The sequence below is a fragment of the Bombus vancouverensis genome, chromosome 1 (genome assembly GCF_051014615.1).
Source record: "Bombus vancouverensis nearcticus chromosome 1, iyBomVanc1_principal, whole genome shotgun sequence".
NCBI lineage: Eukaryota > Metazoa > Arthropoda > Insecta > Hymenoptera > Apidae > Bombus > Bombus vancouverensis.
In genome coordinates, this window is record NC_134911.1 from 9,257,893 (window position 1) to 9,395,634 (window position 137,742).

Sequence of the window (137,742 nt, forward strand, 5' to 3'; positions counted from 1 at the left end):
TATAACGTAATACCTTATAGCGTTATACCATATAACGCAATACATTATAACGTTATACCATGTAACGTAATATGTTATAACGTTATACCATATAACGCAATACGTTATAGTGTTATACCATATAACGCAGTACATTATAACGTTATACCATATAACGTTATACCATATGACGTTATACCATATCACGTAATACGTCATAACGTTATACCATATAACGTTATACCATATAACGTTACACCATATAACGTTATACCATATAACGTTTTACCATATAACGTAATACGTTATAACGTTATACCATATAACGTTATACGTTATAACGTTATAACATATGACGATATACCATATCACGTAATACGCTATAGCGTAATACCATATAACATAATAGGTTACAACGTTATACCATATAACGTAATACCTTATAACGTTATACCATATAACGTAATACGTTATAACGTAATACCATATAACGTAATACGTTATAACGTTATACCATATAACGTAATACGTTATAACGTAATACCATATAACGCAATACGTTATAACGTTATACCATATGACGTTATACCATATCACGTAATACGCTATAGCGTAATACCATATAACATAATAGGTTACAACGTTATACCATATAACGTAATACGTTATAACGTAATGCCATATAACGTAATACGTTATAACGTTATACCATATAACGTAATACGTTATAACGTAATACCATATAACGCAATACGTTATAACGTTATACCATATAACGTTTTACCATATAACCTAATACGTTATAACGTTATACCATATAACGTAATACGTTATAACGTTATAACATATGACGATATACCATATCACGTAATACGCTATGGCGTAATACCATATAACATAATAGGTTACAACGTTATACCATATCACGTAATACGCTATAGCGTTATACCATATAACATAATACGTTACAACGTTATACCATATAACGTAATACGTTATAACGTTATACCATATAACGTAATACGTTATAACGTAATACCATATAACGTAATACGTTATAACGTTATACCATATCACGTAATACGCTATAGCGTTATACCACATTACATAATACGTTATAACGTTATACCATATAACGTAATACGATATAACGTTATACCATATGACGTTATACCATATCACGTAATATGTCATAACGTTATACCATATAACGTTATACCATATAAAGTTTTACCATATAACGTAATACGTTATAACGTTATACCATATAACGTAATACGTTATACAGTTATACCATATAACGTAATACGTTATAACGTAATACCATATAACGTAATACGTTATAACGTTATACCACATGACGTTATACCATATACCGTAATATGTTATGACGTTATACCATATAAGGTATTACGTTATAAACTTATACCATATAACATAATACGTTATAACGTTATACCATACGACGTCATACCATATCACGTAATACGTTATAACGCTATACCATAAAACGTAATACGTTATAACGTAAAACGTTATAACGTTATACCATATATCGTAATACGTTATGACGTAATACCATATAACGTAATACGTTATAAAGTTATACCATATAACGTAATACGTTATAACGTTGTACCATATAACGTAATACGTTATAACGTTGTACCATATAACGCAATACGTTATAACGTTATACAATATAACGTAATACGTTATAACGTTATACCATATAACGTAATACCTCATAACGTAATACCATATAACGTAATACGTTATAACGTTATACCACATGACGTTGTACCATATACCGCAATACGTCATAACGTTATACCATATAACGTTATACCATATAACGTTATACCATATAACGTTATACCATATAACGTTTTACTATATAACGTAATACGTTATAACGTTATACCATATAACGTAATACCATATAACGTAATACGTTATAACGTTGTACCATATAACGTAATACGTTATAACGTTATAACACATGACGTTATACCATATCACGTAATACGCTATAGCGTTATACCATATAACATAATACGTTATAACGTTATACCATATAACGTAACACGTTTTAACGTTATACCATATAACGTAATACAATATAACGTTATACCATATGACGTTATACCATATAACGTAATACGTCATAACGTTATACCATATAACGTTATGCCATATAACGTTTTACCATATAACGTAATACGTTATAACGTTATAACTTTGTACCATATAACGTAATACGTTATAACGTTATACCATATAACGTAATACGTTATAACGTTATAACATATGACGTTATACCATATCACGTAATACGCTATAGCATTATACCATATAACATAATACGTTATAACGTTATACCATATAACGTAACACGTTTTAACGTTATACCATATAACGTAATACAATATAACGTTATACCATATGACGTTATACCATATACCGTAATATGTTATAACGTTATACCATATAAGGTATTACGTTATAAACTTATACCATATAACGTAATACGTTATAACGTTATACCATACGACGTTATACCATATCACGTAATACGTTATAACGTTATACCATAAAACGTAATACGTTATAACGTAAAACGTTATAACGTTATACCATATATCGTAATACGTTATGACGTAATACCATATAACGTAATACGTTATAAAGTTATACCATATAACGTAATACGTTATAACGTTGTACCATATAACGTAATACGTTATAAAGTTATACCATATAACGTAATACATTATAACGTTGTACCATATAACGTAATACGTTACAACGTTGTACCGTATAACGCAATACGTTATAACGTTATACCATATAACGCAATACGTTATAACGTTATACCATATAACGAAATACGATATAACGTTATACCATATGACGTTATACCATATCACGTAATACGTTATAACGTTATAACATATAACGTAATACGTTATAACGTAATACCATATAACGTAACACGTTATAACGTTATACCATATGACGTTGTACCATATAACGTAATACGTCATAACGTTATACCATATAACGTTATACCATATAACGTTTTACCATATAACGTAATACGTTATAACGTTATAACGTTATACCATATAACGTAATACGTTATAACGTTATACCATACGACGTTATACCACATCACGTATTACGTTATAACGTTATACCATATAACGTGATACGTTATATATTATATATAATTACTTATATATAATTATTATATATATATTACGTGATACGTTATATATATATATTATATTCCCTTCTGCGCTAGGTAGGATAGGTAGTATACTTTCTGGTATGTCTGTTAATTATAAGTAGGTAGGGCCGGGCAGGTTGGCACAGTCTCTGGTCGGGTAGGCGCGTTTTCGTGTGACCAACCTGTTTCTGGAAATCTAATTTGAAAAATGGACGGTGAAACTGGCACGAGTAGAGCATGCACTCGTCTCTGGTTTTGCCTTTCGATTTTTCGAATTTCGCGGTCGCGGTCGCGAATGGGTCGAAACGAACGTTTATTGCTCGAGCACGCACATGCGAGTGAACAACGATCACTGTTGTGATCGTTGGTCAGTCCACGTGCACTTCAATCAGCTTCCGCGGTTTATATTTTTATTTTACCTTGGTAAGTTTTTTTTTTTGTTTGCGATTTAGAAGTCTCGAGCTTAGATTTAAGTTTCAGCGGGCATTGCGCCCGAAGAAAGAAGAGGCTATAAGCCGAAGAGGCCCGGCAAACTGCCACTCAAGAGGGCAACTACTAATGGCTGCCCATCCTCTGGGTCATCCAGAGCATGGGAAGTCATTATTGTTACTACTTTGTCACTATGCTTGATTTTAGTTTTTGTAGTAGTAGTAGTAGTAGTAGTAGTTTGCTTTTTTGGCCGATGTATATATCGGTCCATCGTCCCATTGGGCAAATCGCGATTTTTCTTATTAGTGTTGCGACAAATTAATTACGGGTTGTATTAGAGTTGCGAAATAACATCGCGGCTTTTCATTAGTGTGGCGAGAAAATGATTACGGTTTGAATTAGAGTTGCGATAAAATGATAATCGCGTTTGCTTTAGAGTTACGAATTACAATATCGCGATTGCCTTTTGCAATTTTTAGAATTTTTCCTGTTTTCTATTGTTTAAAATTAGATTATAAAAGTGTTAGTTTTCAATTAATTTTATAGTATTGCAAGTAGTAATACCAGAATATTTAAAGTAGCTTTTATATAGTAAATAGTAATTTTTATTAAATTCACTATAAAAGTTAGCGTTGCGATAATGTTCCTTCGCGAGTTCTGCTAATTTTTCCTGCTAGCGTTGCGATAATGAATGATAGCGTTTTGTTGAGTAGAGTTGCGTTCATAAACTGCCTAAACCCTCCGACTGCAATTGTCGGACACTGTTCCTGGATCACACGTACAGCTGCTAGAGCTGTGCAAGTGTGTTCGTTCGTCAGCAACCTCTTAAATGGTTGCACTTCGATCTCTCGCTATTAGTGTTGCGTATTGCTTAAATACGAGTGCGTAGATTTATACTTATTAGCGTTGCGTATCAAATATCGGGAATTTTCAGACTTTTCTTTTTTTTTTTAATGGTAGATTAATTGATATTGCAGATATAACGAAGCACTCATCGCGTTTGATTTTTAGAATTTTCTGCTTCATAAATATTAGTAGTAAATTAGTGTTGCGAAATAAAAATATTCAGTTCCACTCTCGGCGTGTTGATCGGGTTTATATAGAGTGGAAGACGATTGAATTTTAGTAGCCCTTCTGGCTACTGCTTTGTTTCCTTTTCAGCGTCCCTTATTACCACGTTTATTACTGAAAATACTGCTATAAGACATATTTCTTTGTAAGTGTTAACGTTACCATGACTGCTAAAATACAGAACTTTATTACGAATGTATAATATATATGTCGGGTTAATATGAAGATTTGAATCACGTAATGTTTCTTCATTTGAATTAGCCATTGTTTTACAAAACAGAGAATATATTTACACGAATAAACAAGGTTTTACAAATATTATGAATAATGAATTTTGTAAATGATATGATTGATTAACAAATGATAAATTAAATTATTAATTAGATTAAAGAATAATAAGTTTTATCGAACAATAAAGAAACGAATAATATATCTTACGATTTACTAATTTAACGAATAATGAAAACTAACGATTGATAAATTTACAAATATTGAATTTAATTTACGCTATAAACAATGATCCGGGGTTCAAACGAATACACGGTCAACGGGAAAACTTTAAACAATTTTATAACACAAAAATACGTTTGCTGAATCACTCGGAAAAAATTACTCGATGTATTACTTTCCAAGGCGACCACACGAATGCCTCTCTGATTAAAATCTTTTTCGTAATACGACTGCATTTGTTTGTTATATTCTCGCTGGAAACATCGAGAAGGTTCCAATCGTTGTTGCTAGGCAATATCTGTCAGAAGTTTGTTATATACTCCTTGGAAACATCGAGAAAGATCCAAACGCCGTTGCTAGGCAGTTTCTGTCTGGAGATTGATTCCTCATACAACGTATGTCCCATTATATCGACATCTCTAAAGTACAATTCTATGTGATTTCTAGGGAGAACAATACAACCGATCCACACCTTCGTCAGGCAAAACGTTTATCCCGTGACCGTGGCTACGTTCAGCGACCAGTTGTCACCTCGAACCCACTTTCGCTTTTCACAAATGTCAAACAATTACAGATGACAATTACTTAATTACAGTTATGATAAAATCTGGGCTAAAGCATTAAAAGGCTTCCTCAAAATTGCATAGGGAAGGCTCCGGTTTTCATTTCATCTCCGACATATATATATATATATATATATATATATATATTTACATATATGAATCTGTGAGCGATTTCATGCGCAACAAAGTATTATAATGAAATATCTTAATGTTGCTATGAAGGCTTAAAATATTTTTTAAAATTTAATTCATTGCAATTGGAACTAGTGCTGGTGATTGTTCGTTCTTAGAACCATAACTTTTAACATTTTTTCGACCTCGATATTTTCAATCTTTTAACAGTAATGTAGAATTTTATAAATATTCGAATTTCATATTTAATTTTTTATTCAGATTAAATTCAATTACTTAAAATACTTGTTTTCACCGTAACCCTAGTTTCGATTAAAATATACAAATGATTCTCTATATTTGCTAAAATTTAATCAATAGTAATTTGATCTATAATTAACCATTATTAGTAGTTTATTTTCCATGTATAAAATGTTCTCGTTTTAAAGATACCTGTATCTTTCATATACCAAATCAAGTAAATGAGTTTGTTTCAAATTTATCAATTTGCAGAAAGTACATTTCAATTACATATATGAACATTTCATAGCATATTAAATATGTATGCTAGATACCCAAATGATTTTTCTTCCATTGTCTGATTCTTCAAGCTTCCTCCCGTTTCCCCATTTTTAAAAGAAGTATATTGCGGTAACGTTGGAGTATATAACTTTTCGATATCTTCGTAAGTTTAGTACAACGCGTCGTATATCTCTTTTGCAAGACTCTAAATTGTATATCCAGTGTCAATAGCTTCATTTCCATTCTTTCGTTCCAAGTTAGACAAATGTATCTTTGATACCGAATGTTGACAGTATGGTTGCGAATTATTGTACAATGTTTGTACTAATCGATGTAATCGTTTTCGCAGATAAATCAGTTGATTAACTTTTGGAAAACCACTAGATCGATAAGTACAAACATTACACAATAATTCGATTCCAAGCTAAGAACCACGCTAATACAGCCAAGTTTGGATTACGAAAAACCACGAAGAGAATTTTGGATAATCTAAACTGGACTGCAACGTGGGACGCCGTTGGACACCGTTGGACGCCGTTGGAGGCCGTTGGACGCCGTTGGACGCCGTTGGACGCCGTTGGACGCCGTTGGACGCCGTTGGACGCCGTTGGACGCCGTTGGACGCCGTTGGACGCCGTTGGACGTCGTTGGACACCGTGGGGTATGCCTTGACTATGTCGAATGCATTCTGAGCCCATTCTGTACAATGATACTTATCTGACTTGGAACGAGATATAAAAATTTATCCTTCTATTCCACTGAATCTTGCGGTTATTTTGTGCACAGGAGTGCGTCACAAGAGGCCATTGATTCTTTTGAAAGAACCCGATGCATCAAATTATTCTCTTATTTCAAATGAATTTTTAACGTATTCTATTATTGTTTCAAATTGAGTAACAACGTCATAAACTTGCAACTTAGTAACAGTTAGATTCAAATACCTTGAAATAACGTTATGTTAATATAAATAACGTTATATGGTATAACGTTATAACGTATTACGTTATATAGTATAACGTCAGAACGTATTACATTATGCGGTATAACGTTATAACGTATTACGTATATACGTATACGTAACGTATACCATATAACGTAATACGTTATAACGTTATAATATATAACGTAATGCCATATAACGTTGTTACGCCGGGCGACTCTCTGCCTGGCCCAGGTCACACACCGCGGGCCAGACGGACACTAGATGTCCACTCTTCCGTACGGCGTACCCTCAATAGCCTTAAGCACCCGTCATAAACCCGAGTCACTTACCTGCTAAGGTCCTTCAGACCCAACAAATGTCTTTTCTAAATCAGTTTCCAAAGACTATTGCTTACTACGGCTTGACACGGGAAAGTTAGTTTTTCTCACGTACGATGCTTCCTACTAGCAACTTTCTATCGAGGGCGGTTAAGACCCTTCCTAGTCCACCAACCTTCGTTTGTCCAATCCGAGGCAATGTATACTGCCCTCACTTCCAGACCTAAAATGGCATGAACAAATCCGATGATCCCGTGCGCTAGACACACCCATCACTAGCTTTCCTCCGACACAGCATCGTCACTCGACTTCACTTCTTCTACATCGTTGGAAAAGTCAACTACTAAGTCTAACGCTAATGCCTATCGGGGCAGTCTAAGCATAACGCGAGAGTCGGTCTCGGTATTGTCGAGCATACATTTTCTCTCCTAAATATCTTATAGTGCTACGTCCACTAATACATTAAATCCAATTATAAGAGCCCTGCTCTAACGTACATATCTATCTTATCTTCGTGCGATAAGTGATTATCTATCTATCTATGCTCATCAGTGTAATCTAAGTGTTGGAAATATATAATTTATAATTCTGTGAATCACAGTGTTATACAAACTGAATCACCCCTATTATCTCAACGGAAATCAGGGGATCGATCAAGTCGTGGTGTCGATTGTTATAATCGTAACGGGAATTTACGACTCCCGTTGACGTCTCTCCTAGCGACTACGTCTCCCCGTGATTGGTCGAACAAACAAGACCTATTTTTCCAACGAACAACGTCTCCCACTAGCAACTTTCTCTCGGGGGCAACTAGCATCTTTTTCTAACCACCGATATGGAGATTGAGCAATTAGCAGCAACGCCAATTTTCCTTACTTTCCGAACGAAGGCTTTTCTAGACGAATCCGATGATCTCGTGTCCTTAGACACACCCCGTGATAGTTCTCTTCTGTGGCATCATCGGAACGGGAAAGGCATTCTTTTTGGCGACCTCATTGACTAAAGAGTAACGTCTTTACAATCAGCAACTATTCAGACTTAGATTTCGTGAGAACGTTCATCTATCGTCCCGTTGACGGCGGATTCGTTATCGAACCTGAGATCATTGTCACTAGTACCGCAAGCGCTTAATCGCCGTGTTTGATCGTCGAACCTGTGTTACCCATACTTGTGTTAATAAACCGTACTGTTACTATACCGCAACAATGGCTAATTTCAATGAAGAATCATCTAACGCTCCCAACCCCATCCTCGACGTTTCTCCGACATGTATATATGAATAATGTTACTAGTCACATTTTTAAAAACACTATTATACTTTTCCTACTTCCTTCGGTATTCTTTACAACTCGGGCCTTCTTCTACGTTGTAAGTTGTGTCTAAAATTTGTTAATAATTATTTTCTACAAATTAACCGCTATCGTCCGATTTCGGATTGTTCTGTTATATATCAAGAATGAGAAGCAAGTAAGATACAACTTACCACAAGTTTAAAAAATAGAAGTTCTTTTAAGTATTGTCATATTCAGTATCATTTTGATCGTAAGAATCTCAACAATCCAAGTAAAACAATCTTATAGCAATAAAGTAAAAAATATAGAAACTTCATTTTTCTTCTTCCTAGTTGCAAAAAATTATTTTTCCCTTTTTTATTTATCAACCACTGTGTTGTAGCGTAAAATTAAGATAAAAATAAGAAGCTTGTCAATTTCCGAACAGGAGATCGAGTTCTTTTTATTTTTACTCAATTTGTACAGTATTATTTTCGGTTCGCGATGATACGCTTTTGATACTTGGGTTAGTTAAGAATTTTTTAGACTGACTGGATGATTTTGAAGGGAGCATTTATATTCTTTTATTCGTTGGAGTGGGAGAAGGCTTTGCTCGTACTTATCATATTTCGGAGAACGGCTGGAGTGACCGAATGCCACCCAGGCGGCTGAGAACGGGTGCTGACCGGACGGTCACACGTGATAAGGCGCTCGGAATTTTGGTTTATCATATGGCTGCTCGAATTTCACCTGTGACAGTGTCATTGCCGGAACATATCATAAATAACATCGGAAAATGTTCCCAGTGAGTAGTAGAAATAGCTCATATCCATTTGAAGGGACAAATTCGTTTATTTAAAAGAATTTTGTGCTGGCTATACTTTGTTCAACGAAAACAACTAAGTCAGGAGCGTATTTATGAATTTCGGATACTGTGCCACTTTTTGGACGGAATTTTTGTAATGAGTATAATAGACACAAAAGTGCTTTGTTAATTTCTTATATGTGTATATAAAACAAATAATACAATAAATAACATATACTTACGACATATTATCTCGATGAGTATTCTCATCAAGATCTCAAAATCACATCATCATTCACATCATCTCAAAAATAATAGAGTTTTTATGTAGGACCACTCGGTATATCGATCGCAAAATTGTATCTGATAAATCAGTGAAAATACTTTGCTCAAAGAACAATCTTTTTTTCAAACGATAGAATTAAAGGTAAATATATCTCCATGCTTCGTAATGTACTTACTTGACACTGCTATCGTCCATATCATAAGTCCGAGAAATCAAAAGGAACTCTAGTAATGACCTAGGGTAAATCCGCTCCTGAACTCATCATCCTCTAGTCAATACCTGGCGCCTCTTTTGTCTACATGTGATCATTCTATTTACACATCTCTGCTGACTCTTCTGATTGAACAGAATATAGGTATGTACGGGTATGCGAAATTATAACTTGGATGGACTTGGAAAAAGTCGGGTGGTCTCACTCGAGTATCTCTACTCTTTGGCAACGCCGTGGACCTTTTGTATTTTGACAACTTTTATGGTACCAAAAGTCATTTTTAAAGGTCTTTGTAAGCTTTTGCAAGCCAAAAAACAATGAAAATGCATTACGTTGTAATATATTGTTTAAACAAATGGCTTTTTAAAAAATCTTTCCATTGATACCATTCCTCTATGTCCCTAAAATATTTTAAAATTTAGCTGTGTGAATAACTTTTAAATGAATTTCATAATGCGACTTGTTATATCTCACTTGCTTCTTTGTTTTTCATTCTCGACAAATTTATAGCAGACCGATCAGTCAGATAATAGCAATCGGAGAGGAAATATCCTCTCTGTAGCAATCAATTTGTAGAAAGTTAACAAATTTTAAATTACAACGTAAAAGAAAATGTCGAAATGGTTAAGAATGGAAAATACCGAACGAAGTAGAGAGAGATCATGATGTTTGTAAAAATGCAAGTAGTGGCATTGTTCATATATTTTTTCTTATTCAATTCAAAGGTTATGGGTTTATTCTAGCTCATACCCCGATTGTAAACAGATTTTACGAGTAAACATGTGCCATAATGACCGGTGACACCAAACTCCCTCTGCGTTCTTGTCTATAACTAATTCTAGTTCTAGCAGCAACGTATAGATGGTGCGTATCATGTTTTGATTGGAGTAATAAGTGTAGGAAGTATGGTCTTATACACATGTTTGAGAACTCCAGTGGAAGGGGTAAGATTACTAATGTCAAGCGTTGTGCTTTACAAATCGGCCACCATAGAACGCTGCTATTGAGAAGTTAGGATTCCGTATGTAATGCCATCTTTCTGTGAAATCATTGAAGGAATTTAAGAAATTTAAACTAAGCCATTAAGATTACTCAATGACTAAACTAAACTAATTTTCATAATTTTTTGCCATCTATTTAAAGTAAGTATGTACATCCATAGTATTTCATTTGATACAGAAAAATGTTGTTTAAATGAATATTAATTATGAATTATTTTATTATGAAATGTATATTATTATTTCCAACAAAAACGTTTAACAAAATTACAGCTTCCAAATCAATTATGTGCACATGTTTGACGTGTATATTGGAAAGTAAACTTGTTTTTCTATATTTTTTAATGCATTAAAAAATTGTATAACTATTAACACTATCTATAATATATGTAAATAATGTCATCATCAAAATATTATTCATGATTGAAACATTTCAATATAATTAAATTTTTTATTGAAAAAGCAAAATTACTGTATAATTTTAGAGTTTACGAAGATTTTTAATAAGAGGAAAGATTTTATATTATATAATATTCATTAGACAATAGTTAGGTACAAAATAATAATAATATAATTATGATAATCATATAAACCGCCGTTTCTTCCTTCCATTTGCGCTGGTACTTGGTCCGCCGTGAGTCCAGTTCACGACAGCATTAAGGAAAGAGAAAAAGAGACAGAAACAATCAGATCCGGGCTATTTTTACATGATGACGTTAAACTACGAATCCTACCTTCTCAATTGAAGCGCCTTGCTGCAGACAAATTGACCAATATCGTCCGATTATTAAGAGCTTTACCCCCATCCCGGAGTTTCCAGACTTATATATGACCGTGGTATGAAGTGTAGATATATGTGGCCATTTCCTAAGTTCTCGCGAGCGCGGGTTTTGATCTAAGTGAATTATATATGTACATAGAATTAACAAAACATAAATATTATTTGAGATTATCGTCTTAAAGACAAGTAAGTAAAGTCAGACAAATGAAATAAAGATAAATTTATGGATGTCAATTTCAAATATCTTATTAATCAGGTAGTGGACTTTTTTGTAGAACTATTAAAGAGCTACATAACTCTTACATAATTTCGATGTGTTTCTTATAGTTTTTGCAGTGCATTTAGTTTTCTATGTACTTTTTCCCCAACTTGCCGCGCTTTTATGTTCATTCCTCAGCTTCATAAAAACTAATTTTAACCAAACAGCCTAAAATTTGACAAAAATGATCAGATTCCTACATAGGAAAGAAAACTGCATAAAAATCGGTTCAGCGGATCTCCAGTTATAACATAACAAACAGACGTTGCGTTTTATGTGATATAGAGATAAATATGTAAATAGATGGTTATACGCGTATGATTGCGAATTCATTACTTAAACGAACTTAATATTTTTAGGTTATGTAATCTACTCATATTTGTCCTTTGTACTTGATTGTCTCCAGCAATGATGATGTCTTATGTGCATACATATGTGACGCTATAATCCGAAATGATGGATTTAATGAATTATTATGACATACTTGGTTGTACCAAGGAATCAACATTTGAAGATATAAAATGTGCATATCGTGCATTAGCTTTGAAATTTCATCCAGATAAAAATGCAACAGAATTTGATAGTATAAAATTTCAATATGTGTTAAAAGCTTGGCATGTTCTGCGCGATCCAAAGTTGAAAGAAGAGTATGATGCCATACTAAAGCAAGAAGAATTAGATTTGGAAAATATTTTAATATATGCAAAAATATGGGTGAATGAATTGGAAGAAATGGATAATAATAAAGACATGTTGTCTTATCAATGCAGATGTGGGGGATTATATTGTATCGAGAAGCAACATATTCAAAAGAAAAATCAGATGATACACGTTCCTTGTTCAGAGTGTACTCTTTTTACTATCATTGAAACGTAATACTTGTATGTAACAGCTAATGACATTAGGACAGACACAAGGTGAAAAACATATAATTTAAAATGCAGCAACATTTTCTATTTCTTATAAAAAATGATACAACAGATAACACATCATTACAAATATAAACTATTGAGCAATATACAAATAAAAACACGATTCTTAAAATATCCTAGGTTCAATAATAAAAATTGCATTTACACAAATTGTGTCTTGCATTAATAATTGAATTTACAAGACTTATTGTCAATCAGAATTAACTGTTTGTATAGCTTATGTAATTTCTGTAATGATAGAGTTTGTATAAAAAACTAATTTACTATAAAAATCTATAAATTTGCAATTTATTACAAATTTCTTAATATTTCTTGCTTTGGAAAAATTTGTAATTTAATTATGTTTATTCTTGCATGATAACTGATTTTATGTTACTCAGTTGATTCGTGCATATTGCACAGGATAAATTTGCAACTCTTATTATTGCACCATGGCAAAACCAGACTTGGTACTAATGTCGAAATCAATATTTTATTTAAATATAGACAATCCAATTAAATTACTATCACGAATATTCGATTAACCCTGGTTGTTTAATCGGCGAACAATAAATAGCGAATGATTTTTGAACATGTTACGCATGGAAAATTAATCAAATACTATAGTGGTAAGTATTTGACAATGAGCAGATACAGGCGCGTAAACTTTTTTGTATTATTATATTATAATCATTCTTCTTAATTATATTTGTAGAATGATTATAGAAATAATAAAACATCTATATTGTTTTACAATATAGAAAAACTAAAAAGAAGTTTAATAAAATTTTTTTATACAATAATTTCATCTTGCATGTATGCTTTATACATTATGAACAAATTATATATTATTTTCTTCTTGCAACGTATATGTAATTGTATTTATAAGATTCAAAAGAGAGAGAAAGAGAGAGAAATGCAACATATTATTCTGCGTGTATCTTTAAGAAATCTCTATCTTATGTTTTACAATTCAAGGACCCTTGTAACGTGTATAATATAACTGATTACTGAAATTCTCTTTTATACCTGAAGTTAAAACATGAATAGTTGTTTCCTCTACGTAACACGTTCCCTGATATTCCGATTAACGAGTAACATAAGAAACTGGTCCAAGTTCCAATGTAATATAACATTATTATTAATAATGTAGCAGAAATCGTTATGATTCCTCCAAAATATACTTTTGAGTTAAAAAATTAATTGTGATTTATATAATTGTATGATTTTGTACGAACAATTTAGATGATAGAATAAAAACTGATACAAATAAAACAAAGTGAATAAAAAGCAACAGCGTTCATTTCGATAAAAAGTCATTAAATATTGATTATATCATCCAATAAATTATGCACAATTCCCATGACTAATTTAATTAACATAAATGGAAAATTTAAATAAGCTATATAAAGTACAGCAAAGAAGAACTTATTGTACAAAGGATATTTTTACCATTATTTTCTTTTCTTTTTCTCTCATCTTTTCATTCCTTTTATTTAGATCTTTTATTTATTTTTTTCTTCCTTTTCTGTTTCTCTTTTTTTTCAAAATGTGAGATTCTTTAAGCAATTTTTTTGTCTATAAGCTTGACAAATATGGTACGAAATTTTTCTTTTTCTGTAATTTAAAAATACTTTCCTAAACGCCCATACAAATCGTTATGTGGAGTTAATGTTCACAGTGGGCTACCTCCCATGTAAATTACTAGCGATTTCTTTTAAATTTTATAACAGCAGTAATACAGTAATACATTTATAAGCTCCTCGTTCTCCGTAATTTGTTGAGTCTTTAAAATCTCATATTTGTACACCACGATTAATACACTCCATAATTAATATAATTAATGCCTTCGGTTTAAATGTTCTACCACTTTGGAGATCATTTATAACAACTACCGATTCAGCGTCTGACTTTTTACGATCTCTCTTCAAATTTTCGACATACATTCTTATCACAATCACACCATGTAATACATGTATCATTGTACAGTAGATTGGTTACGCTACCTAGTTAGAGTATGTACAGAGGTCGTAGGAGAGGGCAGTTTTATCCACTGAAAAGTGCACTATTTTACCTCTACATCAAAATCGAGAACAAGAAGTTTGGTCTCCTCCGTTCCGTTACGGCTACCTACTGCACACACCAGTTTTGTATCACTTGCACGTATCCTCCACACAACACCACCACTTCCGCCGCTTTCCAAAGCAACCAAGTTTCTTATAAAATCACCTAAACACATGATAAAAACTTTAGGAATTCGTCAAAGGAATAATTCAAGAAAACAGAAAGAAGAGAAAGGCAGTAATGCAGCAAGGAAAAACGCACCAGTTTTAACATCCCACAGTTTAACTGTACCATCATCAGATGAAGTAATTACAAAATGGCTGTTGAACTGAAGGCAAGTGACAGCAGACTGATGCTTATTTGGACCAGACAAGGTTTGAAGGCAGTGACCACTAACAATATCCCATACTTTAACAGTTGAATCTGCATTTCCAGATACTAAGATATTATTACGCAATTCCATTCCCGAAGTGAGCGACTGATGTCCCATTAATGTATGTCTACATGCACCAGTTTCAACTTCCCATACTCTTATGCTTGTATCCAGAGAACCGCTAACAACATGTACGCCATCAAACTAATAAGAAGAAAGAAAGAAAAGAGTGTATTAACACTTCTTCATATATCTATATTAAATAAATTTAGTGCTGTTCAAGGTATGTCTTGAAGTTTTCCAGATTTTATATGTTGCAATATAAAACTATTTGTCCAATGAAATGACAATATCTAAAGAAAACCAAAATTTCATTACAAATAATTATTTCAATTGTGAACAGCATCAGTTTAAGAAATATTATAAATTACATATTTTTCTTAATATTAGATTGCCCGAAAAGTTTCTTTCATTTTATAAAGAAATAATATACGCACAATGTTTTTTGTTTTATATTAGTTTATTCAATTATTCACGAACATAATAATAGGAATATAACGAAATGGATCATACCTAATTCAATAAAATAATATAAAACAGAAATTGTTGTTCATCTATTATTACCTTATGAAACGAAAGAAACTTTTCGGACAATCTAATATATATTGTATATTATTGCAATATATTGTATCGCATTAGTTCGTGTATTACTTTTATATAATTCGTATATACAGTTTAATTAACGCTTACTTGGAGAGAATAAACACGATTTGTATGTCCTTGTAAAGTATGAAGGCACTCCTCGCGTTCCGGATTCCAAACCTTAACCATATAGTCGTAGGCGCCACTGACTACTAATTTTCCATCATATTGCACACATCTAACAGCTGCCAAATGGCCCACAAGCACGTGTAAACATTCGCCAGTATCCACTTGCCACACCCTTAAAGTCGCATCTCTACTACCACTGACTACTTTATTACCATGTAGATGCATACACCTTACCGTTGATGTATGTCCATATAAAGTATGAATGCACTGACCAGTTTCAGCATTCCATACTTTCAAAGTACGATCTGTACTACCACTAATTACAGTAGTACCTGACATTTGAGAAGACCATACACCACCAGTATGTCCAACTAATGTTCTTAAACACTGCAAAAAAAATATAAATTACAAAACAATGTTATACGATAATTTTCTATCTTATTTCCATAATTATATTCTTCAACTTACCTTGCCTGTAACGGCGGACCATACTTTAAGAGTATTGTCATCAGAACCACTTACTATACGATTACCAGAGAACTGAAGACAAGTAATAACATGGTCATCGTGTCCTTTTAAAACCTTTGGTGTACGAATAGGTTTCGTTCTCCAATTCATTTTTATATTATGTTGTCTCATATATGCTTGTTTCCATGGGGATGAACAATTACCGGAATTTCTACCATTCTTACGTTTTATTTGAGGCAAATCCTTCAAATCTTCTATACCAGCTGCTCTGCATTTCTCTTTCCATAGTAGATTATCGTCCGCGAGAAATCGCCAATTACGGCATGTTTGAGCAGCACGTAAAAGATCCCTGGGTTCTAGGAAAGCTAATACCGACAAAGCCAACTCTTTTGGCAACAACGATATAAAGTCCCTTTGAAATTGAGGTTCAATAACCTGCATCATATGTCGTACCTGTGTTGGTTCACACCGTTCAATTAATTCATCTATAGCTAGCATTCTCTCTGCATTTGACCATCTCTGAAATTAGAAGCAATATCTTTAGTATTTAAACAATTAAAAAAAAGAACAAAGAATTTTCTTGATCAAACTACTTAAGTTTCTTATACCTGAAACTGAAGAAGCCAATTACTCATTTCTGGCGGAGGATTATCTTTTGTTGGAATAACACATCTCATATGTTTACTTTTATCATCCAATTTCTTAACAATCCTGCAAATAAAAAAACTCATGTACCACAAGCTATCTCCTTTTGAAAATTCAAATTGCATTTCTCAATGCTCTTTTTTAATTTATACTTACATCGAATGGGATTTGTCCTCTGGGTTAAGTTTTTTACAAGGTAAACTAGATTCAGTATCACTTTTGCGCTTCCTTTGTGGCTGAACAACATCCAAAGGAACACAGGTATGTAAAATGGGACTATGTACTCGTTGTGGAAACGACTGTGGTTGAGATGATGAAAGCGAACATGTATTACTATCAAGCTCAGGTTCACATTCTGCATCGCAAAATATTCCTGTATCACTGATCTAAAATTAAATTAACCTGGCTGTATTGAGGTGTAAATCTTTTATAATGTGCTGTAGTTCACATAAAATAACTCACTTCACTTTCTTCTTCACTACTGTCATCTTCATCTTCTTCCTCACCATCTTCCCCGTAATCTTCTGATTCTTCATCTTGTGCTAATAGAGAATGCATAGGTTCTAAAGAACTAGGTCCTGGAACACCTTCAATGCCCTCTATAGGACTTGGACTTGTACCACCTGGTTTATTATCAGTTATTTTATTAGACGATGAAGAAGGGACAGACATCACTGGCTTATGTCCAATATATATTATCTGGATATAAAAAAAATTGTTTTATCTTCTTTTTATAACAGAAGTAATTGTATTACTTCTAATGTACATAATAATTTAAAATCAATTATGTATAATATAAAAATTTATGGAAACAAATTATGCATATCGCTTAAGATTTGTGGTATTTGTATTTTCATAAAAAATGATTTTCTTGTATGTAGTATCTCAAATTATATTTGTAATACTTTATATGTATAAGGAGTTACGTTAAATATTTCCATTTAATAGATTATGACCTGTGAATTTGAGCAGCCTGAAAATTGATTAATTTTTGTAATAAAAGATTGTCTCAGTATATATCTAAGTATATGTTACATTATAATTGACATTTTATCAATTGTCTAATATAAATGAATGTAAATTTGAAATACAAAATTACCAAGAAATTATAAATTATAGAACTTGGGGGAAGAGAAATTAAATGGAAACTATATTGGTATTTTAATGTCTTTTTCATAAGATTTTTTAATTGAAGAAGAAATTTAAACGAAGTATTAATAGCATTTCACTATCAATTATGTTCACGGAGAAAAAAAAATAATATTCGAAAGTATGCAAAACTCCTAACCTTAGACGAATCCTAAAACCAAGTTACATTTGGAACATAGCCTAGAATAATAAAAGGAAGGACCGGTTAGCCACACCCTTAATTTTCATTAGATTTTCACAAGAAGCAAATAAATAAAATAGAAAGTTAGGGTTGAACAAACAATTCATACTTAGATCAAACGTTTCTCCTCAGTGGCTTCCTTATTGTAAAACTACTATACGACGATGATCCAAGTTTCTTAGTTTCGATTACTGTTTCTATCATATGGTGGCGGTACGCATTTTTCGTATGTCGGTATTTTGTTAGGTTAGAATAGAATAAAGTTAATTTTTGGGCTAAAGATTTAGGCCAACACAAATGTTGAAACAAAAATAAGTAATAGGTATAAACACAGAAAAAGATCCATCGGTAGCTCTCGGTAGCTCCGAGGTTTTTATCTCTTCGGACTCGGTGCTTCGTAGACAGGTAGCTGTTGCACATGCGTTCCCGTTTATAAGCCGCATATTCATTGCTGTCCTGTGATTCAGTTCATACGTATGAATCATACCATATTTTTCACAAACATAAAAATCCAGAATCTAGACAGTGAAGTTAACAATCAATTCCGGTACCTTTTCTTCTCGTCTTCAGAATCTTCAGTGATCAAGGAAAGCACTTTCAAATTCAAAACAATAATCAAGTCAAATACTTATTTATTTTGAATTACTGACCTTTTATCTTTCGTTTATAAAATTTTCATATATCTATACAAAACAATTCGTTAAAATTCGTTTGAAGGTATTTATAACAATTTCTATAATATTATTTGCATATTTTACATATATACATATGTACTTAAGTAAGTACGTAAGCATATTGTTTCGTATATTGTATTTTATGTAGTATCGTAACTATATCTTTAATTGATTCGGTAGAACATACTGTGAACGGGACATTATTTAATGTTCTGTATGATTAAGAGTGCGACGGTTTAAACGGTGTGGAGTGTAGAAGATAGTCTACCTTCAAGAATTTGTTTAAAAATGTGTTAGTGAGATATGTGATATGTCAAGCAGTGACGTTGGACAACCTAATTTTGAAGGTTATCAAACGAAATAGAATATCTTTTTGATGCGGTAGGTCGCCGTCTCGATCGCTGTTTCTTTTTTCTTTATTGAGACGCTGCGTCCCATCGTGACGGTGAACTACCGTGTAGCAAAGGTTAGATACAGCTTAAAGTAATATTAGAATGGCTTCAAGTACAATATTGCAGGTGAGCTATTTAAACATGTTATTTTCATTGTTTTTGTTTCATGACTAAGTTAACAATTGTAATTACAAATGTATTTGGTGTGTTATAGAAAGCTATAGATCTGGTGACTAGAGCTACTGAAGAAGATCGTAATAAAAATTATGAGGAAGCACTTAGGTTGTATGAACATGCTGTTGAATATTTTCTACATTCTATTAAATGTACGATTGTTATCAGGTTTCTTTTATAATATCATTTTTCTTTTTTTCCTTTTTTATAATAGTATTATGACAAAAATGAATGTGAAGTTATGCTATTGTTTTTATTTTCTAGATGAAGCACAAGGTGACAGAGCTAAAGAGAGTATAAGAGCAAAATGTACGCAGTATTTGGAAAGAGCTGAAAAATTAAAGGCATATTTGAAAAAAAGTAAGAAGAAACCTGTAAAAGCTGGTGAAGATAATTCTAAAACTGAGGATAAGAAGAGCGATAGTGGAGACAGTGATACAGATAGTGATCCTGAAAAGAAGAAACTTCAAAGCAAACTGGAAGGTGCGATAATTATTGAAAAACCAGATGTTAAGTGGAACGATGTTGCCGGTCTTGATGGAGCCAAGGAAGCTCTAAAGGAAGCTGTTATTTTGCCAATACGTTTTCCCCATCTGTTTACTGGAAAACGGATACCATGGAAGGGTATCTTATTATTTGGGGTAACTTTTACATAAGTACAAAATAACTTTTAGGTAAAAATTAACTATAAAACATGACTTATCAGCAGAAGGATTTTGCAATTTTGTCTAAGTAATTTACAATCATTTTTTTCAAGTAATTTCAAGATATTTTCAGCCACCAGGTACTGGTAAATCCTATCTAGCAAAGGCTGTTGCAACTGAAGCTAATAATTCAACGTTCTTCTCTGTGTCATCCTCGGACTTGGTAAGCAAATGGCTTGGAGAATCTGAAAAACTTGTCAAAAATTTGTTTGAATTAGCTCGTCAACACAAACCCAGTATCATATTTATCGACGAGGTGGATTCACTCTGCTCGTCACGTTCCGACAATGAATCCGAATCTGCAAGAAGAATAAAAACAGAATTTTTAGTTCAGATGCAAGGTAAGCGAAATAGTCGAATAAATTGTTGATTTGTACATATGTTGACATATATACTAATTTCTCCGGATACGCGTGTTATGTACATAAATAAAATATGACATGGTAAATTGATTCATTAGGTGTTGGATCAGATAATGACGGTATACTAGTATTGGGAGCTACTAATATACCATGGGTGTTAGATTCTGCTATTAGAAGAAGATTTGAGAAGAGGATTTACATTGCCTTACCAGATGAACAAGCTCGTGTTATAATGTTCAAACTTCATTTAGGAAGTACTTCTCATTGTCTAACAGAAGAAAACTTTAAAAAATTAGCAGCTGCTACTGATGGTTATTCTGGAGCTGATATAAGTATTATCGTACGAGATGCTCTTATGCAGCCAGTTAGACTAGTTCAAACTGCAACACATTTCAAGCGTGTAAGAGGACCATCACCAAAAGATCCTTCTATTATTGTGGATGATTTATTGACACCATGTTCACCGGGAGATCCAGCCGCTATTGAAATGAACTGGATGGAAGTTGAGGGTGATAAATTGTATGAACCACCTGTAACTATGGTAAATATAGAATGTTTTTTATTTCCATTGAATTATTTCAGTCTTATCTTATAAAATTTTTAATTGTAATCTATTATATGGTATAATTTACTTTTCATATTTAGAAAGACATGTTAAAGTCATTAGCGACTACCCGTCCCACAGTGAATGAAGAAGATATGGCTAAATTAGAAAAATTTAAAGAAGATTTTGGTCAAGAAGGTTGATACTCAAATTTTTTTAATCAAGTTGCTATATACTTCCAAAAGTATCTTTCTGTTATACATGCACTTGCCTTATGTCTTGTTTGATTATCGACATTGCGATACGTAATATTTATACAAAAAGTTCAAACATACATTGACTCAGGCTTTTATTTTCAAACTTTCTTTTCCTTCAACAGTCATTACACGATAGCAATGCCAACATTGCGAGCTTGATGCTTATTTACAAATACTGTTTGTTAAAATATAAAAATCGCAGAATGAACGATATATATTTTGTGATGAAAATTAGTTACATTTTAATCTGCAAAAAAAAGAAAACAATAGACTATTTTTTATTCAAAAGCGCGAGAAAAAGTTAAAATGCTACCGATCCATAACGTAATATGTAACGAATTCTGTGCGTTTTTAACTTATATAATTATTGCTATACTTGTACCTAACAAATTAATTGTACAATACATATGTAGGATTAATAAGTATTTCTGAACAATGTTTATGATTGTAGATTAGCAATTCATTTGTATGTTTTGTAATTTTGATTTTGCTTAAACATCAGCGACACGTTATCAATGACATTTGCATTCATTTTCCTCAGTAAGTATAAATTATACTAATAATCAATTTGAAACGATTCGTTAAATTACGTGAACGCGATTACATGTAGTATGTGATATACATATGTGTACGTATATCAAATAAGCAAAATACCATTTCCATGTGTAAATTGTTTTTATTGTTAATTAAATAAATAACAAGCTGTACACAATAGAATTTCAGTTTTTCCTTCAAGAAGCCTAGAAACAATAAGAATTGTGAAAGATCTTATAAATGTAACAAGAAAGTTTTCTACTGATTCACGGAGGGCAGTGTCTTAAAAATTCAGAGTTCATATAAACCACTGTTATTGTAATATCATCACGAAATATTCGTACAACTTCTCCTGGTAGTGTCAATAATTGTGACAATTTAACATGATCGATTCCGTATTCCGTACCACCGAGTGCGTTTCTCAATAAATGTGTCGCTGCATTACTATCAAGAGGTTTCTTTTTCAAGCCTTCTTTACGTTGCAATAACATTTTATGTATTTCTGATAATTTCATATTTTTACGGGGCAGCTTCAATGGGCTCAATGTTACTTTTCCACTCATATGCTCACCTACTAAACGTACAGCTTGTAAGGGTGACATTAAATCCCATAGACCATCGCTAGCTATTATAAGAAATTTATCTCTTGGTGTTAATCTATGATATCTAACTTCTGGTTTCGCTGTCAAGTATGGAGGAGTATAATAATTCGGTGGAATTGCTGTTTCACCAAAATATGGCACCACTACTTTCTCTAAGATTTGTTTGCTCCATTTGTAGCGAAAATCACCTAACGAACGAAGGGGCGCTAATTGTCCAAGTAGTCGTTCCAATTTAATTACAGTTGATTTTTCGTTCGATGGATGCTCTGATAGAATTCTTTCGACTTCTGCACGATTGTCGGTATTATGTTCGACGGTCATTAATTTTGCAGACCAATCATCATTTTCTATAATGTAAGATAGTAATACTAATAACAGTGATGATAATGATGCAGATATTAAGTAGTAATGACAACAATAAGAAAACTGTATATCCATTTCTCATAAAATTACAAAGTCTGATAATTACATCTCATACCAGAAAGTATGCCGAGTACTGCTTGGCAATCACCCACTCCAGTGACATGAAGATGTGGACCATCTATGTGTGCAACAGCTGCTACAGCACCAGACATTGCAACAGCAAGAGTTGTAGCAGCACTGCTTTTACCTAAATTTAAAAGTGCTTCGTTCGACAAATCATTATCTAATCTGAGAAATGCATTCTCTAAAGCTGTTTCCATTTGAAATTCTTTTGTACATCCCATTTCTATTAAGTCCTTGACAAAAGTTAAAAAACTTGCTTGATAAAGATCTCTAATTTCAGAAATAAATTCCACTTTATCATTGAACATTTGAAGAAGTTCTAATTTATTGCTGGAGTTAACTGTGTTGAGATACTGTTTTAGTAATTTTGTGGGCAACAAACATGCTGATATATAATGAAAAAGTCTCTTTGAGATAATTTGTGCACATGTACGACCTCCATGACCATCAAACACACCTAACAATATTCCTAAAATAAATTTGTGCTTTTGTTGTACATAATATGAAATTCGTCGTGTCACTAATTGTAAAAATATAAAAGTATATCGAATAATTTGTGTATGTATAAGTTGTTTCCAATGTTTTATACAACTTCTGTACCTTTTGTAAGTAAACATTGAGCCTCTGATCGAGTATCTTCCATAGGATTATTGGATGCCAACTGATTTGAATCGTAATATTTTATAGAACTTTCACCATCAAATTCTTTGGTATATTCATTAGCTTGCAAAATTGCTGTAACCTACAACATATTTATAAAAAAGAGAGTTTGGAAAGAGTTTGATAAGACTATATTACCTCTTGTGGTGTAAGCCGTGGCAATGCCATATATAATCTGTGAGCACATTTGTTACTACTCCATTCATTATGTCTAATGCATACATTACTGACAGTTTTAATTAAATTACTGCCAACGTTTTGTAAAACCATTCTATTTCTGCGGTTTTGCAGTATATTTGTACTAGCACATTTTCGTGCTTTTACTTCTACAGCACATTTTGTCTGCCTCGCACTCGCAGGTTATGTTAAGCTCCTATCTTTTGCAATGTCTTTCTAAGAATAATTGTTGTTATAGCAGCCGCATATACGATATATGCGCACGCGTACAAATACGGTCATGAACAAAAGTATTAGTACACTCTTTAAAACAGAATAACTTTTTTAAAATGGAACCAAACGACTTAGAAGAAGTTAGAAGGATTAATTTATTTAGATGAAAGAAGTTTTTCTAAAATTGCAATTCAGGATTGCGAAGAAAATAGTGAAGGTCACTCTTTACAATTTTATTATTTGAGGCTGCAATAAAAATTAAAAAAGTACATTTTTTAAATTTATGTTAGTTATATGCCTAGATAAAAAGATTGTAAAAGCGACTCTTCGGTATTTTCTTCGCGACTCCGACCAACTGTAATTTTTTAATTTCATAATTTCATAATATCATAACTTTTGAACCAATAGATTTCCCGTCTTAAAACTTCTATTTTTGGATTCTACACGTCGAAAACTACACAAGTGCAAAAAAAGCCAATAATTTTTGGTTTCCTAAAATAAAATTTAGCCGAGATTAGTATTACGCTTATTTTATATGTATGTATTTAGTATATGAATCTGCATACGTTAATAGACAAGGACATAAGAGACCTCTATGCAGCGTTTTCTTTTTCTTTTTATATATATTGCTTTCTCAGCTCGCTTACACATTTTATCTTTATATGTGTCTTTATGGTCAATATTTGCGGTATTAAGAATCTAGAGGTGATTATGACTAATGCAGGTAGACTGCGCGTTCCCAGGCGTAAGAGGCAATAAAGAGAATACAAGAGGCAGTAAAGAGAACACAAAAGTGAAAGTGTTATATTCAGGTTATCCTTTTTTCTCTCTAATGAGTGTTTAGTGAGAGGAAGAAAAGAGAAAAGAGAGGAAGAGCTTGTGTAGTGGATGGTGGATCGCCCCACTATTTGTATTCTCCTTACTTTTTGCACAATCTGAGAGAGAGCGCAATACCTCGACACTCGGCACCACAGTCGTATGTCGTATGGCACTATTTCTGTCCTTCAATATAATCTTCAGCTTACCTGTAAGAACACGCTATCTATCTGTATCAGTATGAGAGAGCCACACTGTATCAATGTTATGTTGAGGTTATGTGATAGAGGAACGCGTGGATGAATTTATGATAGAAATATATATATTGAAGTAAGCATAAGTATAAGTGTATGCTGATCTAAATCCTCATTCTAGCAGTGTTACATTACAACAACTGACATTACTAAAAAATTAACCTTGGTGTGTGACTTTAGCTGAAAGTTACAAAAAACAGCAATAAAAATTTACTTATGGCTCTTTTGTTTCTAGACCTTGTAACCCAAAAACAACATTCATATTCAAGGGCACAATAATATGGACCTCTCCATTTTTAATTTTTTGCTTCAGTAAATTTTATTTTCTTCGTAACGGCCGTTTCCAGGTCACGGGTATACAAAAGAGAAAGATGTGGAGTTTTCCTAGAAGTAATTATTTCAACAATATATATATAGTATTTTTCTCAATATATATATAGTAATACTATATATATAGTAGTATATATATAGTATTTTCAAATTTTAATGTAGAAGACTTATATCAATAATTATGTTAATAAAATCAAATGTATCATTTTAATGATTATTTTTATTAAAAGCAGTTAATTAATTAACCGTTTTAGTGTCAGGGGTTTTTAAGAATTCGTTCGGATTGTCCCATGCAGCGCGATAGCGTTTCGTTTATTTATTTGCGAGAAATGCCGATCGACTCGTTTTTTTCGTTAAAATATTCGCTCAACGCGCTCGCGTTTCGTTTCATCAGTCATATCCGAAACGTTATACTAAACATTCAAAAGGTTGCGAAATATTCGTGCTTTACGTTTTGTTTGCGTGATAACATTCTATAATATAGGATTTGGTTTTTCAATTCAAGAGGTAATTTATACATTAGTTTTTTTTAATTAACACTAAATCTACCGACACTTTGTATATACCTATTCCTGCCGTGTACGGTCAAAATGACCAGTGATTAAAGAAGTAATAGTTTTTATGATTTAACTTAGATAATGGTTAATTTATAACTGAATGTATATAAAATGATGAACTTTCAAAAAATTTCGGCCAAATTTACTTTTGTTTAATTTCAACTATAGACAAATAAAATTACACTTTTGTGTATATAGAGATATATCTTATTCAACTTCGTTGCATTTTTTACAAATTATCTTATTATCAAATGTATATTTGCCGCATACATACTTCCCGCATCTTAAACAAATTTTTATAATTTTGTAACCTTTACAATTTTTTACTTGACAAATTTTTTGTAGTAATGAATCTGAACTTGTTGATAGTTTTATTGCATGGTATTCTCCCGCGATTTTTTATACAAAAATAATGTGTGCACCAGGTTTATAACAATTTTGTGAATTCTCTGTAAATCGGCCCCATACCATTGCAAATTTATTGGTTCATAAATGCTGGCTTCTTTCGCTCTTCTTATCAAATCGTATAAATCTCATAATTTCAGCAAAATCATTTTTGTTCATTGTTTTTGAAAAAATGCAGATCTCCAAATTTTATTCCATAAATATGAGACATCTAAATTCTTTGCCTGATATGCACCGCGGGTATATATCAGAGCAATAAATGCATCTAGTTTTGTTGCATCTAGCTTTCTCTTAGCCTCCAATACTCCAAATATATACGGTGATCGATGATAAGATAAAATGCCATCTTTACTTGTCCTTTCATTATATGCCGTTTAAAATATCCCTAGAAATGTTATGAACTGATGTCCTGCCAGATTTGGGACTTGCATCTATTTCTCTCCAAACTATCCCATCGGGCCCATTTTCGTTACGTTGGTTCTTTACATCAGTCTCACTCTTTGCTGTCAACGATAATTTCTTTCCTCTTTTCTCTGGACGTGAACGCTTATTTACTAATAATATTCAATTCTGATTCGGTTGTAAATAGTTTTCATGTGTTTCCATGCCGTTTTCAGTTGTTGAAGTTTCTTGTTCATCGCACGCTGAACAGTCTTCTTCTATGTCTGTTATTTTTTTTTTACAATTTTATTTTGAGAAGTCTTGTCATTTTTAGGGTAAATATTTATCACAAAATAACGCTATGTACGGAATACAAAATTATTGTCAAATTTGATATGCTTTACTTTTCCCTTTATAACAGCTTTACACAAAATGCTCTGAGATGCTTTCTGTTTGAGTTTCAGAGATAACAAGTTTAGATGTCGACTGATTGACTAACAAACTGAGATGTATTCTGGTCGAAGGGATGATAGCAAGTAAGAATATGGTCTGTGACGGCGATATTTATACGAAAATATTGATGAATATTGGCCGTTCTCCACCAACGGTTACTTGAGGGTGGAGTTGAGAAAACCCCGCTTTTCCCTTGTTTTATCGCAATGAATAATAACCCTAAGAAACTTCTCAACTTTTAAAATGTTTATAACAATGGACTGTAAAAAATGCTAAATTTTATGGCGGTTCCTTAGGATTATTATGGGCCTGAATTGATATGTATTGACAACTGGTGGTCATCTTAATTGAGGGATGCGATTATGTTTTATGACAAGATTACAGGTGTAACAGCTATTATTATTTGTTATTACTGATTTTGTTTGTCATCTGACTTTGAGATAGTATTTTCTTTGTACTGATTACAAGGCAGGATACAAATTTTTCTTAGAAAATAAAAGAGCAAACTAAAAGTAAATATCGAAAAATATATTGTATGTATGTTTTAGGAAAAGTCAGAAATTATGAAGCGATATGATAACGTTTAAATATGGTTAAATTTGTGTAGAAGTTCGAGAGCGGTCAATTTAACCGACGCTGGTAGGTTTAGTGTTAATTTGATTATTTATTATTCGTGTATTCCTTGTAGGGCAATGGATACGAAAAAGAAAAGAACGAAGTCAAGTTGGAGACCTAATTCAACTTCTGAATCTGACGATAGCAGTAGTAAGATCGTTCCAGTTTCAAAAAGAAAGAGAATAGACGTTTTTGATACATCTAGTAGCGAAAATAGTATTCCATGCAGTTTTATCTGTTCTGCTACATCTGCAAGTACTTCTATTAATGATATAGGTGAACAAGAGAATTTATTTTCCTTTACTGAAGGCACTGGGCCACAGCCATCGCTAACTAACAAATCTAAACCTATCGATTATTTTAATTTGTTCATCGATTCATTCCTGCTAACATTAATGGTTCGCGAAACGAATAAGTACGCCGAACAATTAATAAAATCACGTAAAATCACCCAAAGATCTCGAATGAAACTATGGAAACCAGTTACTTTGCTCGAAATAAAGGCGTTTATAGCAGTTTTATTGGAAATGGGGATAACGAGGCGACCAACGATATTTTCTTATTGGACCGAAAATTCAAGGAGCATACCCTGGTTTTCAAAAATGTTTTCGCGAAATAGATTCCAGCTTATTTATCAATGTTTTCATTTAGTCGATAATAAAGAATGTTTCCCACCAGGCCATGAAAAGTACGACCCATGCCTAAAATTTATGCCAATAGTTGAACACGCGAATAGAGTATCCAAATTAATTTTGACGCATGCTTCAAATGACAATACCATAGTAATTAAAAAACGAAATGAAAACGAAAGAAGTGGAGCAAAACCATACATAGGTGACAGTTATGATAGTTATATGAGGGGAGTTGGCAAATCGGACAAAATGTTATACGTCTATCTTGATGAACGCCGCACGGTAAAATATTGGAAAAAAATTACGTTTCACATCATTGCCCGTATGGTATTAAATTCCTATCTATTTTATAAGGAAGTTAGCAAAAAGAAGCCAATGACTCGATTGGAATTTACATCAAGTATTATATCTGAAATAGAGCATGAATGGATGCAAGTCAAAAAACAACATATGGTAAGTGATAATGACAGAATATTTGGCTTAATGAAACTACCAGGCAGAAATTTAAGACAGTGCGTAGTTTGTAGCAGTAAAATTAACGGTATAAAACGATCGAATTTAATTTGTATGCAGTGCAAAAAAGGGCTTCATCCATTATGTCTTCATAAACATGTCTGTTTTAAAAATAATGAATGTCATGATCCTGTAAAACCATGACTATAATTTTAATGTCTTTGCGTGTTTACATCTTTGTGTTCTGATTTAATATATATTGTTTATTTGTTTCATTTATCATCCTAATGGGTGAACTAAATAAAAAACTTACTTCTAAATATGACAATGAACATTAGTAATCTAGTTTTATATCTACTATAAATAAAATATTATATTGTTTTTTTATATTTTCAAAAATTTGTACTATGCAGAAGTATATGTAAATAAAAATAAATTCAACAAAAACGGCTTATTTATGCAGGTGGTTTACGATTATTTGAAAAAAAGTAATTACGAGAGGAAACTCTGATATGACTCGCAAGGAGCTACATTCGGAACCGAGCGTGTTGCGAATTGACGATCGTGATCAAACATCGCGACACATTTCACCACAGTACGCGAATAACGCGATCGCGCTGCGTGGCGCTAAAATGGTTAATTTAATAATAGCAGTTAATCTCATAAATTTAACAATAAGACAAATGTATTTTCAGCATTGCCAAAGAGAATAAAAATTGAAACTATAGAATAACCGAACGACTGTAGTTTATAAACAAGATAATACTTTGGGTAGAATAAGAAACGTATATATGTACCTTTCGTATAGTTAAGTGGTGCATATTACATATACAAATGGTACCCTGTGCATGAACAACAATGAAAGCATAAGCAATATATTTAATTTTTTTACGACAATGGTTTTCCCGAAATATATTCATATGAAATTAATTTGTGGCGGATCGGTATCAACAGGACGCCGACAGGTCGAGGCATCAACGCGGCGCAACACCTCCCGGGCGATCCGCGGGTACCAACCGCCAACACTAGAGAGCTACGACGACAACGTGTCTGTCTGTCTAACTCGCTAGCGGTCGAATATACGAGCGATTGATATAAATACCGCACCTAGCGAGACTCCCTCTACGTCTAAGGCAGGGACTACCGGGCATAGCCTTACTGACGAGTCCACCGGTAGTCCCGGGACGAAACGCACTCTCTCTCTCTCTCCTTTTCATTAGCCTCAAATTCACCAAATACAATTTTATTTTCTGTAAGACGGGAAGTATCATTAGCATCCACCACATATATGTATGTAAACAACTTCTCTTTCTTAAACAATTTACAATTAGTTTAACGAACAGGTTTTTAATTATTAGTTTAACAAATTTTACACTTTTTAGTGTTTTTCGTTACAAGACATATATAGTACAAGTGGAATAATAGCACATAGACAGAAAGCACTGCATCACGTAACGTTCCGTTAAGGGCCGTATCGAATTAGCAACTGTAGGACAAGTCACCTAGAATCTTTGGAAGAATCTAGATTTTCTCGAGATCTTTTCTCTTTACCAATTCATGTAAACTTTTCTAAGTTTAAGTGTCTTCCATGTCCATGGGCTCAAGAGCGGATGAATCTCAAAGATAGTACTTCGACGAGCAATTTCACCCATCAGGGTAAGCAAGGAAGGATATCCAAGAATAGAGAAGAGTGGACAGGCGTCGAAATTGCGATCGAAGATGAGTTTTTTTGAGCAGATCAATTTTATCTATTTTTGAGAGTTTTTTTTGAGCGGATCAATTTTATCTATTTTTGAGAGATAATTTTCTTGTATTCTTGACAAGCTAACTTCTGAATAAATCTTAGCTTTAAAATAAAAGATTTTTCAATTTTCGCGCACTCCAGAGAGCAGGGCGGTTCAGAGCTCCACGCTCCAACTCACTCACCATTTTTCCCCAAAACCGCAAACGTAACATGACAATTCAAAGTTGAATTTTTTTTTTGGTGTAATATTAATGTAGATAGATATTTATGGGAAATTAACACTAATATACTGAACACAGCCACATAAATAGGTCTTAACACTAATATACCGAAAGCATAGAAAAAACCATCCGATAATTGAGTCGTGAAAAATCGACATAGTAGATAAGAGGTATCGTTCTGTCCATGCATAATATGTACTGAATTTATCAGACAGAACCAGAGACCCTCTATTTGTCCCTGTTTGAACAACAACGAAAACTTAGTTGCCTTCCATGTTGCTTTTTCATGACCCAATTTTCGGGCACGTTTGATCGGCAGATTTCAGCACGGCCCATAATGTGACATGAAGTGGACAAAAATCAAAATAATTATTATTCGATTTTGATCTCATTATTCGATGATATCATCAGTCTATAAGTAAGTAATATAAGTAATACTGAAAGAAAAATAAAACAAACTCAAAGTTGAATTTCTGTTTGGAAAAATTCCCTAAAATGTCACTATAAATATGTTTACTATTGTCAAAACTGTCTTTGAAGAGTTCAGGATGCAGAAATTTAAATTTGAACACTCAGTTTACATTCAACGGCCAGTAATGGATGTTCGTATGTAAGTTAGTAAAGTTTACTATGGTGTTTAATAAAAGAGATTTGGCGAAAGCATTTTCGCCAAACAAAGTTAAAAAGTTGCCAAAGAAACGAATTTCAAACAATTCAATAAAGCCAAGCACAAGTGGAAGCCCAAGTTTATCCATACAAACTGAATCTGGTTCACAGACGAGTATTAAAGTAATCGTAAGAATACGACCGCAAAATGAGCACGAACAGCAGGGCAATTGTAAAACTGTTTTGAAGATCGTTGACGATAAAATGCTAATTTTCGATCCTAAAGAAGAGGAGAATCCATTTTTTTATCATGGTGTTGCTCAGAAAGGTCGTGATTTGCTTAAGAAACAAAATAAAGAACTGCAATTCATGTTTGACAAAATATTTGACATGACGTCGAATAACAGTGATGTATTTGAAGGAAGTACGAAAGATTTGATTTGCAATCTTTTGGATGGTTATAATTGTTCTGTATTTGCATATGGAGCAACTGGTGCTGGAAAAACTCATACTATGCTTGGTAGTAGCAATGATCCTGGTATCACATACAGGACAGTCGCAGAATTATTTTATCAAATAGAACAGCAGAGTGATCAACGTGAATTTAATTTAGGTGTAACGTATTTAGAAATTTATAATGAAAATGTGCAAGATCTTTTACATAAATCTGGTCCTTTGCATTTAAGAGACGATGGTAGATATGGAGTAATTGTTGCTGGTCTTAAAATAATTGCTATTCAGAATGCTGAAGAATTATTGACACTTTTAGCAAAAGGCAATAAAAATCGCACTCAACATCCTACTGATGCAAATGAGGAAAGTAGCAGAAGTCACGCAGTTTTTCAAGTTTATATTAATATCACCAACAAAATGGATGGTCAAGTACGACAAGTTAAACTGTCTATGATTGATTTAGCTGGTTCTGAAAGAGCTTCTGCTACAGGTTGTAAAGGGGCAAGGTTTAAAGAAGGTGCAAATATTAATAAATCTTTATTGGCTCTAGGCAACTGCATTAATAAGTTAGCAGATGGTGCAAAACATATAACATACAGAGATTCTAAATTGACTCGTCTCTTAAAAGACTCATTAGGTGGAAATTGTCAGACAGTTATGATAGCTAACATAGCACCTTCTAGCTTTAGTTATGAGGATACATACAATACATTGAGATATGCAAATAGAGCAAAGAAGATCAAAACTCATATAAAGAAAAATATTCTATCCTGTGAAATGCATGTAACTGCATATATAAAAATGGTTGAAGAACAAAAGAAAGAAATAAATTATCTAAAACAAAAGCTATTAGCATTTGAAAATAGTTCGCAGCATGTATTACCACAGGGTCAAGGTAATAACATTAATGAGGAAATAGATAAAGCTGCACTAATTGATAGCAATAAATTAATTGAATTACTTCAAAAAAAGAGAATTTTGAATGAAAAAGTCCTTTCATTAGAAAGCGCAGACAAGATATTATGCTGTAGAATTCAATATAAGAAAGCAGCAGATGAAAGATTGCATAATCTAACAGCAGCTGTTGATACTTTGACGCTTGAAGAACAAAATGCAAGTGGTAAATCAAGAGTTAATAAATCACTGCATTACTTTGAACGACAAAGAGATTCGTTAAAGATACAGATGGAAGCAGCATGGGAGGAACTGTGTTCAGTAGAAACAGAAATACAAAAACTGTATGCGGAAGCAAAGTTAAAGAAACTTGCAAAATTAGAAGATATGTTTGCACTACAAACTAGTGAAATAGAAAATTCTAGATTACAACAACAGTATGAACATGCAAAGAAAGTAAATAATCTTCAACAATGTGAAATAGAGTCTTATCATTCAATGATTAAAATGATGAGTACAACATTACAAAATTATTATAACATGATGAGAGGATATGGAACCATGACAGATACAATGAAGGAAGAATTTAAACAGCTGATCAAATTATTGGAAGGAGTGAGAAATATAAAATGGTCAGATATGGAAACAACTAAACATGAGGAGTGCTTTTATAACTTGACATGCCTTAGTGTACCCCATTTAATGGATCCCCTTAATAGTAAGATACCTATATATGTATTACAACCTTTAAATGATCAAGATGCATTGGATGCAACTTTCAATACATTTTGTTCTGAAAAAGAAGTGTTTGATACACAGAATGTAACTATCACATTGGAAGAAGAATCAACCATGGATTGTAATACTGATATGAAAGTAATAAAGGAAAGTACAGAAGAAGGACAAAATGTAAATTGTATACAAGAAAAAGTTAAAAAGCGTGTCCTTTCAGATAAAAATAATATGAATGTAACAAAGACTCCTATCAAACAAGCAAGGAAGATATCCCCTAAATGTAAGGATATTACAATCTGTACAATAGGAATTCAAGATAAAGAAAATAAAAAGTATATGCAAAAGCCACATGTAACAATGAGCGCTAAAAGTATAACCATATTAAATAAGTTAAAAGCAGATAAACTCAAGAAAGAAAATCTTGATATAAATACATCAAATAGAGGATTGAAAGCAGTAAGGGAAAAAGAAAGAAGGAGATTAATGTCAACGCATCCCTATCAAAAACTAAAAGAAAAACAAAAGTAAGTGTAGGTTTTAATAAATTGCAATACAATTATTGGCATTGTTTAACAAAAAAGACTCGATAAGTCTTACTAAGTTGGTATATTAAACTATAATGACAATGGTCCTAAATTATTAAAACAAAAAATTTTTGACATTGTTTAAAGAGATAAATTTCCAAATTTTTACAAGTAATTCAATATTTTTCATTTGGAATAAAAATTATGACATTGTTGCAGATTCTGTCCAGTTCTACCTTCGTCAAAAATTCCATAATAGCGATAGTAATAATATGAAAAGTAATTTAACAACAAACAAATGTATATGTAATCTTTTATGTTGGAGCCAGAAAGACAATAGATGGAGGTCTGACTAAATATTTTATATTTTTAGTGACATATAAGTACAAAAAATTTATAGCATAAAGTAACATTATAATAAGCATAAAAATGACATTGTAATAAGAAAAATAATAATTATAAAATCTTGAAGATGTTAGTTATAAAATTGAAATTATATAAAATTATGCAATGTTATAAAGGTGCGAATGTACCTTCCAATTGTATTTGTTTAGTAAAAGTATTTGTGGATTTATGTTGCTTTTTAATGATATTTTAATAAATGATCATTTATAGACTGAATATCGAAAAAAGAACACAGGAAAGTAAAATAACATCAATTTACATTTATCTTATAAGGTAGCATTTACATAATGTTTCATATTGTGGTGCAATAGTCAGAAACACCTGCAGGAGAGAAACTAATTTGTGGAACATTGTTGGATAAGAATGTATGGTTACATCAATGAATATTGCAAATGAAAATTGTTTGCCTCTGAGTCGTGGTATGTTTAATGCATGACTATCATAGGTCAGAAATGAGATATGCTGTAATTTATGAACTTAATTGCTTTTTAAGTTATCAAAGATGCAGAAGTATTTTTAATTTAAATGAAATAAACGTAATTGAACTTAAATTTTAGGTTTTTATTTGTAAATATCCTAAATTTATTTTTTCTTTTTTGTATTGCATAATGCAACCTGTATTCCAAATATATGGTATAGCACTTAACGATATGTCTTTATATACCATAGTCAGTGTCCGGCGGTAAACAATTTTGTCGAAATAAAAAATTATTGTACAACTACTTCCATAATCCTTTAATTTTTTATATAATAAAGTATAAAAACTTACCTTTTCAATTACATTATATCACATTATCACAGTTTTGTTTTTTTTACACATGAACGTTCTATAACAGTTAATACAGTTAAACTAGGAATGACAAACATTACAAACTCAATATTTTTATTTACTTATTCTTTACTTATTTTTAAAATCATAAGATTTTAGGTTTAACACATTTTTAACAGCTTGTCTGTATTTATTGATTGAAAATTGATCTTCTCCTTTATTTATTAAATCAGAAACTGCAATTTTATATTCTGTTACATGTGGGATGTATTCATAGTTGGAATCAGTTGGCATGTTTGGCCAACTATACATGGACGTTAAAGATTTTCTGCTTTTACTTTTATCCCAGTCATAATATTCCATATCTACTTCAGATTTTTCTGTTTCCCATGGTTCAAAACGCTAAAAACAATTCTTGTTTGATTTGCTTTGCTTGTATGCTATATTTATCAGTAAATTGATATAATTAATGGGAAATGACTTACCCAAGATACATGAAACAATGCAGTTAGTAGGTACTTTACATAATCTAAATTCTGTTTTCTAGATGGACATCTGTCTGCAGTTATTGTTATCATATCTGTGTTAGGATTATACCTATCACCCAGTAACCTAAGTATTTTATCTTTAGCATGAGTATTTAAATGCAAAGAGGATAGTCTTACTCTCAAATTAACTATTCTAGCAAGAGGTTCTCTTATTGTAGGAGAAGAATAGCAATAATCAGATGTAATTATTTCAACAGGAAAGTATTTTACACATGCTTCATTTGTTTCCAATTCTTCTGGCCATCTCGTACAAAATTTTTTTAATGCTTCGCAATGTTTTTTAATAACAGGTGGAGTAAGGTGTAAGAAGTTTGGAATTTTCATTAACTCTGCATTTCCATATTTATTAGGATGTATACCTTTTGTATTTTTATATCCTTGTTGTAAAGGAAATGGTACGATATCAGGATGAAATGTTCGTGCAGCAGGCCAAATTGTCTGCCAATCTTGATTAGCTGACATTTCACTTCTTTTTTTAATTACTAAATCCACAATTACGTTTCTTTGTAACTTTTTGTTTGTAACTTTCTTTTCACTTGGCAGTAATTGCAATACCCGAAATTCTATGAAAGAAAGTATATATAAATTAAAAATGCGCACGAGCACTACATAATAAAAATATGTTTATGCTTTTGTAAAAAATTATATTTAATAGGAAGTTTGGTTAGAAGAACGTTATAATACCTATATCATCATCGATGCTCGCAGAAGATGATAACGAAAGTTTCATGATTTTTAATGGCGTTATAATATTTTGGGTTTCGTAACGTCTTATTAGCGATAACATTTTAACAATTATTTCTTGATAATTTGTTAATAACCTTAAATTATGTTTTACGGTTTACACAGCGCAGAGACCTATCTAAGAAAATAGTTCCTAAACGGCTCAATTCTGTATATACATATATGCGCATGTGCATATTGTTTTTAACTGTATAACGAATGTTGTTATAATATAATACATAATTAGATAGAAATTTAATTTTATTTATTTTTTATTTAACTTCAAATACAAAATCCGTTTAAGTAAATGTAAACGACATTTTTGTGTGAATGATAATCTACTCTGTAACAAATAATCTTTCTTTATTTACATATAATCTTTACATATATCTTTTTTTATATGATCTGAAGTTCTGAAGAATATCCGAGGAAGTATGACATATTTTAAATGAATTAAAACATTTCTAAAGAAAACCGCGATTGAAATGTATGTATATGCTATAGTAGATGTTACTATATGATTTCTATGAATTAAGATGTCAGCATGTTTTTCGAAATAGTTTTACTTTTAAGGATATGTGTAAAATAATTAAAGATTACAAAAGTTGATAATTATGAATCTATGCAATCTAAGCAACGATAAAGACGTAAATGTACTTAAAACTGATACTTGCAAAGTTCGTTTCAACATAGATGCTCAAAAAAGATCTGAAGTACACATGCATATAATATAATGTATGCATATACAATCGATGTTTGTAAATGTGGTTAAAGGTTGGTATTTCGAGAGATGACATCCTTCATTCTTCGGATTATTTTTGATGAACGTTGGTGTTGAATATGTCGTCTCCACGTCCAAAATCTCCACGACCTCCTATTTCTACGAGGAAGGATGAAAAAGAAGAAAGTTTCTGGGATAAGATTGGGACCTTGGGTCGAAAAAAGCGTATCAAAGAAGGTATCATACTGCGTTTACATTACGTTGTGACAAGTTAACTTTGTTTATGCTTCTTTTACGAGAATTTACGGGATATATTTCCTTATATGGTACGAGTAGCTTCAAACTTTAAAAAATGATATTGTTGGTAATGTCGATGTTCGATTTGTATTTTGTAAATGTTTTTTGTTAAAGTTACTGTTTATGTTTATTTTGAATTTAATTGATATAGTGCAAGAGGTACAGGAGGAAGGGAAATATGCAATTGATTCACCAGGATTTGCAGCCAATCCAGAGATGCCACCAGAAGAATATGCATTAGATGAAAACGAGGAACGTTCAATGATAGAGCCTAGGTCTTTGGAAGATTCTAAACTCAAAGAATTAATATTTGTCCTGATTGAATGGATTAACGATGAATTAGCCGACCAGCGGATTATTGTTAAAGATATTGCAGAAGATTTGTATGATGGACAGGTACTACAGAAACTATTGGGTATGTTATATAATAGCAGAATTGAATAGAATTCTTGTAATACATGGAGTCTAAGTAGGCATATTTTTTTTATTAATTTTAGAAAAGTTGACGGGAAAGAAGTTAGATGTACCTGAAGTGACTCAATCAGAAGAAGGTCAGAAACAGAAATTAGCAGTTGTGTTGTCAGCTGCTAATCAAGTATTAGGACGCCATCCTCCTTACAAGTGGAACGTAGAATCTGTTCATTCGAAAAACATTGTTGCCATTTTACATTTATTGGTTGGTTTGGCAAGGCAATTCCGAGCGCCTGTTAGATTGCCAGAAAGAGTAGCTGCTCAGGTTGTCGTTGTGCGTAAGAAGGATGGCCAGCTAATACACAGAACGGTTAGAGAAGAAATTACATCGACGTACGATGATTTGGGAATGCGTTGCGAACGGGACGCTTTTGATAGTCTTTTTGATCATCCGGCTGATAAATTAGCTGTAGTTAAAAAGGTATGTTGTTCATTTGTGTTATAAAAAATTATATGCTCTCTACAATGCAATACATAGTTATATTTTCTAGTCATTGATTTCTTTCGTCAATAAACACTTGAGTAAAGTTCATTTGGAGGTGACAGATTTAGATACGCAATTTCATGATGGTGTTTTTTTAACTCTTCTACTTGGACTTCTCGAAGGTTTTTTCGTACCTTTAGGTAGTTTTCATTTGACACCTAAAACACATGATCATAAGGTACATAATGTTTCATTTGCATTTGATATTATGCAAGATATTGGTCTACCAAAACCCAAGGCTCGCCCAGAAGGTTGGTATTGTTGTTAACTGCAATACTTATGAAATATCGGAACTAAATGAATGTGACTGGTGACATTATATTTTGTTTGCAGATATTGTAAATTTGGATCTAAAATCAACTCTACGAGTATTGTACAATTTATTCACAAAATATAAAAGCATGAATTAAGTTAATAAATAATTTAAAGGAGGATAAATATAATAAGATTTGAACAAATTAATGAGAGTTAATTAGTGTTGCTAATGTTACTAACGTTACTAACCAAAGAATATGGTTTTCATAATTGGTACGCGAGCAATGTACTTTTGCATATGATAATGGACAACGGACAAAAAAAGTGAGGAATAATAGATGTAGTAGAAGCGAAATAGAAAGGATGTTGTCATGTCTTTAAAATCTAATATTTCTTCAAAATTATAATCCTTATGTTATTATTCAAATTTATTCAAGTTAAATATAGTTGTACGAATTTTATACATTCTTATGAAGATTCTAAGAAATATAAAAATTTTACTTTTTAAATCTATCTGATATTTTTTATCCCTGATTATCCCTGATAAATTGTTTTCATCGGCGTCTAGTACAAATTTTAAATTCTTTTTCTTTCCTTTTTATTATTATTAATGCTCGTACAAGGAAATGATTCTTAGAAATTTTACAAGTTTCAACGCACATTTTCAAAATTGCTTTCGTAACGTTTAATTTAGCTATGCTTTACGCGACAGAGGATGTGAAAGAACAAGCGCATAAACTGTTGGATAAAATATTTAGCATTGCTGATCAATTTCAAGCAATTTACCAACTTCAGAAGATAAATTATACATTGTTATCAAGCGGTCGATTGATATATAATGGCAAAGCAGAACAGCGTAATATGTATCGATCGATCGTTATTCAGATGTAACTTTTCTTGGGAATGATGCTTATGCATTGATTCAGGTAGAATTGCCGTCGCAATTTCAACGATGTCGAAAGAACTAAAAATATATAGAAAGTATGCTAGTTTCGTAAAACGTTTTCTCCTCCTTAGTGGGATGTGTCCGATTACGAAGAAGCGGGATGTATTTTATCGGTGCATATCAATTTGGTCGATATTTTCCTCTTTCATTTCACTCTGCGTCGTAGGAAATTTTTGCTCACAGAATGTTCAGAATATCGCTTTGCTTACCGCTTCGTTTTCCCTCTTCTGTGCCATATTGAATACAACTATGAAGGTTTGTAAGTTTATCTACATATATTTTAAAAGAATCCATTTCATTCATATAACCGAATTGTCACTTCTAACATTTAAATGTGTCATACGTATCCTGCCTTCAAATTCAACGAATCCGAGTTGTAGGCAAACAAAGATATTCAAGATACGTGATTCAATTTATGTAATTGAAACATGAACGATCGAAATTTTTTATCGACATTTTACAACAAGATACTTTTTGCTTTTTTAGGCTTGCTGCTTTTTCATCTATCAAAATAAACTGCAACAAGCAAATGATATACTCAGTTCTATGTTGGAACAAGCACTAAGCGAAACAGATATAGGATCAATAGCTTTTTCCTGGGTTCGAACGTTTTATCGATTGATTTATCTACAGTTTACGTTAATGGCAATCAACAGCATTATACACGCATTTAAACCGTTGATTACGAGAATACTTTACAACGCGAACAATACAACAAATCTACAATATCCTTTACCCTTTCCTGCAAGTTATCCTTGGACGATTGATTCAATGTTAGTCTGGCAATTGCATTATCTCTTTGATTTGAATATTATTTGGAATATAATCTCTGTATCTACCGGTGTAGATGGATTTTTCAGCTTTTGCTTATTTCGTATATCGGTAATGTTACGTTTGTTGGGTTTTGAGTTCGAGATGAGATTTTCAACTGACGAGAAGAATAAGGCGAATAAAGAGTATGAGGAGAATCGTAAACGGATCTTTCAAGAATGCGTCAACAAGCACGCTCTGTTACTGAAATGTCGAGACATTGTTCAAGAAGCTTACGGACCCGTCATACTATTAACGACAATAACGAGCGCAACGAGTCTATGTACTTTAATATTTCAGGTTTTGCAGGTGAGAGTCCCGATAAAGATAATCGAGAAAATACTTTGCACAACATCTGTTTACTATTTACATATTTAAGCTCAGTTAAATTTGAGATTCTATCGATTTTCATTTGGCCTTCTTTCTATGCATGCGTAAATATCTATAATAACTAAAACGATTACTTAACGGGTTGGTTGTTTGACAGGTTAAAGGACAAATTATGGATAAAATCATAATGTGTACTGTTTTCATTTTTATGAAATTATTACAAACGTTCCTGTACGCCTGGCCTGCAGACGTAATTCTTATTGAGGTTCGTAGATGTACTTGCTTGTTGTCGTCTCGAGTTATCGTCATCTCAAATTGTTTCTTAAACTAGCGAACGTCGATTATACGTAGACTTGCAATCAGCCTCCTTAATTTTCGTTTCCTTCGTAGAGCGATCGTTTTCGTCACAAGGTTTATTTTAGCGATTGGTACAAACACAAGGATACTAGTTTCGCAAAAGGCTTTACGCTGATATTAGCACAGAGATCGATAGTTTTGAAAGCGTGTGACTTGATGCAAGTTTCATTGGATCTTTTTGTTAAGGTAATCTATCTTTCGATTTAATCATTTTCAATACACCTGTCTCGTGTATATTTCCAGGTTTTGAATACCGCAGTATCCTACTATTTCTTGTTAGAAACCATTGATAAGGATAAATAATATAAATGAAATTGGTACTGATATAGTATCACGATAGTAAGAGTACCTAATAATGATGATTACGATGATAATAATAGGGGAAAAAGACATCGAAAAGAAAAAGCATAATAGCTTTGTAAAATACAGTTTTCGACGATCTTTAAACTGCAAAACGATTTGTACAAATTGTGTATTTGCCTAATCATAAGTAGAGCAACAGTAAGCTACCAAGTCAACGCTGTTTTTTCTCTTCTTTCTTGGTAGATGGTAAATAAAAGCAAGATAATGCGTATTACAAATATATTTCAAGTTTGTAGTCTATTCTTTGAAAGTTTACAATCAAACCTAATCCATTTTTCATATTCTAAATGGATTAAGATAATAAGTAAAAATATTTTCTTCCGTTCATTTCGTTGCTTGCTTTCTTTCTTTCTTTCTTTCTTTCTTTCTTGCTATCTTCCTTTCCTCCTTCTCCGTTTTTTCTTCCTCTCTTTTCGTAATGATTAGCAAATTTCACCTTTATGATTATCGTTCTAGAAATCTGCAAGGATAGGTTCAAGTTCGTACCAACAAGTACGTACCGTTTTGACATTTATTGGTCTGTTTGTGACATGTTGTGCGACGCTCCAGTTATCCATTCGGTTATCTACAAACACATATGTACATACACGTATATAGTATATATCTAAGTATACATGGATATTTGATAGAGAATGTACGGAATAAATGGGGTGATGCACGGAAGAGACACGAAACAGGCTGAGAAGAATTGCCGAGGAGGTCGACTTATCGTGATCGGCTCATTGCGAATTGCGATTTTCGTTTATACTCATGTAAACTGATAGACGCGATATCGAGAAAGATATTACCGAATCACGCGACGTTGCGGCGCGGGACGTTCTTGTACTTTCTTTGTTCTCCTCTTTAAGGCCTGTGGTATTCGACCGCGTGCCCGCCATACCATATCTCTCGTTCTACACTTAACCTGCGTTTTCTGCTCTTTTTCGCCTTATATTTTTTCCATCTTCCGGTAAGTTAATTGACGTTATTATTATTATCTTTATTTCTATTTTTCAATCTCTCAATTGTGTTATATTACTTTATGTATGTTTTATTCTCTTTTATTATTCTCATTATTATTCCTTCTCCCTCTTTGCTAACTATTTCTACATCTTTTTCCTCTAAACTCTTGGTCCTTTTTTTAATTCGTCACACATTACATATTTACCTTTTACTTCTAAGTATTACAGTTTGAGACTGCCAAGACTTAAGAAAGCAGGGATATTTCGCATAAAAAAGTAAATTAATTTTCATCGTTTACATTTTCTCGTTAAAAGGAAAAGATCATTTCTAACGAAGACGAGAGACTCGTACAGTATGAATAATAAAGAGGACGATGAAGATGCGAAATTAGACGGTTGTTTAAAGCTAAACATCTGTTCTCGCAAAAGGAACATGTTCGAGGAATACTCTAAGATCTTTCGTATCTTATTGGCAAGTTGGAAAGAAAATTACGGTCAACTTCGCAACGATGAATTTAACGAAAACTTAGAAGACCTGATTTTACCGAGCAACGAAGACTGGCGTTACCGAGTCTATTATCGACTGGTTGAACTGCAAAGAGAATGCGACGTCGATTTTGTAAAAAGAAGGTAATGAAGCTATCTTTACGGCCGTAAACGATGAGTTTACGAATGAGTTTTCACTTGAAAAGGATCGTCAAAAACGCGTGCACATCGATCAGTTACTCCTACTCGAAGAGGTTGCTTCTACTTATAAATAGTTGTTAATTATTTTATGGCCTTAGATACGTAACCTGCGCTTTGCAAATTCAAATAACGATACGAATGTCGCTTTTCTTTTCCAACCTGAATTCGTTCAATATCGATCGATCTGTTTCTATATTTTGTCGATTTAATTTTGGACTGTGCGCATCCGACTTGATTTTCCTTTTTAACCATTAATCTTGACACGCTCATGTTCGTTCCGTATGGCTGAAACTGTAGAGAGATTCGAATTAATCGGACCATGTCGATAGTACGTTTTGATCTTTGTACAAAAGTACAAACAAACGAAAACTACAAATAATGGAGAAGTAAGTAAGACGCGTTTCGCGAAACCCTGTCGTGAACCTAATTCAATGACAATAAGGGAATGGTGTATACATAAGTAGTAATGAAACCGAAGGGTCGAAGAAACCGGATTGGGGACGGAAGTGGAAACGAAGTTGGAAGCGGAAAGGAATCGAAAGAAGAACGATTGGGAATGGGAGCCAAAGAAGCATGGACACAGTTTGACGATGGTTAAGCCTAGAAAATATGGAAGCGAAGAATCGAAGGGAGGATCGTTGATGAGCGTCGATAGGATCAGCGGTTCGATGATAGAATCATGCGTTCAACCAGGTTGGCGCGTTAACGATATTCTGTTAGCCGCGAAAGTTCTTCGGAAAGTGCAGCCTTCTCCTATGTACTCGGACGAGGCCGAGATGCGTCGTGTGTTTGGACTTGTCTACGACGTTCTCAGATGTAAGTCGAGGAACGAGTCCACGCGTTCTCATCCGATTACGAATTTCACGTTCGAATTTTTCTCTCGTCGCATTCCATAATTTTCTGTTCTTTCGTATAATTTAGACAAAAAGATATTCGTTCGTGCCTTGGAGGATATAGGATTTTGGCAGCACAATAACGCGATCAAGGATCGAGAAAAGATCGTTTGGTTGTTGCTGTACGATTTACAAGGAAGAAAATTTGCGAAGCCACAGTTCGAGACCGCCAATTTCGAAGAACGCGAGAAGATCTTTGAGGTAGGATTTCTTTTTTCTCCTTTTGCTTCGTTTCATTCTCCCGCGCTTTTTCACCTTTTACTCTACTTGTCTCTCTGTTACCGATCTCCACCCCTGCATATGTACGCGTGTATTGAAAATGTATTCGACACGTTGAAATTGTACGTATCAGGCTGCTGGCTTAGCGGATGTCGAGAACGCTCTTCTGAATGTGAAGACTCGCCTCGCGGCAAGTATTTCCAGGCTACGGATCCGCGGCTCTGCCCTCAACCTCGGTGAATATTTTTCCTCCGACGTGATAGAACTTTGGTAGAGACTGACAATGAGTATCTAGCTAAAGAAAACAGCGTCTATGTATGTATTTATTATTACTGTTATATTCCAAATCTGAAAGATGAATTGTTGCCGAGCCGATTGCGCGTCATCGAAGGCGTCGCTTGGGGTGTACAAGCTAGGATCGCTTCCGGATGGATAAACAGCATGAAAATCGTCAACAAGATAGAATTCCTGGAGGAAATGTCGAAACTGAAATTGACGTATTGCGAAAGAAAAGGGGCGAAGGTAGAACTTGAAGAGAATGAGTATGCGTTCGATCCTATTTGTCCGAAGATGGTTCATTTACACGAAAGCATGCGGGAAATGCTGGCTGTTTCCAGTATCGTTCGTGATCACCGTTTCGTATTTCTGGTAGGTAGCCGAGAAACCAAGAAGATGCTTTAACTTTAACGATGGCTCGTTCGAATGAACAGGAAAGATCATTGTGTATTGGCGCGGCAGCGTTGGTACAGGCGATTCGCGTCGGTCGAGTCTACGGCCCGGTCATTTTAACGCATTCCCTCGCGCCTCGACACACTGGATATCTGGCTGGTCTTTTGGCCGATATCGAGCACGCTGGTAAACTCCTGGCCTTTGGAGCTGGCGATCGTCGTTGCGAGTACGAGACTTACCTGAAAAACCTCGGCATCACCTTGCAACGGTGTCGCGTCTTCTCCGAAAAGTATCTTTCCAATTTCTTTTTATTGAGTATGAGTTTTATTAAAAGTATCTTTTTATTCATTCGTAGACTCGATATTTTTGAGTTAACACGTTCGTCGCCCAGCGTGTTTCGGCTATGTTTCCTTCGGGGCCCAAATCCGACCGTGGCTACGTCCAGTGACCCGCTATGTCACTTCGAGCCCGAACCCATCGTCATAAGGCCAGATTGGAACATTAAAACTATTTCTTATTTTTATTACTTAAGTGTAGCTATGGTAAAAGTCTGGACTAGGGTATTGGGTCTTTTCCCAACATTCCAGATGGGAAATCCCGATGTTCTTTCATCTCCGACAAATATATTTAGTTCTGAAATGGAGAAAGCGATAAACTTTCCAGCTAGAGTATTCCGAAGGATCTCATGGCAGATATCTCAGATCTTTGATTTAGTCGAGAAGCATACTTGTGAGACGTACATCAGTGATTTTTTCATCCTTAAAATGTTCAGTAAACAGTGTGAAGATATATTTGAAAGTGAGGAGAGTAGTGATGACGAAGTAGTGAATTTTAGAAAAAAAATTATAAATAGAATTTCATCGAGTTCGAATATTGAGGAAGCCACGGTCGGATTTGGGCCCCGCAGGAAACATAGCCGAAACACGCTGGGCGACGAACGTGTTAACTCGAACAAGAAGAGCGTCACCATACGTTGGCAATGGGGCCCCCACGGAAGTATACCCGTCGCACGAATATATGCAACGTGGCGACGAACGCGCCTCGTTCAGTGCAGACATGACTCAAATACACGCGTTTCGTCGATGTATAAAACTTCGTATTGGATCTGTTAAACGAAACGTTTTAAGACACGAATGATTTATATTTCCTTAGGTACGCGTCTCATCTGACGACGAGCGAATCAGAGAGGGCCACCGTAGTGTTAGCGGTGCCATCGTGTACCTACACAGGGGTCAGAGATATCGTCGATCTTGCAGTGGCACGAGGTGGAGACGTGGATCTTCTCGAATCGTTAACGGATGGCCATACTAACAGCCTTCACGACGACATTGACGACAACTACGAACGACAGGATAACAATTGCGAGGACGAAAAGAATTATAACGATCATGAACAGTGGCGTACTTTCTTGACCGATCAAATGTCCACTTTGAAATATACTTTGACCAGGCCGAATGTACAATTCGTCGTATACGAAGTGCACACGATTTTACCTTCAGAGACAACGGAGATGGTTCGGCAGGTGGTAGACTGCGTTAATCGGATGGCCATGGAGAAGTACATTCGCGAACATCCGGTAAGATATCCATAAACTCATTGCTTTTACCTTGCTAGTTCGTATCGGTTATAACGTGCTTCGTTATTTATCGCAGAGGAAAGCGCCGAAGGAATCATCGAAATTGGTCAAGATGGATGAGGAATTGCGAAAAGACGATCATACCTCGACACTGTCCGCGAACATTACCGTAAGGTTTACCTTGATGTAATATAGCAGTACGATAGGTTCTATCCGCGCTTCCTTTCATAAGCTCGTTGAAAGATTTTTCTTAAAATATAAGATCCCAGACAGCGATCTCTTCGAAGTGAGCAGCATAGACGATATTTACGGAGAGAACGTTAGTGATATGTTAAATCCAGGATGCTTTCTCGTGGTAATAAAACGAAAAGAAATGGTGCAATTCGACTCGCTGTTTATGATCAAAGTAGCAGAATCGAAGGGTTTGTTCGGCGATCCGAAAGCGCAACAGCGATCGAAGCAGGAGTCCGTCATCGATCAGTCGATTCGGCAATCCTTGCAAACAGGCGCACAAAAACGAGCAAAGCGTGTCAAGGTTGGTTTCGCCTTTTTAAATATTTTTAACTCGACTACTCTATCTTACTATATCTTCCTTTTCATTTCGAGAATCTCCATCGCAACAAATATACGTATACAATCAACTGTGCGTATGAACTTCTTAACATTTGAATTGGAAGAATACTTCACGCGCTCTTGGTTTCTCTTCTCTACTTGTAGGTAGAGATCGAGCGTATAATGGCACATACATACTCCTCGTTATCGAAAAGCGTACAAGAAAATCAGATTTGTCCACGGCACAAACGATGCGCCAGTTGGGAGGAAGCGACTGGATTGCAGGTAGAGGAAGCATGCTCCATTCACGATGATGGATAGAAACAGAAACGTTTACGTTCGCGTTTTAACCACGCACGAGTTTGCAGTGGTAATCGCGTATTGGTAGAAAGCGAAATTTCAATTTTTCAATATGCTTAATTTATTTAAATGTACAGCCACTCATCTTCCGTTGACTCTTTTTGCTTAATACGCAATTTCACATCCTGATTTTATCGTTAGCCGATACTTTAACCGATATTGTACGTCCATATATCTACAGGTATACGAAAATGCAAAGTTGGACGTTAAAACGTGGCGAAAGCAAAAGAATAGTGCGAATCCTTCGAACACACCTCTATACGCAACTTCGTCACGAAAAAAGGTAGCTAACTATTATAAGTATTAATATAAGTACTTGTAATTTTACATTACAATACATATGATCGCTATTTTGAAACATCCAGGAATTAGAAGCGATACGCTCGATCTTTTCACCGCGATCCGAATTCAAAGCGTCCACGTTGCATACAGAGCCGAAGCAAAAGAGATCTTCGTCCACATTGACTAACTCGCTCAACATCGAATCTCTGCCCCGGTAATTCTCATCTCGTTAATTCGATTTCTTCTTCTTTAGATCGATTTCTTTTTCTTTTCGTGAATCACCTAAATGTCTTTGTCATTCTCATTAAATTGTTTTATACTTATCGACATATAGCGAGGAATGGAGCCATGCTACTTCGTCGATTTTGAGGTCACCGATTGTTGCTAGAGCGGCGCGTCTTATTCGTCTGGAGGATTCCATCGATAGCGAGAATTACGAGGAAGCGAAGAAGCAGACGCGATCAAAGACAGGCCACCGATACTGGGCATCGAGGAAGACGTCTCGTCTATTACATCCTGTCGGATCACCATCCAATGTGTACAGCTCGCTCTTTGATATCGTTTAAGATAATTACCGGGACGCTTACACATGTTCGAGACGTTGTTCGCTCGAAGATATATCGTTCCTGACCTTTTTTCGAATTTCTAGCTATTTAAAATCAAGATTGTACGAAAATATCCAACACGAAATGTTCAAAGCACACCGGTTGCGGTCAAACATACAAAATAAATCAATTATTCGTAGTATTGAAAGTTTAATAAAGTCGCAGTAATGGTTCCGCATATTATACATATTATATTTATCGGTGACGATAATCTCTTTAGATATTCTGAATATGACAAATCAAATGGAAAATTTCGCAGTATGGAAATAAAAGAAGTTAGAAGAATAGCGTGTGGCGTGCTGTTATACGAATAACGAGAAAGGAGAGAAAGTTGACAGCAAACAGAGTTTCGTTTTCATTGAGAGCCTGTTAGCGTATAATTTATACGTACAATTATATGTAATGTTGGTTGCTATGAGATCCATGGTATTTATGGAATCTATGGGAATGGAATTGAAGGATGTAAATGTGGATATATGAACTATGCATTTGTACGTTTGGATGCGAGTTAAGGAAATTGCCACCAGTGAATCGTCTTCTAGCGTCGAATACGGCTGAAAAGGTGTTGCAAATGTGATTTCGAAAGTAACCTGTTTGGAAAAATGAAACTGAAACAGAAGAACTACCAATAAAAGAAAAAGTTACAATTACGTTTCGCATTTGTTTCCAATCTTCTTCGATCCGTAGAACGATATTTACGATGATACGAAAATTGCAATTTTGATTAATGTTTGAGAAAATTACGAAATCATCGCTTGAAACTTTCATCGATGTTTAACACAGGAAACATCGGACGGCAATCTTAATGCAAATCGATGAACGACAAAAATAATGAATCTCGAATTAAACCTTCGGCATATGAAACAACGAGACGTTATAACTAAATGGTAGCTAAATAGAAGAAGAATGTATCTCTTGAGATTATTGAGAAGTCGTCTGAATCTTCGATATCTCTTTTTTTCTCAACGAAGAAACGTAACTAAAAATGTGGTGTCGGAAACGGTAAAAAATCGCAATTTGCAGTTTCTATACTCTTGAATAACGCCAATAACGAGACAGCAATTAGGATGATTTGATGGAATTACTGGGGGCTCCTCGTTTTCCACTTCACCTAAGACAATAACATTCGTTTGATTTTATTCGTCAAATAATGCACATGCATACAAACGATTAAAAGAAAACTTACGAAATACATATCCATATATTACATAATATACATATATATAGTATAGTACATAATATAGTATAAAGGTGCCGTCAGGCTATCAATATATATTGTCAATATTTCAATGTTCTCAATTAGAAGACGAATCGATATGTATTGTCAATACAATATTGTCAATATTTCTTGACAGACCACGTCTTTGTTGAAAACATTGGAATATTGACAATATTACGGATTGTTCAAGGGAATCCAAAGTAATAGATGAAAGTAAAAGTAAAATCGCCTGGAATTCAGGTGAATTTCTGTGCCCTGATTGGGGTTTGGTTAGTTGGCAAATAGCAGCTCCGATTCGATCTGCAAAAATTGTATAAAAATGGCGGTAATACTTTCGAGTTGATCCTTTTGTTGTTGCGTCTTTTTTAATAATTATTCGTTTTTTTTTTTTAACCGATAAGAAAGATCTTCATTTAGACACCGGTTCAGACAACAATGGAACGAACACGTGCTTTTCTTGTGTTGCTTAGAAATATGAATTGTATCGTTTGGAGAGCGGACCCTCGGAGAAAATGACAATGAACGAGGAAGAAGCAACTTACGCGTTGAAAACGATGATCTACATCAGACGAATGGAAAACAAGGCGGCGGAATTATATAGATTGCGCTTGATCAACGGTTTCCTTCATTTATATTCTGGTCAGGTAGAATTTACGATTAGCCGAATTAACCGGACGTCGCGTCATCGCTAGAGCGACGATAACAGAAAAAAAAAGGAGAAGAGAGCGAAAGAGAGGAAAGAGAGGAACCATCTGTAAAAAAGAGAACTATGTATTTGCGCAGGAAGCAGTAGCCGTTGGTACAAAGATGTCGATAATGGAAAAGGACAGTTTGATCACAGCTTACCGATGTCATGGTTTCGCAGTGGTATTCGGTGTATCGGCACGAGAAATATTCGCGGAGCTGATGGGTCGTAGGACTGGAATTTCGAAAGGAAAAGGTGGATCTATGCACATGTACGGGAATCAATTTTTCGGAGGCGACGGGATCGTCGGCGGTCAGGTAGAGAAGTGTAACACTTGTCCTTCTTGATCGGCAAATTAGCTTCTACTTGATAGATACCGGTTGGCGCTGGGTTGGGATTCGCTCAAAAATACAATGGCACGGGTGGAGTTGCTTGGGCATTTTATGGGGATGGTGCTGCGTCTCAGGGTCAAATCTACGAAGCATATAACATGTCGAAATTATGGAATCTGCCGGTGGTATTTGTATGCGAAAATAATAAGTACGCGATGGGAACGGTAGTGCAGAGGCATTCGGCTAACACCAACTTCTACACGCGAGGAGATCTAATTCCAGGGGTGAAGGTAAGGAAGAGTGGAGAACAAAGAAGAGCAACGCGTTCGTTTCTTTCGCGTGTTTTTCTTATTTCAGGTAGATGGCATGAGAGTGATGGATGTTCGCGAAGCTGTGAAATTTGCTAGAGACTACGCTCTTAGGAACGGTCCGATTCTTCTTGAGATGGTCACCTATCGATACTTTGGTCACAGCATGAGCGATCCTGGCACCTCTTATCGTACCAGAGACGAAGTGAAGAAAATACAAGCTGAACGAGATCCTATCGAGTTATTGACCAAACTGCTCGTGGAGAATGGTGTGAAAACCGAAGCGGAAATTCTTGTAAGACCGCACGCGCGTGTCCGCCTCACCTTCCGTCCGTTACCCCTTCCTCTTCTTTTCACTCTCGCTTGATCCCAACCCACTCCCTGTGCATTAGGAAATTAGGAAAAGCACGTACAAAGCAGTGGACAAGGAAATGGAACAAGCTAAAGCCGACCCGTACCCGGAGATGTCAGAAATCGCAACGGATCTTTACGTGAAACCATTGGAAAAAACGCGCGGCAAAGCACCTTGGGAAACTCATTAAAAATGGAATCAAATTTTTCCTCTATACCCTTTTTTGTACTGGTTCTAGATTTATCAGTAAAATAAAGTAATATCGAATCGAAGCATTTTACGTCACGAAATTGGTCGAAATTCATAGAGAAAAAAAAGAACACGTCGTAGAGTATGCTATGCGAGTGGCTATGTTTGTTTCTCACTGGTTTTCTTACTCCGCCAATTGGAATGATCAATTAAAACATATCGCGCTGCGTCAAGTCACGATCGAGAAAAGGAAAGCATGAAGCAAGGAGAATAAAACGTGACGGAGACAGAAGGTTATTACAGCAAAGGGAACGGTTGAAATAGAGTGAGTCAATCGTTCAGAGGAACATTGTATGTATATATGTATGACAGAACGAGAGTAAAAGAAAGAGAGGGAGGAAGGATTCCAGCGAGTAGCGTTAACGAACGACAGCGACAGTCAACGAGACAGTCTTTGCGGGAGCCGCCTTCGGTTGCTCCCACGTGCAGTTCAGCTCGTTGAATCTTAACGAGCTTACATCGAGAGGTAATTGTACATTTTCTGCGTCCAGAAGATACTCTTTAAAAAGATTTCGTTTGGGCAATAAAGTTGTCGATTGATAATAGCGATCGAGTCGAGCAGCACAAGTGAGAAAACTTAAGAGAATCTGCGTAATGTTTATCGCGAAAAATGAAGCAAAATCAGATAAATATCAACCGTTCCTCGATACGACGATTTGAAACGATTTAAGATACGGCAGTAGACACAGCAAAGAACTTACAGGTGAGATTGTTTGACCATCGATTCCGTCATACGATAACCACGACTCAGGATTTTCTTATCATTTGTATTTTATTCGAATGTTAGAACAAACGTAAATGTTTAAGAACGTCATTAAACGATGTTGGTTCGTTTGCTCGATCAATGACATTGGGATTAACGTCACTAATCCTTTAAAAGGGAGAAGGTACGGCAAATCATATCGAATCAGATCGAATCGATCAGAAGTCCTATGCTACAAAAGTGTCAAACTCGAAATCATAATTAATGAAAGCAAATTCCGTTGAACATGACACAAAATTATTATTCATTCTTCCTTTCTTATCGCTTATCTTATTTAACCACATTTCCTGATGAATTTCAGTAGGAGTGATGGTTCGATAACTATTACATATACTGGAAGGATCGACGCGAAATCGTTGCTAGGAAACATATTTTTTTATCCGAGAGATCAACGATCGAGAAAGAGAGGAAAATCGAATAAGGAACGAAATTACGATGGGGCTCAACGCGGAGCTTACTGCTATTCTTCGAGGTAAATGAAATGTTAACAGACGTCACATATATATTATGTATATATATATATATATATATATATATATATATATATATATATATATATTTATTACTGTAATCGTTTTAATCAACATCGACCGGATCGACATGAAACTACATACGTATATTTATTCACGATAGATGTAGTGCAATTTTTGGAATGTCTCCACGATGTAAAACTCCCATTGAAATTAGAGAACATTCGAGACAATCTATTGGTACGTTCGAAAGATACGCTAACGATGTTCGTAATAGAGAGAATCGGAAGACCGGCATCTCCAGAACCGTATTTAAATATGAACGCAACCGGATCGAAAGGTTTGATGGCAGCTACACTGAAAACGGAAACCGAGCTTCAAGAATACGTAGGAGCAGAGGAATACCATGAGATGCAAAAGCCACAGCAACAACAAGATTATTACGAGACCTTTCAGGGTGTCGAATCGACGAATAATACTATTGTACTCTCGACTCATGAAACGATCGATAATATTCAAAATAAAGGAGAAGAGGTTGAAAATACGCTGATGGACATTTACGCGAATTTCTCAGCAACGGAAACGAAAAGTAAATGTAAGATGTGTGGCCCTCTTTATAGGAAGGAAGGAAAGAAATTGTTCGTTTTCGAACAATATCGAGCTTGTTGGGTTGGTAAGTTGAATTCTCTCGATGATCGATATCGATGTGATCAAAACACTGCATATAACGGAGCAATTTCTATGCAAATGCGATAGGTTTGGTTGGATTGCATCTATTAATTTACGGAAACGATCGTGACAATCGACCGTGCACGATTTTGCCAATTCAGGGCTACATGGCACGAGCTGCTCCAAATGCGATTCCTCGAGACCAACGTCGAAGCGAATCTACTTTTGAGATTTTCCGTCCTGGTAATAGAACTTTCCAGGTACTCAAATATTTCTCATAAAATATACTATAGATATAGAAATGGAAATAAATGAAAAGGTTAATAAATTGAATGTAAAGTTCAACGTTATTTCAGTTTTCTGCAAAAACTCGGAAGGATATGGAACAATGGGTAACGAAAATTTGTGAATTAGGAGGCGAGAAGAATGATTATAAAGAGACAACAAAACAAATGGACACGAACATCGTCGCAAATGGTGCTACCAAGCAACCGAATGACCAAGAAGACTCGAGTTGCAGGCAAGAGCTTCCCGATAAATCTTCGACCGATCCAATCGTTGATCGATCCAATGAAGATACTAATGAAGGAAGAGGACTGGATGATTCTCACGAATCGGCCAATATTTCTATTCCTTCGCCTGCCACTGGCCCTTCCGAAGCTATTGTTTCTATTTCTTCTCGCCCACATTCCTCAACTCCTCCTCCGTTACCAGCTCGAATCTCCCGAAAATTACCGATACCGTCCCCTCAACATTCGTCTTACGAACTTCCTGACGAAGAGGAAGACGATATTTACCATAAGATCGAAGATTTTAGAGAGACGATACAATACGCAAACGTCAAAAACAAACATGAATCTGATGAAAAAGGGAAAAAAGGAAATTTCGAAATTGTTACGAAAAAATCAATTGACTCGCGAAACGAATTAACGTATGACGATACCATCGATAACATTGCAGCGTTGAAAGATAAAGTTGTAGATGAACAAAGTAAATTTCTATCGTACGATCACGGCGAGGTGATTATAGTATATTTTGCACACATTTATTTCTTTATACGTTTTTTTATTCTTGCCTGCTCTGTTACTCGTTCTTTCTTTTTTCTTACTCTATCATCTACATTTTTATATTATATTTATGTATGCATTTCACAATTACATCATCTTCCGTATATAGACTGTAATTCGCAACTCAAAATCGATCAAGGTTCGAACAACGGAGAAAGTGGAGGAATCGGCAAAGTCACCGCAAAAGAAATCGTTTTTGGACAGAGTGAGAAGTAAAAAGGAATCTCCGAGAAAAATTGAGAAAAAGACGAAGCATAAAACTGCGACCTCTCCATCGCAGCCGCCGGCGCCGCTCTCGCAACTTTCATTGTCATTGGCAAACAATCACGAATCATCGAGTTACTACGATGACGTATCTGAGTTGATAAATGTTGAGCAAGAAATTAACCGTTTCGAGGAAGAACAATCAGAGTATACTTGTCCACCTCCTCCCAGGCCGATCTATGTGAAACCACCGATAATCGAAAATGTAACCGATGCGGATGAATTTTATGATGACGTCGCGTATCGCGATAAATCACATCAAGTAAGAATTTTCTATCTCTTAATCTTTCCGTTTTATTTTTTTTCCTTTAGTGTCGCTTGCTTCGATAGCATTATTTTTAAAGACATGTTCAATGAATTTACAGCAAATTACAAAGAAATCAAATCTCTTTCACAATCTCGTTCGCACGGATGCTGATCGGCCTGCTTTCTGCGAGAACTTAGACGTCTCGCAGCAATCATTCGAAGATAACGAGCATTATAAAATGCCACGACCCGAATCGCATTATCCTAGATGTCTTCCTGTTGATCAACAAGTTGACGATTTGTATGACGACGTTGCTATACTCGCAGAATTCACGGCACGACAAAAGGAAGTTCTACATAACAGAGATAACGAAAACGCAACAAGATCTCAAATCAGTCCCGAAAAAAAGGCGTGGAATCGATTTGTTAGCGGGAAAAGATCAAAAACGGTTGATTCAACGGTTACCGAAACGAATAGCCGAGTTTTAAACGAGACAGAGGATTCATCGGATGACTTTGGCGAACAACACAATACTTCGAGAATGAATACCTTTCAAAAATTGATTAGTAGAATGGAAAACTCTCTTGGCAAAGCACCCTCTAGGACAACATCGTCGATATTATTAAATAAAACAAATCTCACAAAATATGTGTAGCATAAATAATAATTCGAAAAGAAACGTGTATTCGCAGTTCACGTATTCAAATATATGACCAAAGAAATAATACGTTAGTATATTTAAAAGTAAGTAGTATATTTCAATATATCTGTATTAATAAGAATCTTTTATTTTTTAAAATAAATAACATTCTTTAACTTGCATATGTAATCCTAATATGACGTACCGTAAATATTCGGATACACGATCGAATTTATAAGTTTCAACGATGATAGATTTCATTCGTTATTTATAAGTTGTACTTCAAAAAGTAATTATGCCCAATACATTTGATCGTATCGTTTTATCTTATAAAACGCTTATTTATTCGCTGGAATGTCCATCTCTGTTTTAAAATTTTTCTCATATGCATGGTATAAATTATCGCAAATATTAATCACTGCTTGTATAAAAGAGTCAAATACATCGGTACTATATTTCTGAAATGCTTTTAAATGTATACCTGTCTTAGATTCTATGTACTCTATAAACAATTCTGACTGTTTCGAATACAATGGAAGAATCACAATCATCAATGTGAGTGCTAAACCAAACAAAAAAAGCCATGAGATCATGGACATAAAAAATCGATGTGCATTTCCTAGAACATCAATCAAAATATTATAAAATACTATTTGCATTTCTAAATTGTTCGGTACAACACATCTTGATACGTTACCTTTAGTTTCATGTGTTTTATCAGCTTGGTTTCTATTGTGCGTGATTATCAGAGGTTCTATTTTGTCTTCATCTATTAGTGATACCTCGCTCGATTGATTAGATCCATTTTCATCTAAATTTTGCTTATTATTCTTATCCAATATCTTCTTCTTCTTTTTCCTCCCTCCTTTTTTTGTTGGAACAGTACCTGTTTCCATATCTGCTATAAATAAATGTGTTAATAGCGTCTAATATGTAGGAGCTATTTTAAGAGACTGGTATATTTTAATTTTGAACATTACCTGTAATGGCATTTAATCTCCGTAATTTTTCTTCTTCGATAGTAAGTTTCACACTTGACAAATAAGTGACAATGTTACGAGCACAAGCTTGGCATTCACTCAAATTACTACAAGGACCAGCAACACTAGCCACAGCAGGAGTTAAAGGATTTTCCTTTAAATCTAACCATCTTAAACTTTTTAATTCGCTTAAACTAAGTGGTAATCTGCTTATCTGTAAGATCATTCTACTATTATTTACATGCTTAACATTGTTGTAACACAGTTTAACACTGTTCCAGTCTTTCAGATAAAAACCATGTCCTAAAGGAATTTCTTTCCAATGTTTTGATAGCATTGCAATTAGTTTCTCCAGGGTCTAAAAACTGAAACTGAGTTTTAGAGAAAGAAATTTCTTTTGTCACTGCTTTTATTCAAAAGCTTCAAACAATATATATGGAACAGTCTCAAGTGTGACAATTCAGGCTGTGAAAGCCTCAAATCTCTTATTATTTACATGATCTAGATTTATTTAAAAAATTTATGATGTAATAGCTTTGATTTACTTGATTTGCATAAAGATCTAAATGTTTCAGTCGCTTCAGTTCTCCAAAATTTTCAGGGATTTCTGTCAACATGTTTCTACTAAGATCTAGTATGACTATTTGTTTAAGGTCAACAAAAGTACTCTGAAATAAATTATTAATAAAATTACTTTAAAAAGTAATATTACACTAAGTGAAAGTAACAAAATTAAAAAACTTACAGATAAAGAAGTTAAAAGATTATTTGATAAATCCAAATGTGTTGCTTTTTTAATAGTTGCCTGAGAAATATAAGACACACATTTTAATACTTTAGTTTAATGTATACAGTGATGTACGTTTTACAGCGTAAAACGATTTAAAGTTATCAAATAAAACATATAAATGAAATTTAATAATTTATCTGGCATTTGTTAGATTAGGTAAAATATGTATGTATAAGTTTTTGAACGTACAATTTCTCGAATAGGCACTTCTTTAAGGTCACATAAACTAAGATCTAGCTTTTCGTCTTTTAATCTACTTTTAACTTTCTTTAAATTCATTTTGGTACTGGAAAAAAATTAATTACACACAAACGTCTGGTATTTATGATTTTTTGTGGCGTCACCTTCTGGTAAAGGACATATTGTCTCAAAGTTGAGGAAATTTAATATCACATATTAAAACGGTAAAATATTTTTTGATCTGTCAACTGAATGATACAAAATTTCATACTATTAGTAATGAACAAATTTTTAATAAATATGTATGCACACACGTGGCTAATAAAGACCAATACAAAATGACCACGCATATGTCATTTTCAATTTTCGACTTTTATCTGACAATTCAGCAACTTTTAAAATCACATGACTGTTGGCAGAACTTGTTAGCGATTGTAGTGAGTTTAGAACTATCATGAACGTAACGTGACTCATAACGTGACGCGTCTAACAATCTTGCAGTAATGGTAATGAATTCATTTTTATACATTTATAGCAGTTATGCTTATACTTGAAGGGAAAAATTGATAAGTGAGAAGTCAGGACAAGTTCAGATTGTAACGAGAACTTTTGGCAGGCAAGGGGGAATTAACAATCACGATTTACTTGATTCTTAAGATTCACAGAATTTCTGATTTAATCTGAACAGCTTTTACCTCGATTTGTCTACTTTTAGGTTAAAAATTAATTCTATTCAAAATGTCTACACGGTATATGAAAAAAGTATATGGGAGTGATGTATTATTCGAGAAGGGTAGTGAAAATGAGAGTGAGATGGAAAACTCGATAATTGGCAACGTTAAACCAAAGACATTCAACTTCTTTGATGTAGTATGTGTCCAAATACTTTAATAAGTATCTTTCTGTTTAGCACTTCCATTTTGTATCATTATCATTTAAATGATAATGTAATCAAATTTTTTCCTAATTTTTTGGATATTTATTATATTACTTAATGTTACTATGAAATTTATTTTCCTTTCTTTTAGTTGAATCAAAATTCTGAAATTAATGAGGAAGAAAATAAAGAAGAACAAGCAGCGGATGAAAATAGTGTTGATGAAGCTAAGCGTAAGAAAAAAAAGAAAAGACGAAGAAAATTAGAAGGTTGTAAAGCCCAAATTGTTGAATCAAAAGAAGAAAATATAGATGAAATTGAAAGAACAGTGAGGGAAGTGAATAAATTACTTGGGGAACCACTTCCAGGTTGTAGCTCTCAAAGTACAGATAATTTTCAGTGGAGCCAACAAAAGTCTAAAGAAAATATTTTTTTAGTGCAACATAAGCACTTAAATCCGTATAATGAACTTAAGAGAATTTTTGGTAGGAAAACAGTGCAAGCAGAACAAATGTATGTTTTTAATGAAACGTGTGTTATGTAAATAGATATAAGATAAATAGTGTAATTAGACCTCGTATCATAAATAGTTACTTTCAACAGCAATAGGAGAAATAGAGGACGTGTGGGCCATTTAAAGAAAACCTGGTTGGTTTCTGCTAGAGATAATTGGCCACCAATTAATAAATTTGGCCTTTCAATGTCTTTGGATCATACTATACAAACAACCAATAATGTTCAATACTTTGTGTATGACCACAGTCCATCATACAGACAAGTACAATTAAAATTTTTAGAAGCTGTTGAAAGCTCAAATCATGAAAATATCCTTGTATGTTATGTTTCAATTTAAATACTATATTTATTATGAATACATAAAAAGTACTTGAAATAAATCAAATTTTCATGTCTTCTTTTAGAGTATAATCAACATGCATTCTTATCACGTAGATGCATTATTACAATTAGCCGAACTGTGTAAACACAATGATGATTTAGCAATGGCTGCACAATTGACGGAACGAGCTTTGTACTGCTTAGAATGTGCTTTTCACCCACTGTTTAATTATACAACTGCTCTTTGCAGACTAGATTACAGGAAACAACAAAATCGTGCTTTATTTATAACTTTATTTAAACATATTAATTTTGTTGGTGGACGTGCATGTTACAGGTAAAAAAACAGAACTTCTTTAAACCTCTAATAACGCTTTCTTTAATTTTCTTCAAATTTATTTATATTCCAGAACAAGCTTGGAGTTTTGTAAATTACTTTTGTCACTTGATCCAGAAGGTGATCCATTAGCCGTGGTTCTTTGTCTTGATTTCTATGCTTTAAGAGCAAAGGAATACGAATGGTTTATAGAATTTTGCAATCTTTGGGATAGTACAAGAAACCTAACACAGTTGCCAAATATAGCATACAGTTTAGCTTTAGCCCATTTTCATTTAGGCAACACAAGTATTGCTAACGAACTATTACAAAATGCTTTAATAATGTTCCCGGGTGTTTTGATGCAGTTACTAGAAAAATGTGGGATACAACCTGATGAAATGGTATTTTCATGTTATAGTGATGAGCAAATGTTTCAATAAATTTTTATATGAAATTAAAGAAAAATTAGAACTTATTATAGGAAATTGTTTTGCAGATACGATCCTGTGATTTCTTTAACACTAAAGCAGCAATTTCAACTTCACCACCTCTAGAGAAGCTACAAAATTTATATGTCGATCGTAACTTTCGCCTATGGAAAGATGTAGATCTTTTACCGTGGCTACGTGAAAATGTACACACTGTACTAAGTCGTGTTAATTCACAAGATGATTACGTAAAGTATTGTGAGGTAAAACGAAGAAAACGTTACCAAGGGAGATTACCAAAGAATATTTTGCGATATATTATATTGTCTGATATAAGAAATATCAATGTGAACTTTCATGAGGTATAAGCACTTTTATGTTATAATTTTCAAATTTTTTCATCTGTACTACATTCTTGTATGAAATACTAGGTACAAATTGATGGTTCCATTCTTTCGCATGATCCTCTACCACCTGTGGATAGTATTGATATTTACAAACGACCTGCCACAAGTACAAGATCAAACAGAAATAATGCCGGTTTTTTATCTCTCTTTCTTTCATATTTATCCAGAGATATTAGTAGAGATGTTGCGGAAGTTCTTGAAAATACAAATTTATCGTAAGTATCTAATAGTATCAGTTTTAGTAATGGTGATAGTAATAGAAGTAATAACAACAACAACAACATCAACAACAACAGTAATAATGTTTAAATTAATATAAGCGGATAATTATTACAATATATAATGTTATGTAAAATTTTTAGCTATGATAATGATGAAGAAACATAAAATTGATTTCAACTATTGATTACTGATTATATCGTGGAATAACAAGTCAGAGTACAGGAAGTTTGCTTCCAATTAAATAACATAAAAGTGAAGTTAATATGTGTATAAATATTTTTCAAACAACAGCTATTTTTATAAAAATAACATACATTTCATGGCAGGTAATATATATAATATTTAGTAATGAACACTACAAAAGTTTTAAACAATAAAAAAAGAATAAATATATATATATATATACATACACATACACATATACATACGTATATATACACATATATTAATAAATAAATTATATTGTTGAAATACTTGTATCAAAGTGTTACTTGTCAATTATCATTTATATTTTGTTGATACATAAGCTGATTATATATAGGATAATGTAAAGCACATACTCTGTGAATGTAATTCATTAAAAAAGAATTATTATTTTCAAGTTGTCTTATGTTATGTACAGATCTATACAATTATTTTGTATTATCATTTTTATTAACTATTCCTAGTCATTGTTTCTAATGCAGTGTTACCTTCATCTTTTTGAGAGATTTTCCCTGTATCTTTATTACATATAAATATCGTCATATATTATTGTAATAATTAATGAGCATAAAAACTTTTGTGTGCGTTTACTAGTGCAATACTGGGCGTTCCTCTGTAATTATTTCAGTTAGCAATTATGTAATAAAAACACCCATTCCATCTAATCAAGTACATCATCATTTAAGATAAAAAATTAGAAATTCATTAAATTGTTGATACATCATTTAGCGTTCAGAGGGACCATTGGTCCATAATAATGTAATTCCTTTTAATTCCACTTGCATTCTTATTTATTTTATACCATACTATGGAATACGGGATTATAACGACAAATTCCAGGTCCATATTCTTGATAAGCTTTTTTGGTATGACAAACTGTATAAAATTCTGGATCGCTAGCTAATAACGCACCTCCGTACCATACTGCCCAACGTTGTTTGTGATGCGATATAACATGAACATCTATAGGTTTTGGCTAAAATAAAATTAAACATAAATATTAGGTTACTCTTCTTCTTTTTTCATATTGAAATATATAAAAATACATATTACCGTAATTAGACTTCCACTTAATGTTTCGCTAAGTTTGAGACGTGCATCGACAATTCGTTTTATATCACGTTGTAATCGTCTGCCAAAGTCCTTGAACATCGTAGAACCACCCGATAATACAATATTACTATATAATGGTCTTCTAACGTCTATTGGACAATTTTGAATTACATCATCTACGATTTCGCTTAGTGGTGTCGTGAAATCTGGATTAGAGAACTAAAAATGTGATAATAAAATAAAATGTACATGTAACAAACCTTTCATGTTCTATAACTGAATTTATATGCTTAAATTTAAATGGACATACCTCAGGATGAAAGAATATCTCTGGTCCAAGAAACCTTTCATATCCAACATCTACTACAAATGGTTGCTTTGTAATACTATTGACACCTTCATATTTTTTTATTTTAGTAGGGTCACTATCGTATTTAGCAAATTCTTTTGATATATCGGGGCATATATAGCAATATTTTTCTTTTATTGCTTTAGCTGTTTCTAATGATTGTTCAGGTGGAATTCCGATTTCACGTTCTCGTAACAAACTTTGAATGAAATATGTAATATCACGACCGGCAATAGGAATATGCTTTATACAACTTCCTATAACAAAACCTTCTGCCTAAATGACAAAATAAATTTGTTAATTACAACAGGTTACAATTTATGTTGTATGTTCATTTTATAATTTTATATTCTTCTTCTTTTACACATACCACTGGTATTACGTGAGTTACGCCATCTCCACTATCGACAACAACACCTGTTAATGTCCTATCCTCTATTGTTTTAGCTGTCCAAGAGGCAGCTAATGCTAATACTGCTTGAACAGCAATATAAAGACCTGGCACATTAAATGATTCAAACATTATCTCTGCTGTATATTCCCGATTTTCTGGAGTATTTAATGGTGGTTCTGTGAGTAAAAAGTAATGATCTTCAGGTTCTGCCCTAAGATATTTGAAAATACATTGCTGTAGGAATTTTTCCATTAAATCCCAGTCTTCCACTAATCCATGTCTAACTGGATACTAAGCAAAATTGAGCGTAAATTATAAGGTAATTTGAAAAATATGTATTTTAATAAAAATATAACCGCATACTGATGTATCTACATACTTTCACAGAATAACCAGTAGCTTCAAAAGCTTCATCTCCAATATAAGCATCCAAATCTTCGACTCCTTTAGTAACCCTTCTGGCATTATTATCTCCAACCTTTGCAGTTTCTTTAATAGCAATTGCAGAAGGAATTATAAGCTGAGGTTCCTTATTGCCTGCAAACCCTAGCTTTGTATATCTGTAAAGTTACAAATAATAATGAGAAAATATTTTTTTCTTTTTGATAGAATAAATAAACAAAATATATAATTACTCTACTATTAGTACATGTTTGTTTCATTAACTACTATATATGTACATATTGAATTCAAATTTTGTTAGAAATAGTGCTTTACTAATGTAAATTTATAGCTTGTTATTATTGAATGTAAATAAGGAATATTAGTAGCTGTGTTTCTAACAACTAACTATCAATTGATAAGACAGAAAAAGGAATAGTTAATTATGTTACATTTTTTTAGTATAATTTATTTAATACGTGGAATGACATGTGTCATCAAGTCACGCTTCAGCTCATTTATTTTAGTTGAGATTAATTTTTTAAATTACATACCCCGTACCCACATCGATTACACATGCAGGTAGACGACCAAGCATTGTGCCCTTTTCGTTTCTGTTTTTGCTTTTATTCGAAAGAAAAATATCTTCTCTACAATACAAACTGAACACTCATCCGTTCCAATTAACCACACCTCGCTTTACAGATAAAGCAGAAGTGCACTTTAAGCGGCGTGTTCATTGAGCGAAATTTTCTTTGATAGATTGTCAAAAATGGGAATTTATAGGGAAGATCATCACAATATCTATAAATAACCGATTTTATCGTAAAGTTTATTAAATATATCTTGTTTTAAATTTGTTTTTTAAAGACAATCGAATATTATAATTAACAAAATATCTTGTATACTTAACGAAATAATGTATTATATATTGATCCGACGCGAACTGGTATCGAAGTACACAGTCTAGCTGGTTACTACCAAAAGGTTCTGGATTCGATTCTCGGCGGGCGTACCGGTCTTTTTAAAGAATTTATTACGTATTGTAATATGTAATAGCAAGCCTGCGGTTTAGGCACATAGTTAACTGACTCGTGGTGGGTAATCATGTGGTGTTGGTACGAGTAAGAGAGAATGAAACTGAAAAAAGAGAAAATTTGAAAATGAGAAAAAAGAAGATAACGAAATTCCGAAAAGATTTTTCCGTTGGATAAAATAAAGAACAATTAACCACTGCACACTTCATCTCTTGACCCCAAGAGAAATTTTAAACGATATATTGATGCGTGTATATACAATGTACCCACGAATTCTGTCTACATAGGATTTAAAGGAATACATAATATTATGGTAGTTAGCGGTTTCTTGATAAGTGATAATGCATACAGGTTAAAAGTCATTTTTGTTTTTTTAAATGGAATCATATGTTTTTTATTACGTTAACTGACCAATCTCGGCGTTTTCTACAAAAAATTACTAACCTATTTACATGTGTTGAAAAACTATTAGTTTTCATGCCTTTCCTTGTCTCTCATGTGTTAAATATGACAAATTAAAATATCACTAAACCAATAGTTTTTCGAGATAGATTAATACTTTTTGATGGATTGCATTTTGAGATGGATTGACTAGCATATTAAAAAATATATGATTCCATGCAAAAAAACAAAAATAACCTTCGTGTCTCCTCTATGCATCCATTTGTCAAGAAACCGCGATTATCATATTATGTATTCCTCGAAATTCTATGATTTTTATTAGAAACATTTCTGCTTATTGTTTGAAACAACAAAGATATTCCAAATGGATAGAGTTCATGCGATCTGCATATTTACATGTATGGTATAATGTGTGTACATATGTTTATCAAATAGACATATATTTTCAATATTAGTGGTTATATTGAATGGCTAATTGTTACATAATGATAATTTTATTCAATTAATGATAAATTGCAATGTAATACAATTGAAAGAATCGCCCATTCTTATTTAATATTGCAGATAAAGAAGAATATTTATTGCTGGAAAAAGAGGAATTGGATGTAAAAAAAGAAAATGTGTGTGTGAATACATACACTGAAATATACATATACACTATGTATTATAACATATATGTAGTATCAATATATAAATACAAACAAATTACATAAAAAAGAAATACAAAATATTATTTGAATCTCACACATTATATGTATCACTTTCTGCACAAAGAATATTCTTGCAGTATAAATGCAAATGTAGTATAAATGCAATGTAGTAAAAATGCTTTTGCTAAAGCAGAAGAGGCTACTTAAATATTTCTTATATCTATTTGTTTATGGCAGTGTTTATGGTATTCATAGATCTTCGCGTTTCGATTTATTTATATTTTGGTCGTTAAATATAGTCGTAGAATTTTCTGTATCGCTAATGTATCCTTGTTCACCAGTGTAATGCGTCGGATAAATTAATAAAGGATTTGCAGAAAGTAATATTAAATTTCGTTTTGTATAATGTACTTTCCAATCATCCCTATATATAGAAAGAATAATAATAGTAAAATATGATTAAAGTATTACAAAAGACTTATTTAAGAAAGGAGCATGAGAAAATATTTTAAGTTTCCCTCCTTTTACCTAGGATGAACATCAGATAATATAGGAAGATATTCATCGACGGGTAATAATTGTTTTAACGGCATTGCTTCTATTAGTTTCTTTGCACCACTTGTAGATAAAATATATCCTAATGTCCAGTAACTGTAACCAGCATGTACCAAATATTTTGATCCATCGATCCAAGATTCAGCACTTTCTGCTAATCTTTTTCTTCCCAGATAACTAATATATAATAAAATAGAATTTCATATTTAATCAAATCAAATTTTATAATTAAGTTTGGTATTAAAGAAATTTTCTATATATTAAATACGTACACCAAATCCCACTCAAATTGAAGGTCTTCCAATTCTCTTAAAATGTAATTTACTTTTTGACGGAAGAACGGTTCAAAACGAACATCATCTTCTAAGACAATAATACTTTTAAAGCCATTTTCTATTACCTAATATAATTTTCCAATTGTTTAATGTAATTTTAGCGTACTAATAACATGATTACACAAATTTGATGTGCAATTACCTTATTCCAGATATTGTAATGGCTTAAAAAACAACCAATTTCACCCATAGTCATTGGTCTATAATTATTTTTCTTATCGTTAATTGTTTATATTAGTTTCAAGGTATTTTTAATACCTTATTTTTCATTGTAACTTACCGATTATGATAAGGATCAGTGTATCCTGCCATTATCTCTATTCCCAATTTCTCAATAACAGACTGGTTTAATATCCTGAATAGACAAACGCGTAAATTATAATATAAAGTTATTTATAATGGTATTGAAAACCGACGACTTTCAATCATTATTAACAAGAATATTCTAATATAAAAATGAAAGAAATATACAAATATATAAATTTATTAACGTGTTCACGACTTACCTACCGTCAACAGCATCATGTGTTTCTACTCGAATTCCAAGTTCTTTAAAAAGTTTGTGCATTCGCTCGCGTCTTTCTGGTCTTCGTAAAAGGTTTATCATATAAATATTGTCCACTTGCAACGTATCCTCGGTAGGATATTGTACAAATCGCTCGAGATGCATTGACAATGGAAGGTAATTATTGTCAGCTGAGAAAAAATAAAAATTTCACGATGTAAGGTATAATTCAGTTTCCTTTTTCACGACTGGTTTAACTTACATAATATTTCTGTCTTAATATTGGTCAATCTTTGTAGATCTTCAGTGACCGTTTCTTCTTCTTCCAACGGAACCATGATGAAGCCATAAATATTATCGTTACAAATAAATAATGGTATATCTAGTATAAATAGAAGGAAGAAAAGATTACTTATGGAAAGCGCCCAAAAATGAGAAAATTTTATAAAAACTTAAGCATTAGTTTACCAGAATTATTAGCACCGACGGCAAAAGTTATAATGTCGTCGGTAGGACCGCTGTACTGATTCAAATTTTTTGGATCATATGTTAAAAGGTCCGAAATATGTTTTCTTAAATCTATAAGGACGGCGCTATGAATCATAGGCACGTTGAAACATCCTTTTATTTCCCGAAATAAGATAGGTTCATACTTTTCTGTTCGTAAATAGTAGAAATCACTGGTCATTCCAGCCCAAAAATTGCTATATAAGCCATCAGACTTCAATAACGGGGCAACTACAGTTTCGTTTTTCAAGATTAATTCGTTAAGAGTATTCGGGTTTGTTAGAAAAACATCTGCATCGAGCATCTAAAATTGAATATAAAGAGAGGGAGAGAGAGAGAGAGATTCATACTAGACAATCAAAAAGATAAGTTTTTTAAAAACGTTACTCAATAATTGAAAATTGTAAAACCTTATCAAAATTTAATAAAAATGAAAAAATGAGTTTTTACCCAAATGAAATCTGCCCAAATATTTCTTCCAGCATGAAGTGCCTCTTCGCGTAAATTTATCACATGTAAAAATCTTTGTGGTGACCAATGGGAAATTTCATTTTCGTCCTCGAATCCGTTCGATTTTTCATCAAAATTTATTTCAACTCCATGATACTTGCTCCTTTCATTTTTTAGCCAAGTTGATAATATTTCGATTGAGTTATCAATATTATTATCACTACATATCCTTAAACAAAGTATGTAATCTTAGTTGTTACAGCTTAAAAATAATTCAAAAGTATTAAGAAATATATATATATTAAATAAGTGAAGCATCTATAATATTTAAAAAGAATTTAAATATGATATATCGGTATGTTTCAACTTCAGTTATTGCTTCTGCATTAACATATTTTACATAAAGTGATCAAAAGATATTAAAAATATTTATGACATTCAAACGCATTATTGCTATTAAGCAGTATTTGCCCATTAATTTAAAATTTGATCTAACTGAAATGCTTTATACTCGAAGATAATATAATAAATATACATTTATTTCTTTGTGAAACTAAAAATTATTCTTTATTACTGTTCTGGTATTGTAAAAAATTGCATTTACTTTCAATTTTGCTCATTTGGTTAATCAAAGATATAATTCTACTCCCCTTATCTATGTAATTATATATTATGATCTCTACAATTGTCGTTTAACAATTTTGCTGGAATAATAAGGTTAGAATATATGTATACTTACCAGAGATGTATTCGTTCTTTAGGATAAGTCAGTTGTTCCAAGAAGGTTAAGAAATATGGTAATGTATGTGCTTTGTTACGTACTAAAATTGTTATTAAAACTGTCGGATTTTTTAAATTTTGCCCAGAAATTTCAATAAACACGATAAAACACACCAAGGTAACACGAAAAAAATTCACTAATTTCATCTCCGTTTCGAAATTTATTAATATCTTCTACCTTTGATTGTTTAGTTATTCACGATAACATATACAATAAAAGATACAGTTCCTAAAAGCGTTGTCTTCACCATGTTATTCATTAGATTAGTTCATCTCTTCTGATATAATTTTACTACCCACATGTGCCCACGTGAAAAATATGTAGTCGGCAAAGCAGAGAGTTGCTGTATTTGTATACACATCCGATTATCCGTAAAAAACAAATACATATAACTACTTAGACGTGTTCACGATACTTTAAATTTACAAGTAGGAATACAGAAAGTATGTACAAATTAATTTGCAGGAGAATTTGTAGAAAACCTACTTCGATCCGATGATTTCTAAATATATTGTAAAGTTCAACATTTTGAACAACTTTTTTCTATATATAACCGGTGATCGACTTTAGTTTCCGAGATATTTGCAAAATACTGCCGATATCACTATAGTGTATTTCTACTTATAGTTGTGCGTCTGTGGCAGTGTATGCGCCAGTTAGATTACCGAATGCCGGCTGCTTATCTTTTGTTTATAAACGAGGTTCCGGCAAACTTAAAGGCCCTGTGACAATGTTCATATGCGAGATTACAAGAAATGTCTATTATAACTTATAACTCAATTAAAAATGAATATCATCAATGTATTTGGTCTAGTTTTGGGTTAATGTTTTCATCGTAGCGATCGGCAACGCTTGCGTGAAACAATAACAATTATTCTTTTCGTAAAATAATATCAATTATTCAATCGCCTTCTATTCTTTTAATTAACTTATTATTTAATGCAAGCGTTGCCATCAGGCGGTTGGATTGAAAAAATTAACATAAACCCAAACCCAATATATTGATGATATTCATATTTAATTGAATTGTAACAGACATTTCTTGCAGCCTCCTATATGCAATCGTACACGGGACCTTTAAGCTTATAAACAAAAGATAAGCGGCCGGCATCCGGCAATCTAACTGGCGCATACACTGCACAGACGCACAACTATAGGTAGAAATACACTATAGTGATATCAGCAGTATTTTGCAAATATTTCGGAAACTAAGGCCAAAAAAAAAAATAGGAGAAAGTTGTTAAAAATGTTGATTTCTATAACATATTTCAAAATCATCAATATCGAAGAGGAAGTAGCTTTTTTACAAGTTTACCAATTCGTGGGATAACTAATTTTTGTACCACTATCTTCCTCATGTTTTTCTCTAGATTTTTCATTCATATCGATATGATATGATGACGGTAAATATTAATCTGATCTAAAACTTTAATTGCAACATTCACGTATATATCGTAAACAAAAGATTGAGAGAGATATTTTTTATATGACCCAAGAAACTTATTTGCAGTAGAGATTATTTCTGATCATATTAAAACCCACAATTTTCTCCTTAATAATTTTGCTATATAATTAAAAAGAATAAAAACATTTTCAACGGACATACTAAATTAAACGTTGATGTTTGATAAACATACACACGAAAGCATCTTCCACAATAATCTTTATTTACTGTTTCCTTTATTGACAAATATTTAATTTTTCATTACTTTTTTCCTTACCTTTTAATCTTGATGTATAACTAAGCTTTGATTTATCAAAATCTAATACCATAACACCTAAATCACCGCTGTATCTATTTTTAGCTATCTACAAATATATGTACACCTTCAGATAATTAATTTTCTTTGTTATACATATTTTGTTTTTATATACATACTTGCAAATATTTTTTGCCCCGAAGAGTGGTGAGTCTATTATCTTGAATAATAAGCACGTTATCTGCCTCTTGACTTGCTTTTGCACTCCCAAAAATTGATGAAGTTGTTAATTCTTCATCGGAACGTTCTTTTCGCGGATGTATTATCATGGTTACATGACAATTGTACATGGTAGCAAAATTTCTAAATTTCCCTATAATTTCATCTTGTTTCCAAAACCTAGAGTATAACTTTATTACTTTAAATGAGTGAAAAACATGTCTTACGTGGATGTTATTCTATAATACCTATCCATGTATTTCGAATCATTACATGTTCCCATCATAAACTGAACGTTATCAATTACGACATGAGCTATGTCGTGTATGTATGTTGCATGTTCAACTGCCTATAATAAAAAAATATCATAATTTCCAATTTGGATAAAGAAAATCAATTTGTACAATTATATTTATACTCACATCCATTACTACTTTGATGTTTTGTTGGCCATGAAATGTCATAAAATAAATTGGTAACTTTTCAAACGCATTTGCATATGAATCAAAATTTTCGAGGTTTTCATCTAAAGGTACTCCTGCCATTTGATGTAGCATTGTTCTTGCTAATCGTGCATTTCTTATTTCGAAACTGCCCCATAAAGTATTAACACCTTGCATTGCCAAATCTAAGGAATATTCACTCATAAAGGTTGTCTTACCACATCCTGGTAGGGACAAAACATTCACTTATACAAAAATATTACAGTAAAGATTGGATTTATAAATATTACATTATACATATATTACCAGTTGGGCCAGTCAATACAGTGAATTCACCTCTTCTATGACCTTTCAATATACGATTTAAAGTTGAATATCGCTTCCATTTTACTCCTTGTACTTTATCATTGTTTTGCAAATCGCATAAAATTTCTTCTTTAAGGTCTTGAAAAGTAATTATACTTTTGTGCCATAGAGGTTGAGCATTTCCAAGAATATTGTTGAGATTATAATTCATTTCGGCAGCCAATTTTGGTCGAGGTTGTAAGTCTGTTGGTCTGATGAAATAACATCGCTTTTCATTAAATTTTTTTGCAAACTGTTTAGCAGTATACCAACTTATTTCATCATTCCCAAACCATAAAATTAATTTTTTAAAAGATTCCATGTATGGTAATAATTGTTGAGGTAGATTCCTTAGATTATATGGGAGACATATAATTAAACTTGCAGATTTCTTTGATATTAAAACTAGCAAATCATCTATCGTTCCTACAACTACAGCACTATTATCATTTTTACTATGGTATTCTTTGTATCGTATACATCCACTAACACCAGAGACAGGAACTGTTTTTTCTTCTTCTGGATTGATTGAATGTGTTTTATATCCAACTATAGAATTGTTTAGTCCTACTAATGGAAAATATAATACATTGGTGGCCTTGTTGTAGAAACAGTTTAGCTGAGACAGGACTTCTTGTGAAATGTGCTACAAAAAAGTTATTTAAAATATCGTTATAACTAGGAATATTTGATAATTTACTTTATTTTATTACAGGAAATGAAAAATTGTTGAGAACAGTTTTATATTCTTCAGCAGATAAATCTTTAATGCTTTGGCAATCATTTATTACATCTTTCCAAGTCCGTTGAAAATTTTCGTTCACACATCTATCTTTTAACTTATTGAATTCATTGACTTTTTCATCTGACTTTTGTATTGATAATAATCTCTCTAATATATCCCAAGAACCCATAGAATTACATTTGTCACACATAAAAAGACCTATGATAAAATTTTTTAACTACTTACTTGGAATTTTACCACAAAATTAGTTTCATAACTTTAAAATTCACATACCTGTTGTTTTATTTACATAAATCTTTGACTTTCTTTTTGTATTGCTACATATAGGACAGTCTGTTATAATGCATGTGTATCCTTCTATAATATTTGAACATTGTTGCTTGAGAAAGTGTTTTAAATGTGATACAGACATATTCAATAAAGAGTTTCCACCGTTTATATGTAAATGCTGCTTATTGTAATATTTAATACATTCTCTTTTTCTAATACAAGTACACAATAACTTAAACATTTTAAACATACAAAACTAACTACTTACTAAGTATTTCCCCAAATAGAAAGTAAAACTTATATCAACTAGTTGCTTTTTTTATTATGTCCATCTGTGCATAAAATTTATAATTTATATTTGTCAAGAACAAAATTAATCATACAAATTATTTTAAGTAATTGTCAACATTAATAAAAATTTATAACTTGAAATTTTGATTGTAAAAAATGTATGAAATTTCTTTATTATTTGAATAATATAAATTTAAACTCTGATTATAAGAGAAAGAGGAATATAAAATATTTAATATTTTTTAAATATTACATTAGCATATTCTTATATTAATATTTTCTTGTTTTATTTACTTTCTATCTGTATTTCATTTTTTAATGATTATATATGCTTTCGTATATGTAAAATTGCATACACTTATGAATTTGTTGTTTATTTCAAGACAATATACAATACACGTGCTTACTGAAGCATGCAGAGACATCTAACGGGAAAATAACGAAATGTCTATGAAAAATACTACATATATGTATAAAATATGTATAAAACCATTGTTTGAATTCATAAAGGATGTAACACAACCTCTAATTTGTCTCAGTTCAGGTAACATAAGATCTGACAACTATGTTTATGTTTGTTATATTTTTGTTTATCATTGTATGATGATCATCAACAAGAAAATGTATTTAAATATATATGCATATATATGTATACATTTTTTTTACCCTTTGCTACTACTTGTATTAGGATATGCATGACGTGTTAATATCTGAAATACTTAGTTTGATATTTGAAATATTTCAGTTTCTTGTTGTGTGTCGTGTGCGTGTGCGTGTCGTGTGCGTCTGCGGAGGTGTGTTTCTGCGCGTGCGTACATTTGTGCCTCCTTTTCGTTCTTAAATAATACTAAACCATATTTAACTAATTACAAAGAGTGTATTTCTTATACATATTTTATTCTGTGGCAGAATATTGTTTTATTGAATATGCTATTAGGAATGTAAAAGCTTATTGTATTTCTTTAACATTAAATTGTTTATTACAATGAAATGCGCGTAACGGTGTATAGAATTCTATGATATATAAGAGGAGAAAGTTTGTTTTACATTTATGAATTAAAGTATTAGTTTCTTTTCAAATATCCTATACTAAATCAAACAAAGAAAAATACTGTACATGTGAAATCAATTACAATTAAAATGTAATCTTTTTAAAAGTATTTATTTGTTATACTTCATTACATATATTAAAGTAAAACTTTATTAACAATTAAATTTTCCTACAACAATTACATTCTTTGATATAAATTTCATTCAAATGTTGATGTAATATCAATTTGAACTTTTAAAATACATGAACAATAGATGACAATAGATAACTTATATTAATAATAGATAATATCCTTCTATGATGATCCATTGTCCTCGATAGGAGAGTTATAAAATGAGAGTTTAACTTCTTGCCTATGAATAAAACAAAATAATATAAATGTATGTTCTTTGTAGGTTAAATAAAAAGAAGAATTAATGTATGATATATAGTATTAAATTTAAAATTAATATAACAGGATAATCTTGTTTTGTATCATTTTTCAAGGTTTAAGATGTTAATTCAGACCTTTTAAGATTAAGAACTACTGGTATTCATTTTGATATTACCTTTCAGTAGTATCGTTAGTTGCATTATCCGCATCCGTTAATATACCAATTTCATATACCATTGCTTTTATGACATATCTGTGGTATAAGAATAAAAGAAAGAGAATAAGTAGAAATTAAATAAATAAGTATAAATACATGCAAAGAATTTTTAATATTATATGTAAAATATTCTTACAAGTCATCACCAACTGGATTATTTGATGTATTATTCGTTAACATAGTAGTTGTTGCATTATAACTCGTATCAGACACACATGACGTTAACTGTACAGATATACAAAATAAAAACAATGATAAGTACAATATTTGAGAAGTTTTAGAGCCTCGATTGGTTTCACTGTTACACAACATTTTTAACAGCACCTTCGTATTTCGAGCAAGAACTTTTATAGTGAATGTTAGAGCCTTGTTAGCACCACCCCCTCTACTAAAGTTATGACTACAAGATACGTCATGATATATATTTTCATCTTGTTCATAAGTAAGAGTGGAAAATTTGTAAGACAAAATTCCTCATAAATCATGAACTTGAACCATATACATGTATGTACATGAAATATAACAGATATTTAGTATTTGTGCATTTGAAAATAAATGGAAAACAAGGGTCAATTTAAATAAAATCATAAAAATATTACTTTACAGGATAGATTATAAGAAAAATTTATACACAAATTATCAATTATAATAATCTAATTAAATATTTAAAAATGTAGTTTCTGTACAAGTTATGGATTTCTTGTATGAATGATGAAAAATATATTTTTAGCAATTATATGATCATTTAGTTATTAATTTTTAATATTAATTCAATATATTATCTTTTTAATATATATTATAAAAAAAATTATTTTTACATTCATAATTATATTAAACGAATATTTATTGTATGTGAATAGAACAAAGCATATGGAATATTCTTATAGCAAGTTGCAATGTAATGTAAATTTCCATACTTATTAAATTAACACTTGGATGTAAATAAAGTGCTTTATGCAGTGCATATTATAGATACATATTTGAATTGTCAAAGAAATAAATTTGTTTAAAAATAATAAAGTATAAAATTAAACTAGAATTTCTAATATTTATTTCATTGTAGACTCAATTTTTAATATTCAGATTTATTCATATTCAAATATAAATGATGATAAATGTGTACTCATTATGTGGTAACATTATTCAGCATTTAAAAAATATATTTAGCTGTTCTTTGCTTTTAGAAATATATCAAAGTATTTGATTAGAAAAAGGGATGAATTTCTATTTAGAGTAGAAGAGACAAAAGAAAAAGAAAATTTTATTGAAAGAAAGAAGGCGGAGGTGTTGTAGGAATAAGTGGAATGTGGAATGCGTGAATTAGCATAATATAAACCAAGTCCATTTCACAGCAGGCGAGGCCGAAATAAATAAATAAAAAATAACCAAAGATATTTGATTTAAAAATATCACATTTAGTAAATGCTTTATATAAAATACAAAGTAATATTCGAATAAATAGTATAGTAATAGTAAATAGTATATAATAATAGTATATAAATAGTATATAAATAGTATATAAATAGTATATAAATAGTAGTAAATCGAAGTAATATCGAAAAAATCGATATACAGATTTCAAATTACATTTATACATCTTGATTATGTTTGAATTTTCTAACAAATTACATATCTTTAAAATAGAAGCAATGAAAATAAATATATTACAAAAAGAACCATGACTTTTAATGAAATGACTAAATGTTCACGTACATAATTATTTTTATTAGGCGTTTATTTTTCAGATTTGACATTATCAAACTAATCAGTTAACTTGCCATAGATAAAAAAATATAAAAACTGTCAATTATTAGATAAACAAGTTAAATAATGAATTTTAGACATTTAGAATTAGGTATATACATAGATATTAGCGGACATTTTCTTTATTAGAGGAAATTTCCTTTATTAGAGGAAATTTCCTTTTTGATATTAGTAAGCAGTTATTATAATTTAAATCCACTTCCATACATATTTCCTCTAAACATCACATTGTTGTGTTCGTTTAGTGAACTTGGAAGAGTATCATTTAAAATTACCCGCTACTTATGATATACTAAAATGGTGAAAGCACATTGTGCTTAATTTGCCGGAAAAATATTACCCATGCAGTTAAACAAAGTTGTATATAAGGAATGATGTATAATGTTTGAAAGTAGTCTATTGTTATCTTATTGTATTAAATAGTATCAGCTATTGTTGGACAGGCAATCAGTCATTATTGTTAACATAATATATGAAAGCTTTTCCCTGGTTACTCATTTACTTTATTGGCTATGATTTTTAAACTCTTCAGTTAGGTTATGCGGAAAGTATACAAATAATCTATTAATTTTATTAATGATACGTAGTTCGGTATAAATTATGAGAATGTCTAGAGGAAACGAGGAGGAAGAATTAAAAATGTTGCAAGAATTGGTAAGTACTTAAGTTTAAAAATTACATAGCTATTAATCATTATACCTAATCATTATTCTATGTTTCTAGTTGCTGTTTAAAAATAATATTTATGATAAGATTACATTTTATTAAGAGAAATTTAATAATTTTTATATAAAATCAGGATAAATATTTACTTATAAATTGTAGGTTCCTAACGCCACACCAGAATCATTGCGAATTTTTCGAGACTGTATGAAAAGAGATGCTTTTTATAATGCTGCACTTCCTTATGGGATTTTATCTGCAGCAGCTGCATATATACTGATCCCTAAGACACCAGGAATGCTAAAACCTATTGTAACAACTGTTATAGGTGTAACAATGTCCTTCGTTGGAAAACTATTTTATACACCAAAATGTTATCATAAAGCATTCGGTAATAGCATCGATCCATTTCCAAGGTGTTGCCTTTTTTTGTTTTGTGTAGAATTATATAATATATTGGCTTTTCATAATGGGTCAGTAAAACTAGTTATATAAACTATATTTAGGAAGCAATTACATCAAGGTGGTAATGTTAATCGACAAGAACAGCAGAGTAAATATCTTGTATCTTCCGCTGATAATTTACAGGAAGAAAAACCAGTCTGGGATAATATTGATACCCAATTTGAGAGCTATCGTAAGTTTGTTAAGGGAATAATTGATAATCTTTCGATGGTTAAATTAAGTTTATGAATTATGTTTCAAGCAAATGAATTCGATGATATAAGTGGTAATTTACAAGAAGAGTCAACAAATGAGCAACAAGGAAAGAACCGTGTGACATATGATGACTTATGGATGCAGCACAGAGAACAACAAATGAGGAGCCAGTATAGTGATATTCAAAAGTAAACTTTCTTTGTTTAGTAGCCATTAAATTTAGGTTCTATATGCATAAACTTTTCTTCAATTTTATAAAAAAATAACTGTTTCATTTTATGGAATATAATTTCGTTTACAGTTACTTCTCCACAAATAACACAAGGAGAGAGCCAGTTCAAAGGCAACAGACAAGGCGTCCACAAAAATCAGCAGTTCCTGAAACAGAATTCGATGAGAAAGAAACGTGGAATTGAAGCCAAGAATTGAAACGTATTTTCGAATACATATGGTTATGGGCAATTGTCGCATAATAAGAAATTTTGATAGTAATAAAGATAGCAATAAAGTTATAAATGTTGAAATTCTTAGAATGCTAACATTTTTTAAATATATCATGCACGCTTTCCTTTTTTGGGTATTAAAAAGTGACATATAGGCTTGAAATAAAAACTTACAATTTATTAAAACAATGTGGAGCGATTATATGGAGAATCAAATAAGACATTGCAAGCTTAAAATGTGATAGTATCTGCTATAAAAATATACTTGAAATATGATATTATGTGAAAAGTACTATGTATAAATATAAGTATGTACTTAACTCAATGAAAGTAAAAAAGTGTTTCATGTGCATTTCTGGAGGCCATAACAAGACAATTTCGTGATGATTTTCTTATCTCTTTGGTAAATTATTGTTATCTTTCTTTACATTTAACGTTATTGGATTTGATACAATATTTACTAGTCTTTTGTCCGCGATGTTACTACCTTTTTTATCGACAATGACTGACACCAAACCTATCACATTTACACTTTCTTGCATGCATAAGTTCCTTTCCTTTTCATTATAGTGTATTAATACCTCTGTGAGTGTATTGTTGCATACATATATATAAAAATATATATATACATATATGAACGTTCTAATTTTAACACGTTCGTATTCCTAGCTAGAATTATTCATTTGTTATGAGTTTTAGCTTAAAAGATCATATTTACGCAATATTTACGGTCCGAAAGAGAATAATATTCTGACACTTGAATGTACACATACATATATTATGTATATTATGTATACATTATACATGTACTACCTGTCATTCACTTATAGCTTTCTGTTCTATTATCAAACTTCATCTTTCCCGACAGCATAAAGAAATTAAAGAGAATAAGTAACGGACGATGAATTGTATTTGGATTATCCCGATAAATGTAGGTAAAACATGTTTGTTGTTCTTTTATGCCAGAAGACGATCATTGAACACATACGATGTATTTGACTAAGATAAATATAATGCATGGGAATTTAGGAATAATATTGCTTTATATATATAATTATATAATAATATATAAAGCAATATTATTCCTATATATAGTATATTCAGTATATATATATAATATAACATTACCTGGCATAAAGTGTGGATATCACGCTTTCCACGCCTGTAGCTGGAAATTTTGTAGGTTGCTTTTGCATATCGAGACAATAGATATAAATAAGACGAAAGATAAGTACAAGAACTAATTTAACTATCTAGTATGAAATCATTTGACGGTCACGTCATAATAAATGGCAATTCCAACATGGTCAACATAGTTGCAGAAACGAACAACAGTAAAGTGATTATCGAATCTACGATATTTATCCCTTCTTATTGTGAAACGCATAGAATATAGCTGATTATTACATATAACGATAGTATATGTGCTCTATCAGACGAACAATAAACGACCGATCGAATAAACGAATTGAAATCTCGTCTTTATCCTTACTGTTAGTACTAATTCTTTCTTATATGTACGGTTTATAAGTGGCAATACACTTGCGTTATGAAGTTGAAGAAAAAAATGATACATTTTTAAATATATTCGATCTGTAATGTTGGAGGGTTATTCGACTTAAAAATTTGTCGCTAAAATTAGGATCTTTTCATTTGTTCGCAAGAGATTAAGCACCCGATAGGAAATCTTTAATACATGGTAAGAACTAAATGACAGAATATAGATAATTGAATCAGATCTTTTTGTGATACGTTATTTACGTTAATTAATTATATTTACCATAAGAAACGTGGATTTATAGCTCGCAATACTCGATATAAGCAATAAGGAATAAAGCGATTATATTACAATAACTAACTGCTATTTTTCTAGCAGTAAGGACACAGTTAATTACCAGAAGCTAAATACATGATCGCGCGATAATGTATAACGTTGTCATCGAGCGTTTCAGCAGATACGATAATCGGAAAGGAAAGAAAGATGTTTTTTCGAAGAAATGTGGAAAATATTTGTCAAAGGAAGTAAGAAAAATCGTCTTTCGAGATTTCGATATAAATCGTAAGACATTATAGGTGAGGGTCAATGAATCGAAACGTTTATCGGTAGTCGCTTGATACGCGTTAATCTGACCGAGAAGTTGCAGAAATCCACGGGGAGTCGCGCAAAGAGGGCCGCGCGTACAGCCAGCCATTGGCTATCGAAGGCGACCAATGGGCGAGTACTCCCATTCATAAGTAGCGTCGCTTCCGTCCTGATACTCTTGATAGTAGGGGGTCTTGTCTGTGATGCAATACGAATTCTAGCTGTATGTATATGTACATACTTACATGTATAAATATACGTAGTACGTAGCTGCTTCCATGATCCTGCGGACTGACCCTTGACTCCCGACTCTCGACTCGCTCGTTCCTTCATCCTACCATATTTTCTTTTCTCCTGCTGCCACATTTCTTACTCCGTAAGCAAGTATACACATACTTATATACTTGCTTACTTAAGTACTTTGTCGTTTTCAACAGCTATTTCGACAGGATCTCGCTAGTTTGTCTTCGACAAAACTATACCAGACTCATGTAACGATGGCCGTGAATCGTTATGATTTGTTGGAAGATCGGAGCAATTGAATAACATAGAAAGATCGTGGAAAGATCATCGAAACATATTTCTACGCAAAAGTTATACCTTTGTTGTCTTATATATCTGCGATCCATTTACTTGTTCGTTTCGTGTAGAGTTCACGCGTTTCACCAACTAGTGTATAAATACGTATGTGATTCGCCGAGGACCGGAGAAAGAACGAAGAACGGGATGAAACACGAACAACGGGACGGAAGTTAATTTGTGATTAACAAGAATACATATACACAGAGCGCTGACATATACGTATTATATACAAGAGAAATAATATCGACATTATCGAAAAAAAAGCAAGGAGAAATTTCATTTGGTAAGATTCTGTCGCACGTTGGTTGAGCTGAACCGAATGTTCGATTTCGTACATTACCTAGTTGATTGTGACTTAAAGACGAAGGAATTACGATACAGAGGAGACGCGGTTCCCGGTTGTGATTCACGTGTCTGCTCGGTTTAAATGATCGCGCGTAGAAAGGGGAGTCATGCAGGTGCAGGTCATGTGAAATATTTGCACTTTGTCGTAATTTGCGTAACCCGTTGCATATATAATAAATCCGCAAAGCTAAAGCGCCACGATAGAAAATCGTTTCACAATCTAAAGAGAAAGGGAATCTCTGGTTCCGTGGGAGGGGAGAGATTCGAGATGCCTGTTGTTGCATATAAGTATCACCTACAGCATATCTCGCCTTGTCCTCTTCATCAAAATGGATGGAGTTGCAAGTTTACCGGTCGAACATACGACATTTTTCTTCATTACCCCCAACCGATCGATACTTTTTATTGCCGAAGATGTCGGTACATAGATACTCTTTTCTCCAAGAAACGAATGGATCAGGCCGGTCGATAGGAAAAGAACGTTTCTCATCTTTGTTCGTTGTGAAATTCATCAGACTCGGATTCATATGTATTTTTTGCAGAGATGGTGTTTGGCGAAGATTATCTATTATCCGCGTATTTACGGGCGACGGATAATATACGAAAGACGACGTAGAGACGAGACACGACGCGTCGCGTCGAGACACGTTAGTAGTCGTAATACGATGACGTCAGACGAGCGTTGGCGGAATGGCTATGGCCGTTCCCGTTCTCTAACGAGGAAGATCGAGAGAAGGAGATGGAGACGACGAAGGATCGCGCGACTACCAGCGCAACAGGACTCGAACAAATAAAAGAACAATTTCTTTGTCATGTATCCGCGTCGACTTAAAGACCTAGCATTGTCCCAACTTTGAAATCGAAGTCGCGTTCGAACAAGACACGGAGATCCTTGACGAAGGAATCAGACTGAAGAATCAGAATTTACATAGGTACCGGCGATTAAATGCAATTGTCACGATATCAAATCGGTACGAAAATATCAACTACGATCAAGACAAGTGAATTTGATTCTGTCTCGTTTCGTATATTACCAGAATACTATATATATATATCATAATCGAACGTCTCGACGCGTCATCGCCGAGATAAGGACTATCAAAATCGTTGAAAGTAGAAGTTTTCCGCTACTTCTTGGTAATAAATCGTGTCGTTTGATCAAGGTGACACGGAGAACGAGAGCGCGCGCGATTTTTTGCGCAAACCGAAGAATGAGAGAAAACGCGAAACAGCAAAGAGGGCGGTTACGTGTAAGGATGTAGAGTGTAGAGAGTCAGTGAGCTAAGCTAGACAGCTGGGATCAGTCGCGCTTTGGGCGTGAGCCAGTCATAAGCAAAAGGCAGAGAGGTTGATACGAGGGTAAAGAAACAGGGAAAACGAGCGAGCGAGCGAGTTGACGAGGAAAACAGAGATCGAGCGACGTTGGTGCCGGAGCGGGGTGGGGTAGAGATAGAGAGCGTGAGCGAGAGGAGGAGAGAGCCAGGAGCATGGTCTGTGGACTGTGGAGGGCTGCGTTCACCGGGCAGTTACTCCGGAACCGTTGCCTTGACGACACGCATCCGCGCATGCGCGTATGCAACGCTACGGGTGCACCACGATCGCGTCACGAGCACCAGTTGCGTTCGCCACCCTCACTTTCCTCGCTATTACAAACTTTTCTCCACCTCTGTTGTTATCGCCCGGCCCGCTGGAACCACCGCTACCATTATATCCGTTACACCGCTAGTGTCTCGCAACCATTGCTCGTTGTCTTGCCCGCTGCCATTGTTCTTCCTTCCGTTGTCATCGTTGTTACTGTTGCTACCACCACCCACCATCGCGTCACCACCACCTCCACCACCACTGGCACCACTCTACCGCGTTACAGGTTGCCACTTTTGATGCTGTTATCGTCGTTTCCCGGTCTCTCGTTATCTTCCTCGTTATCATTCGCATCTTCCGTGATCAATTAATTCATTCAGCGATATTCTACGATTTTCCTATTCTCATTCTCAGCCTCTTTCAACGTTAGCGTTCTTTTTTTCTCGTAATTGCACGAGCAAAGAAAGATATTACTCGAAGGGAGAGCACCCTGTATTCGTATTAACCGAAGGGCATGCGTACCGTTCCGAACAGAGAACGTTGTTTACACATGTCTATGCGTGTTTTATTACGTCGCACCGTCGTCGCGGTCGTCGTTGCGTTTTCTTTGAATAGTTCGACACGGATAGTTTAGAAGCTACTAGGTACCTACTGTTCCATTTCGAGATTACCCTCTACCTTCCGGTGATTGCATAGCTCGACCTTCGATTCCTCCATTTCACCGTTTTCTCCTTCCCCAGCTGCGCCGCCGCCACCACTACCACCACCTTCGTCGTTACCACCACTTCCGTCACCTCCACCATTTCCACCACCATCACCACCTCCGCTACTACCACCTCCAGCTTCATCTCCACCTCCATTTCCTCCTCCTGCCGATTTTCCCTCTCCTATTCTATCGCATTCTCCACCTCTTCCTGTTCCTTCTGCGCGGTTCGCGCATACCCTTACTACGAGCGGCTGGCTGTCATGCGTCGACGGTGCTTCTGATAAGGCGCGACCGTATCGGACCGTTCTTGTCGATAATCCGTGATCGACTCGTCAACGTTCTGTTTGCTCACGGTTTGCGTCGACTCTTTCGTATCAAACCGCTTGATTTCAGTGATTTTACGGTGAGACCGTGAAATTTTTCACGAGGCAAATTCTCCGATAGTTTCTGCTAGTCGACTGGTTCGCGGGACAAGCAGCGTAGAAATTTACTCTACGAGCGTTGCCCGATCGATTCGCAACGTCGATGCTCTATTTATCGTTTCGTGCAACGCTGTCGTCCGATCGTTCATCGTACGTTCCTCAAATTTCGACCAACGATCGAGTGTGTCGCTGTCACAGCGATAGGAAGAATCGGAAAACTAGGACGGAGAAAAGGTGGTTTGAGAAGGAAGCAAGGGAAAATCGAAAAGTGAGAAGACACCCCTGGGTGATCGATTCGGCTGTTGATGTATGGTGACCGTGACCGAGAGCGGGACCGGGACCGGGACCGTGACTGTAACCGTAATTGTGACTGTGACGTCAAATTTTGGTGTATTTCGATCGAAAAGGAAAATACAACTGGCTGGTGTTGATCGATGTTTCAGCGTGAACACGTTACAGCGAACGATCGTAAGAATATTAGCGATAGTTAGTGGAGGAACCACGAGTGCACTGCCGTTCGATGTTTTGCTGTCGTCGCGAAACCTGCCGCTGTACTTTAACGTTGGAAAAAGCAGCGGCAGGTCGTCGTCGTTTTCGTTTGAGTTTCTTTCGGAGAGCATGATGCGATATTATATAGCAAACTGTGGAAACTCGAGCCGAATCGATTCGTCAACATAGTGCACACGATAGCAGAACGAAAGGTCAGGCCGTACCTACGACCGGAGAAACCAGAAGGAAGAGAAAGAAAGCAAGTGGGATTAGTCGCGTGTAGTTAATTGGAAGAAAACAATCGGCGAAAACATGGAATTCCTTTGGACAACTCGACACAATTACTCGTTGCTCCTGGAACGCGCCGCATTTGCTCTCTACTTTCAAATCAAATAAGATTAATACCTTCGCTGTCTTTAATTAAAAAAGGTTACAAAGACGAAGGAGATGATTCTTTGGGAACGTTGAAGTCGACGTTGATCGAGAAACACGATAGACTGGACACGATCTCGCCAAGGGTACCGCGAAAAATGACGTTGCGTGTGATTACTCGAAGCGATTGTCTAACTGTTGGATTCGCGACAGAGGTGAGAAACGGATGATCGTTTTCGATGTAGAACCGATGCGACTCGAATAGCGGTGCGAGTTGCGTTTGCATTTCGTAGGAATAGACGCGATTCACGCGTGTATAGCAATCGAGGGTAAACCGAAAGGCGATCCGAGATTAATCGCGGAGCATGATCGTCCAGGAGGAAGACGCAAGGTTAACTACGCTAACGCATTTCAAAAGTTTCCGAGCATCGTCGACGACGTCTGACGAGGAACTCTGTCGAGAAATCGGAACGTTGCGGGATAAACGAGAAGAGCGAGTCGCAACGTTTCGTTGATCGGCTGTTTGTTATCGGACGAGAGGAATCAGCACAAAGGAAAGAAACAAGGCGTTTGACCGGCGCATACACGACGGTTTGTTCCCGTGGCTGTTCCTCTCTATGTTGGATCGAATCAGGGCGCAAAGCCGCGCGATCGTCAGGGCGAGAGGTTCCTTGATTCGCTTTAGTGTCGTGGGCACCGAATAATCAACGTCGTTGTCTTCAAGAGAAAGAAAGGAAAATCGACTGATAGCGAGGGAAGCGTGGCGTGACAATAGTTGGTGTTTGTCGGAAGCGAAAGAACGAATAAGAAGTGGAAAAAGGACGTTGATCACGAGGTGGATGGTTAAACCTCGGTAGGTCGCCAATTCGGGAACAGACACAGTTTGGAACCAGAACCAGGACCAGAGTCGGAGCCAAAGCCACAGGAAGAGACGAAGCTCAAGTCAGAGTCTCGAAGTTAGAGTCGGAGTCAGAGTCAGAGTCAGAGTCAGAGTCAGAGTCAGAGTCAGAGTCAGAGTCAGAGTCAGAATTAGAGTCAGAGCCGGAGCAGCAACGTTTCTACGATTCTCCGCCACCACGAATGGACGTGAGCGTGTGCTGCTTGCCCGCCAGTGCCGGCTCGGGGGCCCAGCACCCTCATCCAGCGAGTTTGCCTTCCGGCGGACAGCCGACGATTCAACCACCCTATCAATATGCCGATCAGATAGTACCGGATCGGGGTCAACCCGACGGATTGCCGGTACTCGGTTGTACCGGTCAGGATAACTGGCAGCAGATCTCATCCGCTTCGAACGTCGTTGGTGCTGTCACCGCTGCCGCCGCCACCACCACCACCACCACCTATATCGATTACTCCTGGTTGCAGATGCAGGTGAGACGATCATTTTTTCCCCTCTCCTCCCCTTTCCTTTTCGTTCCTTCCCTTTGCTTCGCTTTGCTATGCTTTGCTTCGATCGCCACGCGGCTCACAATTTTATCATTTTCTAGCTTCTTACTCGATCACCAGCGTCGTTTACAATTCGCTTCGTAGCTCTTTTTCCCTGGATCTATTTCGTCGATCGTTTGAAAGAAACGCAGGGCTTAACGATCCTTATCTCATCGAGACGATGAGTCATGGTATCGATGACCGACTCGCGGCGATCGTAACCGTTCGTTGTTAAAAACTGTCAACAAACGACGAAGAATCTCGCGGAATTGATCTCGCCCGTGATTAACGAAGAAAGCAACATCGCGATGTGACTGCGGCGATGAGGATACCGCGATCGGATATTTTCGTGGAATACGGTTTTTTCGCTGTGTTTCACTGAACGCCAGGCCGCATTGCCTCGTAAAAGAATACGTGGACGCGTGTTTGCAGATCGATCGTGTCGGAGAAGGAGTACGAGATAGCGTATCGATTCCGAGCCAGCGTTAGATCGTAAAATAATAGAGCGAAGTAATAACGGCCATTACTATTATCTTGGCCCGAGTAATCGTTTTTCCCTTTTAGACGCAGAGCGGTGTTTCCACATAAAGCCGCGCGCGTTGTTGACAGGGCAAATATCCTTTGATACGCCGTCCGTCTGGGACACGCGTCGCACGCCTTTCCACCTTACCGACGAACTCGATGACTGTACGAGTGCTCCCTCCCCGGCTCTTTGCTTCGACCTTCGTCTCACTGCTCTATTTACATAAACCTACGGTTCGACTTGTTTCGCGAATTAGTCTATCTCATTAATTTCTACGTTGGGATTGGCTCGGCCTGCCTAGATTCGATTCCATTCGATTCGACGCGGTTCGATCGCAAACCGTTCTCGCTTGTTCGTACCGCGTACAGATTCTCGGCAAGCGAGCAGACGTTTTCAGCGACGTTCCAGCTGCGCGTTACTTACGTTTCCAACGTAACGTCCACCTTCCAAGGCAAAGGAATTCGACCGATCGAAGAATAAAATGACAAACGACGGTGGAGTCCGGGTCGGGTTGCACCGTTTGGCGATTTCGTTTCGAAACGGCTCGTCGATGGTGTTCGGTGCTCGAATAAGACTAGAATAAGGCTATACGAAGCTAATTAAAATTCGGGAGCTTTTTCTTTTCGGTCGTAGAGAAGAGTGACGAAGACCGATCGGAAGCAAGTCAGTGTTTTCGACTGACTTTCGAGCGCCAAACGTTCCTCGCTTTTTCTACGCGACGACGAGAATAGACACGCGTCCTGACTACAGTAGGAAACCGGTTCTTCTTACCGTTATCGATACTAAGTTTTGGTAAGCGAAATTTGCACCGACCAATCGTTCGACGATCGTGCACAGGTCGGTCTGCCGCATATCCGCTGATCGGCAACCTCTACGTATCAGTATCGTACATATTCTTCGGATTGTACGGTTCGATCTCGAAACAGAGACAGAGAAAACAAGGAGAAAAGAAACTGTAAAAACGACCGGACCGTGGTGAAGAGCAAAAAGTCGCGGGTGCAGAGAATGGGTGACTGTACGTTTCTAATTAGCCATCACCGGAACGCAATCTAAACGTATTGTGACGCGCGTAAGATAATAAGCGGACGGAAATCCACGATTATCGTGGTCAGGCAGAAAGGGCATCCCGACGACGAGCACCGGACGAACCATTTCCACGGTTCACCGCCCTTCGTTTCAGTTCTGCGTATGATTATCGTTCCAGTGATTATTTTGCTCGATGTTCGAGTAGAAAACAAACGCAATTAACATTAGGCTCGAAGATCGCTCGACTCCAGCTAAAATGTAGTATGTGGACGATCGTGTTTGCTCGAAGGGAAACTCTCTCACGCGTTTAACGTTACCGAACCGATTGTTCGTTCGCTTGTGCTTTTTTACTCGTGTACACGTGGGCGGTTACGGAAGTTCCAATCCTTCACCGATCGTACGCTTCAACGTGTCTGCGTTATTATTTTTCGTAGGTTACGTAGTTCGCTCGCACGTCGCCCAATCACGACACATCTCTACCTGGAAAAGATCTATAGAAACATGGTTGAACGTTTGAACGGTCGAACGTCGGGACACGTTCGAAAATAAACAGAGGAAGAGGGAAACGCGTCCGATATCGGACGTATCGCGAACCGCGAGTACGTATCGGACGAGCATCGAGTCGCTCTGTTCTCTTCCACTGGTAGTTCGCAGTTCGCAGCTCGCAGTGAGTCACAGCGAATCGCGGACGAATGCGCGAGTGGGTGGCCGTGCGGTTACTCGCGTCTTATGCGTTAGATGTATCTGCACAGGACTACTACGGTCGGATGAGAAACGTTTTTATTTTTTTCCCTAACAAACGTCTCTCTTGTCCTGTTTCTTTTTATTTTCGCGTATAATTAGCGAGAAACAGTCAGCTAGAAGGAAAGAGGTATTATCCTCTGGCTATGGGGACAGTCGTGTTTCGATCGTTGGATCGCCGAGATTTACGCATTGTCAGGAACATTGGCTTCCTCCGTTTGGCAACCTCGATTCGTCGTCGTTATATTTAGTTACGTTTGAACTGCACCAAACCAATGTTACGGACAATTTACTCGCGAAATTAGTTACAAAACGCTCGACCTATCTACCCATCAGTCACTTCCTCTTCCTTCACGTTAAATAGATGGACGGCCATTAAACGCCGAGAGTGGAGGAAGAGTTATTGTTCGCGAGTTACCATAATACATTCGAACGCATACACCACGAATCGTAGGCTGCACGTCCGTTCGCGTTTCCCCCTCCCTTTTTTTTCCAATTCTTTCGCGTCAACTATAAAGAAACTATAAAGAAAACCAGCCGCACAGGACGTGAAAAGAAGGTCTTAACGAATCGATTCGCGTTCGACGAAGAAACGTCTTCCTTCTCGCTATCGTTCGTAATATCGTTTCACCGTTTCGGTAGCTCCAAGTCACGGGCTACGATCGCCAGGAAACAGATATGACGCGCGTCGCGAAGCGTGAAAAGCTCGAACGCACCCAACGATTACGTTCAAATGCACGTGGATATACGTATCCCTGCGTAAATGGATACATATAACCCGAATGGTGGGAACAATCGGCCGACGATTTACGTGCCGTCCGATCACTCGTACGATAACGTTGCAGCTTTTCTGGGTATTTATCGACGACGATGGTCAATCTCGATCGAACGTGGCGACACCGAGCGTATTTTCACGCGAAACCTGTAGATTCGTCGGGGAGATCCAAGCGAGGAAATGTCTCGTGGATCTTTTCTTGAAATTACGACGATGACCACGTCAGCGACCGATGTGTCGCGACAAGAATGACCGACGATCGAGAAAAATCATTTCTAGGAGAGATAGAAATTAGCGATTGGTATAACTGCAAGAGAGGGACGTATATTTGTTGATACACTCGGCAGTGATCGGCGCGGTGTACGGTGCGGTAGGCCGAAGGCGACGGCGCGGCGGCGTGGCGCGGCGTGGCGTTTCCGCGTAGAGACGCGTTCCAGTCGAGAGGATCGAGAGGGCAACAGGTCGATCGAGAAGGCGCTGCTTGGCTGGCCGGTGCTGGTATTCCGGTACGGTTCGTCACGAGCCGTATCGCGCCAGTCGCCGCGAATCGTATCGCGAATCGTTCGATTTTCTACCGATACGCGCTACGAGAGGTCCGAGGTGCTTCGCACTTACCGGCTGTTTCATCGACCACGTGGAAAAGGAATATAAACTTGCTACACCGTTATTCGTTCGACATACGCTCTGGTAATTTACTCCCTAGAAGCAGCACGAAACCAACAAATTTCCCGTTACTACCTGTCGAAACGCTTCGATGATAATTCACAAATAGAATCATTTTCTTTCACTGCCGCGATTGACATGCTACCGTTTAGTCCGCTCGCGGTTGCAGGCGAATTACGTTTTACGAGATCGTTGGAAAGAGGAAGGGAGATGGCGCGAAGAGGATCGACGAGGATCCACGCTCGTATCTACGTTCGAGTATCGTAGTTCGTAATCCGCGAATGTCTCTGCACGACACGTCATTCGTGAGGACGGTCGGAACGATAAGTTCGAACAGCGTGTTCGTTTCAACGCTTTAAAAATATCGTTGATCGAACGACGAGAGAATGGAAGAACTTCGACCGCCATACCGACGATCGGTTATCCACGAAAACGGATAATCGAAGACGCGAGAATGATCGATTAGAATGGAACGCGACAAGAGGAGGGGAGTAGGATAGAGCGTATAGAGTGTGGCGGATCGACCGATGGCAGTACAATAAGGGTGTTGTAAGTAAGAAGCAACGAAGACCTCATAGAAGGTAACCTCGTGGCATTGCATACCTGATGTTCGCGAACAAGCTCTTTGTAGCTGGTACGGAAGTCTCGACTATATAACACATTAGCATTACGAACTAACACGGGAGACGGATTGTAAAGCAACGGTGTATCTGCTGTAATAACTGTGAAATGACTTTGCGCTCCTCATACCAATGAGATGGATTTTAATGGCTCGACACACGACCGTGTCTTCCTACTTCAAGCGCGTGCAAAAATTTGACTTTTCTAGCCGAGAATGGAGTAGCTGTTGTCACTTTCGTGTTCCTTCGTACTTTCTTGCCCGCATATTTTATGCAATCTCATTTGACAACGTCGTGACGAATGTTATCGATCGATTCGATCGCGGTGTATCTTAAAAAATCGTCTCGTTACGCCAACGTCTCGTAACGTTATCGACGGCTAGTTAGTTTTAACGGGGAAAACAATCGACAGAGGGTGAAACAGAGGGGACAAGGCAGACGAAAGAGACGCGAATCGTTTTCGGTTGGGCGGATGCTAGTTGATTATCTGTTTCTGTTGCGCTCTCTCGCCAAGTACCGTTATACTTGCGGCGCCCGGGGCCTCCAAGATCCCTTCTTTCCTCCTTTCCTCCTTTCTTTCTCCTGTCTACTCTGCTCTTCTCTGCCTTGCTTTACCTCACTATACTTTACCTTATCCTTATCTTCTCCCTTCTCTTCTCTTCTCAGGATCTCACTCTGGCCTAGCTTGGCCTGTCTTGCCCTGCCCTGCCATGCCCTATCCAGCTACCCGATTAATCGCGCTACGCGGAAACAGATTTCTATCCGGTGCAACCAAATTTCGAATAATAGAACGATATGTAAACACACATACACACACACACACATATATATATATGCGGTTGATTCATCGTTGACACATCGGTGTAATTTTAACTATGTCGTGTTAGTTACTTTTTCAAAACTCGTCGAACAAATCGTCGTTAGATGTGATCGGGAATGAAAAAAAAAAAAAAAGAAAATGGGGCGGGCAATAGGAAAGTTTGGCTTATTTGCATAATATCGTCACGAGTCAGAATTAAAAGATCGGATCGGTGGAAAGAAAGAAGCGCAGTGGCGGTGTTGTTGAACGGCTGATTTATCGCCGGCAGACTTTGGGCTACTTTCTCGAGTCGGTCATTACGTAAAGGTTGCCGGCCGTCCGAACGTTTCGCGCTGCTTCGTTTTCGCGAACGTGTCGCTTCGATAAAACCGCGAAACGTCCCACCTCGTCTGGCTGTGGTGTCGCGTCGTTCGCAGCGTAGCCGAATTTGCGACCGATCGGCCGAATTGAAATCGAGATCGCGTTAACAAAAAGGATACCATCGTGACTCAAGGTTCGCGCGTCTTCGTTCAAGGACAGGATTCGATCGCGGTTTGCTATCCAATTGGAATAGAAAGTTGAATCGCGTTGACGCGAGCGTGCGCTCTCATTGGTACCGATCGCGTGCATAGTATAGTCGCATGTTGGCAAGAGAAACAGAGGGAAAGAAAGAGGCAGACATATATATGGAGAAAGAGAGAATGAGAGAAAGAGGCAGGACAAGGAAAGAGGAGCGCTGGATGATGAGTCTGACTGGAATCCTTTCTGAACGTTGACCTACGCGGTACTGAAGATCAGGGAAACGTAGGTATATCTCTACGTCGTCTTTTGCACGCATCGTGCATCGCAGCCAACACCAACACCAACCAACAACGCTTAGGTCGGGTCGGTAGTGAATCCGTTATGAAATATGAAGTATTAACGATGTTTATCGATATAAACCTATAATCGTGCGTCACTTGCAGCGTTGAATACGAAACGATAGCTCTCGTGTATGCCACGACGCGTGAAGCTTTTAATCGTTTCTCTTTCAACCGTCTGTCACAGTATCCAGAGAGATTTCGGTGTTGGCACGGAATATCAACGATATCGGTGATATTGGCGATCGCGTAAACCGAGCACTGGATATATCCGAAGGAATGGCGAGGAAGCGGCAGGATAAAACACAGGAATTGACATTCTAGGCAGGGTTTTAGCGAGAAAAGCTAGCTGCTCGCAAGGTCTGTCGATTCGTGATATACGTGATATACGTTATTAAGAAGTTCCGAAAGGGGGAGCGCAGCGTGTCGCGAGTCGGCCGATTCGAAAATAGTAGCGGCCGTTCGAACGAACCGACGAAAATCGTTTAGTGGACGATACATAGATGGATACGTAATAGAAGAGTCGCGTGCTCCAGGGGCGTTTCTCGCTAGTAGAAAAGTTCCGAAGGAGGTCTTTAGCCTTCGGCGCGTACTGTGCGGCCTGCAGGAAGACCGGTGAACAGCAGTGACTTTTAAGATGCGTACCGACACGCATTCTACGTGTCTCTCGGCTGCGTGGCAATCGTGTCAGCAATGCCGGGAACCGTGAAACGCATGTAAATCCTCTCTTTGCACAGTCAGGGGACAAAAGTCGATGTAACGCACGTTCGCTAGAGTACTTTCGAACCAGCAGGTACCACGCTACTACTTTCAGTCAACATTCGACCGAATTTTCGAACGCGATCGCCCGCCTCTTCTTGCTAACGAATCACACTTTTCCAACCACGCAAGGAAGAAGACGGATACAAGGAAACATGGAACGTGGGACGAGTAAAAAGTTCGCTGCCTCTCGTTCAGAGACGTTGCATTTTCGAAGACACCTTTCCAACGTATTGCGCAACGCCGCAAAGGCGGATATAGGTCAAGAAACAAGATTAGTATCTGCGGAGCACGACGTGCAAGCATAAACCGCGGTCTCCGTTCGGTTTGTAACGCCGCCGTTCGGAGAGAGCACCGGAGACTTTCGCGATAGTGTTCCATTCTATTCCATTCCATTCCGTTCCCAGTCTCTTATAAAGCGATAGCATTAGAACGACGTATTGGATGCGACGCGATACTCGGCCGGTAATTCGGCAACGATTCTTATCGAAGGAGCTGACTTTTTTAAAAGAATCTGGAATATCAGGCTTAGTTCGGCCAGATCTATGTACGTTATAACCGTGATACTACCCGAAGAACGTTCGATAGTTAGGAAAGATAGTTGCAACAGTCGATCGAAGACCGTTCTTATTACGCAAGGTATAACAAATCGATAAAATTATTGGCCGAGCGTTGGCAAAGGTCACGACCCGTCTTCCGCGATTTACGTTTTTCGCAAAGGCGCTGTAATCCGTCGTCTTGTACGATAGTAAACACGCGTTAGCTATTAGGTGGAAATTTAATGGCTGGTTACGTAATATTCAGAGAAATCGTCGATGTGGGACAATTTATTTTCGATAAGAAGTTTTTGACGGATTCTTAAACGAACACACAAGTCGTATCTTTAGATAGAGGAACGGAACGTGGATATCTATTTGCGGTGAAATGATCGCGTGCATCGATTAGAACGACGCAGACGCAAATGTGAGAACGACACCTGAAAAGCAAACGGACGCGATATTTGCTCGGCCTTTTTCATTTTTTCTCTTCTTTTTTTTCGGCTTGATCCGTGTTTGACTTCCGATGACGTTTGCGAACCGCTTCGACACCGATACGGCGTTTAACGTAGCCGTTATCTTCCTCCGCGAATACCGGTTTGTATCCCTTTTCTCACGGTTTTCGCACAAGCTGCGATATTTCGCGATTCTGCGCGCAGGCAAAAGCCGTCGAACGCACACCGCGAAGTTCCGCAACCAAAGTACGTAGAGCCGTACAAGTTACGCGAGAAAAAATGACGCGTCGCTCATACAGCGTCAAAGTTAAATACGAAATACAACGAAACGACGGGTTAGATAGTAATAAGGTAGAAACAGAGTAGAATAGGTCACGTAAATAAGCAATTAGTTGACTGGTTGAGCGGTAGCAAGCTATGACAAATATGGAAGAACGAACGAAAAGAATCGTAGAGCAAATCTGTTTCTAAGCTGATGAGACCGCGATTACATAAATAATAATAATAATAATAATAATAAGAGGAGAAAACGACAATCGATCAAAGGATGATACAGCAATGGGGAAACAGAGTGAAATCGAAGAACGACGTATGGTATTTTGGTGTCGCGAATCGTTGTCAGGCAACGAGAGTAGGTCGGAACGAAGAAGGTAGGAAATGATCGGCGTTCGTTTACAGAGAGTGAAGCGTCCGCGAATATAGAAGCGTGAATTATGAAATACGCGGTTGGCTGGGCTGCGTTGGTTTTCTCAGTTTCCCTCGTCGCTCGTCGAGCGTCTTATCACCGGTAAACACATTCTTGTAAAAGGTACACATCGTTGCAGGTTAGATCGGCACTGCGGCCAATGTCACATTGAGATTAGATTGTTTGCAATTACTTGCTTTTCGTATTTACACGGATTATCCTTTCCTGTCGTTATCACCAGTCGTCTCGAAAATCGAACGGCATCGGCTTTCGAACGAACCGCGCATCTTCTTACGCAACGTGCGTAACGTCTTCTCGAATTTGATGGCGCGAAACTTCGAAACAGATCGACGCTGCCCTTCAAACGACAATCGAAACATACGATTTCAAGGTGAACATTCCAGGCAAACTAAACCCTAAGCGTTCACCATTACGATGAATCGGTTGGCAAAATTCTCGAAGAACACGCGATCCCCGTCGAAGAAGAGACATATATCGGGTGTCGAACAAATTGCACGAGCAGCTGGTCGAGCAGGCGCGGCCGCTCGTGATTTCTTCGGCGCAACGGTTTATACAGATTATTAGCCAGACGATGCGTTAGAGCGGATTATCGTCGTGTTCAGAGGCTATAGTTCTATCCCCAGAGAGGATGCAGATTTCTCGTAGTCGAGGAAACACGAGCGAGAGGGAGGAAAATCAGGATAAACGGAACAGGGAGGCGTCTGAGCGGCGCAGGACGACGCGACGAACGTGGCGTGGCATTGAAATCGAGAATGTCGTCTGACTGCGAGCGGCTGTTTTCACTGTCGCTATTCGCGCGTGGCGCGTGGCGCATGGCGCGTGGCGCACGCCGCGCCACCTCCGGCAGAACCAACCGCCGCGCCACGCCGGTTTCACAGCCAGCGAGAAGAACGTGGATGTTGCTCGCCGCTTGGCTACGTTTAGGCGACCACTGTCGCCGACGTCCGATCTATCGTACCTTCTCTGGGCCGAATATTTTTGGAACGCGCGCTCTGCACGCTTGCCGCGGTTGGTCAAGGTTGATCACTGTTGCGTCGACAGCGCTTATAACTGTAACGATAGTTGTTACGATTTACCGCCGGTTTCCTTTTACGGTTTTGCGGTTTGCCTTAGACGAGTCGAATCGCCGGCTTATTCTTTAAATCCGTTTCTTCGATTCCGAGCAATGCTTTTGCCTCGTTTTCCGTAGAATCGTTCTCGAAGGGAAGAAAACGGCGTCTACGAAATTGCGCGTACGGCCTTGGCCCTCGCGTGCCTCCCAACGTTCCCGAGTGCTTCCTGGAGAACACGCGCTCGGTTCCACCGGCCATCGACGCTGTTCGTCACAGCATCGAGAGCGAAATGGTTATCCTAACGTTTAGACGCGACGGAAACCGCGCGAAGAAGCAAAGAGACACGTAGCGGTTGATGCAGTCGCACGAACCAAGTGCAGCGCAAATTGTATTCGGTTGTTACGTAAGTTTGCTTAAACTCCATATTTTTTTTATCTTCCCGAACTTATCTACGTTACAGCCCGATACATTTATGGGCGTGCGAATTTACATAGATGCTCGGTTTCAAGGTCGTGATTTACGGGAACAGGTATACGTGTCGCTTATCGTATTAGGTTATGCCAAAAGTTTCTTTCGTTTCATACGGAGATAACAGACGCACAACATTTTTTGCTTTACGTTATTTTACTGAATCGCGTATGACCCATTTTGTTCTATTGGAATCCGGAATATTCTTCGAAGAGAAAGCCGCGATTTCTGACCCGCGCAGATGGCATTGGTCGAATGATAGAAACTTGTATCGTTCGATGAAAACGTCGGGTACATTGTCAAAATTACGTGGTTGCCAAATTTACGATTTCGGCGCGGACACTGTTGAATTTGTCACGCTCATTGTACGAGATATTAGTATTACAGAGTATCTTATTATTATTATTAGTATTAGAGATATTATACTCTACCTTCCTACGACATCTACCTTCTTTCCTATGACTCGCCGCGCTCATAAATTGCCGTCAATTATTCGTTTTCGATTACAAGTTGAGCCGCGTTGCCTCCTTCTACAAAACTCGTCGAATCGATTTGAACATAGCGCTCGTACAGTCGCGTGCGTACAGATCCGCGCGCTGTCACTCTCATTACCATCCAAAGATGTCTTCATGCGATAACATGCGATCAAGCCAGCGCATTGCTGTTCGCTGCTCCTCGCAAATACTCCATAAACACGTTTCTGTTATTCCTTCGTTCTGTGACTCAAAATGCGTTCGCATTCTCCGATAATACTGCAATGAGATACGTCCAAGTATACGTACGTACGTTCAAGCATATACACGGACGTCCAAATATATGTACGTACGTCCAAGCATATATACGGACGTCCAAGTACATGTACGTACGTCCAAGCATATATATGGACGTTCAAGTATATGTACGGACGTTCAAGTATACGTACAGACGTTCAAGCATATATACGGACGTGCAAATATACGTACAGACGTTCAAGCATATATACGGACGTCCAAGTATACGTACAGACGTTCAAGCATATATACGGACGTCCAAGTATACGTACGTACGTTCAAGTGTTCATACGTTCAACTGATGGTTCTGCTCGCGATACATTTTTAGAAGGCGGAGGCGCGTTCGAGAGGAAAGCTTCAACATGATCGTTTTAAGAGGAGGGAGACTCCTTTTAACGTACAGGTAGACGCGACTTTGCACGCTTCTTATAGCAATTGAGAAAGAACCGTAGGAAAATAGGTAAGGTAATGGAATCTTCGTACGTTTTGCTGTGGTTCTCTACAGCAACAGCCACTCTACTCGAATATGTGTCTCCGCCATTTCCCCCGCCTTTTTTGCTCGTTCTTTCTCTTTCTCGGTTTCGCGTCAGCTCCTTGTCCGCAAGAGGTTTGCCGATCGTGAAGTTGACTTTAAACGATACTACGTTATCGCATAGCGTCGCGTCCTGTGGTCGCGTCGACCCGAAAGGTGGTATGCGAGGAAAAAACGAAAGAAAACGTGATCGTTGGCATGGGACGTTTGAAAGGACGTTGGCGAAACTGCGCGAAGTAAATCGTCCCGTTGCGGGAAAGAAAAAAAGAAAAATATACGAGTCGTTTAATGCAAAAGTGGTGTAAGTCAACTTTTTGTCTATTTGCTCGAACCGCGCATCTCGAAAGCATAAGCATCGTTCTTCCGTTTTCCGCGGCAACCGTGTAAATATATCTTCATTAGTTGGTCGCTGATAATAACGTGATAAGCGAGAATCGGCCACTCGTCCTCTTACGGAATTTTTAGTTTATCCTACGTTAACGAGTAATCAACTTTTTCGACTTACACCACTTTTGCATTAAACGGCTCGTACGTGGTGGAAGGAATGAAACAACGTCTTGTGAGAATGCAAGAAAAGGGGAAGGCAAGAGAAGATGTACCCTGGTGCGACGGATCGGCGAGGAAAATCGGAAAAGGAATTGGCAACAGCGCCAAGCAAGAAGGAACTTTGAACGCGTGTTTCCCCGAGCGTGCGCGTGTTCTTCGTCGTTTGTCCAGTGGCCGTGCTGCTGGTGAATTTGCAGCGGTGCAGCGCACAGGCACACGGGCGAACGTGTTCACGCAGGTGAGTCCCCGTGTCATAGGTAGCCGTGTTCGTATAGAGGTCCGCGACGTACGTATACATCTAGACGCGAAACACTGCGATGAGGCGAATGTACGTGTCAGGTACACGCGTACGTGTTCGTTATACAACTTTTCCAGCAGTCACGGAGGCGTAGAGGTGAGCCGGTGGCTTGTGGACGATGGAAAGTGGGGGAACAGAATGCGGAATAGCCTAGAATGTGATGTGAGCGCTCTCCATACCACTCCTCTCACTCTTCCTTATTTTCCTTCTCTTTCTTTGCCTCTCTACCATTTCTTTCTCATCCCTCTCTCTTAAACGCACATACACACACACACACACACACACACACAATCCCTATCTTTCTTAGGACACCACTCGTCCGAATCACTCGTTGTTTGCGTTGTCTCTCCGTCTAACGCTTGAACAAATTCTATACAATTCTATACAATCGTTTAGTCGTCGTTATGTTCCACGAAGAACATTGTACACGACAGTGGCACCTTGGAAACATCGGTGAAAAAGTCGGTTGAACAGCCCTTTATTACACGTTGTATACTTTCTGGTCGATGTGACCAACGTTTCCATACGACCTCTTAAACCATTGCGTTAACTTACGTAACCCAAGCAAGGGACAAGTGTCAAAGATTGACCGATCGTCGTTAAAGGACTACCAGTTTACCGATAGGAAAACGATAATCGGCTGATCCCTTCGGGCCAACCTCGACCCCAGCTTCCACTCGAAGGAAATTGTATTCTCTTCCTAGAAGCATGAGCATCGCAGGTCCGGTAGAAATGCATGAATCGGTCGACAGGTGGGCCACCTGCCAAAATTCCAGGACAAAGGGAAGCTTCGGAAGATCGGGATATCGGGATAACGCGATTACCGATCGCAACGTAGCACGCATATATTTATATATATATATTAGAAACCACATAATAAGAACCGCTAATACTCTACCTTTACGAAAGATTTATTTCGATCTAAGTAGTCTTTTACTCTTTTTTTTTTGTTAATTTATTTATGGAATGTAGTTATCGGACGCAGAAAAGTAGGAAGAAGAGAAAAGAAAAGGATATTTTGAATGAAAATTTTGCGCAATACAGATGAAAAGATATGGTTGAACAGTAAAGCTAGGATCAAGATAACACCTCATAAATCGCACGCTTGAACGACGCATCACTCACGGAGAAGAAATGTACGCGGCTGGAAAAACTGTTAGCTAGATAGCAAATAGGATTCAGGGTATCAAGATAGGAATATTTAGATTTACAAGCATGACAGTGAAATGGTAACGGTTTTCTTAAAGATTTAACAAAGCAATGACAAGAACTGCGAAATCTCGAATGAATTGGTTGTGTGTACGTTCGATGCTTTAGGTCGATGGTAAAGCAATCCCGAATGGATTTGCGCGCATGGTCTTTTATTTTCGAGAAACTAATAAGTATTTTTTATACTTTACTTTATAAATTCCTTTAATTAATTAATTAATATTGCGTTCCTTTTAACATTACATTTTTACAGTTTATTTTCATAAATTTTTGATTATTTTTATTTATTATACTACCGCTACGTGTTTTTACAAATTTGTGGATCGAGATAGCAATCAAAACATTCGAAACGCAAGAGGTTGCTTCACCAAGAACGTAATTTCTCCATTAATTTCTCGAAAACAAAGGACCATGCGCTCAAATCCTTCTGGGGCCACTGCTTATTTTACCTAGCAAACACGTATCAGCGACGAATCTACGTTCATCCAGAGACTTTAGATCGAGCAATAACGTTATCGATGAATAATCATGGCACGTTCCGCTCATGGGTCCGTGCGATCCGCTGTTTGCGAAGCGTGTTGAATTCTTTCGGAAGTTGTAAAATAATTGCGATCCTAAACACGCAACGTTTTACCAATCGATGATAAAACGATGTTTGTCAAGATGCCGATTACCGGTGGCGCATCGATATACCAAATTTCGCTTTCGTTTCGCGTTCACCAGCTTCGCTTCGCATTATTCCAATCATTCGCAAGTTCTTAAACGATAGAATTAGCGCGTGAGCGTCGGCGAGGAAATAATTATTCGCGATAGAATACGCAAAGCGTGCGGGCGAGGGCACCTTCGCTCTTTCCTTTCTCGTCTCGCAATAGCGATGATACGACAATGACGATAATACGGTAATAGTGGTGACGCTACGATAATTATTTAATGACATACGTTGAACATACGCCGCTAAAAATCGACGCTGAAACCTTTCGCTAAAAATGACTCGCTTGACTGAAGCATTTTTACCGTCCAACGGTTACCAGCCTTTTGCCGTACAAATTGAACGTTCGTTCGCGTCTCGTAAACGCCGTTTACGTTAAAAATACATCGCACGGAATAGATCTAGTGGACAGAATGGTTGCAGTGGAGATAGAAGACGATGGAAGTGGGCAGAGCGAACGAAGGGAGGCGGATCGGGCGGATCGGGCGGATCGGGCGGATCGGGCGGATCGGGCGGACAGATTTTCGGTAAACGCTGGTGAAGCTGAAGAGCTAGTTATTCCGAGGAAGAAGCGTGTTAAGCGCGAAGAATGGGCAGCATCTATGGATAGGTCGGTGGGCAAACGCGATATATCACAGGATACGGGTCGCTGGTTTTCCGAATGACCGTCTAATGGCGTCGAGGCGTGGTGGGTCGAGGTTGCGCCGGTGTCCGAACAGAAAATTAGTGGTCACAAATCAACCACCGTACGACCGCCATTGTACAGCATGGTGCGCGCTAGGTAGAACGTAGGAATCTGATCCTTCCGAAATTCTGACCTTTCCTATTTCGATGCGCTCTTTTCTCGACTGGCGCGTAAACTCGGCAGATCGGAAAGCTACGACGAGCAGTGAAACCCGGTGTTGCTAAAATCCTCGGCGAAGGATTCTGGCGACCTGGCGGCGCGATAGTTGCGCAATGTGGTTGGCATGCGACTTGACGCACATGCATCCGTACGAGATTCAGTGACGTACGTAGGTATACGATGACAGCGTTCGTGAAACCGGCTCGCGTATTCTTGAAAGAAAAGGTTATGGCTATGAAATTCTGACATTTCACGATTGTTTCGCACCTAAAGAACGACCGACCCGCGGCTAAATCTGCGACGGTGGTTCGACACGCATCGCGTCGTAGATGGTTTGGCGACGCGACGTTTTGACGTTCGACGGGAGTCGATTTTGCTGCGGTGGACTTCTCGCCAGCGGTTGCCAGCCGAAAAGCCAAAGTTGAACGTTAACCGGAATGTTGAGGTTCCGAGGCGCGCGTTTAGATTGCGCTGGAATTCGGACAAGTTTTTGCATCTCTGCTGGATGCGGCGTGGCACGAAGTGGATTGGAAAATAGTGGCGCTATAAAATATCACGTTGCCGTTTCCAGAATCAACGACGCGGTGAAATGTGTATCGGCTTTGCAAAAACGTCCGGTTGAACGACATCTCAATGACACAAAGACGAGGTATCGGCGCGCGTACTTTCCATGCGGCAAAGATTCGTCCTTGCGAGAATTTCGCGAAAGGGATATTCCGAGCAGCGCGCACGGAACACGCAGTCTGACGATAATTTTATCGAGCCGTGTACATTGATAAATTAACCGAGAGCAAGCTTTTTGTAACACAGCGTTCCTCGATCTTTGCCATTGTCGCCATTGCCGATACGATACTTGTCGCTTCGTCGTAGCGTCTGATCCGATAAGATCGATCACGCGTGGTTCTTCGATCGGGCGAACATTGGTTTGAGAGAGAATTAAAGAAGAAATCAAGCGAAACGTATGGATTCGCGTAGGATCGCGCGGTTCTTTGCGGCGGTGACACGCAGTGACGAGAGTATTTCCTTTTAAAGAACTCGCTCCTTTTACCTGCTCTGTCGATCTTATCAACGACTAATCTATACCGTGAGATTCGGCAGAAGCGCGCGAGGAATCGGCCGTTTTATCGAGAGAACACGAGTCTTGGATATTAATGTCCTGCTGAGATTCCATTCTTCCTGTTCGTTTCGTCTTGCCTCGTCTCGCCACGCATCGCGTCAAATTTCTGTGACTGCCGATGGGACGCATCGACAAAATTCGTTGCCCATTGGCGTCGAATGCACACAATTTTTCTTTAGCTGCCCCTTCGCTTCGCCTTTTACTTCGTTTCACGCGAACCGAACGACGTACGAACTGTATGCACTGCGATACTATGATACGATTTACGTATATTAGAAATAAATAATGGAAACAAAATCTGGTATATTTGCTATGCAGAGTGTAAAGCGCTCGGCAACGAATTCGACGTAAAATCTGTCGCAGGTGAAAATATCATGAAATCTTGGAAAGACAGCGAAAGAGAGCGAGAGATTCGATTTGACGTTTTTTGACGCACTGCTCGGCCTTTCTCCTTCTACACCGTTGGATGAGAAAATGAAATGGAAGGTCGACAAAAAGCTGTCCATGATAAATACCTTGGATATTCGTTTGCGAGTAAACACTGATTGGAACCTGCCGGCCTACCGGTGGGCTGTCGTCTAATCCGTTTCCTATCTTTTCCTTTATCTTCTGCCCGTAATTGTCTCATTGTATTCGGTTAAGCCAGGAAGAGATCGATCTGCCGACGAATTCCTATTAGGCGAAGCGAGTCAATTTCTGCTTTTCCCAAGAAAACAACCACCAGACGAGATATAATTTCTTGGCAAAGTGAGAAGCTTGCCGATAATTATTCGAAAAGCAGGCGGCCAAGCGTATGCTTGCCATAGCGAAGTAAGACAAACACCGTAAACACGTCGTTTGTACGTTGTGGCCTCTCGAAAATCCTCCATTTGCCGGTTTTTCCTCTGTTTTTCAACTATTTTCTTTTTAGCGGAGATAACCAGCTATTGGATTGGCAACTAAGTGATTGCGGATTTTGTCATTAGGTGGTATTGACAATGTAACATACGTAGCTATGCTTTGCATTTTCGCGTGCTCTGTCATATCGCGTCTAAATCGATAGATCCACCGTCTGAAACCGTTTGAGTCTCTGTTTTCCCTTTTCGCCGGTGCGAACAGAGGGGGAAAGGTGAGAGGAACGACAGAGCGACGGATCTACGAAGCCAGGAAATGAGAAAAGGGCGAGAGGATACAAGACGAGACCAGATCACGGGGGACAAAGCAAAGAAAATTGAAAGAAAACGGGGGAGGGTGACGGGACGAAACGAAAAGGAAAGGGAAGAGGAAGAAGGCAGAGACGAGAAAGAGAAAGGCTGACTGAGTCAGATGGAAAGGTTGGTAAAGAAGCGCACGTGTGCGTGTCATACGAGTCCACCCAGTATGTTAATTCGCGCTGATGACCCCATCAGGAAACATGCTCACCGCTGAGTGGAGTAGTGGAGGAGCCGAGTTTTCGTCTCGTCCATGGCTCGTGTATGCGCTTACCGGCGCACACACGCGCATCCCTACACACGCACGTGGATATACCTTGCTGCCTCCGAACAATCGTCATCCCCGACCACGTTTCACGCCCACGCACTTGCTCAAACATTCCAGCCGCACAAAGCGCGTCAGGCTAATCGTAATGGAATTGCTATCTGCTCGTTAGGAACCATTAATAGCAACGAATTCATGCGCAGCAAACGTCGTTACGACGAATACAAGTCGATCGTCGTACGATCTGCGAAATCTTCGAAAGTGGCCGTTGCGTGAACTAAAAATCCTACCAAGCAATTGGCCGAAAGGTAGAATTTTGCTGCTGGTATCTTACCAGCATTCCATCGATCATCTTTATCGACGTTTTTCAATAGACAAGTTTTCACGAAATACACCGCTTTACGACCGCTGCACGACCTGGATATTTGAGACTTGTAGTTTGATCGACGGCAGGATCGTTAGGGGGATGAAGCGAACGAGCAGTTTATATCGATGAATACGCTGCTTGACGCAAGGATCACGTTCCACGTATTGTGATGCGACACCGTCTTCGCCTTACCGAGATATCATCGGATTCTTCGTAGTATTAAAACTTTCCGATCGCTACCGCCTCGACCGAGATGTTGATTCTGCAGATGGCTGGCTCCCTGGGTCGCCAGCTAAACGAGTAGCGAATCAGGGGTGGCGATTTCCCGTGGCCAATGAAAATCACTATGTTCCAGCTTTCACCGGCTTTCTTCGTTTTACGTGTTTCGCTCGCGTTGCGAATTTCCGCGAAAAGTGTGTCATCCGTTACGGCTACGGGGCAGCTTGAGAGACGCGCGTGCGCACGGCTTTGCGAACGTTCCGCCGAGATACGAGATACGGTGTCGTTTTCCACGAAACTACGAATCCAGGAACTGCCGTATTCGAACTCGATCGCGCCATTCGACGAACACGCAGCTGCCTGCAAAGTGGCGAATGATCGAAAACAGCACGCGATTCGATCGGTCGGAATCGACGTCGTTTCGCCGATGCGAAGCCACGTAGTTTCCTCGTATCGAGAGCCGAACGAGTGAAGTTTCATGGGCCGGTGTCGTTAGCCGTGTCGTGGCGAACAAAACGAAGGCCGCGAGTGCGGAGGTCACAGGCTAATAAATTCTTAGGCGAATCAATAAAAGCGACTGCGATAATTAGATCCGTCTGAAAGCGGTGCAAGGGCAGACAGGCAGAGAGAAAAAGGGACGACGAGCTGGAGGAAGGGGGAGGGCAAAAAGGTAGAGGAAAAAAGCAGGCTCGTTCGAACCGTGTCAGCTCGTGGCTCGTTTATTTTCGGTGGACACGAACAAAGCCGCAGCACGGCACGGGTCGACGAGCGGGATCGGGCACGAGCACAAGCGCGTGCACGGCCGAAGGAACACGAACCGAACGAAGAAGCGGCCGCTGGATCAGCATTATTCGGATAGGCCGATGTCGCGACCGTGAGCAGTAGGTTTTAGATTAGCCACGGTTAAAGGAGAAAACGGGGCAAACGAGGCTCGCGAGCACATCGGAGAGAACCGGCGAAAGGGAGAGCTGTGATGGTAAAACGATGCACGGGATGCGGAGGTCCACGGGATCGGTGGTCCCAGGTAGCGGTAGGACGAGCTAACCCGAGTCCACGTATTCCGCGCCTCCTTGCACCTCCTTGCACCCCCTTGCGTCGCGCCGAGCCGCGTCGCGTCGCGTCCGTTCCAACGAGCAACCTGATTTATGGCGGCCATTCATTCTAATCGTCTTGCATCTCGCAGCCCCAAGCAACCCTATCTACCGTGTATAGTCGCGCTTTTCGAGACATCGCCCTCGGCGACCCGTAACTAATTGAATGCAAAGATTCGAATATTTAGTCAAGCTTATAAACCATTTAATTAACGAGACTGTAACGGTCACCTCTCTCTCTCTCTTTCTCTGTCTCTGTCTGTCTGTCTGTCTGTCTGTCTGTCTGTCTGTCTCTCTCTCTCTCTCTCTCTGAGCCGTTCTCTAGCCTCGTAAATATCGTCGTGTCTTTCGATTTCGATACCTACTTTGTCGATTGTTCGTCGCGCCATCGTTTCCTTCGTTCCAAGAAGAAGACGCAATTTCTTCGTGAACGGTCGCGGTTAACAGCCGCGAGTCTTTCCGGTTGGAGCGTGGTGTGGGTGGAGTAGGCTTGTAAATAGCGAGGAAAATCGTTGGGAAAAGGAAGGATGGTTGGCGAATCGTGTTGCGAGCAGAGACCGGCCTACGAAACGGATTAAATCGCATCGTTTAATTCAGCTTGAAATACATGTAATTAACTTTAATAACCGGTTTATAGCCTTAAACTGGCAATGATCGTAATAGCGGCGATCGCGGTGCTCGTAAACTAGGCACAAGGTGGATAACGATCGATATTCGAACGTAAGATCGCGTTAACAGATTCCAGGCTTTTGTATAGGTTAACACTAAAACTACCGATAGTAACACTTTGACTGCCACGCCGAGATCACATGTTTCGCTGAGGGCGCCACGGGAGTATTCTTATCATACAAAGCATATAATGGCAAAATAATAAATTGATGACGTAAGACAACATTCTTCCCAATGGACCGTTTATCTTATTGGTGGGTGATCACCGTGGCGCCTTGCTAACAGTTGATAGCGACATATTATAACAAGGCTTCGTTTATTTCAACAAAGTATTCGCATTCGTTATTTCGTCGTAAGCAAAACGTGCAGAATATATTGTCGAAACGTGTAGAAGATATTAGTAAACAGTATTATGATTATTTTTATGATTTCGACGAAACATTCGGCTGAAATGGAAGCGGTCCGGAAAAAAATTATGTTTGTGATAAATCAATGGTAGTTAGTAGTAGATTATAACAGAGGAAAATGTGCTGTAGATTTGTCAGATCGAACGATAGCATATTCTACACTACATAGAAGAAAACCTCGAGTGGTATATAAAATTAGCTTTAGAGTTATTATTAAATACATCAATTTCGAACGCGATGATACTCTATAAACAAGCAAAAAAAAAACAAAAATCGAGGTATCAGATTTTAGAATGGCACTCGCAACGCACCTTACACAGTACCGTTCACCAGAGCTGTCAAATATACTTATTCCACAAAGATGGCGATACGAAACGCAGAAGAAAGAAGGGCAAGCGTACCTGGCACGAAAATTTTGCAGAGAGTGCTATAAAAAAATGTTAAACAGTTAGGACGAAAAATTGCTAAGAATCGGACCAAAAGGATGACCACCTATCGTCCAGATTGTATTGACGAGCCACATTTATGTTTAAAGTGTTTCAACACAGTGCACCGTTAGATGCAACATTTGTTCTCATTTTTTTTTATCGATGTTCTAATAAAAACGTTTAATCGTTCAATGGGGCACTTTTTATTTCAAAGTATTTTCTATTTATCGGTTATATTCAAAATACTCCAACTGTCAATTTTCATACAATTTTTACAATTGTAAGAAGTTCAAACGCACCGGCCACCAATGACCAACGTAACAGTCAAAGTGTTAACACGAAGCTGTTTCTACCAAAACCAGTCGAAATGACTGGTCCTGAAAAAATACGTACTAATAGAATATTTGTATATTTATTGATTTATTACTTTCTTACAGAAGGAATTCCATGTTATGTAGTACGTTATGTTTTTAACGAGGGTTGACACATTTATAAAATTGTAGAATCAGTCGTTTTGATTACTGTGGTATTTCTAGCGTTAGCATCTAGCGATCTAGCGATCGATCCGAAATTTTCCTGACAACTGATATCGTCACATCGAATGATACACGATAAAAATTGTAAAAACGCGTGGGAAGTTGTACAAAACGAGGAAACTGGTTAATTGGTGTTCGATAAACAGATTACAGTACCCTTTTACACTTCGGCAAACACCAGTCATTTTGTCTGGTATTGGTATAAGTAGCCTTGATACGAAATTATTTTCAGTTTGAATGCATAGAAACCAAAACAAAAATTCATTATATTATTCATTTAATTATTGCGAAAGTCATTACATCATTGCGGAAAAAAGATATAACATGAAGTAGGAATTTAAAAATAAACTTGTAAAACCAGTCAATTTGACTGGCGTGATAATTCTAGTGTTGAAAAATATCGGTATACCTGTACCCTTCTTTTTTTTCCCTTTTTCTTTCTTTCTTTCTCTTTCCCAGTCAATTCGAAGAAACGAGGATTGAAATTGATATTGATACGCGCGTCCAAATCGAACACGAGCGGACACGATAGCTAGGAAAGAAAAGGATCCACGTGATTGGGAAGAGGATCGCGCGGCTCGTTTGTCGGCTAAAAGCTTTTAAGCTAGGGTTATATCGGGCAGTAACGGAAGCGCGAGGACAGTTTGAAAGAGAATGAAAAAGGACGGATCAATGGGGCAAGAGGGTGGGAAAGGGAGTTCTCTCTCCGGAGGGATGAGTTTGCACCTAGAGCGGACAGTCGACACGCGAGGTCGGCACGAGACTACGAAGGAACAGGGGCCGCCCCATTGGCTCGTTTAATTAATTAAAAGTGCATTAGCGGCGGGGGTTAGCAGCCGAGTTTACGTGAGTTTCTACACACAGAGCGAGCGAACGAGCGAGCGACAGAGAGAAAATATAAAAAGAGGGAGACCATAACGATGTTCTGAGCGGAAAGCCGCGATATAGCCTTCGTCAACGCAACAACGCCTTCGTAATAGTCGATCCTTGTAACGTATACGAACGAACCGCGAGCCGACAAGATGATTAAACGGTTTCTTCCATTTTTTGATTTATAGCATCACCCGTACCTGGCTGGCCGGCCAACGCGTTTCCTTCTGTTTAACCGAACGATGAGAAACCGCGGTAGGAGAACGCGAACGAAGGTAGCCACAGCGATCGTGCAACGCGAATGGAACAGCGACTATGGAAAAAGTTGGCGACCGCTTGCGTCCCTGTGTGTTAACAGCTTCGAAGCGGGGGTGGTATTATCGGGATTACGGCGCACAGAGTAGATAGAATCAAAGCACCAGGTGCAAATTACAAGGGGGATGGCCAGGTAGCACGGAAGTTGAACGCGCTACCAGCTGACTCGTCCGCGAGCGAAGCGTGTAATCACGCTAATGCGGCACGTCGTTGCCAAGAGTGATCCCGGTTTTGCCACAGGGATCACCCTGCAACGACTTTTCAGTGACTCATGCGCGTCATTGCGTAACTGCTCTGGCTCGATAACGATAATCTTCCTCCTCCGAGCGACCATGATCGTCGATCATCGTGCGCGTGGAGCAGCGGCGATCGTGATCACAAGGGACGAGCGAGACGGCGAATCATCCGACCGCTGCACCTGGAAATTTAATAAGGTACGATAATGAAACGGTCAGCGCAAAAAGCACACTCGCTTAAAACGCACGATGCCGGCCGTTTAATCGCCACGGAATTATCGGCGTAATGCCGCCTGATTCTGCGCAACCCCTTCAACTTGAAACGATGATCCTTTCGTTGCTACTATGGCGCGCGTACGTCTCCGAAAGAAAAACCGTACGGTAAGAATCGTGGCAATCGACGCGATTCGAAAGAAACAAGACGAGTTTTTCTTAGCAGCGGCGAGGTTTCGTGGCCGAGCGAGGAAAGCCGGTCGCTTCGATTTAATGGTTCGATTTAATGGCAATTTGTCCTTGCGCGTAGATTTATGCGTTGGCGAGTATGCGGCATGTTCGTGTAATATACGACGCGTGGTTCCTAACGAGGGGAGTGGATTCACAGGATGCGCGAATCGCGTGAGACGACCGTCTAACAATGAGATCGATGATGAAGCGGCAGGCGAGCCAACCGGCCTACCAGCCGTGCCGTAAGCCCTAACGATATATCCAACCGGAGATCAGCCACGCGACTTGCGCAAATTATCGATAGAAACGTTCCACATCGATCGGGCCACGTTTTTAAAAAGAAGCAGCGTGTAGACGTTCCAGGCTGAAACAGCCGTAAAACCGGGCCAATTTAATTTGGGTGTTTCCTACGACCAGAAGGCGTCAACGAGAATCGGGGCGGGATAGTTGACCGATCGAGCCGAAAGGGGAGAAAATTCGACGAGAATTTGATTACGTTCGAATGATTGGCAGAGGCAGGTATCGACGGCCGTGGTCGATTCCAAACGTGGCCCCCCTTTTCTCGTAGGTAAACAGCGTGAAATGGTATCTTGTGTTGCGCGGTTAGGCTTGCGCGCGACCCTTCACCGCTCCATGCAAAGGTTAAGGGAAGAGAGGGGTGCGTTGGTTCGTCGCGCGTTGACTAACGCAACGCAAACTGTCGGCTGTCAAGCAGCGCGATGGGAGGGCACGAAACAACGAAGATGTGCCCACGCGCGCACGTGCGCACGTGCCTTTTAATATCCCATAATGCGTTGCATGTCCATATTCATTAAGTAATTTTCTGGTCTGAAAGTCACTGTCCGGTCGACCATCGTCGTCGTTTCGTATCCGACGTCAAGGATATCGCGATCCGCTTCGCTTTTCCTCCCTTCGTCTCTCTAATAACGCGAGTATTCGCGTGGTATGCGCAGCGTACAGGCTGAGAAGTAGCCGGAGAGACATCGCTCGGTGCGACGTATTATTTCGTCCGGCGCATTGTCGCCCGAACGTCCTTTCGTTTCCTCTGTTTCATATTTATGATACGCTTAACGGCAGGAGAGCGCAGTGGGTCTGCGCGCATAAATTTTCCTGCCCTGTGGTTACGGTGAAATCGTGAGCGAGCGCGTCGAGACGCGGCGCGTCGTGTCGCGTGATTTTCTTCGACGCGATTGTCTCGCGTCGTTCAAAGCAAAAACACCGGCGAATAATTTCGACCACGGCAATTTGTCGGCGGCCTAACGGTAACGCCACGTATACGCCAGGTCAGCGTTACGGGGCGTGGTAACCGGGCTAGTTCAATCCGCAAAACGCGCGTATTTCGAATTTCCTTTGCATTTGTAGGAGGTGTAGTTGGAGCTAGGTGAAAAGGTTTCGTCCTGGGACTACCGGTGGACTCGTCAGTAAGGCTATGTCCGGTAGTCCCTGTCTTAGACGTACAGGGAGTCTCGCTAGATGCGGTATTTGTATCGTGACATCGTATATTCGACCGCCAGCGAGATAGACAAACTCGTCGTCGTAGTAGCCCTCTGGTGTTGGCGGTTGGTACCCGCGGATCGCCCGGGAGGTGTTGCGCCGCGTTGATGCCTCGACTTGTCGGCGTCCTGTTGGTACCGATCCGCCACACATTCTTCCAATAAGAGACGCATTTTTCCGGAAATCGAGTTCTTTTGCTAAATTGCAACCGATAGGATTAACAGATCTCTACCATTGTCGCGGCCACTGCAACCTAATTTATCAACCCTCCTATACATCTAAATACGGCCACACAGACACCATTAGTAGAATTTGCAACACGGATTTGCGCAATCATTTTGATCTTTCCTGCGATACTGTCGGTGAAGTTAAATATCCCACGTATTGCTTTCCGCACTAATTTCACTCCGCCTCGATGTATTTTAACCGACGTATTAATTCGCCGTCACCGCCGATACGCTAACGTTTAACTTGCGTAACCTAAGCGTAACGCGCATGATGCAAGTGCGCTCCCTTGCGAACTAGCCACTTGTGCTTCTCATCGAGCGAGGCATTTCGTTTCCGTATCGTGCGTTGTGATTTGTTCGGAAAGAGCTTGGTCCGTTTACTGCAACAAGCAAACGGAAACTTTGCTCGCCTGGTGGAGTCGCGTCCGCGAGGATCGTACACGCGAGATAGTCGGAGCCTTCGATAGCGTGACGACGATTTGTCGAGACGCGATATCTTGAGGCGGCGCAGGTTCTAGGAAAGAAAGAATAACTCGATTCGAAGGTGATTTGTCGATCGGCAGGTATCGGAAATCGCGCAGTTCCAGGCCTTAATGCTCTTACACTTGGAACACGGAGCGTGTAGACAGGCGCGTACACCACCTAACACGTAACACGTAGTATCAAGTAGGTGAACGAGGCAACCGAGAAGCCGAGTTCTGAGATCAAGTCACGCGTAGCCTAAAGAAAGTTGTTTAAAGGTCAGTGTAGCTCGACTTGCATCAGAAATGCCAATCTAGTTACGAAATATGTATGGGGAACAATGATACCCTCGTGGAAAGCAATTCGTTCGCTCGCGCGCCGTCTCCTTCCAGTTGTCGTCCGTACGTCTCTTCGTCGTTTCCAGCGACCGCGTGGAACTCGAGCGAGACCCTCGCAGAGAAAACAACTTTCTTTCTCTTCTTGCTGAACTTTTGAAAATTTAGCGAATTATACCGCCTATCGGTGGGTCGTATCTCTCGCGTTATTCATATCCGCGGAATAATGCTGAATAATTTCACCATAAATACGTGGCGCGTCCACGTGGGCGTAAAGTAACGATAATGCAAGTAAATAATGGACGCGAGAGTTTTATTACCTAGGCGGTTGAATGGCAAGATAGAATCTACGTGTCCGCGGCAGTACAGCCCCCTCGAACACCGAACGCCAAGAGGAGAAAGAGAGGAAGAGGAGAGAGCCAGGATGAGACCAGGCGAGAGACGCTTCCCTTTTTGCACGAACATCGAATCCGAAAATTCCTACATAGGCGAATGAATGGTATTTTCCTTCTCTCTTTGCCAAACGTAGTAGCCTTCTCTAGCCGTTGTTCCGCGTTTCGCGATACCGTTCTTCGTCGACCGCTATCGTTTCTCCTCTTTCGTCGTTTGGATAAATCCTCACCTTGCCTCGCCTAGCTCCGCCATCACTCGAACCACGTAGCTGTCTTCCTTTACGACTTTGTACGCGCAGACTCCGCTCCTTTGTCCGTAGCACGAAGCAAATTCACGTTTCCCGTGTTCCAACTAATCAAACTTGCGAAATAAGTAGTTGGCTACTCGATATGTAGGTCGTCGGTCTGGCTGGCAGCTTCCTGTTCTTTTCTACGGTCGCGATCTTTGGTTATCTTCCGAATGGACGTCGCCTCGTCTCGATATCGCACGCGACGATATCTGAGGTGGATTATTATACGCGTTGGTTTGTTAAAGAGACGAGTGATAAAATTGCAATAGTCAGTCGTAAGTTCAAACGTAACTCCGGATGAATTTTACAATCAAGTCTCATTGAGAATTATAAGTAAGTTTTTGGCGGGGCATCCAGCTACGCTCGTTGAGGCCCAGAACTGAAGACGACGCGTCGCGAGGAGTTCGAATCCTCGGCAACAAGAACTTTTAATAAAAGGGACGGAAAAACCAAAATTTCTCTTACAAGTAAGTTTTTCTCGCGTGGTACTATGTCGTGTTTAATAAGTGTTTATCGTGTGTTTGATTCTAATTGAATCTAGTGCTTGAATCTAGATGTCTTTTTAGCCTGCGTTTTAGCCAGGGTTTTCGTGGTTGTTGACTCTTATGCTATATCTATTACTGATTTGCATATTTCTTCTTTGACTGTGGGTACCTTGAGGTGGCGATGTATTGTTTCGTTGGTAACACACCCAAGGTGCATCTATTAAGGATCTTAGAGTTTTCCATTGGTATCGTTGAAGAATTTCTATGTTGGAATTACTTGCTGTTCCCCATAGTTGGAGTAACTCCGGCGATAATGTTTTGTCCGGAGTCTACCTTTAAACCTAGCAAATCGAAACAACGTTGGCACTCCGAGGCACAAGAATATGAGTCTCTACCGATTCGAATCTTCCATCGACTCATGTGCCGCTACATATGAAATTTGTGCGCGTGATGGACGAAAGAAGGACGCGGGCAGCTTGTCGAAACTGCAAAGTTGGCGAACCGGAGCCGAGGGATTGATCGATTTTCGAGGGAGGAGCCGTGGCAAGTGGCATTCTCGAGAAACGTAAATTTGCATCTGAACTTAATCCTTGATTGTGCCACGCCCTCTCAGTTTCTTTCTTTTCGCCTTGGTCCCAAAACTTTCTTTCTCCTCTTCTTCTTCTTCTTCTTCTTCTTCTTACTCGAATGGTAGGTTGTTCGGGCCACAGGCGTCGCCCATCTCGCGCCATCATTTAACTAAATTACCGGCTTGCCGTACGAGAAAGGACACTGTTGTACGGTCACCATTATTTTCGTACAACTTGCATACGCATTCCTCTTTCTCGAGTCCTGGTGACGCGATCTTAGCGGCAAGTTGGCTGCGGAGCGAAGTCACAGACGAGCTGTTCCAGTCGAACGTAGCAGCCACGTGCACGGATTTTCCCTGTGAAGTCAGATATTTGCGCGTCCCTTAATTTCCATCGTGTTGGCTCCTAAATGAAGCTTCCTCGAGTTCGATTCGTAGCGCCATTAAGCGCTGGTCGACCATCGCGTTGCTCGTTCGCTGTTTCGAGTCCTAAGAAAGCGACGCGAGGACGAGACAGCGGAGCGAGCGAGCGAGTAATCCGCGTGGCGATAGTCGAGGACGCGAGTACGGTCGCGCGAGGTCGATGCAACGATTTTGGCAGGTCGTTCGTCGAAAGCTTTGGAGAAAAATGGCCGACAGTGCGCACGGCTGACATTTGCCCGCGCATTTATCGCGATAATACGGCTTTAGGTCAGAGGGTGTGGCCTCGCCAGATTGATTCGGCGAGCTCGCTTCTGCGCGCTACGCTTCGTTACCGCCAACGCTATGGCCGCTTTCCTGCTCACGGCTTTTCATTCATCTTTCGCCTTCCATTTGCCTCGGCACTCGATAAATACACCGAACGATAAACCTGTCGATACACCGTTGCCGATCTCGTTCTATCATTCGTTTCCCATAATTAGAATATACGACGCGAGAAACCGGAAAACCGCGCGTTTCCCTCGTTCGCGCCTTCGTCGTATCTCATGGGTTGGCAACTAAGTGATTACGGATTTTGTCATTAGGTTGTATTGACAAAGTCCGCAATCACTTAGTTGCCGACCCAACACATCTTTGCGTCTTCGATCTCTGGAACCGAGCCGATCCTGCAAAATCTCGTATGCGCAATGTTTTTCCTCGTGAAGGAGCTGCAAAATGTCAGAAGATCGAGGCTAATGCGGTTCGATCGAAGAGCAGATGTTTGAGTTTAGTTAGTCGTTACTCTGCGGAGACTCGGAACAGAAAGTGCGCGAATTGGATAATTAATCGTGGAATCGCGGTAAATGGGGGCAGAAGGCGCGCGTGCGCTTGCGCGTTCCTTTGCGAGTCGCGAGGCCGCGAAGCTGCGATTGGTCGGAATAAAAAATACTAGGCGGCACGAGCGAACGAACACGGATGCAAAGGTTTTTCATCTTACACGCCAGCTACGATGACGACGCGCTATCTATCGACTGCGTGGGTGTTCGTTCTCGCTCTGACAGATTCGAAAACGCATTATTAACACCGACGGCCCTGACTCTATGATTACGCGCATTAATAGCCGGATGGACGAACTTTGCTCACGCTCCGCACTATCATTATCGCAACGCGAAAAAGAGACCGACGCGACGCGACGCGACGGCGTGAGTCAAGAGACACGCTCGGACCGACCTGAACGACCAGAGAAAAAGACGAGAAAACCGAGAGCGCAGAAGGGCGGCACTTGAAAAACAATATCAACGACTATCGAATTCCTCCTAATAGTCTCATCGATAGTTAATCTCAGCTTCGCCGCTCAGCGTCGCACTCGACGCATTGTCTGTCGAAGATTCTGCAAAATTTGTATCCAACGTTTTTCTTAACTGCGTGTGTCTCGCTAGGTGCAGGCAAAGACGACGAAGAACGCGAGACGAAGGAAATTTGACGAGGATCCATCGACTACCGTTTCACCAATTTCCCTTCTCTCTTTTTCTTCTCTTTTCTACCGTTTTCGCCGTCGTTTCCTTTTACACGCGATATAACAATACGACGACGAAAGCAGCAGTTTGCGATCGTTGCTGGTTATTTTATCGATGAACGCGCACGAGAGCCCGCATCCATCCTGGTCGAGACGATATGGCATTTAAATATAATGTTTCGCGCGCAAGCGCGCATATCGTACCTCGCTACAAACTCCTTTTCAAATTGCATATCAGGTACGATCGAGTGTTGCGAGTATACCAATCTTCCGACGATGAATAATTCATTGTGTAAATAATTCATAAATCACTATATAAGCTTGCCGGACGGTGAGCCAGAATCGTTCAAAAATTTCCAATGAGATTTTTTTTCATCCATTCTTCCATCATCGAGATCTTCTTTTATCTTCTACCTTCGATATCGTCGTAAAAGGGCTTCGGCTGTTTATCGCGTCAACTTCACCATAGATCTTGCTTCGTTGAAACATGCAGAATTTCCCCATTTGCCAAACAACAGTTTCCCACTTATCCGCGATATTTGCCAATTCGTATCTCGTTGATACTCTTGTTCCGTGTGTAGCGCGCGCGATGCTCTGTCATTTGCGACGAATCTTTCCGGTTCTACGTCGCTCTTCGTAATTACTTAATCGCGGTAAAGTGGTAGAATCGGGGGCAAGTTCAACCTGTTTTATCTGCGATCTCGCATCGGTGTACCGCGAACGCTATGCAATAGGAATTCTTTACGCCTCGATAACAAATCCGACCCACGAGGATGACGCTTAAAAATTCACCTTACGTATTCCATACCGTTTCTTTCGATCCGCGTCGTAACGGAGCCTGACGGGGTACTTCGAAATTCTTCGAGCTGAACTTTCAAAGTGTACGCCCGCCTGATCTCGTTTCTATGCTTATGGAAACATATAGGTAAGTACCTACCTACCTTGTGCCTCGTCCTTCGTTCACTTTCCGGGGCATCGTATTTTATCGAACCGGCGTGAAAATGATAAAGCCACTGCTCATGCACGCATCCAGGTGAAAGGAAGAGGAGAAAGAGAGATAGAGGGGGGCGCGAAAGGGGCGTTACATATAGCGATTGTATAGCGACGCATTAAAATATTCGGAATGTTATGCGGTCTGAGCGAGCAGAGTACGAGCAGTCGTCGAAAGCGTGGAGAGCACGGCGAGGCAAGGCAAGGCAAGGCAAAGGCAAGTCGAGGCACAGCATGGCCCGCACAGAACGGCGCACGAGGGCGGCGCGCGTTGCGCGTGTACAAATCATGCAAAGAATGACGCGGCATTGGCCCGCTCCCTCCCATCTTCGAGACGAAACTGTGCTGTCTCTACTCCCCTTTCTTTCTTTTCGTCTCCTCTTCTCTCCCTTCGGCTGTGCTATACAGTCGTTATATGCATCATAGAACTGGCATACGAAGGCGTGCAGTGTGGGAGACCTCATGCTGCACAGCCCTCGATGCGGTCGTTGCATATTAACCGAGAACAACGTGCCGCATGCGCTTTCGTGAATCAGCATATCGCAAGTCACCCGCTTGTTTACCTGTTTGCTGCTTGCTTAAGCTACACCGGCTCCGACTGGCCCCAAATATCGTCCTTCCCGACCCATCGCGCTATTTGCTTGTTCGGCTTTCGATTCGCACGAGCGACGATCCGACATTGCCAGGCGAAGACGGAGCATCGTGATGGTGCAAAATCGCGCGCAAACGCAACTGAAACTCTCCACTCGTATTCTCCACTTTGTCCGTCTTCTATTTCCAGCAGGCATCGGACCTGGACACTTTGCTATGTAGACAGGATCTCGACCGACTGCAGAAGCTCGACGAAGATGACCCGGAGAAGGAGCCGAGGGAGTCCTCGGTGCAAATGGAGGACTTCTTCGAGGTTGGTGGGCCGGTGTGTCGACCGCAGGCGAGCTTCGTCTCGTCGAGGAGTCAGCCCGCGGGAAACGACGACGACGTGTTCCTCAGGCCGCCGCTCTGGGAGGATATTACCTCGAGTATACAAAAGCTGGACCCGGAGAACGCCGACATGCTGGGCTCGCAGTCGCACGTCAAAATGGAGACCGACGACGTCTCGTCGCCGGTATTGTCGCCTGTCGAGATCAAAACCGAACCGCTACCTCCGCCACCGACCTTGCACCTCCTCGAAGGACCCGCTTCGAACTCGGTGTCGGGCTACGCGAACGGTCATCCGAACCCTCCAACCGGCCCGCAAGTCGTTCATCACCGGACCGCGCCTGCCGCTTTCAAGACTTTCCCCCCTAACAACAACAATAACAACAATAACAACAACAACAACAACACGAGCGCCAATAACAACAGCACCGGTACCGCCAACAACGCCAATGGCAACGGTAACAACAACAGCAACAACAACGCCAATGCGAACGGTAACAGCAACAGCAGCAACAATAACGGTACCGGGAACAGCAACAACAATAATAACAACAACGACTCGACGACGACTCACCACGGAGGCGGGAATCAGATCGGTGGCAGCGCGACGTCACCGCTCTACGGCTCGATGACTAGGTTAATGTACATTTCCCCGCTCACGCCGCCGATTTCCGATCCTGGATCTCCGATAGGGGCTCCACCGAGGCGGACGCCGCCTCCACCCTATCCACAGCCGTCCATTATGAATGCTCCTCATAGAATTCAGGCCCCGAGCATCACCACGAAATTCAACAGGCGAAACAATCCCGAGCTGGAAAAGAGACGCGTTCATCACTGTGATTTCATAGGTAAGTGTTGCGTTGCTTTGGTAATCGTCAACGTACTTGTATACGCTTCGTCGAGTCTTTTTATCCGCAGCAGATGTATTGGTAACCGACTCCTAAAGGCGCTTAATGGCACACATACGGTACATAGCGTACGTGTATAATATCATAGTTGTGAGAAGTCTAAACGCGCCGAGCGTGCGAGCTACGGGTACGATCGGATGACGCGATGCTTTCATTGTCAGAGAAACGGTAGCAACGCTCACGGTATTGGTAACTATTTCGTTTTGCAGGTTGTACAAAGGTCTACACGAAGAGTTCGCATTTAAAGGCGCATCAGCGGATACACACAGGTAAGTCGACTGCTTTCGCTGAACGTGCGAGCTTGCCGGATAACGGTTCGAGCTGCGTTTTAGGGGAAAACGGCATGCCGATGGAAAAAAGGAACGAGCGTGGAAATTAGATATGTAGCTCATCCACGCGGAGCGAAACGAAACGTTTGAAAGCGCGCGACGTCGAGCGCTCGGCGTGGGCAGGGCGCGGTTCTCGCAGCCTCTCCTTCTTTCCAGCCTCTTTCTTCCTTTAACCTTCGTCTTCGTTCGTCTCTCTTGTCTCCTCTGTTTTACCTTATCTATCTTATTCTCGTACACAGTGTATATTCGCTTTCGCAGAGTCTCCGATCTTTCTGTGCGTGCGCGCGGTGTCGCGCAAAGGAATCTCTATCATATGTAAACGTATAAGGAACGCACGAAGCGTGGTATGCGACACTCCGTTTCGTAGACTCGAGCTAGCGACCCACATCCTGTCCGTATCCAAACACACAGCTCGCTAACGCGCTCGTACCTACACCTACGTGTATTTGTACATGGTCGAGCATGAAAGGGGTTTCTGGCTGTCTGCTAAAACCACGCCACGCGCAATCTTCTCCAAAGCTGTTGTTGCGTGATCTCCCGTCGTCGTCGCTTGATCGGGCATCGATGTTTCTGCATCACCGTCGCCTCACGTCGAGTCTGTTTGTTCAACTGTTTTATCGCGTATCAACGAAAAAGCACATGTATAGCGAAATAAAACACGTTCGATGAGTCTCGTCCGTTTTCTAAGCGAAATCTGCACTCGTTTCAGTTTCCCGGAAGCTGCTTTCTTCGTAACGTTTGTCCTTAACCGTTTGAGTCGCAGGGCTGTTTGAAAAAACAGGATCGAAATATCAACAACAGCGCGATAGCGAAGAGAAACAAACGGCGCAATAGCGCTCGTCATATTTGTTAGGTTTATGAAATACATCTATATTATTATACAGGGTGGTTGGTAATTGGTGGTACAAGCGAAAAGGGGGTGATTCTACGCGAAAAAGGAAGTCGGAAATATAGAATAAAAAGTTTTCGTTTGAGGCTTTGTTTTCGAGAAAATCGACTTTGAATTTTCGCTCGGTACGCGTGCGCTTTATCACGTCTAGTTATGACGGATCTCACTGTAGATCGTTGTCTCGATGAAAAAATTAATAAAAAAAAAGAAATTAAAAAACCCCTTTCCGCTTGTACCACCAGTTACCAACCACCCTGTATATGCGTACTATTAGTTTATAAATATTTCGAGTTCTGTTCGATAAAAATTATTGAGAAGATAACAATGAAAAACAAAATACTGTGAGTCGTCCGCTCAAATATACTCGGACTTTCCCATACAAAACCTAAACAGCGCGATCGCGCTGCTTGCGACCCAAACGGTTAATACGCCTAATCGAATCTTCTTCGTCCTTCTTCATCTACCCCGATATCTACATCGTTCCTCTGCTAACACGCCTTTTCGCGAACGAAACGCAGCAAGTCGCGCGAAACCATCGATCAGAGTATCGAGGGACTTCTAAATTAGCGAATTCCGAGAAATCGACGTTCCAACATAACGATTTGTCGTAAAATACCGATTAAATGGTAAAAAGTCCGCTTTCGAGTACGTTGCTCGATCAATGGATAGTTAAAATCTCGGCGATAGAGGCGCGTAAGTACGTAACATCAGTTCGAAGCGGGAAAATTGGCGCGCGAATTCGAGGTACGCTCGTCTTCTGTGTAAACACAAACGCGAAAGCGGACGTATGTACGCGCGTACAGAGACGCGTATAGGCTCGCGCGAAGAAGGAAGGACGAGAGAGAGACGGCGAATGCACGCGTGCCTGCTCGACAAGCTATCGCGGAATGCCTGCCAAAGGCGTTCGAACCACGATGTACCACTTTCCAATTGATACGTCGAGGTTTTGCGGTAACTCGTCATCGAATACGCGAATCTTTCAATTGCGTTTCGAACCACGGAACTCGACCGACGCAGCGAAATTTCGACAATCTCGGCCCGATCAAATCGATCCGAGTACGCGGTTACTTCTACCTTCCCCCTCCCTTTCTCCCCACCCTCGTCCGCCTGTTGAATTTTCTGTAGCGCGTCAATTTTACCGACAGACTCCAGAGAGTAGGTACGGTTTATCCTGGTTTACTTTCGTCGAAATGCCGCGCGTATATCTTGACGTTCGTTCGTCGATTTTCCGATTGGAAGAACAGAGATTTCATAGAAATCGCGATGATCGCGTAGCGGAGGAAAAGGTAGGTTGAAATTCGAAGCAAGTAAAAACAGATCGCGAGACGAGGCAGAAGAAAGGAAAGGCGAGAACGCGATCGGTCGCTGAAATCCGAAAGGTGAATCGCAAGGGGTAAAGCAGTGGCGTAGTTGTCGGATTGGGAGCCTCGGGCACGTGGCTCTCGTCTTGAATGAACGAACGCAACGCCGAACCGCTCGCGCATAGGTCTCGGCGAGCCTGGCTTTCACGGGCGCTTGTCCTCTGGTCCGATGCACCTCGACACACACGCGCGTGTAAATACGCGTACACGTGCGTATGCGTTTCTCTCGTCCCGTCCCGTCCCGTTACCGTCTCATCTCGTCCCGTGGCGTCTGGTCCCGTGCTATCCCGTGCGTCCAGAAAAGAATATCGGCCGATCGCTCGTAAATTATATACCGTTCACGATGGAACGTCTATATTCGAGGATTGTTCGACCGGTCGTGAACGAACAGCGCGTCGCGTCGCGTTCGATTCTTCGATCAACGCGAAGGTATTACGATATTAGTATTCTACTAATGTATTCGAATGCGTTATACCGCGTGTAAGCTGTACACGTTGCGTGCTTGTTAATAGGAAAATTTCGTGCTCGTTCACCGATTTCAGGGTTTCGCGCGAGACAACCTTGAACAATTGTTCGTTCTCGTTCGTTTGCAATATGTGTTATCAAAATTACAATGTTCTGTACCGCTATAGAACGAGCGAACGAGACGTTCTCAAAGGTGTTCTCAAAGTCATTCTGAAACGATTCGATCGCGCTCTTTGAAAATACCATCTGTCGCAACGAAAATTCTAGTCTCATTGGACGAGGTATGCATAAACTCTGGAAGGTTCGAGAAACTCTCGTAAGACGAGCCACACGTAAGTAAGTACGTGGGATGAAACGTGCGCGTACCGTTCCCCGCGATATTCGCAGCCGATCATTCTACTCGTATAACGTTCTCATCGGTTATATCTGTTAGATAAAGGTTAATTTCCTAGTTTGCCGACAAATGCGGTCATCTTCTTAGCTAAGAAACTGGAGGAGAGTGTGACGATATTCGAAATGATATGGACGCGCGCTGCACTTATACGCGTGGATACGTTCGCTGGAGGTCAGAGTGTTGGTTGCACGTCGAATCGTAGAAGGAACACGCAAGCCAACGCAAGGCAACGCGACGCGACTTTACGCGCGTGTATACATACTTACCGACCAAGTACCAATACGTGGACGGTAGAAGCACTCACGCGTATGTAGAGACAACCGATTGGCACGTATGCGAGGCTAAGTCTCACGGTGTAGGGTGCGCGAACACGAGGCGAGCAACATTCCTGCCTCATCCATGCTTTCAACTTTGGCAACCTTCTAGCCTGCGTGTTTGTCCGCTGTCGTTTCGCCGCCTCTAAAACCCGACGATCGGCCTATTGCAGCGAAACGTTCGCGATCGCCGCTTCTAACGGTGTTTCTCGATCGTGAACGAGCGACCGACGAAAATCGAACTTACGAGGAAACGATAAAGAGAAAGAGAAGCAGAACCGCTGCGCGGATATATACGGGTTATACCGTACGAGTTTCGAGAACGAGACCGTTGGGGATCGTGAGACGCTGCGAATGCCAGACACCGTACCGCGGTGAAAGTGATCCGAAATTAACGGGGACGCCTCGAGGTTCGTAGGCGTCGTCGAGCCAACGGGCACACGCGATTCAACGATACCTTCCATCTGGAACGTTATCAACATCGTAAAAATTCGTACCGACCGGGTAGGCACACGGATACGATGAACCGATCGAGTCTCGAGACGATCGCTGTTTCGTTTCCTATTTCCATTTTGTTGCGTAGAAAGTCGCGGAAACGATGCTGCAAAAAGACACATAAAGTAACGCGACGAGTATCTGCTCTCGAGATGGAGCTCATGCCGTGAGGCGGGAACACGTCTCGTTGAACATCGCTGGGAAAAACACGATCGTCGGACAAAAACGGAATTGGCGTTAAACTCGTGTTATTCGCTGAAAGCGCGAAAAACTGGACTCAGTCCCAACCACGATCCGAGAGTAATTGATCGAATGACTTAATACGAGTAACTTGTCGATTAGATGACGACACGCGTGCAACGCGTATCGTCCTTGTCATCGTCGTTGTCATCGTCCTTCGATCGCTCTATTTCGTTTCTCTCGATCGCCAGTACATTTTCAACGGTACGATTAATTCTCCATTCGAAGGATAAACGCGCGAACGCAGGACCAAACGATAAATCGATTGCCACGAATCTCGCAACGAGACTCGTGTCGCCGAAGATGCTACGATACGAAGACACGGCACGCGACAGACACGGCTAGACGACGAGAGAAAAAAGCTATTACCGGAAAGCTGGTTCGGGCCTTTTCTCTTCGGCGCAGCCGACGCGGACACGATGTCTCGAAGAAATCGCCGCGGAATTCTCATGAACGAGCAATACCGTGAATGGATGCCGTTCGTGGTGGTAATACCGATTATTGTATGGGAGTCGTGCGTGTGGCTAAGACCGGTTGGGGTCGTCTCCATAGCGAGACCGAGCTGTGTTCCATACGGCAGAACGAGTCACCGGCATGCGTGGGTGTATTTCTCAGCTATCGAGCCTTCTCGCTCGTTATTTTCCGATGCTTACTTCTATTGCCGCCCCAAACGATTTTCTCGATTCCGTGCCGAGATTCCACGTGTCTCCGACCACTTTCAATACGGCCTTACCAAAATGCCTTTTATCGCCTTTCGTCCAATCCTGTTTGGTTTTTTCTTTGGTCCACTTATCAACGTCCAATTCCGAATTCGTGAACGTTCGGCATAGCTCGCGAGAACTATCGCCGGAATGCGCGAAAGCTGTAAAATACTCGAGCGACCAAGAGCGATCGTGGGATCCTTGTCTGCGAGTTCCGAGCACATACCTGTTTGTTGACAACAGACGCGGCTCGGAGAAACTCGTCTAAATAGCGTTTCCCGCGTCAGCCGTGAAAGGACACGTTCCGCCAAGTTAATTAGCACGGATAATTGGAATGCGAATAAATAGAATGATTATCGGTCGTCCAATCGGCATTTACACGTTTACAATTTACTCGACGGATTCGCTTGCTTTCTGTCCGTTTCGACGACTATCGGGGAAAAATTGGTCGATCGATGATTAAATGTAGAATCGTATGTAGAAAAGGCAAGTAAGGGTAGGGCGTACGTGAAAGAGGACACGAAGGAGGAAGCGTGGCGCGTTGAATGATATCGATTGAAAGGAAAGAGAAGAAAAGGGGGCGAAAGGGAGACGACGCGATGGGTTGCAAGCGCACGGCGAAGAGAATTCCAGAGATTCGGAGAGAGGAAGCGCGAGGTAAGGGGGCGAGATCGGTCGAGACAGCAGCGGTGGTGCACGATTCGTCGGTAGTTGGGCCAAGGAAAGGGACCTATTAAAGAACAAAGCGGTGCTCTTTGCGACGGCGATAGATGTACGAAGTACCTTAGGCTACGGGAGATGCCGCGTTGACCTTTAACTGTACCCGCATGCCGCAATACGCTCACCTGTATTCTAGCGCAATCCGTTCGCGTTCTCGCTGCGCCGCGCCGATCCTGCTTCTGCTCCTGCTCCTGCTTTTGCTCTTCGCCTCGTCTCGTCCCACCTCGCCTCGCCTCGCCTCGCCTCGCCTCACCTCGCCTCACCTCACCTCACCGCGCCTTACCTCACCTCACCTCACCGCGCCTCACCTCACCTCGCCTCGCCTCATCGCGCCGCGCCTCTCCTCACCTCACCTCACCACACCGCCGCGCCGCGCCCCGCCCTGTCCCAACTGTCTTCACCTCTCTTCATCTGGCCTCGCCTAGCTACAGTTCGTTCTATCTCACCTCACCTAGCTTCGCTTGGTTGCAACCGAGGCAACGGTCTCAAGATGCATACGCTTCGAGTCCAGTTAACTTTTCTCCAGCGCGAAAACCGCGCTTTCCTTCGAACGAAATCCCGCTTCGCCCCGTTAACCCGGAAAGTTACGCTAACCTAACCAATTACATACGCGGTATTCGCATATTAAAGGGTCCAGTGTTTGAATCTCATCGCGTTAATCTAGCAAATTTTAATCGGTCATTCGCCCAACGGTATAGAAGGTCGTTTTGTGCCGCGTTACAAACGCAAACGCAAAAAATTCCTTAAATTACGCCTCTAGCAAAAGTTACGAAGCATCGATACGCATTGTATCCGTTTTTGTTCCAGGTGAAAAACCGTACCAGTGTCAGTGGCCAGAGTGCGAATGGCGATTCGCCAGAAGCGACGAATTAACTCGTCACTATCGAAAGCACACCGGTGCGAAGCCCTTCAAGTGTGCCGTGTGCGAGCGTTCCTTCGCCAGAAGCGATCACCTAGCACTCCACATGAAACGGCATCTTCCGAAGCAGCACGCCAAGTGACCATACCGCTCTTCCGAGATTCCATCTCCGTCTCCGTCTCCGTCTTCGTCTTCGTCTTCGTCGAACGACTCTTCGAGTGTACGCGTTCCTAACTATGCCGATCTCTTCGAGCCTCTCCCAGATTACCAGGAAGAAATTTGCAAACTTAACTCTTTCTCTTAATCCAGCTCGAATTCGAGTATTGGGCCGAAAATCCTTGGAGAGTCTCTATGCGCGTTTCTCTTATTCCTAATTATATTTTCGTTTGAACTGATTTCGCGATATTCCGAATCGTCATCGTTACTTTCTGTTACATTTTCGTGGACAGTGATTGGAAAGTAATCGTATAAACAAACGAGTGTCGTGGCTAACGAAGAATCTTTGATTGAATCTTTCGCTGACTTCAACGATGCGTGAGACGACGAGAAGGGTTTCGATAGTTTCGATCGCTGCTTTTTACGAATGTTAATCGCTTGTCTCGATACACGATAATCGTCGAGATAATAGCTTATTTACCGCTCGTGATTACGAATACGTTACCGTGTTTGTTCGCCCGATACGATGAAAGGCATACACGCAGTTACGATCGTAGTGGCTGGACCACTACCGATGTACTACTACGTGTTTTCTGCTGTTTCAAGATAGTCGTTTTTAAATAAATGTTAACGATAAATATAAATTGCATTTAGCGCTGAGACTTTAGATTTCGAAAGCTTCGTCGCATTGCGAAGTTTCGTTCGTTGCCCGAACTACGCCATAGACGTAATAAAAACAAACGAAATGTCAGGTACGTAATTTGCAGATTCGTATATTTATCGACGTTGGAGCGAACATTTCTGTCTCAAATTCTCTTGAAATGCAAGGTAAATCTTTAATTGGTAGTGTTCATTGGTGTGGACGACTCGTGAGTAAAATCGTCTAATTTTAATTCGGCCTGCGTTCTATAGTTGAAAGTTTTCGGCAATTCCACCCGTCGCTAACGTGCACGTTCCGATTTACTACGATATAATTATGTAGATCGTTCTACTTTCGGCCGTATAATTTGCAATTTACAGAACTCGTTGACGTGTAAAATATCTTCTTCTTGAAATCCGATGTTCGTGCAAAGGTCAACTGAACGCGCGTCGTTCAACCGACGAGACGACATTGCAGCAGAAATGTAATTTTTCGAGAATGTGAGTAATTTTGAGCAACAGTATCGTTAGAATGTTCGTCGGTGATAGATATTAAAATTCTGTCTATTTCGTTCGTGCGAGGCGAACGAGTAAATCGAGCAAACGTTCGAACACGGAGCAATCAGACGTGAGAAAGGCTAAATTTTTTGCGAGAACGGCTGCTGCCAGCAGTATAATGGCATCTATTTTGTACTAAGCTAACCACAGTAGCGAGGGAGCCGATTGCAAGAGGACGCGAACGTCGATAAGAATGCGCATAGAAAATTCTCCGCTCCGAAGAAAGCGTTAATTTATTTGTTTGTGTACATAATGAGGATATGTCTATAACGAGTTAAGTTGAGAAGTGGTTTGTTCACTGGTGATCTTTTTATCGCTATTTTCCGTCGCTCGCATTCGTTTGCATCGAATCCCCTCCGTTCCGCAACGAGGAGAGTCAATCTAGGTTTTGTCGAACGATCGCTAGATCCATAACCATGCTCTCGATACGACTTACGCGAGAAGAGTCGACTTATTATAGTGATGCCTTATGTACAAATTCGTTTAGGTACGTTTCGTCTACGTATATGTGTATATTATATGTATGTATATGTATATTGTATACGTGTATAAGTATGTACGTATACACATGTGTATGCATATAAATATAAATATACGTATAATCGTCGAAAACTGTCACGCCGCATTCTTTGCGGCTGAAAGGTCTATGCACTTTTATGTGTGTATACGTGTAAAAAAGCGATGCATATCCAATACGTATGTAGTTAGTGTAATATTATCTGTATAATATGCGATTTAAATATTTGAACCGGTAACTTTCGCGTCGATTCTGCGATTTTATCTTATTTACATTCGCGAAAAATGGTACGCGTAATATATACATACGTAGATACGATAGATAACAAAACTACGATTTTCCTTAATCGTGAGTTAAAAACGAAAAAAAGAGATTTTCGCGAAGCAATGTAATATCTTCCCTTTTGTTCCTCGTCGTGTTTTTTTGATCTCTTTATTCTTTTCTTTTTTCCTTCTTTCCTTTCTTTCTTCTTATTCGGCTATCTTAAGTGAAATGTGAAAGGCTAACGCACAACTAGTTGCAAAAACGTACGTATTATAACAATTATTCTATGATTTACCATTTTCTGCTACGGAAACAACTATAAATGTTTGCGTTTAAAAGTTAAAAATGTCACGTCTCGGTTTCCAATTACTTCCGATAGCCAATTTTGCCTTCCTCTTATATTCGAAAGTACTATTTGAGAAACAACAAATTCACAAACGTATATAAATATTCACGAATCTATGCTATTAATGATGCTAACACTCTTCGAGATAAAGGGTTAAATCTGCTTCGCGACTTTTTAACCCGCATTACCTCATTTTTTCGGCACTCTTCTTCCATGTCTGATCTTCGATCAATCCGTTTGCTATGCCAACATTAATCTTAACACAGATATACCTCATTTACCGAAATAGAAAATTCAAGGCTGTTGTGACGAAATTTCACGCATTTTCCTACACGATTTCCTAGAATTTTGTTCATAATGTTTGTAAATCGCTGTAATTTGTGTGTTGTGTAATTTAAATATATCACGATATATACGTATTATATTATCGCAAATAAACGCGTTTAATTATCCGCATTTATATTCATTATCATATTCAAAGTCTGTTACGATTAAGAATTTCATCGCAGCTATTTCACGAAGTATGTAATAGACAATGATGTAAAAAATTACTTTGCGGCGGAGGTATGTATATACCACTACACTTGATAAGCATCTATTTCTTGCAGCATATACATAAATTCATTTTTTCATTTGCATGCATAGAATAACGGTTTGTTTTTTTCCACAAACAACATTTAAATAACGCGCAAGTCAAAACGAATCTTCCACAAAAACTATATTATGTGAAATTTACATCAATCTGCGTAATACAACTATGTAAATTGTATCATCGATAAACAAACCTTTTGGTTGAAATTTTTGATGTGTTATTCGATTCGATTCTAACCTATATTTGATACGAAACTCGATGCTCGGAGCAGGATAAAGGTAATAAGGTACGATGCCACTCAATGTGACCATATCTGTATAAATAAAATATGAAAGCCCTAGCGAGAGACGTATATTTCTCATTTGGGAACATTTGAAAGCGCATTGCAAATTTCCCCTAGATTTCTAGTTAGTTGCTGGACGAAAAACTCGCAGAATCTAATCGATGAGAGACCTAATGCAGCAGGTGGCGCCATCTGAAAAATGGTAGAAAGATTAGAAAGTATTGTATTATAGAAAGAAGTAAAACATGGATGTGGATACAGCGAGCGATAATACGTCCATCGATGACAAGATAGACGATTTTTGTGAGAATCCAACGAGAGATGCTCTAACAGAAGGTCTTATGAGTCTTTTGAAACCTACGGTGGATCAATTAGACGAAAGAATTCGTGCCACAAGGTATGTAACGTTTTTCTCTTAAATATGTATTGCGGTATAGATGTAAACATTCGACATGTTATTGATATAATGTTCCAAAGCTTTTCGAAATACTTGAGTATTGCATCTGCGTGTACGATCTTTTGACATTTTACTTATTTTGAAATTCATTGATTTCCACAGAATATGTCAAATAGAATTAAAACAACGAATTGAATCGTTGACGGAAGAATTGCAGAGGATCAACGAAGTATTGCAGTGTCCACTGGAAACAGATTCTTATGTTAAAAAGTTGATTAACGCTAAACATAAAATCACAATTGTTAGTAACATTTTACAAAGTACGCAAGAGCGATTGAATAAAATTCACCAAGCAGTGGAGAAAAATACAGTAAAAAGGAAAGCTTTACTGGATCGTAGCTCTCCATATGGTAATGCCTCTAATATTTTAAGTACAGAAGAACAAGTGGAAATAGAAAAAGGGGCTAACGTTTCTAAAGAATATGAATGAGGCACGATAGTATGTGTAAAACAATTGTGATACGTCCCTCTTTAGCTTTGTCTTTAATTTAGAAATATCTAAGAAAGGAACAAATTGTACAAAAATTCTTCTATATATTTTCCATGTATCATGAATACACCGATAGTTAGATTATCGGATAAAGATTTGGAATCAGTTTATGAACCTTCAGAGGATTCCTTCCTCTTGATAGATGCCTTAGAAGCTGATTTAGAGGTCCTAAAAGCTACAAAACCTGTGATGTGTTTAGAGATAGGTAGTGGATCTGGTATTGTAATTACTGCTCTGGCAATGGCATTGAAGAAACACTGCCAGTCTTACCATCTTGCGATCGATATCAATATCGATGCATGTAAAATTTCGAAGAAAACTGCTGCCGAAAATTTGGTAGAGGTAGATATCGTACAGATGGATTTATTAAACTGCATACGTAGCGATAGCGTTTTTGATATCGTGATATTTAATCCACCGTATGTGGTGACCAGCGACGATGAAATTTCTAACGAGCAGATTTTGTTCAAAGCTTGGGCAGGTGGTACAAATGGTAGAAAAGTTATGGAACGAGTGTTTCCTAAAATTCCTGATATTCTATCGAACACTGGAATATTTTATCTGTTAGTTATTAAAGAGAACGATCCCGAAAACATTTTACGTACATTTATGGATTTGAACATGGTAGGCAAGATAGTAGCAGAAAGAAAAATCAGGGGAGAGCATTTGTATATATTAAGTTTTACGAAAATAAAATAGCAGTATATGTGTATATATGTATATCTTGTTTGTGTATATGTTTGTACCTGATTGATTAAGGGAATTCCTTTAACGAAAGAAGTGGTTAAAGAGCGTTTCATTTTTCGTTGTTCCATTTTTTATTTCATACGGTCGATAATTATATGACACATAACACGCATGATTGATGAAATTTTGTACAAATTTATAAAGTATGAATATAACTCGTCGGTTAAGAACTAAAATCTGAACAGACGATAAAGATGTAAACATAAAGTGAGAGAATTATTTGTTACTACGTATGATTTGCATACATATATTATACTTGCCATATTGTATAGTTATTCTTAATCGTAAAGTTTGTTGTACTTGTTAACGATCGGTCGTATCTTTAACAATGCGAAGGAAAACGACAGTTCAGCGAAACATGAAAACAAACAAAAAATACTATAAGCGTACGACGATTTTCTCGCTATTGTTATATATATACTTATGTATTTGCGTACCATTGTCGAACGGCGTTTATCGTCAAAACACCGTTGTAAATAACAGGCATATTTGACAATTTACAAATACTATGTTGGAAATTTGCCGTCGCTTCGTGTTTAAAATAAAAAACTTAATTTTAGTTTTATTGAAGTACGGCAGTTGGATATCTGAAACTTCGGCACAAGAGAAATATGGCGTGAAATTGACATTACCAGTATTAAAACGAAACTACGTGATATAACCGATATAAATAAAGCGAAAATACGTGGTTATTACCCCCCGAGAAATGTCGCAAGTATGCTATACTGCGATAATAAAATGTTTTTCGCGTCATCGATTCTCTCTTGTGTGCAGCTTGTCATTCTAGATTACAAGCGATGAAGATGAAACCTAATACGAAAGACAGGCACGTTAGGAAGCCGATAGCTTGTAACGAAAGATACGAACGCTAACGGATAGTCGTGATCGTAACGTCAGTCGATCAGCCGCGACCATTTATCGATAACGAGTGAAATTCCTACGAATAGATGACTTTCGATCCGTATACTCGTTGCAACTTGACGTAAAGCGTAACTGCACTGATAGTAGTGACGAGAATGGTAGTCAAGAAAAACGAGATCGCGGTATAAAAGCCACTGTATGTCATGCAAACGTTCATTGAGCTTCTTGCAACTTCCTCAACGGCAGTTTCCTCGAGCTGTTCCAAAACTTGGTTGCTAGCTTTGCTCAAGTCCTCCACCATGATTACTTTGAAGCCACGAGCGACGCGTATCGGATCCGAGAGTGGCACGACCGAACTGTTCGATGTCGTGTTTGTCGATGTCGACATTATCGATCGTCGCCGTCTACCCGGTTCGATTTGCTGAAAAGACCAAGCAGCATAACGTTTTGATTTAAACTGATAACGAAATAGGTAAGTTACGAGAATATACATAACCGATTATTATGTTTAATTATTACGATTACGTTGTAATGGGATTACCTGATTGGTATTTGAACATGGTTCGCAATCGGTCTTGCACAATTCCACGTTGCATTCGATGAACAGGTCCATCACATCGGGGAATTTAAAAGCTTGAAAGTACGCGTACGCGATAATCGATGCCCCCGTATTTCCTGTATCGTTCGTCTTTTGGAATGCACCGAATAATTTAGGTTTCAATATACATCCCATTTCGTCCGTCAGTTGTAACGTGTTAGTGGAAGATTCGTCGCGAGCGATACAGTCACGAACCTTAAAGCATACACATCCATCAGTACGATTAAGAAAGATAAAAACAGAAAGCGTTTTCGTGCGCATTACGAAATCTGGTCGGTACCTGAAGATCGAAGGCGGGATCTCCTTCTACGGAAACGACCAAAGTCATGGTCTCTCCGATCTTAACGAGGCCATCGGCAGTAGGCGCGAACGGCCCCCTTCCCACTTGTATGTCCAACTTAGCGCTCGCTGTGTCACCGCTGAACGTTACTGTTTCTTGATTCAACATGTCCACGGAGAAGTTAACCGTCAAGGCTTTATTGATGTTTCCTTCCCAGAGGCAACGAACTCTGCGTACCGTGTCCCAAACTTCTTGTATACCTGGTTCGTTCTGAAGGGAACGAAACGAAGAAAGAAACATAGAAGGAGAAGTAAGTGACACAAACGTCATCGAAACGATGATAAGGAAGCTTCGCGTCTACGGATCTACCTGTAAGACGAGTACGTTCTCCAAGTATGCTTGGCCAGCTTGCCCCGCGAAATCGTTGATGAATTGGGTGCCGCAGGAATTTAGATTCAACGTGAACGAATATCGAGTTTGTCCGGAATTCTGTGCCACGTACCTGCAATCTGGATTCGTATAGAATCCCTGCAAACGTACATAACGATGAATATCAGGCATCCCGTTGTTTACAGTTTACAGTAAACCATACGTTGCTCACCTTAGAATAAATGACTCCGTCAAAGACGCGGTTGAACTCAATGTTGATAGTCATCATAGTCTTGCTACACTCGACATCGAGAGCGTGAATGTGCGGCGGGTGTTTCAAGTCATCGTCTTCCGCGTTTCCCTCGCCCGTTCCAGAAGCGTTCGATTCTACGACAGCGAATGAAATTCGATTACGCTCACGTTATTCCGTGACTCTCGGCGTTTCGCTCTCGTCTCTGTAGTTTCATCGAGAGGAACAAAAAGCAACAGCCAAAGCTAACCCGAACAAGAGAAGCTCACCTTCTCCGCCAGGGCCGGTAGCAACTCCGGTCGAAGAGGTTCCAGGGGGTTTCACGACATTGGTTCCGCTGGCTGCACTGCCGGTATTTTGAGGAGGAAACGCTCCGCCAGGAGTAGAGGAAGGGTAGCTACTCGGCGAGGAAGGATATCCAGCCGTGCCACTTTGATCGTAGGAATTGGCCCCGGCGCCAGCGGTCGGATAACCGTTGGTTATGGTATATCCATCGTTAAAAGCTGATCCTTGCGCGGATGGCACGTACGTAGGACTCGGCCTTTGAGTCGAATAGCCATAAGTAGTGGAGAAACCGGATGGCGTGGAGAATCTACCGGGTGCACTGGTGGTGAAGCCTGGTGTCGAGTAACCGTAACTGGTCGAGATTCCAGCGGAAGCGGAGGGTTGCTGAGGAGTGGAGCTATACGGCGGGAAAGCGGAAGAGCCAGCGTTCGAATAGGACGGTGTCGTGGTAGGACGAGGATTGTAAGAGGATGGTACGTAGGGTGATTGGTTGTTCGGTGGAAGATACGTCGATCTTTGGGTGGAGAACGGCGATGATTGTACGGTCGACTGACCGGATGACGAATCGACGTTCGGTGACGGTCTCTGGTAAGGATAATTCGTCGCCTGGTTCTGAGTAGGAGTCGTGTAGGTTGGTTGCTGGCTGGTTGAGGGCGCTTGGAAAGGTCGAGGTTTCTCCGGTGGTCTTTGCGTGCTATACGGCGGTAGATATCCTGGAGGATCCGACTGCTGACGAGCTGCAAAACGAACGATCTCGGCTGTGAGAATTCTTGATACATCGGTGTGTCGCGCAGAGCATTTGAAAAGCCTCGCGATTCGACGTTCAACGACAACCTTTAAGTTCAAATGGTACGAGTCGCTGTATGAATGTTCGGACCGCGTACCTCGATATTTGCGTTTAGTCTCTCGTACTAGTAACACGCGCCTATTCTCTAATTCTAGATGCGTCGTTACACGTGCTTACGAGCGCAACGCTCCTCGTTATTATATTGGAAGTTCGATTAAAATGCCTCTATTAGATGTGAGTTTTGCCGTGTGATTCTTATCGGTAATATGCTGTGAAACGGCTAATAAGCGTGCATTAGTGCGGATCCACGTTAAAATGTGGTTAATTGCATTTTCAAAATGACGGTTATTCTTCCGAACGATCTTACTACGATCGTCGAAAGTTTCGCAAGTATCTTTTCAGAGCTTCCGGGTCACTGACTCGTCCAAATATCAGCACCGTTTTCGTTCGCCCTTAAACACAGTTTTAACCTCCTCAGCGTCTCTCTACTTTTACACATGCATATGTATGTCGAAGGTATCCGTAGCAAAGTGACCTAATTATCATCGACGATTAACAAAATCGTAGAGTTGATTCCTCGCGGAGGTAAAAAGCATGATTGGCGTATCAGAAGACTGAAGAGGTCGAAAGAGGATCGGTGAAAGGGTAAAGACTACTGGAGAACGCATTGCCTTGGAAATTGCATTCTTTGTGTTCTAGGGTTTGCCTCTCAAGAGAGTAAGCTCCTTGTGGAGAACGTACGTTTACGTGCGCCCTGTCGGTAGATCCCTTGAATCCACTCTAGGATATTTTGCGCCATCACGTCTGCGGCCGATACCGGGGCAGCTCGCTGGATTCTCGAGTGTGCTAATGGATTTTAAACGATTACTTTGATCAAAATATTCGCAAACTTGTTATCCTACGTTATCGCTTTCTTTCCTCCCGATCTTGATCGTAGTCGAGGCAGACTCGACGATTCGATCTGTATCTTTCTTACCGACTGCGGATGATGACGTTCTCACGAACAACGCATGTCCACCTGGCATGTATTCCTGGCACACGGCTACGGCCACGAGACCAGCAACGGTCAGCAACGCTGCGATCTTCTTCATCCTCTTTACCTGTAACCTGTAACCATTTCTTTGACGACTCGTTTCTTCTCGTTCGTGGAAATATTTCAATGGGAACAAGTATAATCGATAGCTATTCGCCGATCGGAGAAATATCGAACGAGGTCGTTAACGAAGACACGAAATCTTATGTCTTTCGCGTGTACGTTCCAAGGCCGCGAACTCGTTTCCTGCCATACGAGTAAAGACAATGGAGGGCGCAACCGGTTGTTATCCGGTTCGCTTGCCTTTGTGACGCGAAAGGCTAACGAGCGCCGCCCTAATTTACAGTACGTAGCATTTTATCGCGAATATCGCGCGAAGCATAGGACTTTCGCAGACACGATGTCACGTGAACGATAATTTTGTCTGATGCCGTTTGGTCGAATCGACGGTATCTCGGCTCGTTTCCACATAATTCATCGTTTCGACAGAAAGCTTAACGAGAGCATCTCGCAAGGTACAATCGTTAAATAGTTTTCTGGTCCTGAGAAAGGCCGTTTCCACCATTGTTTCGCTCTTCTCACGTACGTGTGCCGGTCTTGCGACGTTTCGTCAGATCAGATTACGAGGAACCGGCAATCTTCTAATCTCCTATCCGTGCTGTAATTCGAGAAATTCGGTCGGAACACGAGTACGACTCGACCCGTGGCTAATCCGCTGTCGTTTGCACGCAAAGGAGAAGCTTTTATACGAAGAGAAGAAGCTTCTTTGTTCCATTCGCCTCCGGGTATATCTCAATACTCTGACACAGTGTTTTGCCGAGTCAAGCGATTCTACGTAACTTTGCCTATTTCGGCGTTTGAAAAAGCTCGGTTTTCTCTTTTTTTCTTATTTTGGACGGTATTCAACGACGCAGAGAAAGTAAGCATAATCGGTTCGGATAGGAATCGTTTTCGTGAGAAAATCAGGAACCGTATTACGCGCACGTGTTACGATTGCCAAGGTGACGAAGAGAGGACGTTCACAGCTTCCGTATGCCGGACATCTCGAAAGAAACGAAATCATTAAGATTAACGGGACGTTTCGTTTTCTCCTCGTGACTCGAATCGACTTGATCGCGCTAGTACAAGTTCGTGCTCGGCAGGAAAATTCGAAACACTGTCGCTTTTCACGAGTTACGAGAGGAATACCTGGCTGCATCCCCGGATGCTTTCCATCGATATCTCTCGGATGCGGATTCGATTCGTCGCGGCACGACGGTGAAACCGAATCGTGACGGTACCGTGCATACTCGGTCGATCGATCGTGCGCTCGTCACGCTGATAGCGGACGTGTTCCGATCACGACGCGCTGTTCTTCCCTCACAAACACCCGCACGTTGTCCACCATTCCTTGTTCGCCGTTCCTTGTTCGCCGTTTCCCGTTTCTCGTTCGGGCAAAGGTTCGAGAATTGAACCGGCGCGCGGCGAGTCGTCGTGCTTCACCGAGGTGAAAGGTGAAAGTCGCGCTAGCCTCCAGAATAGAACACGCCGCTGATGCTTTTGCACAGTCCGCGTGGTCGTCGTACGGCGTCGCGTTAATGCGATACGCGCGCCGTTTCTTCCTTCCATTTTCGTCGATGAAATCAGATTTTCTATTTCAATTTTCATCCGCATTGGTGGAACGCGGTGTGTACGTACGCGCGGCGACGTAGCGCGTGCAAACAGTGCCTTCCTCGCGTCCTATTCATTAAAATACTATCCGCGTGGGAACAGCGTTGAGGGGACTCAACGACGTGTTAGGAATTGCGCTCAAAGTTCGCTAAACGATGCGTCGAGACAACAGACTGTACCGACGATTAGTCGCATAACGCGAAATTAGTAATACGCGTTAACCGATGAGCCAACCGTGTTTACGAATTGATCGTTAAAACACGTGCTTGATCGATTTTGAACCGGCCGTATTGTACGAGGTTTCTCAGTAATTTCCTTACGAAACGATGTCTTGGTGATTGTGAATAGTATAATCAATATATTGGAAAATACAGGAAAAACAGAGGAAACGACAGGTGGATAAATTATTTGATTCCGTGGGACGCTGGTCTGATTCGCTTCTTCATCGTTCTTTTGTTTTTTAATGGAACCTTATGATTTTTGTTCGATATCGTTTTAGATCATAAAAAGGCAAATTCATTGGCTTCGTTAAGCATACCGATCATTTAATCCGAAATTATTGTAGTTGACATATTTCGAACAAAAATTATTTCTCTGTAATTCGTTTGTTGTGTGGGAATAATGTCTCCGGCATTTGAATAAATCCAGTCGAAGATTAATACGATTTCGGTACGTTCGAAATACGTTCGTCGATCGAAATAACTGCAAGTTAAATGATCGGTTCGTCAGGTTAACGAGGTCGGTGAATTTGTTTTTTAAGCTCTGAAATGATATCGAACTAAAAGTATAAGGTTCGATCAAAAGAAGAAGAAATTATAAAAATAACGAAATCTCGAAACATATGAGCATGATAAAAAAACCGAGTCACGCCGTAATCATTTTTTCGTGTTATTAATAATTACAGAGATATCCCTTTGTAATAGGTTCACCGAGACACCCTGTATATCAAACGCATAATTGTACAGCATTGCGCGCTAAAGCTATCGCGGCCGAGTGGAAAGAAATGGAAAATATATGGTAATGATATGTGTGGGAACGTCCCAATTTGTAAATATTCATATAGAAATTAAAAGAAGAGCGTGTTGCACAAATGAGATTGCGATTATATTAGAATAGAGCGGCGCATGATTTCGTGACTAGCTGATCGACGACGAGCGCAATGGCGATACAGATACACAGATGCGATTGTCCGGTATTCTTATATCTCCGATATAAGTACATCTGACAACGTTGTCCAGCGAAATTTCTATCATTTTCCCGATCCCCGGGTAGTTTTTGTCCCGTTCCGCTGACATTGAAAATAAAAGGAACAAGAAGATGATCGGAGAAAGTTTTTCTGATATTCTCTTTTTTTTTCATCCAAGATGATGGAGAATTCGGCTAATGGATCTCGTTATCGGATTCGAACAATCTGGGTATCACGTTTCCCAGGCAAAATATTTCAGGAAATTACGACCGCCATCACCCGTCACGAAACTCGTACACACTCGCCTGATGATTCTTTCATGTCATACCTATTAGCAAGGTAATGGGATATTTGATCGGCCTTTCTCTTTTAACGTGCAAACTTAATATCGTATTATCGCGAACGATTAAAATCGATGACGATGCGTCGACTGTTTACATACACATCCTCCGCATGTGTGTAAATAATTTGGCAATATCGTTCAGACGCCATATACGGTACGAGCGATACGCGAACGCAGCTGACGTTCGGAAGCTGATTCGTCCAATTCTAAACTCGTCTCGCTCGAGAAACCAGGAGAAGCCTGCGGGGTATGC

General features: G+C 38.5%; 21 protein-coding genes across 55 annotated transcripts in view; 12 read left to right on the forward strand and 9 right to left on the reverse strand.

The window, feature by feature from the left end:
- The first annotated feature begins 11,841 nt into the window (after positions 1-11,841).
- Positions 11,842-14,429, forward strand: LOC117153437 (chaperone protein DnaJ). Of its 5 annotated transcripts, XM_076617666.1 has the most exons (3): positions 12,023-12,155; positions 12,588-13,145; positions 13,647-14,429. In XM_076617666.1, the coding sequence occupies exon 2, from the start codon at positions 12,682-12,684 to the stop codon at positions 13,102-13,104; it is 423 nt and encodes a 140-aa protein (XP_076473781.1). In that variant the 5' UTR covers positions 12,023-12,155; positions 12,588-12,681; the 3' UTR covers positions 13,105-13,145; positions 13,647-14,429. The 5 variants fall into 5 exon arrangements, with proteins under 5 accessions (XP_033183383.1, XP_076473781.1, XP_033183382.1 ...); XM_033327492.2 differs by having other exon boundaries at positions 11,842-12,025; positions 12,588-14,429; XM_033327491.2 differs by having other exon boundaries at positions 12,588-14,429.
- ago (F-box and WD-40 domain protein 7) lies at positions 13,917-19,238 on the reverse strand. 4 transcript variants are annotated; one of them, XM_033327461.2, is made up of 9 exons: positions 18,900-19,238; positions 18,749-18,789; positions 17,923-18,083; positions 17,617-17,846; positions 17,424-17,526; positions 16,816-17,334; positions 16,327-16,734; positions 15,465-15,780; positions 13,917-15,368 (listed from the first exon to the last, which is right to left on the reverse strand). In XM_033327461.2, the coding sequence occupies exons 3-9, from the start codon at positions 18,016-18,018 to the stop codon at positions 15,205-15,207; spliced, it is 1,836 nt and encodes a 611-aa protein (XP_033183352.1). In that variant the 5' UTR covers positions 18,019-18,083; positions 18,749-18,789; positions 18,900-19,238; the 3' UTR covers positions 13,917-15,204. The 4 variants fall into 4 exon arrangements, with proteins under 4 accessions (XP_033183352.1, XP_033183350.1, XP_033183353.1 ...); XM_033327459.2 differs by having other exon boundaries at positions 17,923-18,159; XM_033327462.2 differs by lacking the exon at positions 18,749-18,789.
- Positions 19,239-19,621: 383 nt separating this feature from the next.
- Vps4 (vacuolar protein sorting 4) lies at positions 19,622-22,614 on the forward strand. The gene is made up of 6 exons (XM_033327467.2): positions 19,622-19,982; positions 20,071-20,182; positions 20,295-20,671; positions 20,808-21,075; positions 21,195-21,637; positions 21,742-22,614. Exons 1-6 carry the CDS (start codon positions 19,959-19,961, stop codon positions 21,841-21,843), a joined length of 1,326 nt encoding a protein of 441 aa, XP_033183358.1. The 5' UTR covers positions 19,622-19,958; the 3' UTR covers positions 21,844-22,614.
- Pdp (pyruvate dehydrogenase [acetyl-transferring]-phosphatase 1-like protein, mitochondrial) lies at positions 22,554-25,273 on the reverse strand. Its single transcript, XM_033327466.2, has 5 exons — positions 25,136-25,273; positions 24,318-25,061; positions 24,120-24,261; positions 23,512-23,988; positions 22,554-23,380 (listed from the first exon to the last, which is right to left on the reverse strand). The coding sequence occupies exons 2-5, from the start codon at positions 24,447-24,449 to the stop codon at positions 22,698-22,700; spliced, it is 1,434 nt and encodes a 477-aa protein (XP_033183357.1). The 5' UTR covers positions 24,450-25,061; positions 25,136-25,273; the 3' UTR covers positions 22,554-22,697.
- Positions 25,274-25,575: 302 nt separating this feature from the next.
- Positions 25,576-35,462, forward strand: LOC117153431 (kinesin-like protein KIF18A). 2 transcript variants are annotated; one of them, XM_076617462.1, is made up of 5 exons: positions 25,576-25,715; positions 25,875-26,029; positions 30,161-30,755; positions 30,848-34,642; positions 34,862-35,462. In XM_076617462.1, exons 4-5 carry the CDS (start codon positions 32,031-32,033, stop codon positions 34,896-34,898), a joined length of 2,649 nt encoding a protein of 882 aa, XP_076473577.1. In that variant the 5' UTR covers positions 25,576-25,715; positions 25,875-26,029; positions 30,161-30,755; positions 30,848-32,030; the 3' UTR covers positions 34,899-35,462. The 2 variants fall into 2 exon arrangements, with proteins under 2 accessions (XP_076473577.1, XP_076473581.1); XM_076617466.1 differs by having other exon boundaries at positions 25,667-25,805.
- A 451-nt stretch (positions 35,463-35,913) lies between these two features.
- mRpS35 (mitochondrial ribosomal protein S35) lies at positions 35,914-37,310 on the reverse strand. The gene is made up of 3 exons (XM_033327486.2): positions 37,049-37,310; positions 36,302-36,927; positions 35,914-36,218 (listed from the first exon to the last, which is right to left on the reverse strand). Exons 1-3 carry the CDS (start codon positions 37,149-37,151, stop codon positions 35,946-35,948), a joined length of 1,002 nt encoding a protein of 333 aa, XP_033183377.1. The 5' UTR covers positions 37,152-37,310; the 3' UTR covers positions 35,914-35,945.
- A 381-nt stretch (positions 37,311-37,691) lies between these two features.
- On the forward strand, positions 37,692-39,824 carry parvin (beta-parvin). Its single transcript, XM_033327482.2, has 5 exons — positions 37,692-38,045; positions 38,257-38,520; positions 38,603-38,997; positions 39,068-39,311; positions 39,394-39,824. Exons 1-5 carry the CDS (start codon positions 37,928-37,930, stop codon positions 39,468-39,470), a joined length of 1,098 nt encoding a protein of 365 aa, XP_033183373.1. The 5' UTR covers positions 37,692-37,927; the 3' UTR covers positions 39,471-39,824.
- Positions 39,825-39,930: 106 nt separating this feature from the next.
- LOC117153433 (odorant receptor Or2) lies at positions 39,931-42,363 on the forward strand. Of its 2 annotated transcripts, none has more exons than XM_033327481.2 (5): positions 39,931-40,516; positions 40,748-41,380; positions 41,559-41,666; positions 41,792-41,944; positions 42,002-42,363. In XM_033327481.2, exons 1-5 carry the CDS (start codon positions 40,268-40,270, stop codon positions 42,059-42,061), a joined length of 1,203 nt encoding a protein of 400 aa, XP_033183372.1. In that variant the 5' UTR covers positions 39,931-40,267; the 3' UTR covers positions 42,062-42,363. The 2 variants fall into 2 exon arrangements, with proteins under 2 accessions (XP_033183372.1, XP_076473753.1); XM_076617638.1 differs by lacking the exon at positions 39,931-40,516 and having other exon boundaries at positions 40,912-41,034; positions 41,109-41,380; positions 42,002-42,345.
- A 142-nt stretch (positions 42,364-42,505) lies between these two features.
- Positions 42,506-58,434, reverse strand: LOC117153436 (leucine-rich repeat-containing protein 59). Of its 3 annotated transcripts, none has more exons than XM_076617615.1 (6): positions 58,130-58,434; positions 57,896-57,955; positions 57,696-57,818; positions 57,151-57,364; positions 56,868-57,071; positions 42,506-42,686 (listed from the first exon to the last, which is right to left on the reverse strand). In XM_076617615.1, the coding sequence occupies exons 1-6, from the start codon at positions 58,217-58,219 to the stop codon at positions 42,574-42,576; spliced, it is 804 nt and encodes a 267-aa protein (XP_076473730.1). In that variant the 5' UTR covers positions 58,220-58,434; the 3' UTR covers positions 42,506-42,573. The 3 variants fall into 3 exon arrangements, with proteins under 3 accessions (XP_076473730.1, XP_076473725.1, XP_033183378.1); XM_076617610.1 differs by lacking the exon at positions 42,506-42,686 and adding an exon at positions 56,297-56,789 and having other exon boundaries at positions 58,130-58,417; XM_033327487.2 differs by lacking the exon at positions 42,506-42,686 and adding an exon at positions 56,297-56,789 and having other exon boundaries at positions 56,868-57,068; positions 58,130-58,408.
- Positions 42,741-49,555, forward strand: LOC117153422 (uncharacterized). Of its 2 annotated transcripts, none has more exons than XM_076617459.1 (14): positions 42,741-43,070; positions 43,378-43,692; positions 44,228-44,565; positions 44,671-44,843; positions 44,995-45,097; positions 45,217-45,509; positions 45,572-45,819; positions 46,683-47,106; positions 47,183-47,275; positions 47,369-47,749; positions 47,824-47,943; positions 48,200-48,301; positions 48,384-48,514; positions 48,635-49,555. In XM_076617459.1, the coding sequence occupies exons 2-14, from the start codon at positions 43,418-43,420 to the stop codon at positions 48,864-48,866; spliced, it is 2,913 nt and encodes a 970-aa protein (XP_076473574.1). In that variant the 5' UTR covers positions 42,741-43,070; positions 43,378-43,417; the 3' UTR covers positions 48,867-49,555. The 2 variants fall into 2 exon arrangements, with proteins under 2 accessions (XP_076473574.1, XP_033183339.2); XM_033327448.2 differs by having other exon boundaries at positions 42,788-43,070; positions 47,369-47,641.
- On the forward strand, positions 50,872-51,967 carry LOC117153509 (uncharacterized). The gene is made up of 3 exons (XM_076617624.1): positions 50,872-51,126; positions 51,183-51,431; positions 51,499-51,967. Exons 1-3 carry the CDS (start codon positions 50,932-50,934, stop codon positions 51,814-51,816), a joined length of 762 nt encoding a protein of 253 aa, XP_076473739.1. The 5' UTR covers positions 50,872-50,931; the 3' UTR covers positions 51,817-51,967.
- Positions 52,029-57,275, forward strand: LOC117153424 (uncharacterized). Of its 6 annotated transcripts, XM_076617472.1 has the most exons (8): positions 52,032-52,516; positions 52,597-52,753; positions 53,115-53,285; positions 53,447-53,956; positions 54,040-54,212; positions 54,309-54,971; positions 55,129-55,545; positions 55,628-57,275. In XM_076617472.1, exons 3-8 carry the CDS (start codon positions 53,249-53,251, stop codon positions 56,183-56,185), a joined length of 2,358 nt encoding a protein of 785 aa, XP_076473587.1. In that variant the 5' UTR covers positions 52,032-52,516; positions 52,597-52,753; positions 53,115-53,248; the 3' UTR covers positions 56,186-57,275. The 6 variants fall into 6 exon arrangements, with proteins under 6 accessions (XP_076473606.1, XP_076473587.1, XP_076473590.1 ...); XM_076617491.1 differs by having other exon boundaries at positions 52,029-52,753; positions 55,159-55,545; XM_076617475.1 differs by having other exon boundaries at positions 52,032-52,753; positions 53,118-53,285.
- Positions 58,435-58,535: 101 nt separating the features above from the next.
- Nulp1 (Nuclear localized protein 1) lies at positions 58,536-61,811 on the forward strand. Of its 2 annotated transcripts, none has more exons than XM_033327465.2 (9): positions 58,536-58,626; positions 58,836-58,990; positions 59,149-59,510; positions 59,601-59,829; positions 59,918-60,171; positions 60,245-60,554; positions 60,650-60,943; positions 61,013-61,203; positions 61,351-61,811. In XM_033327465.2, the coding sequence occupies exons 2-9, from the start codon at positions 58,859-58,861 to the stop codon at positions 61,373-61,375; spliced, it is 1,797 nt and encodes a 598-aa protein (XP_033183356.1). In that variant the 5' UTR covers positions 58,536-58,626; positions 58,836-58,858; the 3' UTR covers positions 61,376-61,811. The 2 variants fall into 2 exon arrangements, with proteins under 2 accessions (XP_033183356.1, XP_033183355.1); XM_033327464.2 differs by having other exon boundaries at positions 58,589-58,736.
- On the reverse strand, positions 61,781-64,334 carry Arp3 (Actin-related protein 3). Its single transcript, XM_033327447.2, has 6 exons — positions 64,146-64,334; positions 63,590-63,770; positions 63,187-63,501; positions 62,778-63,092; positions 62,468-62,686; positions 61,781-62,390 (listed from the first exon to the last, which is right to left on the reverse strand). Exons 1-6 carry the CDS (start codon positions 64,187-64,189, stop codon positions 62,211-62,213), a joined length of 1,254 nt encoding a protein of 417 aa, XP_033183338.1. The 5' UTR covers positions 64,190-64,334; the 3' UTR covers positions 61,781-62,210.
- A 234-nt stretch (positions 64,335-64,568) lies between these two features.
- On the reverse strand, positions 64,569-69,401 carry LOC117153420 (glycosyltransferase 25 family member). 3 transcript variants are annotated; one of them, XM_076617584.1, is made up of 10 exons: positions 68,772-69,401; positions 68,033-68,261; positions 67,544-67,886; positions 67,338-67,457; positions 67,077-67,266; positions 66,851-66,925; positions 66,713-66,770; positions 66,508-66,635; positions 66,209-66,412; positions 64,569-64,731 (listed from the first exon to the last, which is right to left on the reverse strand). In XM_076617584.1, exons 1-10 carry the CDS (start codon positions 68,957-68,959, stop codon positions 64,569-64,571), a joined length of 1,698 nt encoding a protein of 565 aa, XP_076473699.1. In that variant the 5' UTR covers positions 68,960-69,401. The 3 variants fall into 3 exon arrangements, with proteins under 3 accessions (XP_076473699.1, XP_033183337.1, XP_076473700.1); XM_033327446.2 differs by lacking the exon at positions 64,569-64,731 and adding an exon at positions 65,930-66,104 and having other exon boundaries at positions 68,772-69,396; XM_076617585.1 differs by lacking the exons at positions 64,569-64,731; positions 68,033-68,261; positions 68,772-69,401 and adding an exon at positions 65,930-66,104 and having other exon boundaries at positions 67,544-67,654; positions 67,729-67,748.
- A 1,058-nt stretch (positions 69,402-70,459) lies between these two features.
- On the reverse strand, positions 70,460-73,433 carry mtDNA-helicase (mitochondrial DNA helicase). Of its 6 annotated transcripts, none has more exons than XM_076617560.1 (8): positions 73,183-73,433; positions 72,539-72,622; positions 72,234-72,463; positions 71,482-72,166; positions 71,155-71,399; positions 70,981-71,081; positions 70,693-70,912; positions 70,460-70,622 (listed from the first exon to the last, which is right to left on the reverse strand). In XM_076617560.1, the coding sequence occupies exons 3-8, from the start codon at positions 72,453-72,455 to the stop codon at positions 70,494-70,496; spliced, it is 1,602 nt and encodes a 533-aa protein (XP_076473675.1). In that variant the 5' UTR covers positions 72,456-72,463; positions 72,539-72,622; positions 73,183-73,433; the 3' UTR covers positions 70,460-70,493. The 6 variants fall into 6 exon arrangements, with proteins under 6 accessions (XP_076473675.1, XP_076473670.1, XP_076473662.1 ...); XM_076617555.1 differs by having other exon boundaries at positions 73,121-73,433; XM_076617547.1 differs by lacking the exon at positions 73,183-73,433 and adding an exon at positions 72,804-73,041 and having other exon boundaries at positions 72,539-72,713.
- A 536-nt stretch (positions 73,434-73,969) lies between these two features.
- On the reverse strand, positions 73,970-74,959 carry LOC117153489 (uncharacterized). The gene is made up of 3 exons (XM_033327589.2): positions 74,604-74,959; positions 74,426-74,503; positions 73,970-74,230 (listed from the first exon to the last, which is right to left on the reverse strand). The coding sequence occupies exons 1-3, from the start codon at positions 74,777-74,779 to the stop codon at positions 74,173-74,175; spliced, it is 312 nt and encodes a 103-aa protein (XP_033183480.1). The 5' UTR covers positions 74,780-74,959; the 3' UTR covers positions 73,970-74,172.
- A 1,522-nt stretch (positions 74,960-76,481) lies between these two features.
- On the forward strand, positions 76,482-78,078 carry LOC117153488 (uncharacterized). Its single transcript, XM_033327586.2, has 5 exons — positions 76,482-76,885; positions 77,057-77,310; positions 77,401-77,531; positions 77,601-77,742; positions 77,856-78,078. Exons 1-5 carry the CDS (start codon positions 76,832-76,834, stop codon positions 77,968-77,970), a joined length of 696 nt encoding a protein of 231 aa, XP_033183477.1. The 5' UTR covers positions 76,482-76,831; the 3' UTR covers positions 77,971-78,078.
- Positions 78,079-82,526: 4,448 nt separating this feature from the next.
- LOC117153313 (uncharacterized) lies at positions 82,527-127,734 on the forward strand. Of its 3 annotated transcripts, XM_076617586.1 has the most exons (5): positions 82,528-82,874; positions 83,688-85,948; positions 116,987-117,971; positions 118,241-118,300; positions 124,747-127,734. In XM_076617586.1, the coding sequence occupies exons 2-5, from the start codon at positions 85,658-85,660 to the stop codon at positions 124,938-124,940; spliced, it is 1,530 nt and encodes a 509-aa protein (XP_076473701.1). In that variant the 5' UTR covers positions 82,528-82,874; positions 83,688-85,657; the 3' UTR covers positions 124,941-127,734. The 3 variants fall into 3 exon arrangements, with proteins under 3 accessions (XP_033183130.1, XP_033183131.1, XP_076473701.1); XM_033327239.2 differs by having other exon boundaries at positions 82,527-85,948; positions 116,990-117,971; XM_033327240.2 differs by lacking the exon at positions 118,241-118,300 and having other exon boundaries at positions 82,527-85,948.
- Positions 127,735-127,981: 247 nt separating this feature from the next.
- LOC117153311 (uncharacterized) overlaps positions 127,982-137,742 on the reverse strand; it is a 15,830-nt gene continuing 6,069 nt past the window's right edge. For 4 of the 8 annotated variants that reach the window (XM_033327235.2, XM_033327230.2, XM_076617501.1 and 1 more), the window contains 8 exons: positions 134,254-134,384; positions 134,019-134,123; positions 132,475-133,227; positions 132,188-132,342; positions 131,956-132,114; positions 131,587-131,856; positions 131,250-131,501; positions 127,982-131,129 (listed from right to left, as the gene is read on the reverse strand). In XM_033327235.2, the coding sequence (XP_033183126.1) occupies positions 130,785-131,129; positions 131,250-131,501; positions 131,587-131,856; positions 131,956-132,114; positions 132,188-132,342; positions 132,475-133,227; positions 134,019-134,123; positions 134,254-134,368 (2,154 nt within the window). In that variant the 5' untranslated portion in view covers positions 134,369-134,384 and the 3' untranslated portion in view covers positions 127,982-130,784. Of the gene's footprint in view, positions 131,130-131,249; positions 131,502-131,586; positions 131,857-131,955; positions 132,115-132,187; positions 132,343-132,474; positions 133,228-134,018; positions 134,124-134,253; positions 134,385-135,498; positions 135,795-137,742 lie in introns of those variants that run through there. The other 4 variants (XR_013058114.1, XR_013058113.1, XM_033327234.2 and 1 more) reach the window with 4 other exon arrangements.
- On the forward strand, positions 128,399-129,820 carry LOC117153314 (HemK methyltransferase 2). The gene is made up of 3 exons (XM_033327242.2): positions 128,399-128,550; positions 128,713-129,037; positions 129,113-129,820. Exons 1-3 carry the CDS (start codon positions 128,399-128,401, stop codon positions 129,797-129,799), a joined length of 1,164 nt encoding a protein of 387 aa, XP_033183133.2. The 3' UTR covers positions 129,800-129,820.

Coding starts and splice junctions, on each gene's coding strand:
- LOC117153313 (XM_076617586.1), top strand. CDS start 85,658: ATGGACGTGAGCGTGTGCTGCTTGCCCGCCAGTGCCGGCTCGGGGGCC. Junction 85,949..116,986: donor ACTCCTGGTTGCAGATGCAG/GTGAGACGATCA, acceptor TTCTATTTCCAG/CAGGCATCGGACCTGGACAC. Junction 117,972..118,240: donor TCATCACTGTGATTTCATAG/GTAAGTGTTGCG, acceptor TTCGTTTTGCAG/GTTGTACAAAGGTCTACACG.
- LOC117153509 (XM_076617624.1), top strand. CDS start 50,932: ATGTCGATAATGGAAAAGGACAGTTTGATCACAGCTTACCGATGTCAT. Junction 51,127..51,182: donor ACGGGATCGTCGGCGGTCAG/GTAGAGAAGTGT, acceptor TCTACTTGATAG/ATACCGGTTGGCGCTGGGTT. Junction 51,432..51,498: donor ATCTAATTCCAGGGGTGAAG/GTAAGGAAGAGT, acceptor TTCTTATTTCAG/GTAGATGGCATGAGAGTGAT.
- LOC117153420 (XM_033327446.2), bottom strand. CDS start 68,959: ATGAAATTAGTGAATTTTTTTCGTGTTACCTTGGTGTGTTTTATCGTG. Junction 67,267..67,337: donor TATTAAGACAGAAATATTAT/GTAAGTTAAACC, acceptor ATTTTTTCTCAG/CTGACAATAATTACCTTCCA. Junction 66,105..66,208: donor TTATCTGATGTTCATCCTAG/GTAAAAGGAGGG, acceptor TTCTATATATAG/GGATGATTGGAAAGTACATT.
- LOC117153431 (XM_076617462.1), top strand. CDS start 32,031: ATGTTCGTATGTAAGTTAGTAAAGTTTACTATGGTGTTTAATAAAAGA. Junction 34,643..34,861: donor AAACTAAAAGAAAAACAAAA/GTAAGTGTAGGT, acceptor ACATTGTTGCAG/ATTCTGTCCAGTTCTACCTT.
- LOC117153489 (XM_033327589.2), bottom strand. CDS start 74,779: ATGTTGTGTAACAGTGAAACCAATCGAGGCTCTAAAACTTCTCAAATA. Junction 74,504..74,603: donor AATCCAGTTGGTGATGACTT/GTAAGAATATTT, acceptor CTTATACCACAG/ATATGTCATAAAAGCAATGG. Junction 74,231..74,425: donor ACTAACGATACTACTGAAAG/GTAATATCAAAA, acceptor TTTTATTCATAG/GCAAGAAGTTAAACTCTCAT.
- LOC117153424 (XM_076617475.1), top strand. CDS start 53,249: ATGGGGCTCAACGCGGAGCTTACTGCTATTCTTCGAG. Junction 53,957..54,039: donor ATATCGAGCTTGTTGGGTTG/GTAAGTTGAATT, acceptor CAAATGCGATAG/GTTTGGTTGGATTGCATCTA. Junction 55,546..55,627: donor ATCGCGATAAATCACATCAA/GTAAGAATTTTC, acceptor TTATTTTTAAAG/ACATGTTCAATGAATTTACA.
- parvin (XM_033327482.2), top strand. CDS start 37,928: ATGTCGTCTCCACGTCCAAAATCTCCACGACCTCCTATTTCTACGAGG. Junction 38,521..38,602: donor GGTACTACAGAAACTATTGG/GTATGTTATATA, acceptor TATTAATTTTAG/AAAAGTTGACGGGAAAGAAG. Junction 39,312..39,393: donor ACCCAAGGCTCGCCCAGAAG/GTTGGTATTGTT, acceptor TTTTGTTTGCAG/ATATTGTAAATTTGGATCTA.
- LOC117153437 (XM_033327492.2), top strand. CDS start 12,682: ATGATGGATTTAATGAATTATTATGACATACTTGGTTGTACCAAGGAA.
- LOC117153433 (XM_033327481.2), top strand. CDS start 40,268: ATGTCGAAAGAACTAAAAATATATAGAAAGTATGCTAGTTTCGTAAAA. Junction 41,381..41,558: donor TAATATTTCAGGTTTTGCAG/GTGAGAGTCCCG, acceptor GTTGTTTGACAG/GTTAAAGGACAAATTATGGA. Junction 41,667..41,791: donor CAGACGTAATTCTTATTGAG/GTTCGTAGATGT, acceptor TTTCCTTCGTAG/AGCGATCGTTTTCGTCACAA.
- Nulp1 (XM_033327465.2), top strand. CDS start 58,859: ATGTCTACACGGTATATGAAAAAAGTATATGGGAGTGATGTATTATTC. Junction 60,555..60,649: donor GGATACAACCTGATGAAATG/GTATTTTCATGT, acceptor ATTGTTTTGCAG/ATACGATCCTGTGATTTCTT. Junction 61,204..61,350: donor CTTGAAAATACAAATTTATC/GTAAGTATCTAA, acceptor TAAAATTTTTAG/CTATGATAATGATGAAGAAA.
- Pdp (XM_033327466.2), bottom strand. CDS start 24,449: ATGGTTTTACAAAACGTTGGCAGTAATTTAATTAAAACTGTCAGTAAT. Junction 24,262..24,317: donor CACGGCTTACACCACAAGAG/GTAATATAGTCT, acceptor AATATGTTGTAG/GTTACAGCAATTTTGCAAGC. Junction 23,381..23,511: donor AGTACTCGGCATACTTTCTG/GTATGAGATGTA, acceptor CTTACATTATAG/AAAATGATGATTGGTCTGCA.
- Arp3 (XM_033327447.2), bottom strand. CDS start 64,189: ATGCTTGGTCGTCTACCTGCATGTGTAATCGATGTGGGTACGGG. Junction 63,771..64,145: donor GTAATCGATGTGGGTACGGG/GTATGTAATTTA, acceptor GTAACTTTACAG/ATATACAAAGCTAGGGTTTG. Junction 62,687..62,777: donor AGATATTCTTTCATCCTGAG/GTATGTCCATTT, acceptor TCACATTTTTAG/TTCTCTAATCCAGATTTCAC.
- LOC117153488 (XM_033327586.2), top strand. CDS start 76,832: ATGAGAATGTCTAGAGGAAACGAGGAGGAAGAATTAAAAATGTTGCAA. Junction 76,886..77,056: donor TAAAAATGTTGCAAGAATTG/GTAAGTACTTAA, acceptor TATAAATTGTAG/GTTCCTAACGCCACACCAGA. Junction 77,743..77,855: donor CAGTATAGTGATATTCAAAA/GTAAACTTTCTT, acceptor TTTCGTTTACAG/TTACTTCTCCACAAATAACA.
- ago (XM_033327460.2), bottom strand. CDS start 18,132: ATGTCTGTCCCTTCTTCATCGTCTAATAAAATAACTGATAATAAACCA. Junction 15,781..16,326: donor ATCGTGTTTATTCTCTCCAA/GTAAGCGTTAAT, acceptor TCTTCTTATTAG/TTTGATGGCGTACATGTTGT. Junction 15,369..15,464: donor ACTGTGGGATGTTAAAACTG/GTGCGTTTTTCC, acceptor TCATGTGTTTAG/GTGATTTTATAAGAAACTTG.
- LOC117153314 (XM_033327242.2), top strand. CDS start 128,399: ATGGATGTGGATACAGCGAGCGATAATACGTCCATCGATGACAAGATA. Junction 128,551..128,712: donor GAAAGAATTCGTGCCACAAG/GTATGTAACGTT, acceptor TGATTTCCACAG/AATATGTCAAATAGAATTAA. Junction 129,038..129,112: donor ACGTTTCTAAAGAATATGAA/TGAGGCACGATA, acceptor AGAAATATCTAA/GAAAGGAACAAATTGTACAA.
- mRpS35 (XM_033327486.2), bottom strand. CDS start 37,151: ATGTTATCGCTAATAAGACGTTACGAAACCCAAAATATTATAACGCCA. Junction 36,928..37,048: donor GAGCATCGATGATGATATAG/GTATTATAACGT, acceptor TTTCTTTCATAG/AATTTCGGGTATTGCAATTA. Junction 36,219..36,301: donor CATTGTTTCATGTATCTTGG/GTAAGTCATTTC, acceptor AATTGTTTTTAG/CGTTTTGAACCATGGGAAAC.
- LOC117153422 (XM_076617459.1), top strand. CDS start 43,418: ATGAATAATAAAGAGGACGATGAAGATGCGAAATTAGACGGTTGTTTA. Junction 47,276..47,368: donor CACTGTCCGCGAACATTACC/GTAAGGTTTACC, acceptor TTAAAATATAAG/ATCCCAGACAGCGATCTCTT. Junction 47,944..48,199: donor AGGAAGCGACTGGATTGCAG/GTAGAGGAAGCA, acceptor ATATATCTACAG/GTATACGAAAATGCAAAGTT.
- Vps4 (XM_033327467.2), top strand. CDS start 19,959: ATGGCTTCAAGTACAATATTGCAG. Junction 20,183..20,294: donor TTTTCTACATTCTATTAAAT/GTACGATTGTTA, acceptor TTTATTTTCTAG/ATGAAGCACAAGGTGACAGA. Junction 21,076..21,194: donor ATTTTTAGTTCAGATGCAAG/GTAAGCGAAATA, acceptor TTGATTCATTAG/GTGTTGGATCAGATAATGAC.
- mtDNA-helicase (XM_033327584.2), bottom strand. CDS start 72,785: ATGTTTAAAATGTTTAAGTTATTGTGTACTTGTATTAGAAAAAGAGAA. Junction 70,913..70,980: donor GATTCGAAATACATGGATAG/GTATTATAGAAT, acceptor GTTATACTCTAG/GTTTTGGAAACAAGATGAAA. Junction 70,623..70,692: donor GGGGCAAAAAATATTTGCAA/GTATGTATATAA, acceptor ATATATTTGTAG/ATAGCTAAAAATAGATACAG.
- LOC117153436 (XM_076617610.1), bottom strand. CDS start 58,219: ATGAATTTAAAGAAAGTTAAAAGTAGATTAAAAGACGAAAAGCTAGAT. Junction 57,819..57,895: donor ATCTTTTAACTTCTTTATCT/GTAAGTTTTTTA, acceptor AATTTATTTCAG/AGTACTTTTGTTGACCTTAA. Junction 57,072..57,150: donor GAGATTAAATGCCATTACAG/GTAATGTTCAAA, acceptor ATTTATTTATAG/CAGATATGGAAACAGGTACT.